Source organism: Centroberyx affinis, unplaced genomic scaffold, assembly GCF_046629955.1.
Source record: "Centroberyx affinis isolate AG114_WGS23_722 - 3 ecotype Tasmania unplaced genomic scaffold, CSIRO-AGI_Caff_v1 ptg004278l_1, whole genome shotgun sequence".
Taxonomy (NCBI): domain Eukaryota; kingdom Metazoa; phylum Chordata; class Actinopteri; order Beryciformes; family Berycidae; genus Centroberyx; species Centroberyx affinis.
Window position 1 is genome coordinate 171 of NW_027282001.1, and position 144,179 is coordinate 144,349.

General features: G+C 39.1%; 8 protein-coding genes across 11 annotated transcripts in view; 3 read left to right on the forward strand and 5 right to left on the reverse strand.

The window, feature by feature from the left end:
- The first annotated feature begins 2,088 nt into the window (after nucleotides 1-2,088).
- Nucleotides 2,089-11,852, forward strand: rcc2 (regulator of chromosome condensation 2). Its single transcript, XM_071543273.1, is given in 12 exon segments — nucleotides 2,089-2,233; nucleotides 2,683-2,826; nucleotides 3,397-3,528; nucleotides 3,784-3,872; nucleotides 4,928-4,994; nucleotides 4,997-5,041; nucleotides 6,289-6,455; nucleotides 7,155-7,335; nucleotides 8,264-8,369; nucleotides 9,434-9,506; nucleotides 10,057-10,134; nucleotides 10,635-11,852. Coding segments are annotated over 12 exon segments (1,332 nt in total). The 3' UTR covers nucleotides 10,740-11,852.
- Nucleotides 11,853-12,714: 862 nt separating this feature from the next.
- Nucleotides 12,715-19,716, reverse strand: LOC139664445 (large ribosomal subunit protein eL22). 3 transcript variants are annotated; one of them, XM_071543276.1, is made up of 4 exons: nucleotides 19,672-19,716; nucleotides 18,692-18,802; nucleotides 18,449-18,573; nucleotides 12,715-12,909 (listed from the first exon to the last, which is right to left on the reverse strand). In XM_071543276.1, exons 1-4 carry the CDS (start codon nucleotides 19,681-19,683, stop codon nucleotides 12,765-12,767), a joined length of 393 nt encoding a protein of 130 aa, XP_071399377.1. In that variant the 5' UTR covers nucleotides 19,684-19,716; the 3' UTR covers nucleotides 12,715-12,764. The 3 variants fall into 3 exon arrangements, with proteins under 3 accessions (XP_071399377.1, XP_071399378.1, XP_071399379.1); XM_071543277.1 differs by having other exon boundaries at nucleotides 18,692-18,799; nucleotides 19,672-19,703; XM_071543278.1 differs by having other exon boundaries at nucleotides 18,692-18,796; nucleotides 19,672-19,683.
- Nucleotides 19,717-21,842: 2,126 nt separating this feature from the next.
- Nucleotides 21,843-31,834, reverse strand: icmt (isoprenylcysteine carboxyl methyltransferase). Its single transcript, XM_071543282.1, has 5 exons — nucleotides 31,616-31,834; nucleotides 29,759-29,847; nucleotides 28,685-28,854; nucleotides 26,560-26,777; nucleotides 21,843-25,553 (listed from the first exon to the last, which is right to left on the reverse strand). Exons 1-5 carry the CDS (start codon nucleotides 31,832-31,834, stop codon nucleotides 25,374-25,376), a joined length of 876 nt encoding a protein of 291 aa, XP_071399383.1. The 3' UTR covers nucleotides 21,843-25,373.
- A 1,947-nt stretch (nucleotides 31,835-33,781) lies between these two features.
- rtel1 (regulator of telomere elongation helicase 1) lies at nucleotides 33,782-61,851 on the reverse strand. Its single transcript, XM_071543274.1, has 33 exons — nucleotides 61,750-61,851; nucleotides 59,982-60,180; nucleotides 58,695-58,788; nucleotides 57,306-57,387; nucleotides 56,415-56,475; nucleotides 55,966-56,041; nucleotides 54,935-55,019; nucleotides 54,160-54,225; nucleotides 53,719-53,875; nucleotides 53,163-53,201; nucleotides 52,982-53,057; nucleotides 52,653-52,750; nucleotides 52,434-52,489; nucleotides 51,120-51,191; nucleotides 50,927-51,008; nucleotides 49,258-49,390; nucleotides 48,486-48,599; nucleotides 47,795-47,835; nucleotides 47,107-47,192; nucleotides 46,843-46,920; nucleotides 46,539-46,616; nucleotides 45,387-45,533; nucleotides 45,168-45,283; nucleotides 44,518-44,641; nucleotides 43,445-43,610; nucleotides 42,935-43,089; nucleotides 41,405-41,500; nucleotides 40,655-40,868; nucleotides 38,584-38,721; nucleotides 36,805-36,936; nucleotides 35,640-35,846; nucleotides 35,386-35,508; nucleotides 33,782-34,613 (listed from the first exon to the last, which is right to left on the reverse strand). Exons 1-33 carry the CDS (start codon nucleotides 61,849-61,851, stop codon nucleotides 34,543-34,545), a joined length of 3,564 nt encoding a protein of 1,187 aa, XP_071399375.1. The 3' UTR covers nucleotides 33,782-34,542.
- A 1,589-nt stretch (nucleotides 61,852-63,440) lies between these two features.
- Nucleotides 63,441-72,782, reverse strand: LOC139664444 (stathmin-3-like). The gene is made up of 4 exons (XM_071543275.1): nucleotides 72,671-72,782; nucleotides 70,698-70,885; nucleotides 66,395-66,586; nucleotides 63,441-63,546 (listed from the first exon to the last, which is right to left on the reverse strand). The coding sequence occupies exons 1-4, from the start codon at nucleotides 72,753-72,755 to the stop codon at nucleotides 63,487-63,489; spliced, it is 525 nt and encodes a 174-aa protein (XP_071399376.1). The 5' UTR covers nucleotides 72,756-72,782; the 3' UTR covers nucleotides 63,441-63,486.
- A 10,270-nt stretch (nucleotides 72,783-83,052) lies between these two features.
- Nucleotides 83,053-98,492, forward strand: gmeb2 (glucocorticoid modulatory element binding protein 2). The gene is made up of 10 exons (XM_071543283.1): nucleotides 83,053-83,161; nucleotides 85,275-85,576; nucleotides 87,000-87,085; nucleotides 89,325-89,449; nucleotides 90,329-90,432; nucleotides 92,117-92,274; nucleotides 93,471-93,539; nucleotides 93,643-93,780; nucleotides 95,329-95,451; nucleotides 96,874-98,492. Exons 2-10 carry the CDS (start codon nucleotides 85,422-85,424, stop codon nucleotides 97,515-97,517), a joined length of 1,602 nt encoding a protein of 533 aa, XP_071399384.1. The 5' UTR covers nucleotides 83,053-83,161; nucleotides 85,275-85,421; the 3' UTR covers nucleotides 97,518-98,492.
- Nucleotides 98,493-99,962: 1,470 nt separating this feature from the next.
- On the reverse strand, nucleotides 99,963-101,279 carry pdyn (prodynorphin). The gene is made up of 2 exons (XM_071543284.1): nucleotides 101,157-101,279; nucleotides 99,963-100,520 (listed from the first exon to the last, which is right to left on the reverse strand). The coding sequence occupies exons 1-2, from the start codon at nucleotides 101,277-101,279 to the stop codon at nucleotides 99,963-99,965; spliced, it is 681 nt and encodes a 226-aa protein (XP_071399385.1).
- Nucleotides 101,280-138,765: 37,486 nt separating this feature from the next.
- stk35 (serine/threonine kinase 35) overlaps nucleotides 138,766-144,179 on the forward strand; it is a 22,583-nt gene continuing 17,169 nt past the window's right edge. For both annotated transcript variants that reach the window (XM_071543281.1, XM_071543280.1), the window contains exons 1-2: nucleotides 138,766-139,483; nucleotides 142,407-143,229. In XM_071543281.1, coding sequence (XP_071399382.1) covers nucleotides 138,937-139,483; nucleotides 142,407-143,155 — 1,296 coding nt within the window. In that variant the 5' untranslated portion in view covers nucleotides 138,766-138,936 and the 3' untranslated portion in view covers nucleotides 143,156-143,229. The remainder of the gene's footprint in view (nucleotides 139,484-142,406; nucleotides 143,230-144,179) is intronic.

Sequence of the window (144,179 nt, forward strand, 5' to 3'; positions counted from 1 at the left end):
GATTCAGTGAAGAGTTTTATTAGTGTCCCATGATGAGGCTTTTCCACCCTGACGAGAATAACTTCTGGGGGAAGGGCTAAGCACATTTTGTTTTGAATTTTTTTTTTAATCCTGACCATGAAAATGGTCAATTTAAAAGATGCTGAATGTCTGCACAAAATATCAGCTATCGGCAGCTTCAGTCCACAGATACTGCTATCAGTATGAGCCCACATCACCCCAACCGCAATCTAGTCCATACTGTTTTGTGATGCAGTGTAGTCAAAAAAGTTAGTGTTTTTGATGTGAATTCTGTGTTCTGTTACATACCTGCTCCATTTGCTGAGCTGTGCCTCACATAGCCTAGTGTGTAGATGATATCTTGTATGTTGTATTGAGTTTGCAGGAGGATTGATTAGTAAAAGGCTGTCTGCAGTAGAGAATATTGATGGATCTGTAATCCAGTGCGGGACTCTGCTATAAACCCCAAAACAAAGCCTATTTTTTATAATTTATTGAACAGTTTGCTGTCTTAATTGAATTGCCTATTACAGTTGTATGCTACTCACAAAGATGTGACTGAACAGTGGGATGATTGTACATTGTGGGTTGAATGGGTTAATTATATATTTTATTATTATTATATTAAAAAAACAGGCAGTCCTTGACAACATACCTGGATAAACAAATGCCTAAAAGTAGTGATGGTCCTAACTAGAAAATAAATCTTAAATCTGCCTACACTCCACTTTGGAACTCTTTATATGATACTAAATTTTGTGTGTGTCACCTTGCAAACCTTGTCATCATGTCTTCAGTGATAGAGGCCATCTCCATCAAATATGCATTAAAGGAAAACAAATGAAGATTTGGAATGATCAATTCGTGATTGGAACTTTCAGTATTGTGCCAGAACATTAAGATCATACCAATTTCTTCAAAGTCTGAATATATCATGATTATTTTACAGAACACAGGGCATCCTGCAAGTTTCTGAACTTGAACTCTGGTGGCCAAAGGCAGTATTACATTCAAGTAGACAAAACGGAATAAAACAGATCATTTTAACAGGAAGGAGTTTCATAAGGGGAATGTCCATTTCTACGCATTAGATATACACAAATATCCATGAAATGGTAAAGGTCTGAGGCTGACTAAAGCATGCCCACATGTGATTTTCTACTGTTGAAGATGAACCACAACAATAAGTTTATAACAATTTGTTTTGATAAATGGCTTGTTTTTAAGTTATCGATAAGTTATATTGGTCGCCCCAGTAATCCTGCAAGAACAATGAGAGTTTTGCCCTGATTCTTTGATAGACAACTGAAAATAATGCTTCAATACAAAGGTGGACGTTTTGGACCATAATTCATAATTAATTTCTCAATAATTACTTGGAATTTAAAGCCCCAGCTCCATTTTTGTTCCTGTACAGTAGGTAGTAGGAAAATGTACATGGTAAATGAAGTGATTCTGTGGTACAGGTCCACCAGCCTGATCCATGTCCCATTGTTTATGCTTTGTCCGAAGTACTACTGAGCACCGCCTGAAACAAACTTCTGAAAGCCCTGAACCTTCATGGTTTTTCAGAAGATTACGATATGTAGGAGGTGCTTAAGGTACTTGCAGGCTGTCCCGTCAAAACAAGCATAGCTCCACACACAACTTGGGCAGCCGTATCTCTCCCCCTGCAGCTCCACTCGCCTTGACTTTTTGAGCTTGTCGCATAAACTCAGTGTTTGAACAAATGCAAGGGGTCTTTAGCTCCTGAAAACCTGAAAAGTGGCATGAATGTGATTTACTTAAATTCAAGGCCTTCACTTGTAGAGGTCTTTAAAATGTTACCCCGGTTTTCTAGTGTGAAATCACTGTACTACACGGAGAATAAAAATACTGAAGGTGAGTGGGCTGCCCAGAATACATAGATGTCACATTGACTGTATTTGGGTACACACGCATATCCCTTTGTTTGTGATACATAGGCCGTATATGTGTTTAACCCACTGAGACCTCCTTGGCACTCTGGCTGCCTAATTCAGTAATGTCTTTTCATATGTATGCACGCTCTCTCCTGCTCCCTGCTGTGGTTCCATTGATGCCTGGGCCATGGTATGGATTGCCCCGGCCCAGCCTTGCCTTGCCTTGCTACGCTGGTACACGCTGATAAGTCTGCATTGTTTAGACTGGGTGGGGGTGGGGGTTGGGGGCGTCGGTAGGAGCAGCTGCATAGACAAAGACCATTTCTACATGGGTGAGATACCGAGATCCTGCGCTTGAACGTCACACAGCAACAACGACACATTCAAATGATATTGTTATTGACATATTATTGTACATTACTCACTTAAATGCATAAAGGTTTAGTCAGGTAATTTCAACACGCTCTAGTAGGGGGGGGGGGGTGACATGGCCAGTATGTGGTGTTCATCTACTGGTTTTTCTGGTAATGTCGTTTGAAAAATGTTAAGTACAATAAAGCCGTAAAACATCAAAATGTTGCATTAGCATCAATTCAAGTTAAGGGCTTCCCACAAGCCACCAGTATAGTACTGATCAATTCTATAATGTTGATCAAGGGTGTCGGATGAGTGCTGATCAATGGTGTCTCTGTCCAAGGGATACCAGACAGGTATTGATGGATGGTGTGTGTATCAAACGGTTATCAGACGGATATTGATGGGTAATGTGTTTTGTTCCCAGCGGCATACCGTAACCTGGGCCAGAATCTGTGGGGCCCCCACCGCTACGGCTGTCTGAACAACGTCCAGGTCAGCTGCGTGGTCTCTGGTCCTTGTGCTGCCCACAGCCTCCTCATTACCACCGAGGGCAAGCTGTGGAGCTGGGGTAAGTAGCACGGTGCAGTAACGTCACACAGGAAAGACAGTAGAATTTCAAGTTGATTGATGTCAGCGTTGATGTAAGTGTCTGTGGAAATTTTTGAAAATTGATAGGTTAATAACTTGGCCGTTTTTGGACCAATCCCATAGCTTTTGGCAAGTGAGATTTGAATATGTCCACTAAAGAAGAGCACATTGTGTACTTTTAATAATGTGAACTTTTTTTTAGTTCTTTCATGTGCTCAGTTTCATGTGCTCATCACTGCTTGGTGAAAAAGACAGTTAAAATATCAATCGCAATTATTTGTGAGACAATAATCGTCATTACAAAATTTCACAGTCCAAGGCTAGAAAGGGACAAGCTATGCAAGCTCATGCAGCACTGATGGGTGAAATTTCTCTGGGTAAGCCCCAACACATTACTTAGATTGAATATAAGGCAGTATTTTACCAAGAAAAGTTGCATTATGTAGCTTTAAACTAAGTTACACAAGTTGCTGTCAGAGGAGTGTAGCCATGTTTGAATCCAGAGGGGAAAGAGCTGTCCGTGTTGAGCCGTTGCTTCTGGGATCCTCAGGTCGTAATGAAAAGGGTCAGCTGGGTCACGGCGATACCAAGCGCCTAGAGGCCCCCAAGCTCATCGAAGCCCTGGCTGATCATGTGATCGTCGCCGCAGCCTGCGGGCGCAACCACACCATGGCACTCACAGGTAGGCATCAGTGTGATCGTCTTGACTACCAGAGGGAGTTTCTCAAAAGTTATTTGTCAAATTCCCATGACACTGGCGGTGATAATATTTCGTTTAACTTAACATTATCATGTCCTTTTGTTAAACAATACAATGAGATTTGCAATTGCAATTCTCATTGCACCGGACCTTTTGATATATTGGTAACATCAGTGCACAGCTTGTGAAGGCCAGTTACATGCTGGTGTGTTTGGTGACGTGCTGGTGTTTCCCCAGAGGGTGGCACTGCATACTCATTTGGAGAGAACAAGCTGGGCCAGCTTGGCCAGGGAAACCAGACTGATGCCGTCCTCAGCCCAGCACCGGTAAGCCACCGCTGCCATTTCTAACAGACACTGTAAACTATGGAAAAGCCTGTACTCATAAGGATACATACCAGAATATCTTCCACATTTTTGCTGCTTGTTTTAGCTCTGCTCTATTATAGTGGTCAGTAGAATAGGGTTCAAGAATCTCTCAAAATTACATGGATCTTGAAGTACAAAAGATGTAATATAATGGTGGCTGCAATATGGGCATTTTTACAGTACACACAATCAGTGGATGAAGCACTTGAGTTTGAGAAGTGCCTGGGACAATCACATCCCAGAAATAATAAATAAGATTGGTCAATAATCCATACTTGCCAGCCACCATTATATTACATCTTTTAAGGTTACAATAGCACAGCAGGTAAATATATTCTTACAAGATTGTCTGTTGCTGGAGAAGGATTTTTATTTATTGAATGCATTCAATCAAAAGGAAAGTGTAGACTTAAAATTTAAAAAGTTATATTGTAGGTCATATCTACATTGCAGTATCTATCTGTTAAAAAATAATTTCTGTTGTCCATATAACTGCTTTTCACACTAGACATTTTATTGCCCTCTTGATGATCAAGTCTCTTTCACAATTTGATTGGTTTTATTGTCGTGGCCAGTATACTTGTGTTGCCAAAGCACTCATGGATGCTAATACATGTTCACACAATATGTACAGATAGTACAGAACAACATTGATCAGAAAAGACAATCACACACGAACATTTCAGGGATTACAGATAGTTTTTTCAGCAATATTCTGTTTGAACAATCAATATTAATTTGTCACTGTTAGTCCAGACATTGTGATTTTAGATATACAAAGTTCCACATCTAATACACTTTTCATCTCTTCTTAATGTGTTAGTGCTTGGAACCACTTGATTCTGTCTCTGATGGGGAGATACTTAGCATCTCATCTTCAGTCTCTCTCTCTCTTTCTGTTAATGTTAGGTGATGTGTGGGTGGGAGCTTGTTAAGTTTTTAAGATGATTTTAGTTACCGTCTGTTTCGCTGTGAGATGTCTCATTAAAAGGACATTTCTCTCGCCCCCACAGATTTCATATAATGGCCAGCCGCTGGTGAAGGTGGCTTGTGGTGCCGAGTTCAGCATGGTGGTGGACTGCAAGGAAATCTGTACTCATTTGGCTGCCCAGAGTATGGACAGCTAGGTATGCTCGGAACAAACAAGCAAATCCACAGCCTTTGTTGAAAGTGTTTAGGGAACTCTGCTGTTAATGAACAGTAGGGGGGGGGGGGGGGGGGGGAGTGTTAGTACCAGTGTTGACAGCAGATGCCAGCTAATGTTGGAGGTTGGCGGTTCATTAATTCTTATAGCGGTGTGCATGCAAATAAGTGAAAATGTTCTAGTAAAACAAAAGCTCAACTTAAAAACTTAAAATAAGGCTTAAAAATAGCTCCTCAACACTGTAGCCTAGCGACCACATTTCATTTCTATCTTTTTAAGTATGATGTGTTTATGGATTATGATTAGGGTTGGGTATCATGGGTATTAGGATTTCACCGATTCCGGTGCCATTTTCGATTCTCTTGTTGATCTGATTCTTTATCGATTCCTACTGTATACATTTTCAGGCTTAAAGGAATAGTTCACCCTAAAATGAAAATTAGGTCATTATCTACTCATTCCCAGCCAGCAGAAAATCGGGTAAGTTTGTTAGTCCATACAACAGTCCCGGAGATCCCCGGAAGAAGTACATTGCAGCTTTCTCCAAAACAACTGAAGTTGCTGGAGACCTGTCTTCAGACTTCAAAAAATAACCATAAAATGGCTCCATGTAGTCTCTTCCAGGATAATCAAAGTTTCCTGAAGCCAACAGATCCCAAAGTGACTTGAAAAGACTGACATTTACACCATAATTTAGCTGAAATTGCCACTTATTGCACTTGAACGACCCAATAAAGTGGTAAATGCACTCTACCCGTAATTGCAATATTTCCGACAGCACTTGAAGGCAGCATCTGCTTGCTACCGTAGTGACGGTTCCTATCTTTTGGCTTCCAAAAATTTTGTTTTTGGGTGAACTATTAAAATGAACTATTAAATGATATTTTAATATCACTGAATACATCAAATTCTGCTTTAATATTGGTGCATTAACCAAGCCCCCTGGACTTTTCTGTTCATAGTGACTTGGTGTTAACTTAATCTTATATGCCCGTTTCATAAGTGCAGTATGGCCCCCCTATTGGTTGAAGACTTTTTTTCCCACTCTGAAATTGTCTTTGACTGACAGTATGATTATGATGGGATAAGTATTAAATACCAACTCGTGAATATACCCAAAACTTAGATTAGATTGACTAATTAGTATAAATTCTGTATTTTATCTTTGAAAAATTGTATGATATGGACCCAGGACTCTTAAGCTAGCCCTCTGATCTGTTTTTAATGCAGGACACAACTCTGATGGGAAGTTCATTGCTCGTGCCCAGCGCATTGAGTTTGACTGTGAGCTCATCCCTCGCCGGGTTGCCATCTTCATCGAGAAGTCCAAGGATGGTCAGGTGACGCCAGTGCCCAATGTGGTGGTCCGAGATGTGGCCTGCGGGGGCAACCACACGGTGAGGAAACAGACTCTTTTTTTCTACTTTTATAAAGCTTAATGAAAACACTGGGGAGAGGTAAAAGAATATCCTAAAAGTCACAAATAGGGTTTGACCAATATGGCTATTTGATATTCAGTATCCTAAAATTTGGCCATTCTTATTAGGGCTGAACAATTAATCGAAATTTTATGGAAATCGGAATATGGCCTACTGCAATTTTCACATCGCAGGAGGCGCAATGTTTGTTAAAGGTGAAATGTGTCAAAATACCATTTTAAATGAAATATTGTGGTGCTGCAGAGATGTCCTGGCCTACACATCATATTCTACAGACTTAAGAAAACATCTTTGTTTGATACAGAATCCTGCAAAAATCACACCATAATCATTTTAATACGTTTTTCAATGAAAATGAGAATAATGATGTAAAAATGATCGCAATTGCAATATCAGTCAAAATAATTGCAATTAGATATTTTTTCAAAATTGTTCAGCCCTAATCTTATGCCAAAAAATGTAAATAAATTTCAAGTGTTCCGTGTTTGCACCAAAGATCAGCCAATAGCAGATAGTAATTTCAGTAGATTGCTTTTTACCGTGAGATGTCAGACTTTACGCAGATTTGCGTTTGGGGTTTAGTTACTTTTTAAACTAGGTGTGAAAAGTAGTTTGTGTGTGTGATGAAATGCCTATAAAGGGTGTATTTGTTTCTAGCTGGTGCTGGACTCCCAGAAGCGAGTGTTCAGCTGGGGTTTCGGTGGTTACGGGCGTCTGGGACACACCGAGCAGAAGGACGAGATGGTTCCCCGGCTGGTGAAGCTGTTCGACTTCCCTGGACGCGGTGCCGCCCAGATTTATACTGGGTACCAGTGCTCCTTCGCAGTCAGCGAGATGGGTAAGAGGGGAGCGCGACACGGCACACATTTGTGTCTGTAGAATTTCTTTCACCATGTAATGAGAGGTTCATTTTTAATTGTCTCATTGATGTGCTGATGCAGTGGAAGTGTATGGGCTTCAGATTGATGATCCTAATATGTTTGATAAAATGGCATGACATCATCGTAAGCGTTGGGTTGAAGGCTCTTCATTCTCAATACCAGACCTTACCACTACCTTATGTAGTTGATTAGCTGTGTGAGTACTCAAGTAGGCAACAGTTGACATTAACCATGTATTGCTTCCTAAACCTGTCCATACTAAGATATTATCAATACAATAAATGAACTAATTGGTGTGGCAACCGCTGTTATCAGGGTTCCTACCCAGGTCTGGAAAAGTATTAAAAATGAATTTGATCATATCCAGGTCTTGAATAGTTTGGGAATTTGAAAAAATGTCTGGGGAAAGTATGGAAAATGTTGCGGTTCAGGTCCGATACACACATAATTCTAGCTTTTATGTTTATGCCACTTTGAGTCCACAGTTTTTGTTGATGTGAAGAATAATGTTCAGATAGAGGGACGCTCTTATTACCCAGCCGCTGTCAGCATGCATTATATCAAATACCCACCAAAATCAAATCCAGTCAAGAACATAGGGTCTGGGAAAAATATGGAATTTTAAAATGGAAACCGTGTAGGAACCCTGCCAATCATCTCACATATTGTGATATTTGTCACTGTGAAGAACAATCTATACAGTGATATGATCTCGTTAGCAGGGGCAAGATGTCTATCTGCCTAAATCATACTGAACACCAGACAAAATCTTCAAAACAAATCAAGGTCTGGAAAAAGTATGGAATTTTTGAATTGAAAATGTGTAGGAACCCTGTATTATGTATTTTGGAAGTTGTAGATTTCTCATCAGCCTTGTATTTGCAGGAGGGCTGTTTTTCTGGGGGGTAACAAACACTTCCCGGGAGTCGACCATGTACCCTAAAGCTGTGCAGGATTTATGTGGTTGGAAGGTTCGCAGCCTGGCATGTGGGTGAGTGCTACAGATTTTTGTTGGTCTTCTTATCTTCCGTCTGTGGCTTGGCAGGTTTATCTGCTTATTTAGTATGGAGGACATTTTATTGTCTTGCCGGAAAGGAAAACTCCACCCTCAACCCGATGTTCAATGCATTCCTGGAGTTAATTTGTGAAGTGTTGTAATTTACCTTTTTCCCACGGAGCAGCCGATGGCATCAGGAGACAAATTCAGGTCAGACAGTCAGTCATACACCTGTCGCTTCACTAGATGGCCTCTAGAGGGCGTCGAGGGGGCGTCTAGAGGGAGTTGGCCTCTCATCTATGGGCTAAAAGCCATATTCAGTCCCACACAGAGATGGTTATTCTAAAGTGCTGGCTAACACTGGTATCAATAAGTACTGTTTTGTAGGGCTGGGCGATAACTCAGTATTATCGTTTATCGTCTTTCAGTGGAATCATATCGTGATGATATGAAGATATTTTGATATCGTGACACACATTTCTGCTGTCTGAATTGATGATGACAAGCAAATTTCACTTAAAAACTCTCATAAAATGAGGTATGGTAGGAATATTATTTGAAAATTTCAACATTCATTTGATTATTTAACGTGATTTTGCATATGTGAGCCATATCGTGATATATATTGATATCGAGAAAAATCCTTATGATTATCATGATATTGATTTCAACCATATCGCCCAGCCCTACTGTTTTGCAGCACTTGTCACAAATTAACTACTGGAATGCATTGAACATCACAGATCGTTAAGTGTAAGAGTATCCAAGGCTGGATTTTTCTTTCTTAGTTCTTAATTTCTACATTGTGAAGCACACACCTGGCCACAAAATATTATGAATCATTATATATTGCTGTAATGCACTGTCAGGTGAGTGGTTAAACCATCATGCTATATTTTAGAGCTGCCGTATGTTATCTTTGCTTTTATCATGCAACTTAACAGTATGCCAAAAGTAATTCCTCAACAAGTGCCAAATTGTGAAAATGTGATTACAAGTATTTTGTTTGAATTGAAGTTAGTGGACAATTAAAGTGCAATTTGCTACTCTTTCAACAGGAAGAGCAGTATCGTTATTGCGGCAGATGAGAGTACGATCAGCTGGGGACCCTCACCTACCTTTGGAGAGCTGGTAAGACCCGAGGCTGACATGAGGCCTCAACTAGGGTTAGAGCCATATATGGGGCCGATATGATATTGTCCTTTTTAAAAAATGAGATCTGGTCCAGTCAGTGTTGTCCACCTCTGATATGATGGATATGATGCAGTGTGATCGATTGCACATTTATTGTAGAACTGATTATCCATGGGAAGCCTTTAACCTGAATTGACTGTAATGTGACATTTTGATCAGATTCCACAAAATATGGGTTTCAGTGCAGAGTGTGTCCCATGTTCTAAATGCTGTTTCAGAGGCTTTTCCTGAATACTGAATACTTGTAATTTCAAATTTAAAGATATTGAATGTTGATACAAATGGCGGCTATTGGCGACTTAAACCCAAAAATATGTCATCCTTCAAAAACTCATCAGTTGAACCCTCCACTTAAAGTATCTCACATAATGTCCTGTTGTACGAAAAATATGACATTAACTGACATTATCCTTATCAATTGTAATGCAGTCATTATGGTATTTTATGTTGCGATACAGTCAGGAGCTCAGTAGTTGCTTTGTTACAGGGTTATGGAGACAACAAGCCCAAATCCTCCACCACTGCCCAGGAGGTCAAGACCTTGGACGGGATCTACGCTGAACAGGTAAAATTTGCCACAAATGGAAAAAAAAACTTTTCAATAAAATCGATTTTTGGCATTACAGTCGAGTTCTTTCAGTTTCAGAGAAAATCATTTAAATATTGATGAGCAGGAACAGTTAAATGTAGCAGTTTACTTCAAAAAGTATATATATATTTTTATTCATTCCATTGTACATTTTATGTACCACTTTTATATGCAGTATAGCAATGATGCTGCTGAAATAAATCTCAGAAAGACTGACATGTGATGTGCATTGTTTTTGGAAATATGACTCATGATATACAGTCTGTAGAAGTGTATGATTCAACTTTTTCCCATGGTCTAGTGTTAAAAAAAGCAAACAAAAATCACAATAAATTGTAATATCGAATCGCAATACTAATATCGTCCCAGCCCTATTAAAAAGTAGCATGTTGCAGTTTTAAGCAGCGAGAATAGTCATTTTGAAAATGGAACAGAGTAACTTATTGAGATGTGTGTGTGTGTGTGTGTGTTTGCAGGTGGTGATGGGTTACTCTCACTCTCTGGTCATCGCCAGACAGGACAGCCAACAGGAGCAGGAGAAACTGAAAAAGCTGCCAGAGTACAACCCCCGAACACTTTGATCGGCCCGCAAAAACCCCAACAACCTCTCACCTTTTTTTTCCACCTCTTTCACTTCAGCAGAGGCCAGCGATGCTCCTCAGGAAGCATCTGCATCTGTTAAGTCACTGTCGGCCATGACGGTGTACTAGTGGGATGGTTGAGTTAAGGGGGGAGGGGGGGGGGGAGGGGGGGTGAGGATGCACACATTTCTACTACCAGCAAACTGGCTCAACAACAATTTGGACATTTGAAATCAGAAAAAAAAAAAAAGTGCCGCAGTAAAGGGACTGGACTGGACAGGACAGTTCCTCTGGACCAACGGTGTCTGTCCCGGGTCTCACACAGGACGGTCGAGACATCTTCACCTCCCACTGCTACAAAGAACCAGCAACAAATTCCTCAAAGCACTTCACACTCTCCGGAGTTGTGCTTCCCAACCCCTCTGCGTTTTGTAGTTCATTCAATTCTCCTGTTTATTTTTCTCTTTTTTTTATTTTTTATATTGCAGTTATTTCAGCTGATCTAATTGTCTCCCACACATTTCTGGGTGCTACATCAGGACCCTCAATCTTTTTCCAGTGAGGGATTTTCAAAGACCAACACTCCATATCTGTGCCTTTTTCAAAAGTGTACTTTCAGGATATGGATTTACCAATAGTTTTTGATGTTCCAGACGATCCAGTTGTCTGACTTTGTTCATATGGCAGTGTTACCAGGTATGTTTGCTGCTGCCACGAAAATACAATCAGGTTTGGGACGTGATGTTCTGACTTTGTGCACTCCACTCATTAATGTTACATTCCTTTTGTTTTCCACTTAAGTCTTAAGTGTTCGCATCAAGGATGCACACCTCAGTCCTTCCAAGGCCATAGGTCTTCTTATCTTTGTCTAATTTGAGTACTGTTGGCTATTCCAATGCTTAAAGCGGTTTCAGGACCAGGTCAGAATTAAATCTTGCAGAGCCATTTAATGCACTGTCTGTGGAAATGGTTCAACATTGACCAAGGTGTGCTAGAGCAGGCATGTCCTATTTTTTTCCTACCTGTACTGCATTAATTTGTTATGCTGGTGTATGTCTCTGGGTTTAAAATGTTTTTTCATTGAAATGGTAATTAAAGATTCATGTAAACTGGTTTGTTTTGTTCCTCAATTCTCTATTTGTCAGACTTTGTGCAGGACTAGTGTGTCAGTCATTATACTGTAAAAATATCCAAACAAGTCATTTATTGTATTTAGTCTTGTTTATCTTAAGATATTTTTCTTAAAGGAAAAAAATGCCAATAGGGTGAGGCAATTACACTTGTTTCCAATGCAAATCAATTTAGTGACATTTTCTTGACACTGGTAGAAAGCAGATGAAACTGCATTAAAGTGAAATGGCCTCAATTTTAAGATGCAATACTAGGCAAAGAGACTTGAAAGTGCAGTGTGTCTATTCTCATTTTTCTTGAATTAATATCTTCAATGCTAACTTAATTAGTTCAGTCTTAAAGAGGCAGACGGCAGCCGGGATGCAGTGGAGGGTAAACCCACCTGACTCAGGTTATCCACCTTTATAGGCTGAAAACACATAGTACATCATAGAATCAAATTGCTGTAAATTATAAAATTGGGCTATTTTAAGGATAAAACATTTTTCCTGAAAATATTGACTCTTGTTTATATTGGTGTTTTGCATGATTACCAAGTGGAGATTTGCCCTCCATTTTGGTGAAGCTGCTGGTTCACTGGTTTTGAGGGAGGTCTGACAGGTCCAGGGACAGATTTAAAGCAGCACGACAGAATCAACAAATATTCCTTTAGGCCCTACAATAATACAATACTAAAATGTTTAAGGGGATTTTAAAACAGCACTATGACATCAAGGTAGCCAGCTAACCCAAGCTGTGTTACATATGTATTTAGCCAGTGTCTAGGCAAACTGGCCTACAAGACCCATCTGTCGTGTGATACCCCAATAAGTTACCGATTCATTGCAAAGACCACGACAAAAAGTTGTACTCTAAACAATTTATTGAATGTACAAAATCAGGCAGATTTTCAGTTTAATCCTCATCCTCTTCCTCCTCTTCGTCCTGGTTGATCTGGAAGTATCGGAGTTCGTAGCTCTCCTTAGTGTTGGCCACAACGCGCAGCCAGTCACGCAGATTGTTCTTCTTCAGATACTTCTTGGTCAGATACTTCAGGTATCTGCAAACAAGACATAAGTGGGTTTCAGATTCACTTGGCTGTATCATATAAAACCTCCTTGGGCTATATGCCTTTCAGTAATAAGTGGGACACTAGCGACAAGATCACCGCCTGCCAATTCTGATTATTTTTAAAACATTCGGACTTGATGCTTTTTAGCAGCTTTCTACACCCATTACAATCAAAATCCCAAGACTGTTGGTAAATGTTGGAGCTAAGGGTTTTCATTTTATTTTCTTCGATCGGTCAAATCAAATTTTTTGCATCCTTAGCACAGTTGAGGATCCAGTCACTGCTGATATTCAGGCTTTTTGCTTGGTGCTAAATATCTAACTTCAAACAGGCAAGTTACTAACCGATATGAATGACCCTGGACACAAACAAATATTACTTGGGTCCACTCAACAAATGCATAAACATTGTAGACTTGGCTTTCAAAACAAGTGGTGACTAGAAATCCCCAGACCAGCAGGTACTGCTGGCTGACCATTCAGAAAATCTACAGGTAAAAACCGTGTTCCAAATCTGGTGTGTCAGTGTAATGATGGAAGTCAGTTTCCTATAATGAGTTCATATGCATTTCCTGTTGCCTTGCTCACTCAGTTTCAAGTTTTTGACTAAGGTACAGATGATTTAGTTAAACTTAAGTCCCAGCCTGTGTGGCCTACTACTGGATATACACATTTGGTGAAGACTGACCAGAGGTCACAGAATCATATAACCTTTATTTTAGCTTCTCTACAAAGTTTGCCCATTACAATGGAGTTGATGATTTTACTGATTACACCAGACAGAAGGCAAAAAATGATTTTGAGGCAGCGCAAATGCATGCAACGTCAACGGAAGGAAGTGAACATAACTTCATTCTAATACTACATTTTATTTGTATAATGCTATTCTAAATACTCAACGACGCTTTACATAATACACGAGATGCACAGGAAAACATGAATGTCAACAGATGAATAAGAGAATGAAAGATTTTAAATATTAATTATGGCAAATAGTACAATCGAGAGAGGCGAAGGACATGATCATTTAAATCAAAAGACCAAGGGGCCAAATTAAATCAGTTTTTAAAAGGTGTGTTTTAAGGGATTTTCTGAATGTGGAGAGTGAGTAAGAGTCTAAGACAGTGGTTCTCAACGTGGGGTCCGGGGACCACCAGGGGTCCTTGAGGGAGTTCCAGGGGGTCCCCAGCAAATTGATGAATTGTTCACCATTAGTTCATTCACAAGAAGTTAACACAATTACAGAATGTAGAAGAATGACTGTTTTGATCATAGTTTCACTGTTGTCTCTATCTAATGACAGTAATGTAATTCTGGACAAAATCATATCTAACAATAAAAATATTCTCAGATTTGGGTCCGAGAGACAAAATCTCATCAAATGGGGGTCCGTGGCCCTAATGTGGACTAAGTTAGGGGTCCTTGATGTGAAAAAGGTTGAGAATAATTGTTAAGATATTCAGCTGCTGTAGTAAAGTGAAAGCCAATCATTTGCAAGCAGGACTCTAGCCAGGCACCCGTAACCCCCCCCCCCCCCCCCCCACCCCTCCACCTAGTATTTACAGCAGGAAAAATGTCCATTAGGTGTTTGTGACCGATGACATCTGACCAAAAAGTTTATTAAATTCCAAAGTAGACACTGGTGGTGCTGCTGCCTTGCCTGGAGTAAAAGATAGAGTGTTGCTGTACTGGTTTGAACACCACCATTGCTGTTTTTTTTTCCTTTACTGGACCCACTCAATAAGCCCCAACATATGCTGCTGTCCTATGCCAATATTTATTAACCTTTGGCATCACTTGATATCATCAAGTTTTGCCATTACAGTATCTCAGTAGTACTGAAGTGCACCATATTTAATCTGCAATTCAATTTTATCTACTGCATATAGAAATGATAAGCAACTCTATTGAATAACGACTGCTGTATCTAAAGAGTGAATTTGTCCTGGTATACTTTGCATCAGATGACAAACGTGGCTCAACTGGTGAGCACTGGATTTATTTGGGGAACAGACTTGATGGGAGCGAGCTCACCTTGCCCCTCTTAGACAATTGGAGTCTTTATTCCTTCTCAGATTTGTGCCCTGCTGATGAATGTCAAAGTCAGACCAGCAGGTATTAAAAACAAGTACATGATTCGGGATAAACGGTGATCTATTTGGCTCTATGAAACGAATAAAAAAGCCTAATGAAAGCATAACAAGCCATCACTGATCTCAATGGGATAAATAGATACAGATTAAACTAAAAACAGCCAACCAGAAAAGGGGGAGGGGCTTAAACACATCACCAAGAATACTCACTCCCGGGTCCAAGCGGCCAAAACTACGGATGAATTTTGAAGGCAATAAGGAAGTGGCTGAAAGCTGCAATTCCTCTACCGACCACTAGAGGCTGGCTCCAAAAAGACTCCAAATCCCGCCCAACTCCATGCAAGTCAATGGGACCACAGCTCAACTTCTCACTCAAAATATAGTCAATACATTTTTTCGACGAGCGGTCTCTAATAGCTAATTTCACTTTATGTGTCCATATGGTGATTTTCAAAATAACTGTGTCAGTAACGGGAAATAACGGTTATAAAATGGGGCTGTTTTCCTAGTGATTGACAGGTCGCCTGTCCAGTGATCGACAGGTCGCCGATTACGGACCAATAGCAGGCGGAGCTGCGGGCAACCCCCGCCTTCGCTCTGGCTGCTGTGATCAATAGATATAGATGATCAAAATAAAGCCAATCCGTAAAGAGGGAGGGGCTTAAATGACATCATAAATTGATGAGAAACTCTCTCCCAAGTCTGACAAACCATCGGTCATGTCAATGTGACTTTGGGATCATAGATGATCAAATAAAGCACAATTTTTCTGACTGAAAAAACTGCTAATTGGGAAAGAGGAGGGACTTAAATGACATCACTGATAGGAAACTCCCAAGTTCAATGAGCTATCACTCATTCAGGATCAATAGATATAGACCATCCAAAAGCAGCCTATTAGGAAAGGGGAGGGGCTTAAATTACATCACTAACTGACAGGGTATTCTCTGTCACTCATGTAAATGCGACTTTGGGATCAACAGATACACATTTCAATGTAAGTTCAGGATCAATATATCCAATCAGGAAAGGGGGAGTGGCTTAAATGACACCACCATGTCAAGCCATCAAACAATCACTCATGTCAATGCAAGTTCAAGATCAACAGATATAGATGAAAACCAGCACAAATGTTTTCAGGGAGGTTTCAGGGAGGCATCTAACCAACATTCCCAACAAAACATGAGATCAAGTTAAACCGAAACAATACAGACAAGGGTTAAGTTGTAAGAACTACTATCTCAGAAATGCTAACAGTGATAGAAACTGCAGCTGATGGGTATCTGCATTTGTTCAAGCAATATTTGTAGCAAATAAACAATCTGTTTTTGTGCATTATACAGTTTCCCACCTTGCAAATTCAAAAAGTTCTAAAGACTGCAAATCATGGGAGCTGGACACCAGGCAGCTGTTCAGCGGGGGTGGGAATCTCACCATTCAATTCACAATTTGATTTAAAACAGATTCTCAATTCAACACGGTTATCGACACTATTCGACTGACACACTGATTCTAGATTACCATTTTGAATTATGTGCCCACTTGACTATAGTAGACATTTGAATACATTCCAGAGAAAAACAATATACATTACATATGATCAAACTAGAAATAACCGCCTCGCGGTTGTACGCCTCCGCCAATAAACTTTATCATCAATAAGCTTTTATCATTGCAAGGACAGTCCTTATATATTGAACATATATAATTAATGTGATTATTAGGTCAACTTAAAGGATTTTGGTGTCTGCAAAAGTAAGTGACAGCACTTCCACCATTTTTGTAGAATGACCCAAGATGGTTTTCTCGGCTACAGTGGTAAGCAAAACATTATGATGTCACAGTGAAGTTGGCCTTTGAACTTTTGGATTTAAAATGCCATCACTTCATTTTACCCTATTAGACAGTTGTGTGAAATTTTGTCATAATTAGCGTATGAATTCTTGAGTTATGGCCAAAAACGTCTTTTGTGAGGTCACAGTGACCTTTGAGCACCAAATTCTAATCAGTTCATCCTTGAGTCCAAGTGGACGTTTGTGCCAAATATGAAGAAATTCCCTCAAGGTGTTCCTGAGATCGCGTTCATGAGAATGGGACGGAAGGACAGACGGACGCAAACATAATGTATCATAACATAAAAACTGAACCTTGAGTATGTTTGTGTTCAAAATTTCTCGACACTACACTACTTCATTCAAGAGCTTTACATGCCTCCAAGTTGCCAGGAGCGCTGCTCTCCAGGGCAAACACGATCTCCAACAGCTGAACCCAAAATGAGATTAAGACACATCCTTTCAGCACAATAAACACTCACACTGTAAGGGGACCTGCCCGTTTCCAATGTCTGACTATCCACTGTCTGAAACTTGCATATAACATAGTTATTTGAACTAGCATGAGTTAGTTGGCAAGTAGACCACATGTACTCTCTGATGTTGCGTTCAAGTCATATGGGATTTTCTGTAAATACAAACTGCTGATTGTTCACATCAACCTCCGAGTGCGAATTACAAGCAGTGCATGTGGGTATTTTTGCGGGCTCCAACACCTCCTCCACCTGGCATCATAAATTGTGGAAGCGTGTCAACACAAGCTGTAAACATAGCAGAGAATGCACTGATGTCGGCAGTCCAAGGTCTACAAAATAAAAAGTATCAGCTGCATTCACACTAATACAATCAGTGTGAGTGTTTTCTTGTTGAAAAGACGTTCTAATGGTTTTTTGGGTTGTGCTGTTGCAGATTGTGTTTGCTGCCCTGTATGTGTGTGTATGTATTGGAGAGTAGTGCTCCCTGCAAACTGGAGGTATGTAAAGCTCTTCGGCGAAGCGATGAAATTTCGACACAATTAATCGTCATGATGCAAAAACTATGAAAATAAGGCCCAGGTTGAAAATAACCAGAATTATCTTTTAAGAGCATTTGTGTGTTGAACTAAATGTTAACACTTCCTGTGATTAAGGACTATGCACTAGGAAAATCTGTCATCTTGTTGAGTCGCGCTGTCTGCCTACTCCCACCTTAGTCTGACCTGTTCCTACCTTTCACATCGCAGGTACTAAAGTGTAATTGATTAAAGCGGTGATTCTCAACCTTTTTCCCCTAATGTAGTCCACATTAGAGCCACAGACCCCCATTTGATGAGATTTTGTCTCTCGGACCCAAATCTGAGAATATTTTTATTGTTAGATACGATTTTGTCCAGAATTCCATGACTATCTGTATTGTAGGTAGAGAGATAACAGTGAAACTATGATAAAAACAGTCATTCTTCTACATTCTCTAATTGTGTTCACGTCTTGTAAATGAAATAATGGCGAAGTTTAACAATTCATCAATTTGCTGGGGACCCCCTGGAACCCCCCCTCAAGGACCCCTGGTGGTCCTCGGACCCTCCGTTGAGAACCACTGGTTTAAAGTGTAATTGTTTTCTTACCTTTTGGAGAAGGGCACCTCAGAGGATACTGTTATCTTGCTCTTACTCCTCTCGATGGAGACCACACCACCACCCAGGTTGCCGGCTTTCCCGTTCACCTTAATGCGCTCCTGAAGAAACTGCTCCTGGAACCATTAACATTAACACTTGTAAAAACGCCACTGACAGCCACTTATCAGCTGTTACTAATGTCCCAACGTTCATCGTCAATGGCTGAGAACAGCGTGTGTGTAATGGACTTACAAAGTTTGCGGCATCCATAATGCCATCTTCAACAGGATGGGTGCAGTCCAGTGTGAATTTCAGGACCTGCTTCTTCTTCTTGCCACCTTTGCCGGTGTTCTGCTTCTTCTGCTAAACAGAGCGCGACAAAAAATATTTACCGGACTGGCTGGTGAAGCTGGCAAGTCCCGACAGGTAATGCTCACTCACATGGAGAACGTCACGCCAAACTACCATATAAAATTCGGGCTTTCTAAAAATGTAAAGCTGCCTTGCTTGTCGACGACATTTTATCAACCGTTAGAATCCGCTCTTCGATTCGGAATGCATCAAATAGCCTACATCGTCGCTCTTATTTTAATGTTTAGAACTGGTTCACCACTGCTCGCTACCGCCGTCCACGGTGTATTTTGATGGAAGACGGCTGTGGGAAAGACATGCGACTCATTTGGTCCATTAAATGTATGCCGAAATTACGAGAACTATTCGTTAAAGGCCCTAAGTCTTCTTCAATGAGGTGCGTTTGTTTTCCAATAAGCAAGGCAAAATTAACGTAAATTATCAGATTTCCGAATGGAGTTTAACCTGACATTCACCCTACACGAGAGAGAACGGCTGGCATCAGTTACGGCTAGGTAACGACTAACGACTAGACCCGTTGGGACTGGCACAGCAAGCATACTGTATAATCTAATATAATATCGACTGCTACTGACATCATCTGTGTCAACTTAGAAGTTAAGCAAATCATGCTGCCATGCAACACAGGATGGCTAGGTAGGTTAACAACGTGGTGAGCTACCTAGCTAGCCAAGATATTTAGCAGCAGGCCCCACAAAAAACTCACTAACTAAATGCTCACACAAAGTTTCAAAGCACGACACCAAAACCTGCATACATTTATTTACGAATTTCTACATAAAATTCCGACGGGTTTCTGATGTTTTTACGTCGGAATAACAACAGTTTTGGTGGGTTTACGAATACGCTATTTTACTTACAACAGGCGCCATGGCTGAGAAGCTAGCAGAAAGGAAGAGCGAACAGTGCGCATGCGTGACATTTGGCTGTACAAATCAAACGCCGATTAATTGATTGAATCCGTGTATCGGTGATTGATTTCCAACTGAGAACAGGATTGTTTTCCCAATAGGGTACTCTTTAGTGCATGTACAAATGTCTAACATTACAACCTACAAATTAATATTATTATTACATAGTTTAAGGAAAGACTTGTAATTTTTGTACAAAACAAGTGACAATTAGATTTAGTGTGATCTACTATGGACTTGTGAATATGAAATTTGCCCAATAGACACAAAACCTTGATTGTATTATCAGTGAGCAAAGTACTAAGAGACAATAGGCTACTGCTAAACAGTAATTGGTCCAAAGCGTCATTTATGTTCATTAATAAATTCTAATTTATAAAAATAGACAATATTGACTGAAAATTCCAAATCTTTCCACTCAAAACTAATACTTAGACATCCTGTCCACCATATATGCAAAAGACTGCTATTACATACCTCTTTAGTGGAAGAAATAAAAAAAAATGATGTTGACCCATGTAAAGCATCTTGACAGGAAGTTTCTGTCTGAACAGTCAGACCACTTCTCTTATTCCTTTTTTGGCAGCATTAGGCCATTTTGGGTTATGGCACTCAATGAAGAAGAGTATATACCTACAGTTTATCAGTTTATTTATCATCCAAAAAATCTATGAGGAGTGTGAAAAAGAACCCCTCCTCATACAGTGAAACTGGTCTGAGGTTTTCAGACCAAATGAGTTTGAAAACCATGAGTGTTTTTGAGTATGAGTGCTTGACCAGGAGTGTTTGAAGGTGCAAACTCCTTAATTTTATCCCTGAATTTCCATTACATCAGCATTAATTATCCATTAAAAAATAATATATAGGTTTAAAAAAGAAAAAAGAAAAAGTAAGGTTAGTATCATGGGTTTATAAGGGATTTATTCATAGGTTGATTCACAGAGACACTAGTAATTATGGGATTTTTCATGCCTTTTGTGCATGGTTTACAGGTTATTAAGTGGAAATGAATGGGAAAAGTTCCTGTCTCCCTGAATTTTTCATTAAATTAGAAAGTAAGGAGGGTGTTTAGGAGGTTTCAATGGGATCTCCTCCATTAATAACTCCCATAATTAATTTTCAGGGTGAATTAATGTGAATTAATGAAAATGTAAGTTATTTTAATATATATTTATAAGGGATTATTGGTTCGTAGAGAATGGGCACAGTTTTTTACCATCAAGTCCAAGTCAAGTCCATGTCATTAATGTCAAGTCTCAAGTCTAAATATAAAACAGCAAGTAAAGTCAGAACAAATCAAGAGTCCAGTATCAATTTAATATCTTAAAGAAAACTAGATTTCTAGGACTTTTCAATGCAATATGGTTTTAATAGGATAAAAACTTGGTAAGAGCATCATGAGTTTGATTTCTGTAATCTGTATTGTGTTTCTGTGGTGCATGTGTATGTTACGTGTTTTTACTACAACCATGATGAAGCCAAAGGCAAATTTCCACAAAAGTGGACAATAAAGTATCTATCTATCTATCTATCTTTCAGTTTCAACTTCAATAAATTCAATCATTCCATACAAATTCAGAAAACAGAATTTAAATTCAGTCGTCTGCTGGAACAAATCTCATCACTTTCAATCTGAGTCATTTACACAAACACAAGATCTCAAGTTAAGACTTTAGAAACCTTTTCAAGTCATCAAAGTACAAGTCAGAGTCAAGTCCCAAGTCACCAGAACCCAAGTCAAGTCTCAAGTCTTCTCTTCATGCATCAAGTCTCAAGCAATTCCAACTGTGACTTGAGTCAAGTCCAAATCATGTGACTCTAGTCCCCACCTCTGCTATAATCCCATTACATAATAATCTGTTCCTCCCATACCCAATTATGTATATCTATATTTGCATATCCACCTTATTGCTGGTTCTACTGTCATATTTATGAAGTATGTCATCCATGGTATGTAAAAATCAAATGAACAGTTTGAACAGTTGACATGATTTGAATAATGTCCAAACTTGGATTTTTAATCCTTGCAGCTAGCCAGTTGAATAAAGGTAGTTCTATTCATTGAGAACAATTGGTTCAAATGAGGACAATAAATTTACAAGAAATGCCTTGATTTTATTTCACATAACAGTGGTATTCAATTCAAAAAATTTGCCTTGTGAATAAATGCACAGTAAATACTCAACACTTTCAGTTTTCAGTCTGTGTGATAAATTCTCTTTTATATGCAATAAATGTTACTGTATACAGTAAAAGTGCAACATATCCAAAAATCAGCTCAGATGTGCCATGCTTGCAGCAGTCAACTCATTATCTGACATTACCTTACATACAACTGGTCCAATCTCTAACCATATACAGTGCACTTCACAAATAATATCTGCTACAACTGTATGTCAGTTTAAAACTCATAAATACCCTCACCCCAACACACACGCGCACACACATTCTTTGACTGCAGTGAAGGAATACAGTGAGTTTCTGGTAGATTGTCCCACTGGCCAGCCTATCCACTGAGTGATGAAAACAGACACCAAAATCATCCATGGTCCCTGGTAGATTGTTGATTCTGTGGTCCATGCTAACACTTTAGCATACACTATGTTGAGTGATAGTAGGCTCCATGTTAACACTTAGCATACACTATGTTGACTGATAGTAGGCTCCATGTTAACACGTAGCATACACTATGTTGAGTGATAGCAGGCTCCATGTTAACACTTAGCATACACTATGTTGAGTGATAGTAGGCTCCATGCTAACACTTTAGCATACACTATGCTGAGTGATAGTAGGCTCCATGCTAACACTTTAGCATACACTATGTTGAGTGATAGTAGGCTCCATGCTAACACTTTAGCATACACTATGTTGAGTGATAGCAGGCTCCATGCTAACACGTACACTATGTTGAATGATAGTAGGCTGCATGCTAACACTTTAGCATACACTATGTTGAGTGATAGTAGGCTGCATGCTAACACTTTAGCATACACTATGTTGAGTGATAGCAGGCTCCATGCTAACACATACACTATGTTGAGTGATAGTAGGCTGCATGCTATCACTTTAGCATACACTATGTTGAGTGATAGTAGGCTGCATGCTAACACTTTAGCATACACTATGTTGAGTGATAGTAGGCGGCATGCTAACTTTAGCATACACTATGTTGAGTGATAGTAGGCTGCATGCTAACACTTTAGCATACACTATGTTGAGTGATAGTAGGCTGCACGCTAACATTTTAGCATACACTATGTTAAGTGATAGGCTCCATGTTAACGCTTAGCATACACTATGTTGAGTGATAGTAGGCTCCATGCTAACACTTACACTATGTTGAGTGATAGTATGCTCCATGCTAACACTTTAGCATACACTATGTTGAGTGATAGGCTGCATGCTAACACTTTAGCATACACTATGTTGCGTGACAGGTACTACTTTGACTTCTTGTGGAAACAGGGAAATTAGTTCCTTATAGTTCAAAACAGTAGGCCTACGTTTTAGATCATATTTTCTATACATTTTACAAAGCTCCTACACAAAACTGCAAGACTTGGCCTCTTACCATTTAGCTTACATGTTCTCATTGTAATCTAAAGCCAATATCACTCAACATGGTGTATGCTAAATTGTTAGAATGGAGCTCTGGAGCAAATGATCTACCAGGGTCACATGGATGAGTTTGGTGTCGACGTTCTCATTACTCAGCAGATAAGTTGACCAACTGGACAGTCTCCCAAAAACTTGGTGCATTCCTTAAACATTCTTAATAACAAAATCAGTAGGATTTGTACCTAGAGACCATATTTGCTCCTGTCTTTATTCACTACCTGAACAATCTCCCAAACACACACGGTAAGGACAGGGTTTGAAGAGCGGATTGCAGCATTAGTGAAGCCACTCAGACAAACCTGAGAGAGAGAGAGAGAGCAGTCGAGTCAGTCAGTCTTCTCTCTGAACTGCTTTCGCCCATACAACTCAAAAGTCTTTTGGTTGGTTTATAACGCACAGTGAGCGTGACGAGTACAGGGGGGGAAAAAGGAGGACAGGATGGATGAGCTAATGATGACAGAAATGACAGGAAATGCGAGCTACTGTTTCAGAGCAGGATGCCTGAAGAGTTGGATTTCTCAATGAACTGATGCTTTTAGGAGGGCAACATAAACGCCAAGAGGGAGGGACTAGAAGATCCACACCAACAGGAGGCTACGACAGGAAGAGAAGTTGAAAACGTTAAGGAAATGGACCTGACTCTTTCTGACGTTTTTCTGATTATCATACTATGCCGGTCACTTTAAGACCATGTGAATAAACGGCAACTTTCAAGATTTTATCATGCCCCTGTGTACAGAAACATGTCTTCATCACGACATACAGGAAACATAACAATAAAGGAATTGTCACTGCAAGTTGCTTCATAATCCATCCATCTGGAAACCTTCTAATCGAAAGTTTTACATGAATCGGGGTGAGCGATTTGTGATTGTGGAGTCTTTTCACCTGAGTGGACATCAATTTGATTCGGTGGATTATTCTGCTGTGGGGTTGGAGTCAATTCACTCTCAATTCAAGAGGTGGATTCTAGGATTAGACATATATCTGGCCGGTATTCCAACTTTTATGAAGCCATGTTGTCCACCTCTGATATGACGGAGGTTTCTCCCTGACCACAGCTACATTAAGAGTCTGGAAAACCTTACGTGAAATTTTACTTGCCTTGTACATTTTATTTATTCATTTTATTCTTCAATGTTTTCAGAAACTTCAAGGCAGTAATGTAACCCAGAGTTTCCCCTATCGCTGAATCCTACCTTAAAGAGCTGCTAACCATATAAGAATTTCATTATCCTGGATTTCAATGGAGAGTTTCAGTGTCCCATGATGGTCTGAATGCTGTTTCGGAAATTCAGAGCCTTTTCCGCCCTGACAGGAATACAATTCTGGGGGGGAAACACCGCATCCTTGTAATTTTTTTGGCTTGAAAATAGTTCAATGTAAAGATACTAAATAACAAAATATCAGCTATTGGTGACTTCAACCCAAAAAATATCGGTCTCTGTGTCAACCTTCAAAAACATACTGTATATTGGTCGAATTCTATTTCCATTAAAAAGATCCTCATATAAACGAAGAATAAATGAACGATTAATGAGGCATTAGCCATTTCAATTTCCCTACTTAAAGTGATTTACGTAAAAGCAACTGACAACCAAAGGGCACTGCTATGAATACTCAGTAGCATCCTGGAACACAACGGGTCAGACGTCATGTGAAAAACACACCAAGCCTGATTAAAAGTATGCAAACAGAGGAAATGGAACTAAAACAGATGGAGGGAGTAGAAGTGGAATACAAGTACTATAACTGGAGGTTGTTGCGTCTTTTTCGAATTGGATTTTTTTTTTTTTTTTTTGTCTCGTTTCAACGTAAGAGGTTGGTAGAGGACCAGCAGCCCGGCCGCCTGCCGCCGCCGTAGTTGTCAGGGTCTCTGGCGAGGAGCTTTGGGGCTCAGTGAGCTGCGGGGGTTCCCCCTTTGGAAGGTGGCCGCGACGGCAGCCACCGAACGGCCGACCGGGAGCACCCCCCCCCCCCCGCTTTAGTGCTTGAAGTCCGTTATGTCCGGCACTCGCCTCCCCGGCGGCCTAGTTGACGCGGATGCCCGAGATGAAGGGCAGCCCGGTGGAAACCTTCTTCTTGTACTCCACGTAGTCCTCCCCGAAGAAATGGATGAGGGAGAGCTCCTCCTCTTCGATCCGCTCGCGGAAGAAGCGCCAGCTGGCTAATGTGTAGCCCAGTATGCACACCGGGTTACACAGCATGATCTGCAACATTGTGAAGGTAAGTCACGGTCAGCAAAAAAGCAAATGTATGGCTTCAAGATACATTACAAGATCAGATTAAACTTTAATGACCGGTGGGGGGGGGGACTGGGTTGTTGCAGCAGAAAAAGTAATGGGATACAGCCAAGACAAATAGAATATAAATATGAACATAGAAAATGGGTCGTACTAGAACTATAAAAATGAAAGATATGAAATATGGGTAACACTTTACAATAAGCGTCACTAAGTTAAGGATTAGTTTATGCTTAATAAGCATTAACTAACCCTTAATTAACAGTTAACTAATGTGTCTGGTAGGGCTGAACAATTAATCGAAATTTTATCGAAATCACAATATGGCCTACTGCAATTTTTAAATCGCAGGAGGCGCAATATTTGTTAAAGGTGAAATGTGTCAAAATACCATTTTAAATTAAACATTGTGGTGCTGCAGAGATGTCCTGGCCTACACATCATATTCTACAGACTTAAGAAAACATCTTTGTTTGGTACAGATCCCCGCAAAAATCACACCATAATCATTCTAATACGTTTTTCAATGAAAATGAGAATAATGATGTAAAAATTCCCTCTAATATCACAAATCATATCGCAATTGCAATATCAGTCAAAATAATTGCAATTAGATATTTTTTCAAAATCGTTCAGCCCTATTCATAACAGTTAACTAATGTGTCTGGTAATCATTTACTAATGGTGTTCATGTTAACTAAGGTATTAATTTATACATTATTTAATAGTCATGTTTATAAACTATTAAATAATGTATAAATTAATACCTTTAGAATTACACATTAGTTAACTGTTAATTACGCATTAACTAACCCTTATTAAGCATTAACTGACCCTTAACTTAGTGACCCTTATTGTAAAGTGTTACCAAAATATGAGTTAGAGCATTTTGAGAGTGCAAAACCATGGCAGTAGAGCACATTGAGACAAAGAAATGGAACAACTTGTAGCGTGTGCCCCAGTAGTGCCTCACCTGTGTCCCTATGCTCCAGTAGAACCAGCCTACGTAGGAGGGGTGTCTGAAGTAGGAGTAGACCCCGCTGGTGACCAGCACATGGCTCTGGGCCTTCTCGTTCTGTACGATGTGGTTGAAGTTGGAGCCGGCCGTCAACATGGCCGCCTTGCGCAGGCCTTCTCCACACAGCACCATCAGCAGGCCCGCCACACTGAGCCAGTTCAGGTGCTTCAGCTCTGGGAAAAGGGATACAGATTTAAAAAAAAAAACAAAAAAAACCCAATATAAATAAATTACACTGATGTTGCTTTTATTAATATATCTTTAAAGGATAGCGCTGGTGTTTTTTAATGCATTTCTTACCGTCAACAAATCCTATGAAAATAACAAAATCAACAATGCATTTGCTCTATTCCCATTACTTTCAGACTTCCCTTTTTAGCCTTCAACCCAGAAGTCATTGTCTCCAATTGTAAGCTAAAAACCTTTAAATACAGCTCACAAAGACATAGTCAGGCTGTTGTAGTTATTACCAAATCAAATTCAAATGGGAACAAATTCTTCATTATGCCGGGGACTGTTTTCGGTGCTATGGAACTACTTTCCTGAGATGGAAAACATGTTTATGCCGGCTTATTAAGTTGTTTGAGGAAAAAGTCGGCCGGCCCAGTGCATTGTGATGATAAAATATGCTGCCAGAGCAACAGCATGGCTCTGTGACGTGTTTTTAATCGTTTTTTATTAGTTCTATGGCTGCTGAGACATGGCTTTATTGGGCATCGGCTACATGGACGAGACTTGTTAGCAAAACAAATTCATTGCTGATTTTGTTATTTTCATAGGATTTGTTGACGGTAAGAAATGCATTAAAAAACACCAGCCTTATCCTTTAAATGTAACCATTTTCACACCAAAAAATTATATTCTGTGTTATATTCCGTGTTAGTTACATTTTCAACAAAGTACAGTTATGCGTTTACCACAGAACTGTATGCTTGACAGGTCTCTGGAACAGAATTTAGACGGTCATGGGACACTAAAACTCTCCACTCCAACTATTCACTGTTTTTATGTAGCTGTGGTCAGGAAGGAACCTCCACCATGTTGGCTGCATTTCAGAATTGGGCGAACCAAATGGTCTAGGGCCAGGTTAAAGCCATAATATGAAGTTTGGTTGTGATTGGTCAAAGTGGACATGACTTAGGACATGATAAACGCATATGAAACTTGTAGAACTGTTGAGAAACTCAATCTTGAATATAAGCTAGATGCCAAATGTCATGCAAATCTGAAAAGCTAGGCCGAATGACTTTGACTGTTGAGGCAGACATCTTTGATACCAATGTTACTACAAAATACAGTATGAAAAATATGAATAATTAAAATAAATTTTTAATTCATTTTCTTCTTCTCTAAATTTCCATCCTGTTCAGGGTTTAATAAAAATATAATTGCTGTGTGAAAACACACTATGAAGGGCCATTTCTAAAAGACAATGCCCAAATGGGAGCAACTGTTACATATTGTTTCCTAATACAAGGTATATTAGGAATATCATGGATAGACCGGTTTCATGTTTGTAAACACTGGGAGCTCTGCATGCAACCCTGGGGCAGTAAATCATGTGCCTATGCCTCTGCCACTGAGAAGCTAAAAATACATGTATGTTTTTCCAACAGCAGTATAATGTAAGTGCACTCACTTTACTTTCAGACACATGCTGGCAATACTATAGCACCGTGGTTCTCAACGTGGGGTCCGGGGACCACCAGGGGTCCTTGAGGAGGTTCCAGGGGGTCCCCAGCAAACTGATGAATTGTTAAACTTCACCATTATTTCATTTACAAGATGTTAACGCAATTAGAGAATGAAGAAGAATGACTATCATAGTTTTAGATCATAGGTAGAGAGTGTTATCTCTCTACCTACAATACAGATAGTCATGGAATTCTGGACAACTTATCTAACAATAAAAGATTTGGGTTGAAGAGACAAAATCTTATCAAATGGGGGTCCGTGGCCCTAATGTGGACTAAATCAGGGGTCCTTGATATGAAAAAGGTTGAGAATCAGTGCTATAGCAAACACAACATCTCTGTGTGTAAAGACTGCAATGCAAATGAGACAGAGATGAGAAACAAACCTGGAACCATGAGTTTCTCCACGGTGAACTCCAGCCATGACGAGGCTGCGGCCAGGGTGTACTCCACACTGTGGTTGAGCAGGAAGGAGTCCAGCGACAGGCTGCGAGGGTTGATGATGGCCGTCACCAGGTACTCCGAGTAGTGGAAGAATGACAGGGAGCACATGTACCTGCCAAGGTTATTGCAACAAGTTAAGGCTGTACTAGGCAAGAGTTTTATGTAAGGGATGTAGGATAGAAAGACTTGCATATTGCCCCTGTGAACCATTGGATTCCACTAGACACACCGCTTTCACTGTAGATAAGGACAAGTAACTAATCCATAATCCATGACAGACTGTATTATATCGCCCCCCCACCACAACAACCACCGCCAAAAGTTAATTGTCAACCTCCAGTAGGGCTGAATGATTTTGAAAAAATATCTAATTGCGATTATTTTGACTGATATTAAAGGGAATTATCATTTTTACATCATTATTCTCATTTTCATTGAAAAACGTATTAAAATGATTATGGTGTGATTTTTGCGGGGATCTGTACCAAACAAAGATGTTTTCTTAAGTCTGTAGAATATGATGTGTAGGCCAGGACATCTCTGCAGCACCACAATATTTACTTTAAAATGGTATTTTGACACACATTTCGCCTTTAACAAATATTGCGCCTCCTGCGATTTGAAAATTGCAGTAGGCCATATTGCGATTTTGATAAAATTTCGATTAATTGTTCAGCCCTATACTGAATATATTCTGATACTGTAAAGAGTAATATTGAGTAATGACAGATGCCGGTATGTCAAAATGTCTTCCACATATGTATTCCATATAAAGTGTCAATATTTCCCTAGACAAAAGACAAAGTAAAAAGCCTTGACAGATTTCCTGCATGGCAGTTGTGCAAGGGTCATTTACCCATGGAGTCCTTCCATACTGTGTGTTTCAAATGATGGACTAATAAACAGTGAATGCAAATAAGATAAAAAACCCATACACCCCTCTCACTCCACTGAACAAGAAAACTCTAAACGTATGTACAAACGGTAAATTGGAATCTGACTGTGTAGCTACATACCAGCCAAAATGTGTCCAAGTGGTTTGGGAGAAGCTTATGATTAAGCCACAGCCAAAGGTAACACCAAGAAAGCAGGCTCTCACAGCAACCTGGAACAAGGGGGGAGGTCAGACCAAACTAGGTTAACACTGATTAAACAGACAGAAAAACAAATTAACCAGATTTTGCAAATGTATTTACAATGAATTGTGTGAATGAATGGGTAAATGTTTTGAATCACAGAATCTGGTAATGTGTAAAATTGTGTCAAATGCCAAACTTGGTGCCAAGCCATGGATGGAGAAAGGAGTTCTACATAGTGGGGAAGCTGGATCTTGTGTTTACACCAGTGATTCTCAACCTTTTCCATATCAAGGACGCAAATTTAGTCCACATTGGAGCCACAGACCCCCATTTGATGAGATTCTTGTCTCTCGGACCCAAATCTGAGAATATTTTTATTGTCAGATTTGATTTTGTCCAGAACTCCATGACTGTCTGTATTGCAGGTGGAGATATAACAGAGAAACTATGATCAGAACTATGACCAGTCATTCTTCTACATTCTCTAATTATATTAACTTGTTGTAAGTGAAATAATAGTGACGTTTAAGAATTCATCAGTTTGCTGGGGACCCCCTGGAACCCCCTCAAGGACCCCTGGTGGTCCCCGGACCCCACGTTGAGAACCATATTTCCCCCTTCTTCTTTTGTCATTGGCTATTGAAAATTCCCGTTAAGATTTGAGGCTTTGCCCTCATACCACAGGATCAGGCTAAATCAAACATGTTTGATTTAATCGTGACGTGGCCGACTGGGGTCTTAGACAGGGATCTGAGTCTTTCAGTTTTGATAACTGACAACTTACACCAACCAATCGGTTAGGAGGACAAATTACATCAGTGAATCAGTCCGATTCATGGAGGCTGGACACTAGGCAAAGCAATTGGCTGTTATTCCCACAATCTCCTTTAACCAAAGTAATGAGCACAGTGGTTCTCAACGTGGGGTCCGGGGACCATCAGGGGTCCTTGGGGGGGTTCCAGGGGGTCCCCAGCAAACTGATGAATTGTTTTCATTTACAAGAAGTTAACACAGTTAGAGAATGTAGAAGAATGGCTGTTTTGATCATAGTTTTTCTGTTATCTCTCTGCCTACAATAGTCATGGGATTCTGGACAAAATCATATCTGACAATAAAAATATTCTCAGATTTAGGTCCAAGAGACAAAATGTCATCTAATGGGGGTCTGTGGCTCTAATGTGGACTGAATTACGGTACTTGATATGAAAAAGGTTGAGAATCGCTGTGGTAGCAAACACTGTGAACCAATTGTAAAAGTTGAGATTTTATTGAAATAACATGACCCTCGGTGCATTATCTGTATGCCGAATTTTCCCACAGGATTCAGGCAATTCGTAAAGTCGAGTTCTAGGGGTAAGATATATTTGCCGATAACCAAGGCAGCATTGACCTGCCATATTTTAATGGGATTTCGCGTGACATTCTCACACAACGGAACGCAGCTATGCCAAAAGTAGTATTAGACGTACCAAGTTGCAAGCAGGGAGGTTAAAGTTACCTAGAGCAGCTTTGCCTGGCTTATGGTTCTATCTTGAGCACACCAAGAATATCAGCTGTCTCTTTCCTCCAGCTAATAAGCTTAACTAAACAGATAACGTTAGCTAACGTTAGCTAGGTGACTTAGCTAGCCACCGTTGGCATCCTAACACCCAAGTTTGACTGATATGTTAAAGTAACTTATGACAAATTTACATGTGCTCTAATAGACATATGGCTGATGAAAAGTACTGCAGATAATAAGTACTTTAACTAAGATGAGGATGAGTGAAGCCAGTATCTAACGTGAAGTCTTACCTTGTACAGAGGTCCAGAGTATATGATTAGCAAGAGGCCATTGGCAACAGCAATGTGGATAGAAATTGCTATTTTTCCGGGTGTTTCCGTGAGATAATCAAAGACCCAGTCAATATGTCCAAACAAGGTCCTTATCAAGGGGATTATTACCACGCTAAGCCCTAAAATAAAGCTTTTTACACTTACTCTCCCTTCTAGCACCAACTTACTGCCTGCCATGATGGAAATGCTGCGCTCGTGAATGAACTGTCGCGATATCTGACTGGCAACCTCATGATTCCCATTTGCTGCCTTCAAATGTTGTCGGAAATATCACAATTGCGAGATTTAAACGCACGAGCGACCCAACAAAGTGGTAAATAGTGGAATTTTCTATGATACCAGAGTTGTCCAGATGATACATTTAGGGGCGGAGAGCATGGCAGCTGTGTCAACAACGGATTGTTGAAGTAATGTATTCAACATTTAATAAATACCAAAATCACTTGGATGTGTGACAAGCATGACAACTTGCATTTACCACCTCCAAACATTGAAGTAGGAGTTTCATCTCTCCGAATAACTTGAATGGGACTGGAGTGCGTGTGTATCACAGTCAACTGTGACTTCTGGTGCGTTCTTGTACTGGTGGGAAAGTCCGACATCCAGGACTTAACCCGGTTCTACACCCCTACCCGGTGTAGAACAAAACATGACCTTGTTTTTTCATAACTTTCACACGTCCCCTTCATGAAATGGATTGTCATAATTTTTCTTTTTACTGCAAAAGTCATTAAATTCATCAATGAAGTGATTCACCACATAGGCAAAAAAGTGCAAAAAAAAAACAAAACGCCTGCCCTGAAAGAGGGAGTACCAAGTTAATCCCATGTCATTTTCTACCTACTGGTTGTATTTACATCATATTTGCACTGATGGTCTACAGGTAGTGTCCCTACACTCCAAAGCAACCAGAATGTCAAAATATGGTTCTATTGTGAATCAGCAGCCTTTTAGATAAGGCCTTATTATTATAGGCGGAAATATCAAACCGTTAATTTTTCTGAGAAATACTCACTTCTAATCCTAATCCTAACCTAATAATACTGCAATCAGTACCCAATTATGATAATAATTCATTTCAGGTAGTCACTGACATTATCTCATAAAAAACAAGAAGTAATCGTTCACAACTGAGCACTATTATTGTGACTATCCAGTGAGTATAACCCAAAAAAGTACACAAAAATGCCTGCCTTGTAACAGGGAATACCAATTTTTTACCCACTGGTTGTATTTACATACTTCATATTAGCACTGATGGTTCTCAGGTAGTATCTCTAGACCTCAAAGCAACCTTAAAGTAACCACAATGCCCAAATATGGTTTTATTGTGAATCAGCAACACAAAGTGCAGTCATAGGTGGAAACATCAGACACATTTCCAAAGAACAATTATTTTGCTTCCATTAGTGAAATCATTCATTTATCACAAAACAGATTTTTTTTTTCCCCTGAGTAATTGGTGAAATTTCCAACTCATGTGCCAAGTCCGAATTTGTGTTGTTCAGAAAAAAAAAAGTTCTTGGTTGTTGTCTTTTTATTATTATTATTACCAAAACCACAATGTGTAACTTTAAATGTAAATGTGTTGTCACCATCTCAAGAAAAGGTAAACTCAGGGCATTAACTTCTCATATATATAAACTATGAAACAAAATCTGGGGAAATATCTCAGTTTATTTTTCATATTTTGTCATTGTTCTTCATGGGGTGAATCAATCACAGGCATTGGGACAGTCCATGTAAATGCAGGAGCAATAGTCTGTGCAGTGCAATCCCACAGACAGCACCTAAGAAACTCAAAGACCAAGATTCCATTATATTAGCAGGTGGATTTGAAAAATGGCCAGGAGGTCAGGATGGTAAAGAAAGAAAAAGGGACACACATGATTGGCTGAGTTTGGGTTAAGTTGAGCCTCTGTTTCTCTTCTCATCTTTATTTAGGCTTCTGGTATCTGAAATTAATTTCAATTTGGTTTGAATAACAACCGGCCTAATTTTGTATGCTACACCGCGTGGAAACCCTATTCCCACCCTGCCTAGAGCTGTCAGGTAGAAAATTCATCTGATTCTCAGAACAAAGGGACACCTCTTGTGCATTTTATTTATTACAAAAATGTGGGACAATAACGCACAGACACACATCAGCTTAATACATTTCTTAATACACCACTGCTCACTGAGCTGGAGGTCAACTCTAGTGTCTAGTTTAAGAACACATTCATGCATGAGGCCCAATGAATCCAATTCATGTCCAGCATTTTAGCATTTTGGTTACACAGTTGCCAGTCTCACATTGTTTAGCAATGGTTTTTTTCCAGCAATATTTTAAATTAGATTAGAAAATACAGGGTCTGTTGATTTGATGACAAGTTGTAAAAACAGCAGTTTGTCCAGAAAGCGGAGAATGAAGAGTGAAGTGGGACTGTACACACTTCTGTGCCTTTTTTTATATGACTTCATAACAGTCCCTGTCAAAAAACTATAACATTGTTTAAATTAGGAAAAAAATAAAATGAAGCCATGTGTACATCTCTTCAAATTAAATGAGGAAAAAACGTAAAACATTTGCTTCATTATGCATTATGAATTACATTTTTATTGTCGTTGATAACATTTTCATATACAGTATGCACAGTATAATTTATTTTCTGTTACAATACAAGACCTTAAAAGTTTGCCTGATATTCATAATAGGAATCCACTCTGCCTCATTATTCAGTGTGAACTTGTCATCTTTCAGGCTGCTGTCCTGATCTCAGATTTAAGACGCATTATGTGAAAGGAACTCTTTAACGAGCTGATAAACTTCTAGGATTCCCTTAAGTAGTGCAAAACACAAGTAGTTCACAACATCTATATACGATGTTACTTTAGGACGGATCTTATTTCCGTTGGCTGCCTGAGAAAAAAGTGGAAATCTTGCTTTGTGTCTTCAGAGAAGTTGATGTTGAAGCTGCAAAACGCACAAAAGAATTGTCACGTCTCATGGGTGTTTACATGTTATTTCCATGTAAAATAGCAGATACTATAAGATCATATGAGAAGTTATTTACAACATGCAGAAAGCTGTTGCCTAGTTTCCAATGCTTGTTTGACCCTATACGCCCTAGGCCAGTGGTAGGCAAATAGCGGCCCGTGGGAAAAAATATTTGGCCCCCTGATGAAAGTTTTGACTATAATAGTTTACATCAAATCTTTTACATATTTTTTTCACTAATCTACTGTAGATAACATAAACACAAGGCTCCTGTAAATCCCAATTATTGCAATATAACCTTGTTACAGCTATACATTTATCCCCCACACCATAAAACTAAGGCTGCTATTTGAACAGTGCATGGTGCTGAAATTAAACCTACCAGAAATTAAAGTTTAATGTGTGAATTCTAACAACTGTTTTAATTCCACAGCTTTAGCCTATATAACCATAACAGATTTGTTCTTCACAAACACAAATGGTTGGCAGTCAAACAGACATGGTGTGTTGATGCCATTTATTCCCCCTCAGATACAGTCCTTAACACTGTTATAAATCTATTTAATCTATTTAATTCGTAAATGAATTAAAAGAAATAAATAAAAAAAACATATAGGCCTGCGTAACGGCCCCCCAATGAAAAATCATGAAAAAACTGGCCCATGGTTGAACCTAATTGCTGACCCCACGCCCTAGGCATTGGAAAGAAATGGTTGTTCACACTATTCTAAATGTACTCTAAACTCACCTGGTCTTGGCTGGTCTGCATTCACAGCTAGAGCGTCGGCGGTGGGAACTGATCCACCTGTCAAAGCGTCCAACATGTCTTTGTACTGCTTCTTATGGTGAGGGCGGATGAACATGCCAAACCCTGCAGAGGAAAGGATGAAAGACGAAGCGTGAACACGGAGGACAATAAAATCTCATTCCAACCTATAAACATTACATAGAGGCGTTTTTCATTCCAAAAAATATGCTCGATGATAAAAAAAAAGAACTTACTGACTAAAAGATGGATGTCCTCATCTTTCTCTGTTAGCAAGCTCACCACCGTGGCAACCAGGCTTTCATAGCTGTCTGTCTTCTTGTAGTTCTGAATAGCTAGGAAGAGTTGGCTGGATTTCTCCGCTCCGATGGCTTTTTTCACGTCAGTTACAAAGGTAGCATGGATTTCATTCTTTGGAGCAGGCTGTACTGCTCCTACGGAACCTGGTTCACACCAAAAATAAATGCCGGAATTTACTGAAAATCCATTCGTGTTGCATGACCATTCATTCGAGTGACACTGTGATGCACTTAAAGGCGGTATCTATTTCTATTAGGGCTGGGCGATATGGACCAAAAATCATATCTCGGTATTTTTAGGCTGAATGACGATACACGATATATATCTCAGTATTTTCTACGAAGTGGGCTAAATGTTCAGTTGTCAGTAGGGCTGGGCGATATGGACAAAATCAAATATCACAATATTTTTGACCAAATACCTCGATATCGATATTGACAAAATTGTAGGGATGACTATTGGTTTGCTTTCACAAAATATTTACACAATGTGATTTTTGATAAATAATCATCAGTAATGTGGATATAATGACTAAGTGGGTAAAGGCAAATAATAGAACAGCTAGAACAGTCTGGTAAGTTCAGAAAATGACATCACTTTACTGTAATGCAGCCTTTAAAACCAGGAAAAGACACTTATGCCATATCACGATATTACGATATCCAAAATATAAGACGATATCTAGTCTCATATCACGATATCGATATAATATTGATATATCGCCCAGCCCTAATTTCTATTTACCCAAAATAGAATCAGCGTTGAACATGCCACCACATGTACGCTTACTGGTACTCATTTATTGACACTGCACACCGGTGGAGTATAAATAAATGAAGATTGAAGACACAACCTAGCAGTGACCAAACCTCAGAACAGCAACAATGGCTGTGTGAAAGCAACAAAAGGCGGCAGAGAGAATATGAGAATTTATATGCTGTTTGATGGGTGACCACAAGATGTTAGCATAGAGATGTAAACAAAGGCGATGGAAATGGAGACGCTTTTCCAGTTCCCATGTCACAGTTGGGGCCTGGGGCCTTAAGCCTCGGCCAAATGTATTCAACATCAAGGGTAAAAAAAAGAATGTAGTCTCCCTACCAGCCTGAGGTTCCCTTAAGCCACGGTGGTTTAGGTGATGTCCTCCCTTGTTGAGTTGCAGGGTATTCAGCTGACTGCATGAGGAGCTGCCATCTGAAAAGTCTACAGCCACACCAGGTGTTCTGTCTGTAGCTTTAGGAAAATAAACAGATGCAGTATATGTTATCATTTAACTTTAATAACATTTCTGTGCAATTAACGTTAATACTGTTACGTACATCGTCCAGTGTTGCAGTCAGAGCTTGGTGCTACAGATCGATGAGGAAGAAAGAGGAGCCAGTCTAAAGAATGTGGATATTATTAGTTCCTAATGAACCTTGAGCTTATGTGGTTTTCTTCCTTATCAAACACTGTACAAAACAGTATTAAGACGCAAACAGTTTTAATCACACAAAAATGTTATTAAAGTTAAATGATATACCGCTAACATATATGACTGAAAGAGAATGAAGAATACTTTACTAGCTACGTTACCTTCAACCTGTGTATCCTGGTAACGTTATTAACAAATGTTAGGTAACTAGACAAGAGATCGTTTACCTTCGTATGGATATAATTCTCAAAAAAGAGCTTGTAGCTTTGTCAAGCTTCGTCCTCTCTGTGATTGAAAACTGGTCCACCAAAAGAACAATGGCCCTCATTTACGAAACGAACGTACGACAGAAAACTGGGCGTACGGTCATTTCCACGCAAAGCTCGGCATTTATCAATTTGGACGTCAAGTCTCAACTCATGTACGCAAGTTCTGGAGTCAGCGTGGACTTGCGGTGCAGCAGAGTAAATCTGGCTGAGTCAGAGAACTGTTAGGATTAGACCATATAGTATTCTGACTGGCATCTAAGCATATGCAGCCACATATTCATCACTTAAAAATATGTAGCCTATGGCAAAATATTGTATTTTGTAAAGGCCTACAGCGACTATGTGTCATACAGCCTACCCCTAACATAAATAGGTATTTTCAAATTGTTTGCAATTAACAGGGTTAACAGTTTTCTGGTGTAAGATTAATTTCTCTTTCATTTTGAGACATTTTTGAGGTCTGACCATTTTTTCTTCACCTAAATGTAAAGAACTGCGATGCAAGCTATTATATTAGGCTACTATTATATATATATATATATATATAGGCTATACATATCACGGATGTAGGCTATAAATTAAATATTCAAACCTCAGCTGGAATGTCGACGGCAACGCTGTTGACCGCAGCAGTGATTTCTTTCCATACTGCATTTTTCCGACTTCCTTTGATGACTTTTCAGGCTGCCAAATAGAACTAATTGGTTCAATTGGACTTGGGACGTTAGAGTTTCTATTTGGAGGTCGGAGAAGTTTCTCTTCTTGGACGTAATACGCCTCTCCATGTCGTAAACTCTGGGGGCGAGGCCTCTAAACCGAGAATATTTAGGGGCGTGATATTTAAATGACGATTGTTTTCAGCCGCCACATTTATCAACGCCCGATCATTCTTACGCTGGGATTGGCGAGATACGAACGTTTCATGAATCACACGTGAACCCTGTCCTAAGATGATTTCTGTGCTCGGATCTGCGCTGGTTTCTAAGTTAGATTGATAAATGAGGGCCAATGTCTTTGGGTGAAAGATCTGGTCGATATCGCAGTAAAGACGAAAACACTCGAGGTGTGTCTATTATTCTCACTGATAAACGCCGCTACTGCTGCGGTGTTTCCCCAACTGTGACGGCTTCCGTTGAGTAGAACCCAGAAGTGTGAAAAGGGTCTATTGACAAATGTGAAAGTGGAAGTTCTGCATACCGCTCTGCAGCATCAGTGTTTCCTTCTCCTCCTTGGAGAGCGAGTGATCAAGTTTATATCCACAGCCTTGGCCAGTCAGCTCCTGGCACTTCTCATCAAATGTCTTTTTGTGATGTGGTCGTATGAACTGGTAGAAGCCTGTAACATAGTGGCTGCATTAGGTGAGAGATCAACTGGCGACAAACTGCAAATTGAACATTTAGAAGTAAAAGAAATATTGTCTAGATGCTGAGCTAAGGAAAGGTTAAATAAGAAAAAATAAAGCTTGCAAGCTATAATATTTTACCGTGCTGTTTCTCATCAGGCATAAAACAGCAACACGTTATCCCACTTACATTTCAATTCAGTGTGAGCCACTCAAGTCACTACTGAATCAAAGGAGCTTTAAGTAACCTATTACTTTTATCAGCCTCTATCAGTGACCAAGGAACAGGTATCTGGCACACCTTACATACCTGTACATGACAAATACAGTATATTATAATTAATATATTAGACCTGGTTGCCTCGCTTTGGTTAGTTCATGCTAGGGCTGAACAATTAATCAAAATTTTATCAAAATCGCAATATGGCCTACTGCAATTTTCAAATCGCAGGAGGCGCAACATTTGTTAAAGGTGAAATGTGTCAAAATACCATTTGAAATGAAATATTGTGGTGCTGCAGAGATGTCCTGGCCTACACATCATATTCTACAGACTTAAGAAAACATCTTTGTTTGGTAAAGATCCCCGCAAAAATCACACCATAATCATTTTAATACGTTTTTCAATGAAAATGAGAATAATGATGTAAAAATGATCATTCCCTCTAACATCGCAAATCATATTGCAATTGCAATATCAGTCAAAATAATCGCAATTAGATATTTTTTCAAAATCGTTCAGCCCTAGTTCATGCCCTCACTTCCATTATTTTATGCGCACAACTTTGTAATTTGTGTGAACATGTTAACATTTATAATAATGGAATATACATGTTTTTAAAGCTTGTGCTTGATTTAGCTTATTAGCAGGTTTCACACTGATTTCACCCACTCACCTTGGTAAGCTGAATTTACTTGATTGCACAAATTTATTCAGTTCAAAGTTGGTAATAAAATGAGAATCTCGATTTTCTTGCTTAGAATTGAGATCACGATTCTCTCTCACGATTCTGAAGCAAAACAATTTTTTATATAAATTTTTGATGCACTCTTTTGCCTGATATAGACAGAAACAACAAAAAAATATTATTATGACTGTAATGGGACTGTCACATCAACTTTGTGGGTCAAATGGGCTACACACAGTACACACACAATGTAACTATAGACTAAAATCCAATGAAATTTAAATTGAATTAACAGTATTAAACTTCTCCAATCTCCAGCTGGTTGATTCCGCTATCCATACATTATATTCTGCACACGCTGCACAGTGCAGCAGTACGTACAGCCTTAGTTAGACGAGACTTTAGAAAATTGCCTGGCTTCCTGAATCTTTTTTTATTTTGGTGACTAATTAACTTTTTATTGGTGTTTTTTTCATTATTGACTAACTGCTATGTGTTAATTGCTGATGTTCTGAAGTGTAAACTTGGATAACGCTTTCAATTACAATAATTTTTTCTAGGTTTAAATTTCTGGGGTCAATTTGACCCCAAATATAAAGGCCTTTGTTAATTTTAACATAATAGGAGGGTTAACTTATTACGTGCGCACAATACATATATTATATATGCATGCTGTCTGTGCAACCAGAGTGCATATTTTATTTATTGTGACATGAATACACGATGTGAATAACATGTCATGCCCATGAGTCAATACCATAAAATACATTTTTTTCCAGCCATTCCTGGGCTCCATAACATACTGATTAAAGTTACTAAAATTGAAACAACACTTGTAGTAGTGGATCAGCCAGTATATGACAGTATTAGCAGCCTGCTGTCTATCACAATGGACAGCACACTGATAGAAAAAACAGCCAACACAAAAACTTGACGTGCTCATGAGTTACACTGTAGTCCCGCACATATGTGCTGGACACACAAGGCACACAAGAAAAGCAGACAGCAGATCACTCACCACGGAGAAGGCTGTGAGTATTGGCATCTGCAGTTAAGAGGTCAGCTGCCTCAGTCAACAGGACATGGAGGTTGTCCGTCTTCTTGTATGTTTGCAGAGCTTGCACGATTCGTTCAAAGTTGACCTGGCTCAGTGACTTCTTCATCTCTGCCAGGAACTTCTTCGCGTTGGCTGCTTTCCCTTCCTTGGACACATCCTCTGAAACGGTGACTTTCTTCAAGAGGGACGGAGAAAAAAAAACAAAACAAAAAAAACCTTCAGGTGTAATGCACAGTAGAAGTGGGTCTTACCTATAAAAATAGCAATTCAGTCATATTTTACGTGAGTTGTCAAGGAATGCTGGACTTAATTCAGTCTCCAAGGAATTTGAACATGAAAGGGAGACCATCATAATAATTTTAAGAACCACTGCTGTTATATAACAGTTTTCCTTAAAGTACAAAGTGCTGTCAAATAAAAGGAAAAAAAAAGAAAAGAAAAAACATACATACAGTATGCTCAAACAATCAACTATAAAAAACAGAAGACTGCTGGGTCTATTAATGCCTATAGCTCATTAAGGTCAACTCAGCAAAATTCAGAAACAGTATTGGACTTCCAACAACCAAATTAACAAAACAAGTTTTCAAATAAATGCAAGTTTGCAATGCAGAAAGGTAGGCATCAGTACCAAAATATAAAACTCCAAAAACAAAACAAACAAATAAATGAATAAATAAATGAAATAGACTTCTTTAACATAAAACATACCCGTTCTTGGACCAATTTGATTTTACGTTTTCCTCCTCGTAATTCCTCATCTACCCGCTTGTCATATTGAAGAGAGAGTGTGGATAAACGGTTTGCCTACAGGAGGAGGAAGCACAATCATACAAACAAATATTATACTCCTCTTGAAAATAACATTGCATACATGTAATACAAAAAAAAAAAAAAACATACTTTACCATTCATGTGCTGTGGTCTAAAAAATTCTGTAATTTATGATATGGATTTATCTAGAGGTAGCTTTAAAGAAAGTCATCAGGAAAATAAAGCTAAATTTGTTAAAGGTATGGTATTTTTTGTTATTATTATGTTAATGCAATTATGGTCATAGAGTAACCATAGCTGCAGTAAGATATGTGGAGTACTGTGATTTTTATCACATTATGAAGGCATATACAGCTTAATCGCATTTCTTCAACTCTGACCAAGTTGCTCAAATGGGAGCACAGCACAGTTGTCACTTGTTGTGGTAGAATTTGCTGATGGCGGGACAACAGAAGTATAAAGTGGCGGACCGGATTCAGAAACTACCCACAATTCTGCAAATAATCGAATAACCACAAGTAGCATGTAAACGGGATTCAAAAATTGCTGAGTCATGCAAACATCTTAATCGGAGTAATGCCTTACTCTAACTAGGGCTGGGCGATATGGACCAAAAATCATATCTCGGTATTTTTAGGCTGAATGACGATACACGATATATATCTCGGTATTTTCTACGAAGTGGGCTAAATGTTCAGTTGTCAGTAGGGCTGGGCGATATGGACAAAATCAAATATCACAATATTTTTGACCAAATACCTCGATATCGATATTGACAAAATTGTAGGGATGACTATTGGTGCTTTCACAAAATATTTACACAATGAGATTTTTGATAAATAATCATCAGTAATGTGGATATAATGACTAAGTGGGTAAAGGCAAATAATAGAACAGCTAGAACAGTCTGGTAAGTTCAGAAAAGGACATCACTTTACTGTAATGCAGCCTTTAAAACCAGGAAAAGACACTTATGCCATATCACGATATTACGATATCCAAAATCTAAGACGATATCTAGTCTCATATCACGATATCGATATAATATTGATATATCGCCCAGCCCTAACTCTAATTAGAATGGTGCGTTTTCTCCAGAAAACGCACCCTGCAACCCTAACCCTAACCCTGAAAACTACAGCCAGAGTGGTGATTTTAGCTAAATAATGGTATAAATGTCGGTCTTTTCAAGTCACTTTGGGATCTGTTGGCTTCAAGAGACTTGGGTTATCCTGGAAGAGCTGCATGGAGCCATTTTATGGTTATTTTCTGTTATTTTTTGAACTGTAAAGACAGGTCTCCAGCGCAACATACTTCATCTGGCAAGCTCCGGGACTACTGTATGGACTAACAAACTTTACCTGATTTTCTACTGGCATGGGGGTGAGTAGATAATGACTGAATTTTCATTTTTGGGTGAACTATTCCTTTAAAGACGACAACAAGGTGACTTTTATAAAACCATACCTTCTCCTCTCCCACAAAACCCTCGTCATCTCCATTGTGTTGGTCATTGTTCTCCAGGGCATCCAGCAGGCCGACTGGTCTCCTCTGGCTGCCCTGCATCTCGGCCTCATACTCTATACAAAGCCTGGCCATCCCATCTGCTCCTGGCTGTTCATCTGACAACAAAGACGAGCCAAGAGGGAACCAATGAAGGAATGATTTTTTTTTTTTTTTTTTTTTTCACCTGCAGTCCTCTACAGACCAGCCACAGAACAGCACTTGAGCACTTGTGCTTTTTCAGTAGCTTTGTTATATTTGAAATCATATCTGTAACAGAGTACAAATTTTGTGGGCGTAGTTTAGTTTGAACTCTGTCCTCTCATACTTTTAGCATTACATAGGAAAGATCATATGGAACAATGTTCTCTATCAAATTTAAGCAAAGTAAATACCTGTATATCTGTATATCTTTATCCGTGCTGTGGGTGGAACAGCTAGTAGAATTGAAATGTATCTATAAAATATACTCACTCAGTCTTCTCCTCTTCAGACTGGGAAGGTGGGCATCCAGCACCTTAGCCTTCTGGGTGCGGGAGCTTTGGGAGGACGAGCAAGACGTGAAGCTGGAGAGCTGGCTTTTTGGAGAAGCCACTGTACCACAGCTCTCCGCTGCAGCTTTCTTCTCTACCGGAGGCCTCTGTAACATTTAAACACAATCGACCTCAGCAATCATTATGTTAAAGCATAACAATGGCGAGATTAAATTATTCCCCATTTTGCTGGCAACTCCCCGGAGACCCATCAAGGACCCATGGGGGTCCCTAGATCCCACTTTGTGACTCACTGGTTTAGGGAGCCAAACCAGAAATCCAACAACTATAGTTACATCTGTAACAATTGTCAGTATTCAACTTGTTGCCAAAGGCATTAGGTACTTGCATCATTAAATGCCAGTACACAGTCACTGAATTATCCACCACTTTTCCCATTTTTCCCATCATTATTGTAGTAGGCTATAAGGCTATAATGCTCCAAACAGAAAAACAGTGACAGTGAGATTTTTTTCTAGCTCTGATCACGTGATGTTAGAGACTACTTCTGTTCCGTCTTTAAAGCTGGGGTAGGAAACTTTCTCTTTGTGTTATTTGGCAAAAAGACACATTTGTTTGCTTGGTGTAACTGACTGAAATCAAAGTGTTTTTTTCGTTACACAGCCTTGACACTGGGCAATGACACATAACCCACAAGTGTCTTTTAATATTATTCAGTATCTCCTGACAACATACAACAAAAGTCAATATATCACCTGTATATTGCTACACAAATTTTGCAGAGACTAGTCACAATTTGAGACATATGGCATTCTATCGTTTTTGGCAGACAAGCTTCTATTGTTGTAATCATATCGAAGAGCAAATTTGTGGCTTATTTTTCAACCAGTGAAAGTTACAAAGTTGACAGTATTGTTGACACAAAGTTGAAGTTAACACTTGAACTTTCACCGTATATTAAACTTCACCAAGCATTTATCTCACAGTGCACCTGTAATGGGGGGGAGGTGTGCCGTTTCTGTGAATTGTGTGATTACACCTACCAAAACCTACCATTTTCTGTGCAACCCGGAAGAACTGAGTGACATCACGGACCACGTTCCCAAAGTTGTCGTATTGCCGCACATAAGGCCTCAACCATGACGGAAGCTGGGCTCGGGCATCTGAGTTTTTAAATCTGTGGGGAAATCAAATGGGGTTTTTTTTGTTTTCCAGCAACACCCTTCACATTCACAGAGTCCCATACACACACACTGGGAGCTGCCTGGTACAACCACAGTCTGCTAGTTCTAGTTTTTCCCAGTTGGTCCAGGTATTCAAATCTATACCCTCAAAAATACATTTTTAAATAAATGCTGCTTCAGCTCAAACCTATCAAAAGATGACTGCCTGGAATGTCAGCACAGTTTGAAACAATTTAAAGGTAGCCTTCTCTGTGTAGCATATTTAACCATCAATATATCATTGTCACATTAACTGTGATACCTTGGTATAATTACTGTAAACAAATGAGACCATGGTCAAGAACACTGGTAGCCTCTCTCACAGCAGTTGTATTGTTTGTGCTAGTATTTCTTGAAATTAAGACATTTCCCATAAACTCTGTTGCTTCCTGTCCTTCATCCCAATCCAGACAACATTTTCTAACTTAGAATAAGCAATGGAATTATCTATTATTGACTAATGACATCACAGTGCCTCACCTCTGGTCACACAGGAAGACGGCGCCATAATCCTCTCTGTGGCGAATGACTCTACCGACGGCCTGGTTCACAGCCCGGAAAGCCTGCTGCTTGTACCAGTCCTGCCCAGAAAGGTACTGGCACACACACATATGGTAAGAGAGGGAGAATAACCAGGAAACCACATAAAGAATATGCCACCAAAACGCCCTGAAGCCCACTGAGGAGCTTCCACCTCACCTTCACCCCAGGAACCTTCTTCCGGCTCATCTCATCCAAGAACTGCATCTTCAGGATCACCCTCGGGTCCATCTTAGGGGGGAAAGGAAGCCCTGTGATGATGACCCCCCGGCCAAAGGTATCTGCGAAATCCAGCCCCTCGCTAGCCTGACACATGAAGAAATGAATATACATATCATATGGATATCTATGTTTGTCTAGTAAACAGTTTGTTAGGTGACGTCCGTTAGGAGAGTCCTACACTTACACCAAAAATCAAATCAGCCCATTTATTACTGTATGAAAATGAAACAAGGTACAAAGGTATATACACAGATGCTAATCACTTATGATAAGACCTTATAGCCTAAATTATGATGGTGAATTTTCCTTGACAGGCTAGACGCAATGTAGAAAACACATTTAACCCAATTTCTGGAGAAGATGATATCGACCACAGCAATAAATCAAAATCATCCTCTCACATCATTCACACTCCAATGGTAGTCCAGCCATATGGAAAATCTTCCAATATGCCAATGAGTATTTTAAGCTGACTTTTAACAATGCATTAATTAAAAAAATGGATTTGACAAATCTGCTAAACTTTTTTTTTCTTTCAAAGGGGACATGCAAGACACAATGAAGACACAATCCTGAAAAACTTAAAATACTAAAATGCAATAGTGGAGAGGTGTGTTATAGTTAAGAATTTATCAGGGCAATAGCCTGTGGAATAAAAGCTCTGGGCATTCTACAGTGCTTCTCAGAGGGGAGCTTGTCAAATTCATTAAAAAGGGGCACCTGAGCACATATATCTCAGTTGTCTCTGGGACAGTTGTGTCTGCGGTTTACCTAGACCTTACCCTTTTACTGGCCATGTTCTAATGCCAGTTAGAATGAAATGTAAGATCAGTTTCACAATTGAAATAAACATGAAAATTAAAAACTGTATAACTGTCAGAATACACTATAGGTCTGCATGACTGGGCTGATTTGCCACCAGAAAAACCAGACACAAGGTTTTTAAGACATCTGTAACTGAATTTTATACATAAAATGCTCCATTAAACTGTATTCAAGATCTTTTAAAAGGCCTTGAGTTTAGATAATATAATTTAAGACATTTTATTTACGACTTTTTCAAGTCTCGCTGACACCCAGTAACCTCACCTTCCCCCGACACACAGCAAAGAAGCTGCCTCCTTTGGATGTTGGATCGGTGACTTTGTGGTAATAGCCATCGATAACCTAAAAACAGGGAGGCGAGATCATTTGTTGTTGTGAGTGCTCATTTAAAACAATGTCTTCAGAAATTGTTGCCACTAAGTATTCTAAGACATCCAAAGAATCAGGGAATTGACTCTCCTTAATGTAAATGAACGCGGTTGGCTAAGGTATTTGAAAAAGACCTGTCAGTGGAGTAGATACAGGTTTCATTGCCATGCACATGAAGATTAAATAAAACTGCACTGACCTCTGTGAAGGTGCCCTTTCCCCTAGGTTCAACAAACATTGGCTTCATGTTTTCAATGCGGTCTGCGTGTCCGTTTGCCTGGTGAAAGACCATATAGCCTGTTAGCTGCACACAACATTAAAAAAAAAAACACAAGGGGACATCCAATACATCAGAATGGTGTCAGTCCCGGAATTAAATTTAGAAATCAATTGGAACGCAGCAAATCTCTTCACAGAACCTAATGATGAATTTCCGTATAGGTCACTCTGTATTTCAACTCACTCTCCAGAACTCCAGGGTTTTGTCCATCAAAGGGTAGGAGGGAAAAAACACCAAGAGACCATGAGGAACCACCCGGCTCAGGTTGACTGAAAAGAAGATTTTTTTTATCAAGGTAATGAGTGACATTCATGTGATGCATGAAGACACAAAATGTTGAACACATCTGCATTAGAGCTGCAACCATTAATCGATTAGTTGTCAACTGTTAAATTAATCGCCAACTATTTTGATAATCAATTAATCGGTTTGAGTAATTTTTTAAGAAAAATAAGTCAAAATTCTCTGATTCCAGCTTCTTAAATGTGAATGTTTTCTGGTTTCTTTCCTCCTCTATGACAGTAAACTGAATATCTTTGGGTTGTGGACAAAACAAGACATTTGAGGACATCATCTTGGGCTTTGGGAAACACTGATCCACATTTTTCACCATTTTCTGACATTTTATAGACCAAACAACTAATCGATTAATTGAGAAAATAATTGACAGATTAATCGACAATGAAAATAATCGTTAGTTGCAGCACTAATCTACATGCCTCACAGTCACACAGAATGTTATGGGTTTGCAAGTTAAATCATGAGTACTACTTAGTTACCTATTAGCAACAATAGTGATTGTATTAGCTGGAAAAGCATGTCTTTAGAAACCGAGTATATAACATGACTGAAATAAATGAATGTCTCTTACCAACAGTGTTGCCTAAAGATGCCATGTTTTCAGGGACAAACCTGTCACGTAAGAAAAAATTACCATTTTAAATGCATCAGTATTTAAATTCTATGGTAATTGGTAGCCTATTGCATTGTTGAAGTAAAGCGCTCCACTTCCAATGAAGTTTATGAGTTCAGTCATTCCTGAACGCATAACAAAATGAACCGACGGCAAACCACAGTCTGGGCTGATGCTTATATTCAGCCAATCCCTCATGTGTTTAACTGGTGTGAACACTAGAGATGGTAAATTATGACAAAGAGAGCAGACAAGACCATCATACTTAGCTAAAGTTAAAGGGAGTGGAATAAAATTTGGTTCGACTCCCCTCTGCTGCCAAAATCTCCAACTTCGCGGGATGACAGATTACCAGAAACATATCCAATAAACAAGCTACTCATAAGTCCATGTGACTCTTGTTTACAATGCCCAGGTTTGCTTGGCAGTGTGAACCTTACATTTTCCACTATGGTTCCGACCAGTGAAAATGAACTGTGGGTGTGATCACACACTAACCCAACTAGATGTGAAAACATAGTCAGGTTTTTTTTTTTTTCCATAGTCAGTGACTAATTTGCAATTACTCACACCCAAATGAGGGTGGTGATATACAGTTAAAAAGTATTGCATGATGCATAGAGGCTTGTCCGTTCACAGTAATACTTACCTTCTATCAAATGCTGAACTTAACTGCACCCTATCTGGCCCTCGATCAATGACGGTAACAAAGATTTGGTCACGTTGAATCACATGGCTGTTCTCCAGGCTAACAGGGAAGGGGCTGAAAATGGGAAATGGTAGAAACAAAAAACATTTTTAATCCAAGATAGCCTAGCAGCCAAGATGTTAAGCTTTCTCTATGTTGATGCGAGAAAATGGAATTGTGATTATGGTTTGGCTGATATGGTGTTTGAAGGCCAATACTGATACCAATATTTCTGGATCACAGCTGCTGACAGCCCGCATTTTGTGCTGAAATTCAATATCTTTATATTTTACCATTTCCATGCCAAAAATATCCAAATTGGATATTCAATGTTTTTTTCTAGGCAGGGTGGAAAATCCTCTGAAACAGCATTTAGACAGAATGGGACACTGAAACTCTTCATTAAAACAACAATAATAATAATAATAATAATAATAATAATAATAATAATAATAATAATAAAACCCAAAACATTTATACATACTGTGTCAAAATGTGTCAATTCAGGGCTTCCCATAGACAACCACTGTAGCACTGAACAATTCTACAATAAATTATGTAATCAAACTTCATCATATCCAGTATATCAGGGGATGATGACAGTGACTGGATCACATCCCATTTTTAATAAAAATTATATATTAATTTTATATTGGCAAACCAATATATCACTCCCACTGGTCTAATAGGGATGGCTTTATATAAGCAAGTAAGCTGTGAAGGACAAACTTACATCCGCATTTCAGAGGTGAAGGAGGAAAGAGGAGACAGGGTACCACTGGTCAGAATGATGCTGCGTACACCTTGACGCACCAGATCCTGCATGCTGAAGCCAGGCGAGAAACACCAGTAACTCAGGATGTTGCCTGAAAGTGCAAAGAAACACACAGTTGCACACACTCACTTAACCATGTTTATTCAAGGGCGATGCAGGCGAGTCAACAATAGACTGAGGGACAGTCTGAATCAACCACCTTTAGCCTTGAGTCTAGACTGAGGGACAGTCTGAATCAACCACCTTTAGCCTTGAGTCTAGACTGAGGACAGTATCAATCACCCTTAGTCTAGACTGAGTCAGTCAAAATCAATCACCTTTAGTCTTGAGTCTAGACTGAGGACAGTATCAATCACCCTTAGTCTAGACTGAGTCAGTCAAAATCAATCACCTTTAGTCTTGAGTCTAGACTGAGGACAGTATCAATCACCCTTAGTCTAGACTGAGTCAGTCAAAATCAATCACCTTTAGTGTTGAGTCTAGACTGAGGACAGTATCAATCACCCTTAGTCTAGACTGAGTCAGTCAAAATCAATCACCTTTAGTCTTGAGCCTAAACTGAGGGACAGTCAGAATCAATCACCTTTAGTCTTGAGCCTAAACTGAGGGACAGTCAAAATCAATCACCTTTAGTCTTGAATCTAGGACAGTCAGGAAGGCTAAAACTAACAGGGAACTAAGAGGTTTGCAATATAGCTAGGGGCCAGACGTAGCTGTGCTTTAAATGTGATCAGTAGAATCATAAAACCAACTCTAAATCCAACCAGTTTAGAGATGCTTAAACTTGGGATATCTGGTCTCTTGGTTTAGCTGCTACATTCTGAATAAGCTGGAGGTGTGAGAGAGGCATCAGCACTTGATATCTGTAAGGAAATCGTTTGATTCCAACAGGTGCAACTGGGAATTGACTGCACAGCGGTAGAATGAGACATTATGTTCATGAATGATGTTATCAAGTGGGAACATGTAGAAGGAAAGGAATCGCTCAGCTCATTAACTCAAAATTTATCGCTAACCTCATATGAAGGAGACAGTACTGTAAAATAAATACAGCTAAGGAAACGGATATCATAGCAAATAACCATCACTTACCAGTAAATACTGTTTGTTTCCTTCGAAAGAAACTTAAATGAGACAATAACAAGGGCATGCTTTGCATCAGAAGGCAGTTATAACCCTATGTATGTCAATTTATAAACCCTTACTAGTTCATTATTCTGAAACCATAATCTAAGGAGACATAAGGGTATATTATGTACTGTCATAACAACCTAGGTCATTCAGATATTTTCAAGGCAATATTGGCATATTTGTCTGCAAAGAAACAGTAAGGTGATATAAAGTGTTGAATAATTTAGGCTAAACGTGCATTTAGTAAAAATTTTGAGTATGTCTGCTTCCTAAAATCTCTTAGCTTTGTCCTTAATGTGAGATGACCAGATTAAAGGGATAGTTTGTTTTTTGGGTTTTTTTTCCTACTTACCCAGAGTGAGACAAACTCATAGATCCCTTTTTCATGTCCCTATATGCAGTTTGAAGGTATGGGAATGGGTAGTATAGCTCAACAGCTGGAAGTCTAGGGGATCAAGTAGCAGCTCCCAAAAGTAGGGAAATCCAGTCAATTTACCTTGTTTTTTTGACGAAGATGAAGCCCATACATCAGAGTTTTGTTTTTTCTTGTGATGGCTGGTGTCCCGGTGGATATGAACCTGTGGAAGACAACCATACATAATAGATCATGTCATCGTATGCATAACTAGTAAGAGCGTACAGATACTCAATCAATGGGCTGGTCATGGCTTTTTAAAAAAAATACCAACCTTGAATTGAGCAGTGTTGGCCTGCATGTGTGTTCCTTTATTCCCCTCTTGTGGCTCACCACAGAACACCAGCTACAAGAAAAGGAAATATGAGTGACCAAAGGGAATAATTACTGTCCCTGTGGTAAACCGTAAACTCAAATTGCTGTTTAATTGCTGTATAATCAATTGGTTCGATGACGAGTTGTGTCCACTTTTTTAAAAATGTGTTCATTATCACAATACTAGATGCACTGTACAGTAGCTAACTTTGTACTATAGAGTACAAAGTTACCGAGTCAAACAAGATTAAAAGAATAGAAAATAAAAAGTTGATATTAGTTTATGGTAGTAGTATTAAGAGCTTTGGTCTACAAACATTTATTCATGTTTTACTATTTATGTAATTTCATCATGAAGCTAATGATATTCCAGCAGTTATTGTAAATTCTTGTTTATTATTTAAAGCTCCAACATTTTTGCCTTTAACTGATAGCTGACAGTGGAGATAGACATAAAGATTGGAAGAGAGAGGGGGACATGCAACAAAGGTCCTGGGCCAGATTCAAACCCAGGACATCTTGGTTACATGGTACATACCTTAGACCACTGGGTAACACTTTACAATAAGGGTCACTAAGTTAACTAACCCTTAATTAACAGTTAACTAATTTGTAATTTACTAATGGTGTTCATGTTAACTAAGGTATTCATTTATACATTATTTAATAGTTTATAGTTTATAAAGATGACTATTAAATAATGTATAAATTAATACCTTAGTTAACATGAACACCATTAGTAAATGATTACCAGACATTAGTTAACTGTTCATTAAAACTTAGTGACCCTTATTGTCAAGTGTTACCCACCATTGAGCCACCAGGACGCCCCCACCACATTTTTCAGAAAAAAGTTTAGAGCTAAAAAAAAATCTTATTTGTGAAAAAAGAAAAAAGAAAATAATTGTATCCTTGAACACTAAAGTCAGAACAATTTCTGTTTTGCAGCTCTTTAACTGTTTGCACAAAGATATTGGAAATTTTATGTTTCTCTTAAAGCTACACTAAGCGATTTTCCGACCACTAGAGGGTGACCGACACCGCAACACATTTTGTGAACACACACAGCAAAACTACTGGGCGACGGAAGCCCTTAAGGACAAACCGTGCATAAAGGCTAATGGCTAAAATAAACGTACATATGGAGGAATATCAGCGGTTATGTTATATTTCCCAGCTCTACATCAGAAGGCATTGTTCTCAGAAGCAAAGCCATATATACTGATGTTTAAAAATGTTACACGGACCACCTTCAATTTCACCAAGGCCCCACCTGTATGATATCAGCCAGTTTCTGCAATCCACTTGTGTTCAAGAATATTCCTGTCTCTGTTGAGAAGCATAGATGTCACATATCCCATAGGCAAACGATAAACACATACCATACACCAGAAAATCTGATGCACTCTGAATGAAGTAATATGTGACCACAGAGGTGATGTGTAAACAAAAACATGCAAAATGTGCACGGGAAAAAAAACACAATACTGACGTCCTGCCAAGTAGCTAGTGATCTGATCCAGAGCTTCATAGATGGGGGTCTTGGTGTCGTAGGTCAGGTGAGCCCTCTGGAATAGCTCATAAATGAAGCTGAGTGTGTGTGTGTGTGTGTGTGTGTGTGTGTGTGTGTGAGAGAGAAAGACAGAGAGAGGCAGATAGTGAAAAGTGGATACAATCTTAAATAGGGTTTAAACCAACTTTCTATTGATTGCAATATAGTGTATTACCATTCTATTGCATCAGCTTAGTTTTCTCACAATATGACAGATATATGGAAAAAACTGAAACCTGCTCATTATCTAACAGCACCATCTGGTGTACCTTCCAGGCTTTGTGATCCCCTTGTCATTTGAAACGTCATAGGAGTCAATGGCAGCTTCCAGATCCAGGAGTATCTCTGTAAAACCAAATCTAGTTCATGAAGTAGAAATGGTACCTACTCTACTGCACAAATAATTCTTCGGAAATATTTTTCTTGTTTATTGTGACCAAAAATACTTACGTTTAATTTTAGCAATCGTGGTTATATCAATTTTTAAACCTGCAACAAAAAACATTATCAGTTGAACATTTTATTACTTTAAAAACTTTTTGTTTAATCAGTCAACAAATCATAGTTTCAATATCATGTCAACCAAATGCAATGAATCCCCCCCCCCCCCCCCCCCCCCCCCCCCCCGATATGAGACTAGATATCGTCTTAGATTTTGGATATCGTAATATCGTGATATGGCATAAGTGTTGTCTTTTCCTGGTTTTAAAGGCTGCATTACAGTAAAGTGATGTCATTTTCTGAACTTACCAGACTGTTCTAGCTGTTCTATTATTTGCCTTTACCCACTTAGTCATTACATCCACATTACTGATGATTATTTATCAAAAATCTCATTGTGTAAATATTTTGTGAAAGCACCAACAGTCATCTCTACAATATTGTCGCAATATCGATATCGAGGTATTTGGTCAAAAATATTGTGATATTTGATTTTGTCCATATCGCCCAGCCCTAGCGTGTCTGATGTGCTATACTTCATAAGAAAACCAACGGCAATCCTAACCAGAGTTGAGGGATTCCACATTGAAGTCTTCAGTGACAGAGTCTCCTCTGCTTGCCTCTTTAGCCTGGTCTGCCAGCAGTTTGTCCACAGCGGCAATGGCTGAGGCCAGATCATAGGGAGTCAAGTCAAATGATGTCGACTCCTCACAGATCTTCTCCTGCAGACAGAGTAGAAACATCTTTCCTCTGACAGGTTGAAGAAAATAATTCTGCCTGCAAATTTGACATATCCAGTTGGACGTCTGGCCCCAACCTTAAACTCAACCTCGCTGACACTGAACTGCTCTTTTTCCCTGGAGAATCCTGCACTCTACAAGATATCTCCATCATATTTGACAACACCACAGGATGCAATTGTCAATTCCAATTTGAATGTATAGTGCCTATTAATTACCTATGACCTCTATAGATTGCAATGTGTCAGGGAGATGTGGTGTCTTACCACGTTGTGAGCCTCATCAAAGATGACCACTGCCCCTTTCAGCTCGATATTGTGCGCTCTGCGGCTCTGTCCAACACATGCAGGGAAAAGAATACAAGCAGTTTCTTTGGATTTGAGGGTGCAGCAACCATGACAAAATCTCTGTAAAATATGCAATTTATGATGCAATACTGCTATTGTTAACACAAACACTTCATATTCTTGCATTATCATTAATAATGCTAAGAGACGGCACTCTGAAAGAATCACACAAACTAGCTATTTAATGGATACCAAGCTGGAAGCAACATGTACATATGTGGAGTTGCACCACTAATATCTGTGTATAGATGGGTTTTTTTAGCTATCTTTATAATAAAAAAGCATTTTTTTGAGGCAGACTGCTCATCAATGCTTACCAAAAACGGCAAAGAGATATATTTCTATTTCTTTCTTTGTGTTTGTGGTGAACATGGACCTGCTGCCTTGGTCTAGTTTACGATTTCTGTACGATGACATGTTCAGAGGTCAGGATCATGATGGGAAAAGTAGGAAAATAAGGCCCAGGTTAAAAATAACCAGAATTATCCTTTAATAAAATACTAATTTCAGCTCTGAAAAATTGGTACTGGTGCACCTCTACTTGTTTGCGCTCTAAGTCCACCTCAGCAACTTCCATACAGCAGCTCTTACAGAGCCCTTGAAACTGGTAGACACATTGCACTTTCTCCAAAGCTCACAGAGACAAATCTGGAATGAAGCCATGGCTCCTCATCAACAGCAATCTGACATTTACCTTTGGATCCAGGAGGTAGTTGTAAGGCATGAATATGATGTCTGCTTGCTGTTTCAATGAACGGGACAGGTAGTAAGGACAGACCCTACAGAAAAAAAGCTCCTATGAATTAAAATGCACATATTGCATGCAAAAAATGAAGATAAACCTTTTTGTCCCTACAGGGAAGACAAAGCCGCAGCACCAAGGACATAAAAACAAACAGGAGCATGAGATAGAACATCATGCATCCATCATCATGTGATAAACGCATCATACAATAAGTCAATATATCCAAACATTTTTAAACTGCACTTAAATATCTATAGCGAGGAAAAAAAAAGTCAAACTTTTGTGTATCCAGCTTCCTGGAGTGCTTCTAGCACCTTTCATTCCAAACTGCAATGTGAATGAATTAATAAGCATTACGGCTGAACGATTTTGAAAAAATATCTAATTGTGATTATTTTGACTGATATTGCAATTGCGATATGATTTGCAATATTAGAGGGAATGATCATTTTTACATCATTATTCTCATTTTCATTGAAAAACGTATTAAAATGATTATGGTGTGATTTTTGCAGGGATCTGTACCAAACAAAGATGTTTTCTTAAGTCTATAGAATATGATGTGTAGGCCAGGACATCTCTGCAGCACCACAATATTTAATTTAAAATGGTATTTTGACACACATTTCGCCTTTAACAAATATTGTGCCTCCTACGATTTGAAAATTGCAGTAGGCCATATTGCGATTTTGATAAAATTTCGATTAATTGTTCAGCCCTAATAAGCATCATGCTGTATTTTTGCTGGTGATGTGTGCAGGTGTCACTTCGGAGGATATCCAGTGGGGTTGATATACATGAAGGCTGCAGCTAGAAAACAACTCCTCACAATGTCAACACTCTAGAGACATTAATACTGTCTAACAATATTCTCCTCTACCAGCAACGCTAAATGGGACCCTTTGTATTGTAGTAAAGCAGGACAGAGATTAGTTTATGAAAAGGCAAATAGGAGAGGAAAAAAGAAATAAAAATCAAACCTCTGTTTGTTGCCAAACTTGACCAGGTCTTCCACGTCCAGGATTGAATTCACCAAGTCTTTGTCAGTGCTTTTCTCTTAAGAAAATAAGATAAAAATAAAAATGTAAAAGGGTGTTACATGTAGCATTTTAAACATCAATATATCGATTACAATACGACAGCCTTCATCTCATACCAGTCGCATTGCTAGTGTTTCTCTTCATTTAAGACCACATTTCCCATAAACCCTGCTGCTTTCTGCCCCCCCCCCCCCATCTTAATAACACTGTGGTCTTAGTTCTGTGATTTATGGCTTTGTGTACACAATGTATACATTAAAAATGCAGGTAAAGTCATGTATCTAATGTATTTCCCATCCAGAGAACACCATACACATGTCCATATCATGCATCTATGTATTTTCATGTATCTATGCATTTGCTGTATTTATTAAGTGTTAACACATTACCATCTAAATTATTGTAGAAGACACACGACCTGGAAGAAACCTTTGCTCTGCACATATGAACCTGGAAAATAAGATGAAATCTTTGTTATCCCATCGTGAATTTGGGTCATTTGAAGCAAATACTAATACAGTGTTTCCCTTACATAGGGCCGTCTGTGGCGTACTGCCGCAAATGATAATGAAAATTAAATTATGAAATCTTAAAATCAATCCATAAAGCTGCGCCAAGAAGCGGGAATGATGTTATGTCCCCTTTAAGATCACCCGTGTCTAATACGTTAAGTTTCTCGGGATTGTTTCACACATGCATTTCTTCCTGCGACTGAAGAGAAGACAAACTCAATAAGGTAACTAAAGTTTTGAATGCTTTTTATAAGACTCTGCATGTTATGTATGGTATATCAAATCAGTCTGCAATTTGACCAGTGACATAATAATACAGACAGAATAAAATAAATAAATCTGCAAATTTGAGATGTACCGACTCTGTGGCTCATTTGTGCCGCCGCATCCACCCCTAACCCTATGAAAGTATGTATGATATGAATGCGAATGTATCCAGTGTAAATGATATGAAGGAAAATATTTGATTTTGCAGCTTCCATAAAATGTGCATCGTAAACATATTAGCAGGTCTACAGAAGGCCATACATATGTAAAAAAAAACAACTAGGCTGTAGGCATGTTGTAAAAAAAAAAAAAAACATTCATAGTACATTAAATTTACAGCTGCAGATAAAATGTACAGAATTTTTAGGTTTTGGATATGTGCATTACTAGCTGTTCACTTTATCAAAAACCTCCAGATGGAGAGTGGAATGGAAAGACATTCCTGTAGCAATCATGTGATCTGATGGGATGAACAAATCACAAAGACTGCGGCTCCTGTACCTTGATGTGGTTGCTCTCCTGCCGCATGACTTCTGGGTTGATACACAGCTGCTCTCTTGAACCCAACACACACACCTTGGGCCTGAAATCAGCAGAGGGACATTCACCCACCATTAGGGTTAGACCGAGATATGGGTTTGCCAATATTGTGGCCTAAAAAAAGTCAGTGTCATATGATGCAGTTTGATTGATTTCATACACGGTATATTATAGAATTGATCAATACTATACTGGTTTTCTATGGAACAAATTGATGCCAATGTGACATGTTGATCAGATTCCTGCACAACAGGGTGACAACAGGTTTGTCCCAGCTTAAGTAATGAAGGAATTTTTAAGACCTTTTTAATGCCAAGTCACTTGACCACCATGAAAACCATAATATAAACTAATCACCGAGATTGGATGCGGCTGGGATGAGTTTTTAGGGTTCGAATTTTTACTTTAAGATTACTTTTTCATAAAATATGGGATTCATTTCTTACATTTTTGGAATCAAGACCTGATATCCTAACTTTTTTTTATTTTTTCTCTCAAATTGATATGCAGGCATATATGTATGCATTTATGCATGTGGATATATGTGTATATGTATATAAGTAATTTATGTTCATTATTATCATTTTGTAAACTATCATCATTGTTTTTATCTATATCGATGGCTCAGAGTTCATGGGGGGGCGGGTGGGAGGGAGGGAAGTTGTTTCAAGGGAGACTTGAATGATGCAACCAACCCATTTTGGAAAAGTGATGTACCGTGTTCAAAATCAATAAAGATATGCGATACAAAAAAAAGATTACTTCGGTGTGCGGGTTTCTACTTCTCAACCAAACCTTCGAATTTTTACTTCCCATTCATTTGAATGAGGCCACAAAAATAGCCTGAGAACTGACATTTAACATGTTTGTGAACAGATTCAACAACGGATCCCGCTTTTAAGACAATAAATCAATCTTGGGTCCTTTGTCATTTTGCATTTCTATTTTTGGTTTACACTAAAATCCCCAACAGGAAGTATCTCTCCTAAATGGTATCCCTCCGCTATAGTCTCTTCTATCAAAGAAAATGCTATTTGGCAAAATTATGTTCGAAATCATTGGACCAAATGTCAATTGAAAATCACAGTAGCGGGATCTGTTGTTGAATCTGTTCACTGAATATTTGGAATTTTTGGGCATGAAAATGGAAAAATTGCTATTATTGAATATCGGCACAAAATGTCAGCTACTGGCAGCTTCAATCCAAAAATATCAGTATTGGTCTTGGCCTTCCAAAATCCATTTCGGGGAACCCTACAAATCATACACATCAATACAGAAGTCATACATGTTGCATAATCACTGAGCACATTCTGACATACTGCATCGTTAAGAAATAGCAGTGTTCACCTGTATGAAGTGCTCTTTAGCTCGCTGACAACCTGAGTGAGCTGAGAGTGCGTCCTGGATGCATATATGATCTTGGGAACGTCTGTGTAGAAGGCTGTGAGACAAAGAAGACAAACTAATTCAACATTATAGAACCACATAATCTCTCTCTCCAAAGTGCCAATAATGAATAATTCTGTCTTTGTGATATTGTACAGGGACAGACTAATTCAACATTATAGAACCACATAATAGTAGTCTGGCCAAAACATCTCTCTCTCTCTCTCCCAAGTGCCAATAATGAATAATTCTGTCCTTGTGATATTGTACAGGGTATAGGCGTATTTTCATGAATCTTTCATACCCTGTGATTGAGTCACACTGTTATGAATAAACCACTTAAAAGAGCATTTGCCCTCCCTCTTTGACAGAGCAATAGCAGCTTACTGCTAATACAGGGGAAAGAAATGAGGACCCAAATAGGAACCTGTGCCATCTTCTTGACTCTCCTGACAAACAACCTGTTGTTCCACGCAATTGTACTTTTAACTGTTATGAATAGGGCTGAACGATGTTGAAAAAATATCTAATTGCGATTATTTTGACTGATATTGCAATTGCGATATGATTTGCGATATTAGAGGGAATGATAATTTTTACATCATTATTCTCATTTTCATTTAAAAACGTATTAAACTGATTATGGTGTGATTTTTGCGGGGAATCTGTACCAAACAAAGATGTTTTCTTAAGTCTGTAGTATATGAGGTGTAGGCCAGGACATCTCTGCAGCACAATATTTAATTTAAAATGGTATTTTGACACACATTTCACCTTTAACAAATCTTGCACCTCCTGCGATTTGAAAATTGCACTAGGTCATATTGCGATTTCGATAAAATTTCGATTAATTCTTCAGCCCTAGTTATGAATCACGGACATCAAGAACACCGGGCCATAGCTAGAAATGAACTCAGCCCTAGAAATTTACTGATGATGCCCACAGGGAACAACCAACAATTGTGGATGAAAGTTTGGAGTCAGGGCTGGTGGGAAAGGAGTTTGTGCAGACAGTGAAAACCAAAAAGCTAAAGGAGTAAAATGTTTCCAAGCCACGGACTTCTTACTAAGAAAAATAACCTTCAAGTCAGAATTCTAAGGGCAAGATTTCTCAACCCAGAGTTTTCTGAGATGCAGTTACCCGACTTACTTACTGGCACAGTCAGGAATTCTGTGTATGTAAACGTAGCCCAATGAAACACAATAATCTACATTGAGAAACAGCAGTCGAGTGTGACACGAGCATACTTGGGGTGTCGCCATCTGTAGCAGCCGTCCCCCAAGAAGACAGAGGCGTGTCGGGGAACATCTCCGTCCCGCCCAGCCTCTCCGCTATCTTGCGGGCAGAGATGGTGTCTTTGAAGTGCTCCCTCCAGGCCAGGGTGGCACACAGCAGGCACAGGGTTTTCCCAGTACCCGTAGGACTCTCCAGGATCCCATTTGTTTTCTGGAAAAAGCAGGCAGAGATATATGTCGGTTTTGTTGTTTTTAAAAAAAGGCACCCAGCGTTTCATCCTTTCATATAGAGAGAACGCCATACCAAACTCCTTTCAGAAAAATCTGGTAATTTGATGTTTCCTAGCTTATCGGCAAAGGTGCATACCTGGTAGAACTTGCTATGAGACCTTTTAGAAATCATTAGCTTCTTCTAGTAAATTCAGCTAACAAGTGATCCACCAAGCAGTTCTTATTTAAATAAAACCTATCTATCTCTCAACCTTAAAAGTTGACTCACGCAGCTCGTTACCATTTTTTATTGGAATAAATCGTTTTTTTTATAGCACATTTTGAAAATAGTGTTACAAAGTGCTCCACAACAAAAGGAACACCAAACATATAAAAGAAGCTTAATATTACAATTAAACGGCATCTGTGATGGTTTTATTGGCTGGAATTTTTATGTACCTATGCCTCCTGGTTCGTGATGAAGTCACCACTAATGATTTTTCAGAAAGTAAAAGTAATGAGATTTTGATAGCAAAACAATTTTTTGTCTTTGGCATAAATAAAAGTCAAGTAATTATATTGTATGCCAGAATGATTGTAAACGGCAAAAAAGTTATTTTTCATTTCAGTGTGACTTTAAGTTTGGACCGGCCAGAAACCCTTGGTCCTAAGTCCTAACCCAGTGATGCTCAACCTTTTTCATATCAAGGACCCCTAATTTAGTCCACATTAGGGCCACGGACCCCCATTTGATGAGATTTTGTCTCTCAGACCCAAATCTGAGAATATTTGTATTGCTAGATATGATTTTGTCCAGACTATCTGTATTGTAGGTAGAGAGATAACAGTGAAACTATGATCAAAACAGTCATTATTCTGCATTCTCTAATTGTGTTATCTTCTTGTAAATGAAATAATGGTGAAGTTTAACAATTGGTCCATTTGCTGTGGACCCCCTGGAATCCCCTCAAGGACCCCTGGTGGTCCCCGGACCCCACGTTGAGAACCACTGTCCTAACCTACCTTGCAGTTTTGAGGGGGTCAACAAATCACAAGCATAAGTGCTGCTTGGTGTATTGTACAAATGCCGAATTGAACAGTGGATCACAATGATTGGTCAGATGTCAATTATGTTCTACCTGGTATTTACCTTTTGCCAATAAGCACGGCAAAATTGCCAGATTTATCCATCTTTGGTGTCTGTAGCGAGCTTTGCCTTCAAACCTCAAGGTTTTTTTTAAGTCATACTATGGACTGGTTGTTAAAAAATACACCAAGGAAGCAAAACACATTTCATTTTTAAGCTAAAAATAAACGAATGCATGTTCATTTCTTCCTGCGCACTTCTTCGTAAAGAAGGAAAATAAAGATGCTGGCACACTTCTCTAGAGTTGGTAGATTAGAAAGTAGTAGAGATACATACAACCCGAAAAGAGAGGAACAGAACAGACTCATTTTGTAACGTTACGCAGTTTCATTAAGCTTACACAAGCTGCAGCTAGAGGGGAAACTATCAAGTTGGTTTGCTAGCTTGCTATGCTATCTATCTCCGTTACTGTTAATTACTTACATTTTGAAGACATTCAATAACTTTATTCATGTAATCCTTCTGGCATTCATATGGCGTAAAGGGAAAATTCACTGCCACTCCTTTCAGAGTTAGTGAAGGCATGGTGTACCACGCAGTCTCTTAAATTAACAGCAGCATTGACCAATTTAGCATAACAGCGATTACACAAACTCCTCACACGAGATATTCACATAACGCTAGCTGTGGACAGTAGCCTAGCTACTCTCTCTGTCAAGTGTCAACAAGACTGTTTCATTCTTGGCGCCAGCTTTCCACTTTTTAGTCCTGTGCACATGCGCGCGCGCAAGCAAACGCCCCCTCCTCTTCTTCGTCTTGTTCCGCTTTCATCACCGGTTGAACCGTTGGTGCATTACCGCTTTACCGCCATCGATTGGACAGGAGTATGCGCCTTCTTAAAACAAGCATCTGAAGATTTTCCTCCTTCCTCCTTTCCTTTTTTTTTATTTTTTTTTTTTATCTTGTGCTCTATTGTATCTTGCTGTACTCGGTTTACCTTCTTTTTACCTCACTGTTTTAATCTCTTATTCTCACAAAAGCCCTTCTAGGGACGGGTGTTGCAAATTAGCATCCGCTATAAACACTATGATACTTGCATCGGATAGCTGTTCTCAGTTCTGTCTATGTATTCTGTATCTGTCCCTATCAAATAAACCATAAATAAATAATAAATAAATAATAACAAATATTTCTTTAAAACTGTACGGTCCGACGTTCAAAAGTAATTCATTGTTCATTGTTCATATTGTAAACAATAATGCCTTGTGTTTTTGTTCTGTTGCGTTGTTGTGTTTGGTTTCATTCCCAAAATGAAAAAAATGAAAAAATTCCCCAGCATCTGTAGAATGCACCACCACCACACACACACACACACACACACACACACACACGCACAGTCACTCCTACTCCAGAAAAACATCAACATCATCTAGTAGAATTGACGTTTATTTTTTGATGATAACACAGATCAATGCAGAGAATCCCTATCCGCAATGCATGCCATTTTTATGAAAAATAATTGTTGATGTGTAGGCTACATTTGTGTGTGTATGTGTGTCTGTCTGTGTTATTCCAGTTGATTTTACAGAAAGAGTGTTAAATAGAGAGTGCGCATGCAAGCACAGGCCCATTTCATATTCTAAACCAGCGATTCTCAACCTTTTTCATATCAAGGACCCCTAATTTAGTCCACATTAGAGCCACAGTAGGACCCCCATTTGATGAGATTTTGTCTCTCGGACCCAAATCTGAGAATATTTTCATTGTCAGATATGATTTTGTCCAGAATTCCATGACCATCTGTACTGTAGGCTGAGAGATAACAGTGAAACTATGATCAAAACAGTCATTCTTCTACATTCTCTGATTGTGTTCACTTCTTGTAAATGAAATAATGCTGAAGTTTAACAATTCTTCAATTTGCTGGGGACCCCCTGGAACCCCCGGTGGTCCCCGAACCCCACGTTGAGCACCACTGTTTTAAACCACTTGACTGAAATGTGACAATCGAGAGTTTGAAGAACTGGTATAGAATGTATTGGTGTTGCAGAGGGGGAAAAAAAAGCCTGCAGAACTAAACTGTGTTATGAGCTAGAACATTTACTGTAATGTATTTCCACTAAGCTTATTGATGTGTTGTCTGTTAATAACAAGACAGGAGGATGCAGAGAGAAATTCGGAATTCTATAAGGTGACAAAGCTCCTCCAGGGAAATGTCTTCTATCCAGGGAAGTCGGCCTGCAGCGCCTTGTTTTGGCGGACCTCGGCAGCATGCTTCTCCTAAAAAGAAGAAAACCATCACTGTATATTTTTTATCATTTTTATTTCATAAATTTTCCACTTATTTCATCATGCATATATTTCACATTGTTGGTATATTTGCATGTCATCTGTTCTCATGTTTCCCCCTTGAAATGTCCTTCATTTCTGAATTACATAAACATTAATTATCCATTAAAAATAACATAGCATTAAAGGTAACACTTTACAATAAGGGTCACTAAGTTAAGGGTTAGTTAATGCTTAATAAGCATTAACTAACCCTTGCTTAATAAGCACTAACCCTTAATTAACAGTTAACTAATGTGTCTGGTAATCATTTAGGCTATTAATGGTGTTCATGTTAACTAAGGTATTAATTTACACATTATTTAATAGTCATTTTTACAAACTATTAAATAATGTATAAATTAATACCTTAGTTAACATGAACACCATTAGAAAATTACACATTAGTTAACTGTTAATTAAGGGTTAGTTAATGCTTATTAAGCATTAACTAACCCTTATTAAGCATCAACTAACACTTATTAAGCATTAACTAACCCTTAACTTAGTGACCCTAAAGTAAGGTTAGTACCATGGGTTTTTATGGGATTTATTCATGGGTTGGTTTGTGGAGACACTAGAAATTAAGGAATTTGCCTTTTGTGCATGGTTTGCAGGATTATTAATGAGTTATTAATGGAAAGTTCCTGTCTCCCTGAATTTTACATTTAATTAGAAAGTAAGCAGTCAAACATTAAGGGGCATTTAAGGAGGTTTTGATGGGATCTACTCCGTTAATAAATCCCTTCACTCGTTTTAAGGGGATTTTGCATGAATTAAGGGGTGGATGTAAGGGGACTTTAAGGGATTACTGGTTCGTAGAGTGCTACTGCAGTTATGTTGGACACCCTCATCATGTTGTAATACATACTTACCCCATCTTCCCATCTTTCCATTCATATATTCTGCAAGTAATTATCTGTGTCCATATTCAATCAATGTGTGTTTTGATACCACTGATTGCTATAACACAATAGTCATTCAACCTATACCGGATTTCATGCCGGGGAAGAAAATAACATTTCAATTTTTGTAGATTGTATTGTATAAACAACATTTCATGGGATTTCCAAGAAGGAAAGTAGCCTAGTGAACGTAACCTACCTAGTTGTCTCATAATGGAGATCATGCTTGTTTATGATCTTATTATCTCAGACCATAATTTTCCAGTAATTCTACATGGAAGTTGTCTACTTGTCATCCATTAAGCACATTGCCACCACAATAATTTCCATAAGGGATATCCACATTTTTGTTTGGAATAAGTAGATGAAGAACCAGGTAGTTATATAACCACCATGGCAAAGACAAGAGAAGACAAGACAAAGAAAAGGCCTATAGAAACTCTTCCGAACTACAGAAAATCCAAGGAAAAAAATGTCACAGTACCGGACAAGCTGTCCAGTACTGGACCATCTGATTGACAGATGATCTCTGGGAAGTGCAGTGCAGCATGTGACCTTATTCACACGGCGGCCATTTTGAACACTCAGGGTGGGAAACTCTACCTGGAAGATCGGCATAAATTTGCTGCCCTACACTTAGTATTTCACAGATTCACACTAAAAAACATATCAGGAACAAATGAAGGCTATCTCAAGAATCAGATGGATATAGGGTCACATTTTAATGTATTTGGCCCATCTCTTCCTACCAGAGTCTAGTCCAGGCAGTTAGCTAGTAGCTAACCAACTAGTAAGCTAACTAACTAGTTAACTTCCTGCTAAATTCAGGCAACTGTTGTCGATGTTGCTAGCTAATCTGGTAATTTTTGTCTATCTGAAGTTCTTACTTGTGTTGAAGTAACTCTAAATTTATGCCAATCTTCCAGGTAGAATTTCCCACCTTGAGTGTTCAAAATGGCCGCCATGTGAATAAGGTCAGCGCTTAAAAAACAAGGATCTCACAAGAATCTCACAGATTACCACGTAAACATGTTCTAGTGTTGTTTTTGTCGGTTGTGTTATGTTTATCACCTGCATTTGCTCTATTCTTATTTATATTCTATTTTTATTTTTCTGTGCTGTATCCTATTACTATTTGCTGCAATGACCCTATATCTCATCAAGTTTAATTTTAGCTTAAAGCAGTATTCCACTTGGTTTTAACATGGGGGTTATTCGGCACTTGACCGCCATGAAAACCAGAATAGAAACTAATCGCTCATGATTGGATGCAGCTGGACGAGTTTGTAGCGTTTGGATTTAATTTGAATGAGGCTACGAAAACAGCCTGAAAACTGACATTTAACACGTTGGTGAACCTATTCAACAACAGATCCCACTTTTATGACAACAAATCAGTCATGGGTCCATCGCCATTTTGCATTTCTATTCTTGTTTGACACCAAAATTAGTATTTAAAAATAAAAGTAGATCCAGTAAACAGGAACTATCTGTCCTAAATGGTATCCCTCCACTATGTTTTCTTCTATCAATAAGTGATTATGTTCTAAAATGTTGAACCCACAGTCAATTGAAAATCACAGTAGCAGGATGTTGTTGAATCTGTTCACCCAACGTGTTAAATGTCAGTTTTCAGGCTATTTTTGTGGCCTCATTCAAATTAATGGGAAGTAAAAATCCTAATGCTACAAACTCGTCCAGCTGCATCTGATCTTGGTGAGTAGCTCATATTCTGATTTTAATGGCGGTCACAAGCCAAATAACTCCAATATTAAAACTAAGTGGAATATTGCTTTAACAACACAATTGCACACCAGCATGACACTTGCCCTTTAAAAAATCATGTCAAGGGGGCACAATGGAAATATGAAAAGACTTAAAAAAACCCAACATACTTTCTCACGCAGCCTCTGCTTCAAGGAGTTCAGGTAGGCTTGGCGGTTCTGGCTTATGGCCTCCATTTTGTGGTTGAGCTTCTCTTCGGCCATCTTGCTGAAGTTGTCGTGTCCCTGCATGGCTTTGTGCAGCACGTCCCGCTCATGTTCCCTCCGCTCAGCCAGATTCCTCAGCACCTCGGCCTCCTGGGACTGGAAACACGACAGTACACTCCGTTCAGCATCGGAAACCTGGCTCGCATTCAGGTCACATTTTATTCACATTTTATTACTGGCTGAAATGTTATGAGGAAAGCTGAAATTAGATTCATTATGGCACTGTAAACCTTTGATTTATACAGTATATATTGTTTCCATGAGATTTGCTTCACAAAATGGTTTGTTTGACCCTTGACCGATATCCATGTTTAAAGGCTGATTCCAATACCCAATATTTTGTCTTGATCTGTAAATTTGAACATTGTCATGCCAAAAAATAAAATAAATTTTAAATATTCAGTTCATTAAAAGCCTCTGACACAGCATTTAGAACATCATTTGCTTTGCACTTATGCACTGCTGCACTACTGCATTCTATGTACTCTATTTTTTAACTTTCTTTTTATTATTATTATTCACTGTTTTTTGGTTTTTTTTTTTTACATTTTTATCATATTCTTACTATTATTATCAAGTGGGTTTTATTCTCCATCTTATTTTACATTAATTATGGCATTCTATCCCTGTTTTTATGCTCATTCTATGTCTATTTTCATGTGAAGATGCATTCTATGTATTCTATTCTCATCTTTATCTTATTTTCACTATTATTATCAAGTTTTATGTGAAGCACTTGGTGCATGTAATTTCTTTGTTGTAAAGTACTTTGAGCTGCATTTCTTGTATGAAAGGTGCTGTACAAATAAAGTTTATTATTATTATTATTATTATTATTATCATGGGACACTAAAACTCTCCATCGACGGCCAGACTAATACAATTATTTTCGGGGGGTTCACAGCTCCTTAAGGCAGGGTGAGGAAGGTTTCATTGCAGGTTTTTACAGACTGACACATCTGAAGCTGTTGAGTAACATCCTCCCACATCACACTGGAATGATTTCTCTGGTCTGACATCAGCAGCCTGTTGCACCATGAACATGCATTCGATGGCAGGTTAGGGCGTTTAGTCTACACAAAAAGTTGCGTTGAAAATAGTTTGACGCAAAAGTCTTTGTTTAGTTGTACCATGGAGACTTCAGGTACATCTTAACCTTTACCAAACGTCAACAAATAGGTACATTATCTACTACAAAGTATTATGACTAATTTGTAGTTTGTCCCCCAAGCCAAAGAGAGCATTGCACACCTGACATAGAGTTTCTGTGTCTCTCTTCACCCAGTCTACCTTCCACGTGAATTCCCACAACTTTTCTTTATCGTGGTATACATTCCTCCAAAAGCTAATACGTCCAGAGCATCTGATACTATCTTTAACTTGATGTAGAGACTAGACTCTATCTCCCAGGACGCCCCTAAGTTTATCCTTGGGGATTTTAATAGCTGCTCATTGGGTAAATGCCTTCGGAACTACAAACATGAGTTTGTACAAATGGACTTGAGTTTTTACCCAGAGGCGGTCCGGTTTTTAAATGAATAGCACTACTGCACTTTACTAACTACAGCAACTATCACACTTTTCCGACAATGCATGCTGCATATGTTTTATGTTTTATCATGCTTTTATTTTGTTTCTTATGTGTCTCTGTCCTTTTTCTACCATGTTCCTCATGTGTTCTTTTTTGCTGAATGACGCAAGGCTCGTGATCAAGAATTCCAATGCATTTTTATGTAAATAAAATAAAAAATAAAATAAACTTGAAACTTGAACAATATGTCAAGTGCCATACTTGATATAACTCAATATAGACTTCATGGAAATAGCTACATCTTTAGTTTTATTTCTTTATTTCTAGATACTGTGCCTTGTACCTATTCTAGGTAATCAAGGGGGTGGGGGGGTGGGGGGGAAGGGACTTCTCACTTTATTACTGTCACTATTGTCACTGTTTTTATTTTTATATGATACTACATTGGTGTATATTTTATAACAATGTGGAATATGCCTGCCCAACCCTGGGAACTTTTGTTGAAAATCTCAATAAAAAGATTTTGAAAAGAAAAGATGTAACTCAATATAAAGGGAGAAACCTGTGGGAAAAAATAGTCCATATTTGGAAGAAGAAAGGCTGTCTAAACCACAAGGATCTTTTGCCTGCATTTTATGGGACCACATCATCAGAATATCAATACGTGCATTGTCCTGACTGAATGTCCTCACGGATTACCTGACCATGCTCGCTGCTCTAATCAGTTGGCTGGCATTGTTACATATATTTTCTAGTTGCCACTTGGTTTCTTCACGCAGAGAACCACAGCAGGTGAAAGTGGGAAAGTGGCTATATGAAACCAGGGTGATGAATAAAGGCACACCACAAGGCTGCGTCTTGTCACCGCTGCTCTTCATCCTTTTATACCAACAATTGTGTCAGACACCTGATTAAATTTGCAGTTGACATGGCTCTAGTTAGCCTGCTGGCTGACCAGGAGCTCCACCATGGCCCTGAACTGGATGATTTTGTGAGGCGGGGAGTCATTCCTATGTTTCCAGGGTCCTATGTTCCCCAGTTCTAGGGTTAGGGTTAGGTTGGTTGTGTGTAGATGTTTACCCAGAGCTCTGACCACAACTGTTTCACAGAACAGAGGGGCTTTTTATCAGAGCTATCCAGGGTAGGCACTGGCCATCCACCGTAAATAGATTGCACCTCGCTCCTTCTGCTTTTGAAGTAGGACGTAGTGGGTTAGGGTTAGGGTTAGAGACCTTCAAAATCAAATAAAATGATAACCATTGGTTTTGTTGTGTTTATATAGCTGTTTTGAAGTCTTGTTCCAATAAAAAAAAATGGATAATATTCATGAAATATTTTAACACTAAACGGGTCAAATTTGACCCAAACACAATAGGAGGGTTAATGTGTGTTAACAGAATATTGAACTGGGGAACATAGGACCCTGGGAACATAGGACCCTGGGAACTTAGGACCTTGGGAACATAGGACCTTGGGAACATAGGACCTTGAGAACTTAGGACCCTGGGAACATAGGACCCTGGGAACATAGGACCTTGGGAACTTAGGACCCTGGGAACATAGGACCCCGGGAACATAGGACCTTGGGAACATAGGACCCTGGGAACATAGGACCCTGGGAACATAGATATGCTCCCGTGAGCCGGTATGATGACTCCTACCTGGTATTAAACACCACCAAAACTAAGGAGATGCACATACTGTCATCAAAGACCAACCAATTCAGATTGTTGAAGAATATAAATATCTTGCAGAGTTTTTGGATAACAAACTGAAATGGGAACAGCACACAGACCACATTCATAAAAAGTCCCAACAGAGGCTCTAGAAGAAATTTGGGAGGCCAATATGTTGCTCAAGAGAAGACTTGTCAAGGCATGTAAAAACGGCATTAAAATAATCCAGGCGAGGGATGAAACAAATGCCTGAATAATCATTTCAAGTTGCAGCTGGCCTTAATTTAGAAATGTTCCCCAACTGGCAGAAACAACATCTATCCAACATCTTTAGAGGACAAGGGGCCAATACACTGCTGAACCTCAGACAGCCTGAACAGCTACAATATTATTATAGATTAGGATCTGAGCTTAAAGGAATAGTTCACCCAAAAATGAAAATTCTGTCATCATCTACTCACCCTCATGCCAGTTGAAACACAGGTGAAGTTTGTCCATATAACACACAGGGAGGTTGCCAGCACAACTCCATAGCAGCCTTCTCCAAAACAACTGAAGTCAGTGGGGACCAGTTCTCCTCCAAAAAGACCTACAGTATATTTACACCATCATTTAGTGCAAATCTTAACTACAGCTGATTGATTTGCAACAAATAATGGTGTATAGGTCTTTCTATTCACAGTGTGATTGTTTGTTTCCCCACTGACTTCAGTTGTTTTGGAGAAGGCTGCTACCAAGTTGTGCTGGCAACCTCCCTGTGTGTTACATGGACTAACAAATTTCACCTGTGTTTCATTTGGCATGAGGGTGAGTAGATGATGGCAGAATTTTCATTTTTGGGTGAACTATTCCTTTAAATAGCTGTGGTCAAATATAGGCAAGACAAGATGCATCCCAAGTTAAAGCCAACAGTCGGTCGCCAGCTACAAAAAGGTGCACATAGATGTTAACAGAACAATACGCTCAGTAAATAAATGAGCTATTTGTCTTCCTCTCCGACCTTCCTCCTCTCCTCGGCGGCCTCCAGCCTCCTCTGCAGGTCGTACAGAGAAACGTCCTTCCTGGGGGGAGAGGCCAGGGGGCTGAGCCGGTCTGAGGACCTATCTGCGGCTAGCTCGCTGGGTGACTTCAGAATCACCTCAAACGACTGGCCCCACAGATGCTTGTTGATCGGCTTCACCTCCATGCCTACACAGGGAGACAGGAACCAGTGCTTTCAAGTAAGTCGCTTCGTTATCTGTGACATGTTATTTTGTTCCACGTTTAAATGGTTTAATGACATTTTACAGCTGATCTGCGTGTGAGTTAGCAAACTCAAAGTGGCTGTCATGCATTATTTTAGAAGTATTTTGGATGTTGTTAGATGTTATTAGTCTAGCTTGGCGTCATCATCAGATCATTCTTCTGCGCTGGTGCCAAAACTAAAGCTTTGTTGGAAACTGTTCCCTATTCTACTGAGTGGCCATCAGGAGAAAAATTATTTATGTCATGGCCATGATTTACTGTAACGTTCGCACGATATGCAATTCGAACTCTCGTTTTCTCTTTTTCGAGCACACGAGATACAATCCGTTCCCTTGATCTGGTTAAAATGAGCCCTCGTTTTGGTTTATTTGTGCACAAATTGCCAAAACGTGCCCTCGAAATAGTGATATCGTGCTCTGGATATATAATACATGCGCTCTTCACAAGCTTATAAAGAGTCAGTGCACATATTGGTGATTATGTTTAAATGTGGCCTGTCCTGGGTGTGTTGCAGCCACCCGATTGTGTTTACATGGCCTGAAGGTTAAGTGGCTAAATATGTTGCAATATTTGGAGGATATGCCTATTCAGTGTAAACAGACAATGGATATTAGCATACCAAATCCTTACTAGGCCTATCTGCAATACCTAAAAGGTTCCTTTTAAGTTGCATTGTTTCCTAAAATACACAGTTTAACGAAATCGAGGGAACGAATTGTATCTTGTTACAGTAAATTGTGGACTCGATATAACTTTTTTTCTCTCCCAATGGCCACTCCTGGGCTCCGTACTATTCGCTGCACGGAAATAGTGCACTATATAGTGTGTCCGCCATTTTCTGCTAGTGTCCGAATTCTCAATTCTCAACAGTGACTCATTGAGTCACTGTATAGTTCACTATAAAATACCCACAATGCACTGCAAATTGTAGCGAACAGCCGATGTACCTTACAATTTCTCCTGTATACCACAATCCAATGCGATCGTGTCTCAAAGACGAAGAGTGCTAGTCGCTAGCTTGTGAGCTAGCTAACGTTAACTCACAAGCTTATTGTCTGCCAAACCAAAACAGCTACCATTAGGAGACACCACCTTAGTTGACAAAACCACACTTGCATATGATTAGAATTTCAACAATTAATTTAAACTTCGCAAAAACTTCGCAAAATCTGAGTATGTTTCAACCCACTGTCATGAGTGCTTAGTTTGTTTATGAGATGCTGGGCGTGCCCAGGTGCGTCACACGAATATCCAGAGAATTTTTTTGAAGCAATGATGTTTAATGTAGTTTCCAAAACTTTGTTCGGTCATTGCCCATATAGTTCACTATATGACAAACACTCCATAGGTAATAGTGAGTGAGTGAACAAGTGAACCATTCCGAACACAGCTGAAGTGTGGAGAATGGTCTGGCTAAGCAAGACTAGGTCATTGTTGAATAATGAGAACCTTCTTTGCCAGTCTTAGTTTTTTAACGGTCAACATTGCCTATAAGACATGTACAACATCACATACTGAACTCTCTGTCTTCTCATAATTTTTATTTTACATGGGAAAGATCATAAGCAACAATGTCTGTTTTTTTTGTTTTTTTTACTTTGAGCAAACTTTTGAACAAATGAGCTACATTTACTTTTACAAGTACATTTTTACACCAGCGCTTTTACCAGTGCTTTTACTGTACTGTACGTACAGTATGGTATGTATCTGACTCAATGTACCACTGACCTTCATACTGGTATTGGGTGGTGGTAGCTTTGGTCTGTGGATACAAACAGGAGCAGAGGATTGACATCATGGACATATCCTTCATCTTTTCTGTGTAGGCTGCAAGGGAAAGAAAGACAGAGAGAAAGAAAGAAAGAGAAAGAAAGAAAGAAAGAAAAAAAAAACATTTTGATGACATATAGTTGATTGTGTTAATTGACTTTTCAGTTGTTGCCCCGGCAACACTCCAAATTTTTGAGGATACACTATTTAAGAAAAGATAAGATTAAACATTATTGATATTATATATATTATTATTATTATATATTATTGATTTTTTTTTTTTTTGCAGCAAAAGTTATATGATTCAGCAGGAAAAAAGTAGATTGCAAACATAAAAATATAATAGTTCCAACATTTAACTAGACTGTATGTATACGAAAGTGTATCGATTACTAACATATATAGGTTTGCTTACATGTATGGATTTACTTATTTAAGGTGTGTGTCCAGTACTGTGACGTCATATCCGTGGATTTTCTGTTGATGCAGTTTGAGTTTCGGTAGGTGGCGCTGTTTTTTTTGTCTATCGCTGCTCATGCTAACTACCCAGTTCTTCTTCTATTCAAACAAACTGGAAATGTAAAACGCATCACTTCCTGTGTGCCAGAAGATTTTTCCTGGGTAGAACCTAACAGACAGTGTTTAGAGCAGCAAATGTAAAAACTTTCATGAACTGGCTATAGGTTGAATCACTATTGTGTTATATCAATCAGCGACACAACCAATCTCATCCTAGTCCTAAACCGATGTCAGGCTACTCAACGATAATCCTGTTAACATGAGTGAAGGTTGAGAAGGTTGAGTGAAGATTTTGATTGGGATATAGGAAATATGTGTATATTTCTTTATAAAAATTACTTACAAATGAACCAAAACAATTACAGCCATCTCCATTACAGTTACAAAATGGCATTTTTCAGGCTCTGGGAAACCCAACTCATCTCCAGGATGTCACTGTCTCCTGTATTTGTGATCTGTAGAAGCTTGGAAACTGTGCAGAATACACAATTCATCTTTCCCTTGTGCAATTTTGGTGTCCAAAAACACGGTTGTGCCTCCACCTCCTCAAGGGACATTCAGATTAAACACCAGCCGCTTTGTACAGCGCAATGTTTAACCACTCCGACACACGCGGCGGTGCTGTATTAGCTAAATCACAGAATTTGAATGGATAGAACGGTCTCCCATTCAAATCAACGCTCCTGAATGGTCGAAGCAGCAGCCATTTTCATGTGTGTCGTTCGATAATATAAAACCTCCTTGGTACCGTTGGACTAGCTTGCGTATAAACCGACTTACGGCAAGTCGCAGAGGCGAGAGGTTTTGCAGCAAGGACCAAGCAGTGGAAAACTGCCGTCTTGTGCTATCTCCATCGCTTTGGGAGCTACTCATGGATTTTTGGACTGATAGGGTTTAATCGCTCTATATTACTGTTGGTAAGTCATCACATTTTATTCATTTAATGATAGTCTTGTAACATTACAAAGCTAACCCACTCACGCTGCGTGGCAGCCGGTGTGACACCTTTTACGGAATTAATGGCCAAACTTCCGTTCTCACCATAGCAAGTAACCATATACGTAATTTTATGGTGTACTAGCCAAAATACCATAGAAATCAGTGGAAACCCTAACCCTATCCATTAAAATTCTGTGGGCTAAATCCTAGCAGTAGCTAGATATCTACCAAACTCAAATAACATCTATAACGTCAAACAACAAACCCAATAGTTCCATCTGAAGGCTGACATTTTGGTGTGGTCTCTGTTTGCCTTTATGGAATTGTTATAGAGCTCGGGAAAATGCGAGAAAACACAATCAAATTTTCCTCCATTATGGACCGGCAGCTGTGTGGTCAAAGAAGGTGAGCGCATGGCGGGTTCAAAGTTCAACAAATTACCATCTCTTTCCGTCCACTGGAGTTACTCCACTGCTGTTAGATGGGTTGGAGATTATGATGGCACACAGTCAGGTTAGCCTATCTGGTCTGCCAGACCAGGCTAAAGTCCCTGACATTGTGTAAAAGTCTGGAGCACTAGAGCATTTCTTGTCCATATCACTCTTAGAAAGTGGATATCATTTTTGAGCATTTCCAACACGTTGTTTGACCAAGGCAAGCTTCCCTCTTCATCAACTTTCCTCAAAGATGGTTATGAAGCTTCTTTGCCTCTGCAGAGGAGAACAACCATGAAATATTTATCCATGGGGTTTTTTCGGAGCACTACTTCTCCCTGCTATTTTCTTCACATGCAACATTTGTTCCTGCCTTAAAAACCTGTATTGGGACTGCAGATGTGTCACTGAGTTCAGCAAGTTGCTGTTATGTAAGAGCCAGAAGTCTCTATTCTTGGCTGAGCATTACTCTACAGTATACTTTCTGCAGTAGGCTACATCCAGTGGTGATACATGGGTTAAGGTACAGTAATTCATGAGAGATTTTAACACACAGCAATGTAAATGGTTTCCAGGACCCCAAAATTGAAATAAAACAAACAAAAAACAGCATCTTCATCATCTCTGAACAGAGCTCATTCCAACACACATCTCGCCAACTACAAAATTGATAAGCTTATCACAAACCTTTTGCATGTATCCACATTTATCAGCCTTCTTTCAGGATATTTTTAGTCAAGTTATCTTAGTTCACAGACAGTTGTGCCGATTTCAATGAATTTTAATTGATTCATGACTTCTTTCAAGAATGAATGACATTTGTTTTCAAGACAGTTTCCCTTGTTTCTTTTGTTGTTGGAATTTTATTTCCATTCCACATACCAGTTCACACATTGATTTTCTCCTCCCACTTTCACCCAACAGAACAAAAATATACACAAAAAGTCAAACTTCTAGTCTCATGTAAACTTAAGTGTATCAAATACTTTTCACATATAACCACATTTGCAAAATGTGCAAAATATATTATTGACAAAAACATTTTGTCAAGAAATGATAAACAGTGATGGAAATGCATAATAGTAATGTAGGCTTGATACGACTGGTTCATTTTCACTGCACAACAGTTCAAAAGTGCCTTTGGACATTCTGAAATGTTGGCTGTAAAATATCTGTCCACCATGACCTTCAGAAATGAGGAGGTCAAAACAACTTGCCCAATAATAATCAATACTAAACAATTCTGGCCATAATTACAGAGAAAAGTTGAAAGAATCACAGAATTAATTACAAATAAATCAATAAATTAATTCATCTATTAATAAATGCTAAATAAATAAAAAATAAAATGCACAGAAATCTGGAAATAAATATATAAATAAATAACAGTGAACATGAATAAATAAATGAATTAACAAGAAAAACTATGTAAAAAGTCATTTATTTCTTCCTTTATCTTTTTCCCTGAATTTATTTCTGTGGGCAATTACTCTCTATATATCCTAGAATCCTATAATAATTAGGCTCTGTCAATCAAACGCATGTGGGTGGTGCTTAACATGTTATTGGCACATTGCTTGACTGGATTTGGCTAACATTTGTTTTACTCATTTATTTATTGAATTATGCTAATTTTTACTTTTTCATGTATTTCTTGACAGATTTCTCTGGATATTATTCTACATTTATGTATTTCTATATTTATGAATAGATGTATTTATTCATTAATTTATTTCTAATTATGGTCCAATTCTGTCCTTCCATATTTCAAAAGTTTGCATAAAATTTGCTTGGCAGTTGGTTTGCGTGAGAGAGAGAAAAAGTTACTTATGTGTATGTCTGGCACAATGAATGAAGACACACACACACACACACACACACACTCAAAACTCACGTTTCCTACCACACAGCTGCTGGGCCATGAGGTAGATCTCAGTCCAAGGTTTTGCTGAATTATTGAGAGGCACACTGTCAACTCCACCCAACCGTCCCGTTCAGACATTGCTTGCACGCACTGCTCTTTCTCCCTCCCTCTCTCTCTCTCTCTCTCTCTCTCTCCACTCATGCACACACCCACCTTCCTCATCCCTGCTGTATTTTCAATTATTAAAACACTATTTTGGAGAAAGGTCTCAATGAGTCAGGGCTGCAGCCCCAAAAGTGTCTTGGCTGAATGCTTCTTTGGAGTGACAGTTCCCATCAGAACTGCTGGAGAGGCGGAAAGCTAATGAACCCCTTGAACCTACAACATAACATGGTTGACATATTGCAGTGGCTGAGTGCTCTCCAGGCTTCTGTCACTAAGAGACAGACAGGAGACCCTGCAATGCAGGTCCGACAGCTTGAATGGGAAAGACATTCAAGGGAAACTCAGCTGATGATTGGACAGAATGGGTAAAAGAAGCCTTGAAGCTCTATATTTATCACTACTACACATGTGCCATACTGAAATGGTCTGTCTAGAACTGTAAAAGGCTGCAATATTTTCATAGAGAAAGGATGGCTGCAAATATTCCCTCCCCGGGGTCATTCCTATGTTCCCAGGGTCCTATGTTCCCCAGTTCTACATATGTGCTCTCCCAGGGTCTTATGTTCCCAGGGTCCTATGTTCCCCAGTTCTAGGGTTAGGGTTAGGGTTAGAGACCTTCAAAATCAAATAAAATGATAACCACTGGTTTTGTTGTGTTTATATAGCTGTTTTAAAGCCTTGTTCCAATAAAAAAAAAAAAGGATAATATTTATGAAATATTTTAACTTGATACGGGTCAAATTTGACCCGAACACAATAGGAGGGTTAATGTGTGTTAACAGAATATTGAACTGGGGAACATAGGACCCTGGGAACTTAGGACCCTGGGAACATAAGAGCCTGGGAACATAGATATGCTCCCGTCGTCCCCCATGAATGGCATCACAAATATCTCACCTCATTTTGACCTGTAATTGTAGCGCCCCCCTTAGGCCAATCAGTGTAATTTTAACAATGCTAGAACACAGTAGTGTTTGACAGGGCATTCACATTGTGACTTAGTTGATGGGTCACTCTATTCTCCCTCTATTCCGATCTATTCCGATCTATTCCGATATTCCGAGCTACAAATTTTTGAAAAGGCAAATCATGTATTTTTGCTGCTCTAGTATTTGCTGTCATAACTTTTTGCCTGTACATCATTTTTACAAGTTAACATAGCTAGCTACCAAGCGCTAATTAGGTAGTATTAATCGAAAATAAACAGAACTCAATAAAATAAAATAACTCAATAACATGACTTTAAAGCTTACCTACGGAAGAGGATTAGGGCCACATGTGAAAAATTTATTTGAGTTCTGAGTTTAAAGTCAGAATTCTGAGAATAAAGTCAGAATTCTGAGATTAAAGTCAGAATTCTGAGAATAAAGTCAGAATTCTGAGTTTAAAGTCAGAATTCTGAGAATAAAGTCAGAATTCTGAGTTTAAAGTCAGAATTCTGACTTTTTTCTCAGAAGTCAGAATTCTGAGAATAAAGTCAGAATTCTGAGATTAAAGTCAGAATTCTGAGATTAAAGTCAGAATTCTGACTTTAAACTCAGAATTCTGACTTTAATCTCAGAACTCAAATAAATTTTTCACATGTGGCCCTAATCCTCTTCCGTACTTACCATCAACCCCAATGATGGATGCAACCGTTCTCTAAGCATTGTTTAGACATTTATTCCTGTAGTCTTTCAAATAAAAGTTGTAGAGAAATAGGAAGCTTTGAATGGCTGTAATCAACTGGCCCATTTTGCACTTGTCAGGCGGAACTATTGTCCAATCTCACATCAGGGACATTGACATCGGATGGATTTCACGGTCAGCAGCTGCAAGTGCTGACACTATGATGTGATTTTGGAGGTGTTGTCAGAGTTCGCAGAAACTGGTGGGGGGGGGGCAAACTCAGATTGATGCGTGTCTCTTCTTCAGCAGCTGCAATCAAAGAAATTCATTTTCATGCTGATTTTGGTTGATGAACTATTCAGCATGTCGGATTTTGCCACCAAGGGTTTACAAAAGCAATCACAGACAGTGACAGAGTGCATTGACTTGATGGAAGGATTAAAGCCATCAATTGCTGACGTGAGATTGAATGATGAGGCATATCAAACGATCCTGTCAGCCACTAATGCTCTTATGGAAAAAAAATATTACTAACTGGGATACACCCATTCCTCCTCCTCAACGCACACGCAAACTTGGGGCAAACAAGACTCAGGGATACTGCTGTCACATCTTCACTTAGCAAGTCTGTACGAGTGAGCAATGACAGGCACTTGTGTTAATGGCTATGCTTTGATGTTCACATACTAGCAGGTGGACCAACTGTGTGATCCGATGTATATAAGGTATATCAAATCAAGCACACAGCCATGCAATCTCCACGGACAAACACTGGCAGTAGAATGGTTTGTATTGAAGAGATCAGTGAGTTTCAGTGTGGCACCGTCATAGGATGCCTCCTTTCCAACAAGTCAGTTCGTCACATTTCTGTCCTGATGCTAGAGCTGCCCCAGTCAACTGTAAGTGCTGTTATTGTGAAGTGGAAACGTCTCACTACCGAGTTCCAAACTGCCTCTGGAAGCAATATCAGCACAAGAACTGTTCGCCCAAGAACTGTTCGCCCAAGAACTGTTCGCCCAAGAACTGTTCGTCGGAAGCTTCATGAAATGGGTTTCCATGGCTAAGCAGCCTCAGATCACCATGCGCAATGCCAAGAGCAATCTCGGAACCCATCGTCTATCGGTCTGACGACGATTAGACTCTGGGGGGCGACGGCCAATATTTCGGGGTTTCCGGTGTAGCCAGCGGACATCCGGGCCAAAACTTCCTCTTCCGTGCGCCGGTCAATGTTTACAGTCCGATTAGCAACTTGAGACGCGAGAATGGAGTTCCATCATTGCCATCATTGGCATGGTTTGGACTGTTTCAGAATCAACAACAATGAACGTTCTCTTATGTTTTACTGAATTTTTACCATGTTTTTTGTTCAATGGATGCTTGCCATGACTAGGATACTGACAGGTTGGAGTGTCTATTTTGTGTGTGAAGTAACACCGCTTCCCTGACGCATAAATGAGCCAGTCGGTTAAAATTCAAGCTGTTTGCAGGATTATATATTACCAGAACACCTTACCGATTGGTAAAAAAGTCTCAAATGATATTTTCTGAAGTGTGTTTTTGCCGATAAGCAAGGCAAAAACAAAATTGTCCAATCTTTTGAATGTGGTGTACAGCATGACCGCATAATCCAGCATGTCATATGATAGTGCGCAAACACACACACACACACACACACACACACACACACACACACACACACACACACACACACACACACACACACAAGGAGTATATGACAAACAATAAAGGTACAATAAAGGTCTTGCATGGATTTGTAAATCCCCTACAGCAATCATTGCTTTGTATGAACCTCTAAGATTCAGACATAACATCATAATAATAACATCATAATAACTGATCAGGTCAGGCAGGTATGTACAGAATTAGGGTTTGACCAATATTAGTTTTTGAAGGTGGATACTGTGCTTCTACTGCAGCTGCTGTTGCTATTGCTAATATTACTGCTACTACTACTACTACTACTACTAATCATAATAACAACATATTCATGCATACATGTGTGGAATCCAATCAAAATGTCTGTACAGAAGCAATTCAGGTTAAGGGCTTCTCAAAGATAACCAGTGTAGTATTGATCAATTCTACAATAAATATGTATTTAATCAAACTGCATCATATAAATCATATGTGAGATGGATGACACTGACTGAACAGTATCAACTCAATATATCAGTACACTGATATAACTGATCAATATCCTCTGAATGTTGTCTGTCACATTCTGTGAAATGAATAATTGTAAACACTGGAACAGTAGCCTTTAGGAGCTGCCCTCTCAACCTCAACACTAATAAATATATAATATATAATGTCATTTCACCTCCAACATTTACTTTGCAGAAACACAAGCCCGTCGGCATCCCTGCCTAGAAGAAGGTGATATTTGATATTATTATAATGCTTTTTACCTGATATGATGCTAGGCATGCTGGCTGTCTGCACGTCCAAGATGATTATAAAGAAGGAGAGAAGCAGCGGAGAGAAATCATCCACCAGTAAAGCAGAGAGAGAGAGGAGCTTCCTGCTGCCACTGAACAGACTAGGAGGATGTGTGCTCTCTCTCTCTCTCACACACACACACACACACACACACGCAAGCACACACACAGTGATGTAGTGCTACATGAAAAGGATAACTGTGGGTAACTATAACCTTCAGTCAGTGATCATCATAATAAGAAAGTCAAATTTTCAAAAAAGCATTAATTTGCCCCCCCTAATAAAAGACACTATTTATTATTTTCACATAACTTACATTTGTTTGATACAACTTACTATGGTGTAGACCTATAAATGTATGTCTTGAACATCTGAATGAATGAATGAATGAATGAATGAATGAATGAATGAATGAAAACCTTTATTACCCTGAGGGGAATTTGATTTGCACATAATGAGCACATACAATGAAAGACACATTAAGCACATCAACAATACACAGTAGCTTCATAAATAGTAAATAATAAAAGTGTAATAAAAGAGATTAAAGTGCAGGTGCAAGGAGTCAGTGTGAATAGTCTATTTGGCTGGCTTTTATATATTGTATGGCCAAAAAGGTAAACTCTGTTCTTGAAATCAAAAGGAACACAGTTGGGTTCACCCTCCACCCCTGCATATACATAATACCACCCACACTTTTCACTTTGCTGTTTCACATTTTGGAGTGCAAAAATGCAGTTCACCAATTCCATAATTATTAATGAATAACAAATATGATTATTGATAACAAATAATGTGTTACTTTTTTATCAAGAGGTAAATTCCGGTAAATCAGTTTGGGTGAGACACTCTATACTATCAAACTACATCACTCATCTATACCTGTACACTATCGAACTACATTGAAACTTCTCTAGGACCACTCAGTAGCTTTTCATTTTTTAAAACTAGCTTCCTCCTACGCTGTTTAAAAGCAGTGCTGTCCCATTCCATTCCATTCCAATTCCTGAAAAAAATACCCATTATGGCGGAATCGATGAAGCGAGTCAACTTGCCACCTACCTCTTCACTTGTCATAGTGACTCTCATAGATACTTGACATGATGCAACCATCAGCGGGAGAAAGTGCTGGCAAAGCGAGACTTCTCAGCAGGTACGTTTAGCTTAGCTATTAGCATTTATCCTTCCATTTGTCCTTTGTAGGCATCCGTAGTGCAGTGGCTTTGCTGTGTGTTATTTACAAATGTGTTGCGGTTTCTGTCGCCCTCTAGTGGTCAGAATTATCACTTATTGCTGCTTTAACACTAAGCATCCGCAAGGTGCAATACCCACATACCCACAGTATAGGCAGTAACCTATAGCAAGCCATTTTAACATAAAAAGGTTGCACTTGAATATCCATAATTACATTATAGATATCTACAAATGCAATTTGACTAGTCATAATTATAATGTGACCAGTCAGAATGGTAATTCAAGATATCTGCAATTACAATCTGACTATTAGTGATGCGTGGGTCAATCCGATCGGTTTCGGGTCGTTGTTTTATGTGTATGAATATGGGTCGGGCGGGTTCGGATATGTCTATGTGTCGGATCAGGTGGTCGCGGGTTGAAAAACACCTGACCCGCGCATCACTGCTGACAAGTAACAATGATAATTAAAGATATAATGTAATGTAATGTAATGACTCGTCAAAATATCTTGATATCTATAATAATGTCACAGATATCTTCAACTGACTCGTCACACATACCGAATGATAACAGGAGATATCTGTAATTCTGTTTTGACTAGTCAAAATGATATTTTCAGATATCTCAGAATTATGACTAGTCAAATCTGTTGTGCATGATGTGACTGATGTGAGGATTCGCAATGGATATCGGTCTTGCAAACTAAGCCATAAACTAGTAGCCTACAAGATGAAATAATTTCCAGTCTGAAATTAAATACTTAACCTCTTTTCAGCAGCAAAGAAAATTGGTGATTGGTTGTTTTTATGCTCAAGTTTTGTGCATTTTTCTCTTTAATAAGTAATCCACTTCTTGGAATGAAGAGCGTGTTTATTTTGCCGTATTGTCTGATATCTACAATTGCATTTTGACTAATCAGAATGATAATTCAAGATATTTCCAAAATAAGACTTGGCTAGTCAAAATTTCTTTCAAGACATCCATAACTTGTTTGTAGATACCATAAAAGGACTTTTGACTAGTAAAAACTCTAATATCAGATACTGTATCTGCTCTTAAGTTTTGACTAGTCATAACTCTAATTTATCTCGTCACTTGCTGTATGCGCAGTGCGCAGTGGCGACACCCGTGAACTCTTCACGGTTGCTAGCAGATAAACAAAAACTAGCTAGCTACCGGCCGGGTATCAAGCACGTAAACTTAGATAACGTTACTTTTCTGGCCACAAGACGAAACCGGCTCGTTTTCAAATTAAAACCAAAGGTAAGGACAATATTTTTCTTTTTGCTAACTAATGTGAAATTGATGGTTGTTAATGTTAAACCGTGCCCGCTCAAGGCCGCCGTAGCCACAGAACGTTCCGCTCACTTTTGTATGTGAAGAACGTCACGGCAAACTGCATTCAAAACGTTGATATGCTCTTGATTATCGGCAGATGTATACACCTCAAATAATGATTAAAAACGTTTGACATATTGAGATCCATCCTTCATTTCGGCATACACCAAGCGTTATTTATTTCAGTGTAGTTTCAACTTTTGGAATTGGTTCGCCTGTTATTGCCGTCATTTTATTCGACCAAAATACACAGTGGATGGCGGTAGCGATCAGTGTGAACCATTTTTAAAGTTGAGATTTTATTGAAATAAAGTGCTCCTTGGTGGGTCCTCTATACGCCGAAATTACCAGATGACCCCACTGGTTAAATGTCTGAAGACTGTACAACGGGGTGTCTAGGTTTGCAGATAAACAAGGCCAAAATAAATTGACTGATATTTTTGGAAGGAGTTTGGCGCATTAGCTCTCCATAGGGGGAGTAGGGCTATGGCCGCCTTTACGCCGTGCGTGTCCAGATCCTCATAGGACGTTAACAGCGTTGCTTGTTTGCACGGTCTCACAGCTGCGAATCTACACCCAACCAGTCCAAGCATGTCTACTAGTGCTAGACACCCTATTACTGAAATACCCGAACTACTGCGGTGTCACAATTCCTGTGAATTTTTTTTTTTTTCGGGCAACTGCGCTACCTAGCGAGCCACTTGCAGCCATTAGATACATTTGCAAGCTATCCTGTATGGAGAGAACGTGACGCCAAACTCCCTTCAAAAAATTTGACGATATAATGTTGACTTAATTATCAGTAAACGCAACCACCTGGTACACCTGGTACCACCTGGAACATGACTCGAGTCGAGACCTTTACGGTTATCCAATAAACAGCACTTTGTTACAGTCAAATCTTAACTTATGTAATAGTTTTGGGCATCCAACATGCCAGGACTGCTACTGTCCTCCACGGTGTGTTTTGGTGGAAGGAGTTTAACGGAATAACAGGCGGACCGATTCAAAAGGCTGTAATTTCATTGAAATAAGTGCTGCATGGCATACTAGATGTATACTGAATTGAATAGTTGCTCCTAAGGCATTAAGTTAATCTGTCAGGTAGGCCTATGTACGTCTGCTGGAAAGCAAGAAAATACTAATTTGACACATTTTTGAATTTGAGCCTAAAGTATCAGGGCTAGTAGCAAGCAGTGTGGGTGGCATGCGAATGGTCAAATCAAAAGTGATTTTGGTTTAAATCAACATTGATATGGCTTAATTAGGCTACATACTCCTTACTGACTTGAATTTGTCCACTAATGTGACTGTTTTTTAGACCAGTGAATGATTCTCAACCTTTTTCATACCAAGGACCCCTAATTTATTTCACATTAGGGCCACGGACCCCCATTTGTTGAGATTTTGTCTCTCGGACCCAAATCTGAGAATATTTTTATTGCTAGATATGATTTTGTCCAGAATTCCATGACTATCTGTATTGTAGTGAAGCTATGATCAAAACAGTCATTCTTCTACATTCTCTAATTGTGTTAACTAATGAAAGTTTAACAGTTCATCAGTTTGCTGGGGACCCCCTGGAACCCCCTCAAGGACCCCTGGTGGTCCCTGGACCCCACGTTGAGAACTAGGGCTGCAACTAACGATTATTTTCATTTGATTTTCTCGATTAATCGATTAGTTGTTTGGTCTATAAAATGTCAGAAAATGCTGAAAAATGTCTATCAGTGTTTCCCAAAGCCCAAGATGACGTCCTCAAATGTCTTGTTTTGTCCACAACCCAAAGATATTCAGTTTACTGTCATAGAGGAGTAAAGAAGCCAGAAAATATTCACATTTAAGAAGCTGGAAGCAGAGAATTTTGACTTATTCTTCTTAATACAAACCTGTAAATCTGTCAGTAGTCAACATGGAGACAATTCTTTCAGACCAATAGACACTCTGTATCAGCACAACAAAGATGCTCTATCTTTAATCATCTATGTTCTGTTTGTTCTATTTCTATATCCTGTTCTCTGCTGCTGCTACAACCCAGGCTCCTCTCGGATATGAAATACCCGGTGGGCTTATCGGAACATACCCCCCCATCAGCCAACTGACCAACAACACCACCCTCTCAGCTGCTACCGTACCGCCCGTGGAACTGAATTTAGCCCCCCCCCCACCGCCCCCCCACCCCCCAATGGCTTCATCGGAGATCAGCATGCAGGACGTGGAGGAGGTGGTGATTGTGACCATACCGGACTCGGTGGCAGAGGACATCCCTTCCGTGGTGGAGGAGGAGGAGGAGGAGGATAAAGCCGTGCTGGTGGCTACGGAGCTGACCCCCCAGCCAGGGTTCGTGGTAAAGTACACACACTGTACACACAGCGTAGCGGGTGACGAGAGAACATTTTTCCCATCGGTCGACTCAGGCCGGTAGATTGGTAGCTCCAGCCGCTTATCTGTGTCAGCGTAGTCCCTGCTAATTCAAAACAGTACAGTATTTTTTCAATATTTGTCACATTTGGCATAAATTCTGCATACTCCATTAAGCTTTAGAGCTGCTACAAGCTCTCATTTACTGCCTTTTGAGAGAATGCCAGTGGCCTACTATAGTCATTCTCAACCTTTTTCATATCGAGGACCCCTAATTTAGTCCACATTAGGGCCACGGACCCCCATATGATGAGATTTGCTTCTCTCTGACCCAAATCCGAGAATATTTTTATTGTTAGATATGATTTTGTCCAGAATTCTATGACTACCTGTATTGTAGATAGAAAGGTGAAACTATGATCAAATAAGTCATTTTTCTACATCCTCTAATCGTGTTAACTTCTTGCAAATTAAATAATGGTGAAGTTTAACGGTTCCTCAATTTGCTGGGGGACCCCCTGGAACCCCCTCAAGGACCCCTGGAGGTCCCCGGACCCCACGTTGAGAACCACTGGCCTACTGTACGGCTTATTCTGCCTGTTTGCTGATGCACCTCTCTCTCCCTATTGATCTGATCAGCATCTACATTTACCCCATCTACCAATTCATTAATTCCCTCATAAAAGGGCTATAGCCTTATGTAATACACCAGTACTACTCTGCATATTGGCATATTTTTATTTTCTCCTGTTTAGTGACATTTTGTTAATTATTTAACTAAAAGCCATGTAGAGGCAGATTAAGTTTATTGATTCATTCCTCCTTCTAACAATGTGTAAATAGTTTATAATTCCTCTCCACCTCTTCAGTATTTCCTTTAACCTGCTATAATGTGCATTGTTTATTCTTAACTTGTTGAGGGGTGTTTAATGTATATTGATTGTTAATTATGTAAATTCATCCATTTAAATTTAATTCTTGGCAGTTGACTTGTTAATGTGCCATTACTATATTATTTAGCACTACTGTAATGTACATTGCTTTATTACCTCTCATGTTTTTTGTTTCAGAAACCATACATGCATATACATACAACATTCTTTTTACCGGCCCCCCTGCATGGGATGGGTATTTACACTAGCTTCCACAATTCAAAATAGAGCAGACTACCAGTATTCTGTACACACTCTATCACTCAATATGGTACATGCTAAAGCCAACGATTTTCTGGGGACACAGGGATGATTGGTGTCTATGTTCTCATCACTTATATGATACTTATATATTTATACTCAGATAAATCGACCAAAGGTACAATCTTCAAAGAATTCTGTGTCTTATGCTGCATTTTAGTTTCTAACATCACTCCTGAAACACTGACTTTTTCCGGGTGGGTTTACAGGGAAGAAGTCCTTGCAGTAGCACCAATGGAAGCTGAGGCTGAGGCCAGCAGCACAGATTCCCTGTCAAAGGAAGAGGCAGTGATCGGTAATGTGACCTGCAGTCCTTACACTACCACTCCACATAGCCTAATGGTTAACACATCACAATAAAGGTCACTAAGTTAAGGGTTAGTTAATGCTTAATAAGCATTAACTAACCCTCGGACCCCCATTTCATTTTGTCTCTCTGACTCAAATCTGAGAATATTTTTATTGTCAGATATGATTTTGTCCAGAATTCCATGACTATCTGTATTGTAGGTAGAGAGATAACAGAGAAGCTATGATCAAAACAGTCATTCTTCTACATTCTCTATTGTTTTTGATCAGGGTCTTTTTATTGTAATTTTTCACATTATATCATAGATCCAAACAGGTCCAACAGAAAAAGAAAACGAAACTTAATCGAATCCCCCACCCACCACCCCCCAAATACCAGACAAACACATATAAACCTACATTCTCTATTGTGTTAACTTTTTGTAAATGAAATAATGCTGAAGTTTAACAATGCGTCAGTTTGCTGGGGACCCCCTGGAACCCCCCAAGGACCCCTGGTGGTCCCCGGACCCCAACGTTGAGAACCACTGAACTAGATGGCACTCAGTGGAGCACATACATCTGCCAATCCTATGCAATTGTCAACATACACCAGTTCCACATGTCAGATTTTCACCAAAAGTGAATCATTTTTTTCCATGTATGTATTACCGAATGAAACAAAGTTAGGGCGGGAAGCATAAGCCGGAGGGACTTATTTGAATATTGTGGAAGTGGGCCCCATCGCCCCATCTGGGAAAAGAGTTTTAGGTGAAGTGCAGCCAAAACCACACCTTTCGTGTTGCTAGTCGAACTGAGCTTGCATAGAAACAAATAGCAGGGGGTGGGGGGAATAATTCCAACGGTTATCAAACTTTCATTGGATTACATTTTTAATCCCCCGAGTACAGGATGAGTCATCAACAGAAATGTGTTGTTTACCGAAAAGAGAGGGTGTTCATTTTGATACAAAATTTGTAGAACAAAGGACTCCCGCACACTGTCTACTTCACTTGCGTTGTTCCCAAATAAATCTTTTTTACAATTGCAAGTGAAGTAGACAGTGTGCGGGAGTCCTTTGTTCTACTACAGTCGGCCCATGGTCTTCTCCTACGCACCTGTCCATCTACAGGTGTGCAAAAGTTCTGCTCCTTGATATAAAATTTGTAGAAATCAACATTTTTTTGCCTGTATCACCGAGTTTGCTCATCTGAAATTAGCTTTCTGGCTTCAAATGAGTTAAACTAATTCAATTAATCTTTTAACTAAACTACATTTATTTGCAAAACACCATTAAGACCATTCTCCTTATCCTGAGCCATGTATATTTGAAAACAAAATTATGAAAAATTGGAAATGTGTGAAAAAGTTTATCATGAGCAAGCTTGAAATCTTGGCAATAAACTTGAGTCATGGCGTCTTGACGGCCTCAAACAAGTTTGAACAACCCCTTATTCGTTGAATTTTTTTTATTTTTTTTTATTTTGGAAATTCTTGGTAACACTTTATAATAACCATCATTAATAAATGGTAAATTGATAGTTAATTAAACTTTAGTTAATAGTTATTTTACTGTTAACAATCAATGAAATGATCATTAATAATGTTTACTAATTATTAGTAATGCTATAATTTATGTTATTTTATCATTAGTTTGTGTAATATAAAATCATTTGTTTATAAATTATATATTGTATCATAGCTGATAAGAGACGGTAAAAAGGGTAAAAAGCTATGATACAAAACAAATTATTTTATATTACACAAACGAATGATAAAATAACATAAATTATAGCATTACTAATAATTAGTAAACATTATTAATGATCATTTCATTGTTTGTTAACAGTAAAATAACTATTAACTAAAGTTTAATTAACTATCAATTTACCATTTATTAATGATGGTTATTATAAAGTGTTACCAAATTCTTTATTAGGAATAACCCCTTGAGATGTACCACCTCATTTTCAAGGGGTCCTAAACGACAAAAATACAATAAAAACCTAATTAGACAAAACATTTAACAAAACACAATATTCCCACATCCCATGAATGCAGCATACGTCAAGTCGCTTACTGAATATTCCCACTTAACATGAATGCAGCGTTAGCCACAGCCACATTCACACAGGGAGAGGGGGGGCCACTTGTAGGAGAGAAAAGAAATGCGCAAAAGAAAGAAGCTAGTAGAGAAATGGATATTCACCAGGAATAACTGCATGTCCGTGTCTCTGTCCGAGCAGTGAAGTTAACGGAGGAGGTGGACGTGGAAGCTGACGTCTTCTACCCAATCACCTGTGGAGACGCCAAGGCCACGCTGGTCTGGAAGAAGTTTGTCTGCCCCGGCATCAATATCAAATGTGTCCAGGTACGCACCTTCACATCCAGCTGTCGTTCAGAGCAGTGATTCTCCTGCTCAATATTTTTTTTTTTTTTTTCAACAGTAACAAAATGATACAATACAAAATGATACAATACAAAGACCTACAATTAAGACAAAACATACCGAAAACCCACAACACAAGAGCAAACAACCGCATAAACAACAACTAAAAAAGACAAAACCCCCAAAAAAACAAAAAAAACAAAAACAGCAGTAGTCACCACCCAGTAAGTTTACTAAGTGGTTTACATGTACTTATTCTGTTATGTTTGTTACCCCCATACTTATCACTCTTGGCCATTCCTCTTTCAGGTATATTGCTACTGGGGACCAGTCCCTTACAAATTCCTTAAGAGTACCTCTTAACACATGTGATAGTCTCTCCAATGGCAAAATGGACATACGTTTTTCATACCATGCTAAGCAGTGATTCTCAACCTTTTTCATATCAAGGACCCCTAATTTAGTCCACATTAGGGCCAAGGACCCCCATTTGACCCAAATCTGAGAATATTTTTTATTGTTAGACATGATTTTGAACAGAATTCCATGATTATCTGTATTGTAGGGAGAGAAATAAGAGTGAAACTATGATCAAAATAGTCAGTCTCCTACATTCTATAATTGTTCTTGTAAATGAAATAATGAAGTTTAATGATTCATCAATTTGCTGGGGACCCCCCTGGAACCCCCTTCAAGGACCCCCTGGTGGTCCCCGGACCCCACGTTAACCCGAACCACTGGTTTAGAGGCTATCCGACCTGTGTAAACGCATCTGAACAAATTTAAGGTGATGTGCATGACGTTCATGATTAGGCATATGCTCATGAGTTTATGATTGTCTTCATTTTCTTCTGTCATTAGTTCAACGAGCAGCTCATCAGCCCCAAGGAATTTGTCTGTTTAGCAGGCAAATCCACACTGAAGGACTGGAAGAGAGCCATCCGCCTCAATGGCACCATGCTCAGGTCTGGGTTTGTCGAATGCATAAACACTGAATGTCATTATCTTGTGAATATACAGTGGATATCAAAAGTCTAATTGTCCCCGGTCAAATTTTCTAGTTTTTAGAGAAATTAAAATCAGACTTTTTTTCACTCTTTTTCTGGATACAGTAACCAGCAAAAGCATGAAAGCAAGCGTGAAAGCAAAATGCTTTACATTACTGACAGTAGGTTTAGAAATGGAAAACTAAAACACCATGGCTGTTTAAGTGTCCACACCCGTCATTGGCTGTTTCTCAATTTGTGTCCTTGTGTCCTCCATGACACGTTTGATAAAATATGGAACCACTAATCAGTGCCTTCTTTCTCCTACTGAAAATAGTAGTATACATACAAGTAGGGCTGGGCGATATGGTTGAAATCAATATCATGATAATCATAAGGATTTTTCTCGATATCAGTATATATCACGATATGGTTCATGTATGCAAAATCACGTCAAATAAGCAAATCATCATTCATCATCTCATTGAATTTGAGTTTTTAAGTAAAATTTGCTTGTCATCATCAGTTCAGACAGCAGAAATGTGTGCCACGATATTAACATATCTTCATATCCTCACGATATGATTTCACTGAAAGACGATAAACGATAATATTGAATTATCGCCCAGCCCTACATACAAGTATGAGTTATAAACAAACTAATTTTAGTTATTAACACAAATCAATATATCAACAAGCAATCAAATCAAGAGAGCTGGACATCACAAACTTCCTTACAGCTCAGTGACAACGAATCTGAAATCGTTCTATTTGGTCCCACCAGCTCCACTAACTTCATTCAGTTTTGGGGGTGTTCTGTAATGGCAAACCTTAGCTTCGATGAGCAGGTTAAGAGAGTAATGCATCCCATTCCTTTTTAGAATGGATTTTAATATCTTACTGATCACAGCTATGTCTGATGCTGAGCCACGTTTTAGACCTTTTAACCCCTTATGACCCGGAAACCAGCATTAGAACGTCGGGCAGATCCCTCCTGGCCATTCCTCAGTCTAGACTGAAAACAAAAGGTGCTTGAGCATTCGCCATTAGAGCCCCTACACACTGTGAACGGCATTTAAATTTAGTGAGCTTATTTTTTCAGGCACTAACATTTTTCAGTCTATGCAATTCCAACATTAAATGACTCTTATACTTCCATTATTGAAGCTATATTTCAAACTGTCTCTCCATTCAGTTTATGTTGGCACAGACGCACCGTGACTTGAAGCACAGATGCTGTATAGGTGCAATAAATTTTTGAAAAAAACGCATCAGCGGGAATTGCCGGCTTCATGCATTGTGGCAGTAAAGACCGTAATGTGGAGGTAATATCAGCAGCAGGGACCTGCCTAGATCATGCCGTCCTCCAAGATAGATGACCATACAGGAAGCTCATCAGGGAAGCGAATGGTTTTCCTTTCAAGGCAGTAAAAACGAGAACATTTTAAAGCCGCGTGTAGACTTTTGATATCTTCTGTATTTCAGTAAATCAAGAATTCCATCCAGAAACGCGGCCGGATGTCTGCCTTTCTTCAGTGAACAATGTGCAGTTCACACATTTGCCACAGGGTGGCACTGTCACACCAGGCATGGTGGCAGCAAACTGGCACTATCAGTGTGTTTGTGACTTTTAAACCCTCGTGTCATATTTCATTCCCCATAGGAAGATCATGGACTCGGGTGAGCTGGACTTCTACCAGCACACCAAGGTTTGCTCCAACACTTGCCGCAGCACTAAGATCGACCTGGTGGGAAGCAAAGTGTCAGTCAGCAGTGATCAGTCGGCTGAACTCATCCCCGTCACCCCCTCATCAGCTGATCGTAAGTTACCCAGCCTTATGTATTATACCTTGCAGCACTGCTAATTTAGGTTTTAAGGTCATTTGGTTTTGCTTCCTCCTCATTTCTGTCCTCATTTTGGTCCCAGTTGTGGTTCTAGTGCAGGATGTAGCACCAAATTTTTGTTACTTGGCAGTACTGACCAAGGTAACACTTTATAATAACCATCATTAATAAATGGTAAATTGATAGTTAATTAAACTTTAGTTAATAGTTATTTTACTGTTAACAAACAATGAAATGATCATTAATAATGTTTACTAATTATTAGTAATGCTATAATTTATGTTATTTTATCATTAGTTTGTGTAATATAAAATAATTTGTTTATAAATTATATATTGTATCATAGCTTTTTACCCTTTTTACCGTCTCTTATCAGCTATGATACAATATATAATTTATAAAGAAATGATTTTATATTACACAAACTAATGATAAAATAACATAAATTATAGCATTACTAATAATTAGTAAACATTATTAATGATCATTTCATTGTTTGTTAACAGTAAAATAACTATTAACTAAAGTTTAATTAACTATCAATTTACCATTTATTAATGATGGTTATTATAAAGTGTTACCCTGACCAATATCAGTTTGCCCATATATGGGGCCAATATTGTCCTTTTATAAAAAATGTAATCTGGTCCAGTTAGTGTCGTCCACCTCTGACATGATGGATATGATGCATTTTGATTGCAGAATTGATCAGTACTGCAAGCAGTCTACACATGCTATGTTGAAGACTAGGGGAGCCATTAACAGTTTTGTACCAACATCTGTTGGACTGTTAAATGAAAAAACATCTTGTCGGTGTTATTATTATTATATTATCCTGGGTTTCAATGGAGAGTTTTAGTGTCCCATAGTCTAAATGCTGTTTCAGAGGCTTTTCCACCCTGACAAGAATACAATTCTGGGGGAAATACAGAACGTAATGGCAACTGACCATTTTCATGCCAAAAAATTCCAAGTAGTCAGCTTTCCCCCCGGACATTTAGCCTTGCCAAGGTGAAAAATCCTCTGAAAGAGCATTTAGACCATCATGAGACACTAAAACTGCATTGAAACCCAGAATGATGAGGATGGAACGAGTGAAACTAAAATGTATCCATGCATACATCTTACCCTAGTCATAAGGTTTAGTGAATTTGTGATGTTTGTCTTCCTAGTGAACGGATCAGCAGCCTCGTTTCCAGATGTAACGGAGGAGAGTTCAGAGTGGGTCACGGCCATCGGAGGTGAGCAGGAACCTGCATACACCCATTAACCAGTATGTAGAATGAACTGCTGTACAAGAATGGAGTGTTGCACTCTGTAAGGTGTGTGTGTGTGTGTGTCCAGAGGACTCGGTTGCATTCTGGCGTGGGGTGAAGGAGACGGGGCTGCTGGAGGAGGTGGTGGACGACTTCCGGAAGGAGCTGCAAGAGGTGCTGAAGAGGATGCAGGAGAGGGTGTCCGAGCCTCCGCTACAGGTCAAAGGTTAGAGTGATATATCAGTTTGCCAATATATGGGGCTGATATCTGCCTTTTTATTGAAAATCGGTCAGCATTGCAACTATGGAAAGCCCTTAACCTGAATTGATTCTAATGCCTCTCCTAATATCTCCTGTAGGGGAAAAATAAGTCTCACCCTTGTGGGTCAAAATGAATGAGCAAAGGTTCAAGAGTCTTCCGTGGATTCTTTATTCAGTCATGTCTGGAGAGAAAACCTTAAGCACACACACTTCAGTAGGCTGCAGGATATTCTCTGACAAAGGGTAGAGATGTCAGTTTCTTTATATACTTCAGTATGTATAGTTGCTTTATGTAATATGCACGCTTCAAACTAGTCAAAACCAGTTCTACAATACACACTAACATAAAGTCTATTCTTACATGATTGTCTCTAACAATGAACACTAGTCTGAGGGCTAAACTTCTAATATCATGTGGAAGTCATACATGCACTCATGACAGCTGCATGACTTCTTCATGTGATCAGGACATGATCCTTTACTGAATACTCCATTGTAAGATATATAGGACAAACACACAATATCATATATTATTTCCTACACTCCTAATCCAGATGATGAAATTGCATGAAATTTGTTTTATATATTATGCTCTAGGACCATGTACTAGGTAGTCAAAATCGGAAGTTAAGTCATCATTGGTGAAAGTGGGCGTGGTCTGTGGCGTAATAACCATGTAATAGCTAGTAGATAAAAGTACATTTGTAAAATCAATATCAAACTTGGCAACCTTGTAAGGGAAGGCATTTCAAACGTGTACCAAATTTCATGCAATTCGGCCCGAAGGGGGTGCAACTAATGGCAAAAATAGGCGGGGCCTAACAAACATTTGATTATAACTAAAAAGCAATTTTGTCCAATCATCACAAAACTTGCTAAATACGTTTCAAAAAGCTGTTGAACCATGTGTTTAAAACGATTCTAAAACCGGCCAACAGGGGCCCCACGAATGCCAGAAAAGTGCGAGGGCCTTGCATAAGTTTTCACAAATTCCTGTGAGATGGTATCTGATACAGACACATTTTTTCCAGTAATATAAAATACAACAATAAACAAATATTACCCCGGTTGCCTTGATGGGAGCGCTATAATTAATGGTCAAAATGTCCAACCGAAAGGCCATAACTCCTACACCTTATGTCCGATTTACACAAAACCTGCTACACAGCTGTCTTTACTGTACATATTTGCCTCAGAACGACTAACAAATCTTTCACATATTTATTACCAGTAAGTAAAGGTTTGAACCCCTTTCATGGCTGCTATCCTGGGTTTCAATGGAGAGTCTCCACATGTCTCCCGTTGGCATAAATGGTCAAAAAGATATTGAAAATTGGTGAAAAATGTCAGCAGCCTCAATACAAAAAAATATCAGTGTTGGCCTTCAAATATCAGTCGAACCCTAGTGTATGGATTTGTTTAGTAGTGAGTGGTGTTCAGGGCGGGATGTAACTGATTATGTTATTTGGCACAAGTTAGTCACATTTAACAAGTTAATTGTCATGTTTTTCAGATGCCGTTCTACTCAATAACATTGTCCAGAACTTCGGCATGTTAGACCTGGTGAAGAAGGTCTTGGCCAGCCACAAGAGCCAGATGGATCGCTACAGAGAGCAGTACACTCGCAGCCTCGCCGGTCAGTGCAATAATCCTGAAAAGATTCTTCATGTAGAGTTCCCGCTGGTCCTGGAATTCCTCCAATAACAGTGGGAATCCTTTCCATTAGTGTTAGTGTGCATATTGCCGTAGTCGGGTGAAAACCTTTTAATTACAAATTTGGTGATTTTATTTTTACTTGAATTGAAGGATGACATGGTCCTCTGTGGGCTGGGAAAATGATATGACCTTTGGCCTCATGAAACCTTTCGAAACCTAATGTATCATTTCATAAACCCTGGTGGTCTAAGCGTGTGTTCGCCAATGCTCCTTATCCATATGTAGATGGGGAGGTTTTTGCATGTAATTACTGCCTAAATTATTTGACTTTGAAAAATTGGTCATGCAAATTTGGCGTAGCAACCAGTCACAAAGCATCGTGAACAAAATCTTTCAAAAGGTGCTTTTAATTGCACTCTTGGGTGAGAGCCTTAAAGGTCCCATATTCTACACTTTTCCGTGTTTTATTTTATGTCTTGAGGTCCATTCAAGCCTCTCGTTTAGAGGCTCGGTTTTCTAATATGGATTCAGAGCCGGCCCCAGGCATAAACAGTTTATGCGCTCGTTTAGGGCCACACACGTCTGTGCTCCATCATGGGGCCTCATAATTCAAGGATTTGAATCCTCTGAGTGTATAGATATGCTGTTGCAGTGAAATCATACAGGGAAGCAAGTTCTCCAGTTATCAATATAATGACGAACAGGCATAGAAAGTAGGCTATAATATTGTTGCTGAATGATACTTATGAAACTGAATTACATTTAGGTTAACCTAATAAAAGTCTATTCCTGGGTTGCATTACTGAGATCACCTGGTTAGACCCTTTCACACCACCAGTTCTACCTTTCACCCAGCTCATTGCTTTGGTATGAAACAGGCTGTACGGTTTCATTCCATACTGCTGTAAGCAAGGAGATTTGTTTATCAGCTGCGCATGTGTAATGTTTAGTGTTATAGGGCCACAAATGTCTTGTTTAGGGCCACCAAAACCCTGGGGCTGGCCCTGTATGGATTGTGTGGATTTAGTTGGCTACTGTGCATTTTGATACTTTCACGATGTTTAGATAGCACATCCAACTCCTTTATAATCAAAGAGGCAAGGGAAATCCTGTTTCACACCATATGGGACCTTTAAATAGGCCACTTTTGGGGTCAGATAGATTTTTCTCAAATTTTTGCTTTTTTCTTGTGAAATATCAAAGTTTTCAGTCTCATTTGATTAACTTGATAAATAACCAAACTCAAATCAAAATTTGCGCTTTAATTCGTAAGGTGTAAAACTTTTCTGAATTTGAAAAAATTGTTGATTTGTTTCTCTGTCTGATTGCCCTCAGCTGTTAATGTTGTTATATTTGGCAGTGTCTCTGCATATTAATGAGTTGCCCTCCTCCCATGATGCAGCTCTAGAGCAGCAGTGTGACGAGCACAGGAAGCGAGCCAAAGAGCTGAAGAGCAAATCTCAGCACCTCAACAACGTCCTGATGACCCTCACCCCGGTCCCCGCCGCCCCGACGCCCAAGCGCCCCCGGCTGACCCGGGCGGTCTCCGGCCCGGCCTCGGTCAACGCCGCCCCCGCCCAGATCACGCTGCCCCTGAACCAGCTGGCCGGCCTGCCGCTCGGCAAGGTGCTGACCGTGGCGGGAGCCCCGGCCGGCGCCGGCCTGAGCGGGTACACCCTCCTGACCTCCCCGGTCGGCGGGCCGGAGCTGGCGACCGACGCCTCCAACCTGACGGTGCTCTCGGCGGCGGCGGTTCAGGAGGGCACGGCCGGCGGCGGCGGCGGCGCCCCTACCACCACGGCCTTCGTCAAGGTGGTCGGCTCTCAGTACCAGCTGGTGACGCTGCCGGCCGCGCTGCAGGGCCTGGCCGCCACGCAAAGCGCCGTGCTGCCGCTGCCCGTCGGTAACATCGTTGCGGCGGGCCCCACGGCGACCGCGGTGGAAACGCAAGAGGAAGGCCAGGCGGACGGCGATGGGGAGCGGCAGGTCGAAGGTCAGCCGCCGCAGACCGAAGAGGAAGAGCTTAAAGACGAGGAGCAGCAATGAGAGCAGATGGAATTCTTTGGTGCCTCCTAGCTTCAAAACATTATTAGGGTCACAGTTCCCTTCATGTCATCAAGGAAAGAACAGGCATCTTTCCAACACCGCTTGAGGGGCTTGTCCAGGTTTGTGGACTTTTACAGACTTTTTCAGTTGTTTCAGATGTCGAGGGAGAAAAGTTTGACAAGAAGTATGACCGTCGTAAACACACTGCCCAAGCCCCAACAAGAAAAATCTGTCAGTTGCTCTGTGTTTGTTGCGTAATTACTTTACAGAATGATCTAAATCTTTTGGTATATGGATCAGAAAGGCCCAGAGGTCTCTCCTCTCAATCCTCACAATTGCTCGTAACTCTACAATAACTGCTCTTTGAAGTAGGGCTGGGCTATAATTCAATATTATCATTTACTGTATTTCAGTGGAATCATATCGTGATGATATGAAGATATTTTAATGTCATGACACACATTTCTGCCGTCTAAATTCATGATGACAAGCAAATTTTACTTTAAAACTCTCATAAAATGAGGTATGGTAGGAATATTATTTGAATATTTCTGTTTTGTTTGACATCACACCTAACATTACCATTCGGTTCAATGAGATGAACATTAATTTGATTAACGGGATTTTGCGTACATGAACCATAATCGTGATATATATTGAAAAACCCTTATGATTATCATGATATTGATTTCAACCATATCGCCCAGCCCTACTTTGAAGAGACAGACCTGAGACTTGGAGTTACTTGCTACAACCTTCAGTTGTCATTTACGACAGCATGTATAGTTTCCCTGAAGATGCCCTCAGACTTTCAGCATGCCTAAATTTATATTAGATTTGTATCTGTCAGGAATTATTTGTATTTCACTAATGATTTCACTGTAAATAGCTATTTTTGATCAAATGTTGTATTTGTAACTGTGAAACACTTAATACAACTGTTTCTCCATGGATTTGTGCCATGTAGGTTTGAAAAAGGAGTATTTAATTATACATTTTGTAAATAAATGTTCCATTTTCAAGAATAATCATTATTGATCGTACATTTTCTTATATTAATAGGACATGCTGTACATATGGATGTCTGCATTAGACCTATATGCTTCACATTGGGGTTGTAGTCTTATTTTGCACATAGAGACCTGCTGCTCACTGTCACCAGAAGTAATGAAGCTCCTCACCAAATGCTGAAAATGAAGTGCAAGCAGGACCTTGGCACTTCTCTTAAATGTCCACAAGATGGTGCAAGAACATTTCAATCAAAGCATTCACTGTTCATTATAAAGACATTTTATGCATCTTTATACATTTACTTCATCCCATGATTGAGGGAAAAAAAATACTTATCTAAATCTCATGTAAACTGGTTTTACAGGCCTGCTAGATTTCTCTTCCATTATAATCCAAAGCCTATTTGGTTTTGAAAATGGGTAAAATGGGAACAAATTGCCTCTTTTTCTCAGTATAGGGTAGGAATTATGACCAAGACAATTTAAAGCAATTGACACCGACTAAAAACATAACGTGTAGTAAATGTCCTTTTTAAAATAGCCTAGCCTACATGTGAACAAACTGGAAACACATAAGACGGTGGGCAAAAATAAGCAATAGTCTAGGGTAGAATAGGAGGAAAATGCCTAGAATTGAGGGCATTCCACATGCTTTTTCAAGATGTAGGTTCACAACCTAAACTACTCGGTTAAAATGATTACCTAGTGAGAGGCCGTGTTAGAAAGTAGCCTAGTTTTGTGTTGTGTTATGTGCTTATTCCGTTTCAAAGCCTTAATTAGACTAGCCCCGACTCATGCCGAAATCCATTTAAAAAAGTGATAATTTATTGCTCCCTTGCTTAACGGCATAGGGACATAGGCATATCTGGTAATTTTACGAATCACTCGTGATCACTGCTTAATTCGGCATACAAGTAATCCACCAAACAGCCTTTTCTTTCAATAGAATCTCAACTTTTAGATTTGGTTCCCACTGCTCGTTATCACCCTCCGCGGTGTATTTTGGTGAAAGAACAGGGAACAACAGGCGAACCTCATTTAAAAGTTGGCAATTTATTAATTCATTTTTTTAAATTGAGTTCGGCATAACCCTCTCTCCATACAGGAGAAAATGGAACACATTGAGGCTAAAATCAGCCACACAAGTATGATTTCCTTGCGACTTGGACAAATAGGGAAGTTGTTTTTATTCATTGTTTTATTAAACAGGAATCATTTATTGTATGATAAACAATGGTTTGCTAATAACACAGATATGATGGTTGTTACAGAGAAGTTTTTTTTAACAGGACTGCTTTACACAGGATATCTGCCGCATCCATCTGCAACCAAGTAAGCAAGACAGGCAGGCATATGATATTATTGGATAAATGGTGGCAATTCAAGTGAATCTGCACAAGTTCTTTCTAGGTTGTTTTTTTTCAGCGGGGTTAATCTATAGGCCAAAGTCATCGTAGGAATTAGGCTCCTCGTCTGAACGCACTGAGATTTTGAAGTGGCGGCGCAGAAATCCTCCGTATCTCTTCTGATTTTCCCACTTCAGGTTGTTTAACTTTGGTCGGATCCTCCGCATGAAGCCCCCGTAGCGCTTCTGCAGCTCCTCCTGCTCCTGGCCGCCTTGTTCCGCGGAACTACTCCTCTTAGACTTGGGGCCAAATTTGCGTAAAAAGCCGCCGTATCGCTTAACGTTACTGTAGACCCTCTGGTTCTCTGGGGCATCGTCCTCCGCCACCTCTCTCTCCTCCAGCTTCCTCAACAAGTCCTCGTATTTCTTGGGCAGCGCCCCGCCCTTCAAAATGTAATTTTCACGCCACGGGAAGGTGAATATTTTGTTTTTGTTTTTATCGATCCTCTTAATGAATCCACCATAGCGTTTGACCAGGTTGGCGTGCTGCTGGCTCTCCTCCTCCGCTGCCTCATCCTGGCTGAAGTCCGTCAGTCCCGCCGCCGGGCCGCATCTCTCCATCTGATCCTCACACTCCGTGCTGCAGGACTGGAAAACACACAGTTGGAAACAAACGAACATCCATACAGTCCGTGGGGTTTCAAGACTGAAATGAATGGAATTTAACACTTAACCTCAGCTTACCTTTTTATAAATATAGTTAATATTGTAAATAAATATAGTTTTTTTTTTTTAATATAGGCTAGTTAATCGCAGTTTCAGGCTGACATAGGGAAAATCTTTATAACATAGCTAAATGAATACATATCGCAGTAAGAGGTAGGAACTAACATAAATGTATGCAGAATGGGTATTTTGAGGAGAATAGGCATATTAATGCTTCTCTGGAAATAGCCTAATTGATTTTGTTCGCAGCCTACTGGTGGCTATTAACCGTATGATGATTACCAACCGGAGGTCATAATCACTCCCAATTCACTCATAATCAATCATAATTCACCCTAATTTTTATTTAGCCTACTATCCCATCACTGGCTATATTTGAATAAAAGCAGTGCATTTTTTTTGCGATATCATTTTTATGACCATCGCAAGAAAAAAAAAAAAAAAGCCTTATCCACTCTTAACGCTTCCATACACTTTTAAGTGTGTTCAGCATCAAGAACCCCACGAGCTCCTAACTTGTGGGAATGAGCTCCCGGTTTCCACAAGTTTGAAACCTACCAGGCTGCTGAAAGCGGCGTCGGCACCGAGGATCTGCTGCGCGCATTTCTGACACTGTAACGAGCAACCTGTGTGGATGGAGGACGGCAAGCTCAGCATCAGCACCAGGACATACCACTCCATTCTTCCCCGGATCCCTGAGAGGAAAAAAAAACACACACACACACACACACGCAGAGAGAAGGCGAGTCTGGAAAAGGTTAGAGAGTCTGAGAGTTAGACTTCGGCTTATTTGGTTTTCCACATTTCAAATAGCAGACGGATTTCCTGACTCTGATGAAATAACTTCACCTTTACTTATGAAAACGTCACATTTTTAAGAACCTGTGAAATACATGGTTGTATTTTACTATTTTACTTATCATTTAGACCTGTGCACAGTGCGTAATGTTCTCCTGGGCTGATCATTTGACGCCAGGTATTTGTCAGTATTACCAGAATACTTGTCTTTTTTTTTTTTTTTTTTTTTTTTACAACTTTGGTTAATCTAACTTTAAAGCATAAAACGTCTAAATGAAGTGTTAAATCTGTACCTGAGCAGTTGGGCAGATACTTCCAGCCGTGTAGATTCGCAGAGGCGCATCTACCAGAAGTGGAAACTTGCTGTCCGCCCCTCCAGCAGCTGTGGCTTTCCTGAGCGGCTCGTCGTCTTTCTTTTATCCACGGAGACTTGACTGTGTCACCAAACCACATCAGAACAGCTTCTATAAGCGGACCAATAGGAAAGGAAATACTGCGCAAATAATCCCACCGCCTCCCCGCTTCGGGATTTTCACCGCCCACACAAGAAGGCAGCATCAGTTTGACAATTCATGATCATGTCACCATCACCATCACCATCATCATCATCGTCCAAGGGCGTAGGTTTCATTTCAGCTTGGGGGGGAGGGGGGGGGGCGCACAGTGGGGATCAAATCATGAACTGTTAATCACACATAGCAGTGGCCTAAATACTCCTTCTTCTTCAGCAAAACTGAAACACAAGTTCAATTTACGGAGAAAAGTAAGCAGGTATGAGAGAGGGAGGAGAGTTATTGGTACAGTAAGACTTTACTAAACTGAAGGATTTTGATCAAACAAAATATAAAACATGCCAGTCTAATTTGGCAAAACGCCTTTAAACTAGGGCTGGGCTATATGGACCAAATCAATATCACGATAATCAATTATTTTGATATCAATAGGCTATATAATATCTGCTAACATGCATCTTAGATAATCACATTGATGTTCATGGCATTGAACTGCATAGCAACATAAAATATGACTAAACTGTCATTTTCAAATTACAAATTTTCATTTTCAGATCTCATTTTGAGAGGGAATGCAATTCGTGTTTGCTTCTTATAATGAATTTAGACAACACAATTGTGTGTCGTGATGACTCAATATCATTACTCATCACAATATGATTCTAGACAGTAAACAATAATATTGAAGTTTTGCCCAGCCCTACGTTAAAGGCGTTAAAAACAGTTTCAAACAGATAGGAGGAAGGCTCCATTTTTGGAAGGGAAACGGGTGTTTGTGACCGAAATCAGAAAAATCAGCTTCAGTAGAAGGAAACTGAGCAATTAAAAATGTGTTCGAGGCACTGACAATTCCTCTCTCTCCTAATATTGATTGTAACATCTCCCCATTTGCCTCCCAAGGTACGCCTAAGGCTATATGTCATCATCAGATCCATTCATGTGGCCTATCTGGTGTCTATGTCATTTGATGAGGTAATCAATTTGAATTGTGTATGAGATGAATGGCACCCGGGCATGGCAGGGCTCAGTGTTTTCTATAGTAGGAGGACACAGTAAAATGGTCCACACATGTCATCCAGTTTCATCCCATTTCAAGGTTGATGCCTTTAGAGCCTCATTGAAAAGCAAGGCTATGCTGTGTCTTCTTCGCCTCCTTTTCAACCGTTTTGTGGCAGAATGAGGAGAAACCTTGGAGATTTGACAACAATGAGGAAGCGCAACATACGACCAAAACTCACAGTTACAGTCTACAGGTTCACAATCTGTCTGTTCATTCTGCTAAAGTTTATATGTACTTTGATTTCCAGCAGTGGTTAAAATGCCATCCACATAATGATAAATATCTATATCTATATATATATATGTGTATATATATATATATAGATATATATATAGATATATAGATGTTTTGTACTTTGATATAGGTTGATATTTCTGATCCTATAAGGTTTAGACTGATTTATTGGTTTGCCGATAAATCTGGGGGCTGGTTGCACAAAACACCTTAAGTTTTCTCCTTAAGTATGACACTTAAGGCTTAATTTCTCCTTAGCTGAGGGAGTTACTTAAGGGTGTTGCACAGAATCCCTTAAAAGGTTCCCTTAGTTAAGGAAAATGTTAAGGCATTTACTGCATTGAAAGAGATTTTACAGCGGTAAAAGTCTAGTTTCCATGGAGACCGTTTGTTTGCTTGCACTTGCGCTTGTGATACCTGTTATCGCCTCACCTGTTATCATCTCTAACTTTAAGAGATTCCTTAAGTATAAGACCAAGGTAAGGAGAAAACTTTAAATACTTAAGTGAACATTTTAAGGAAACCTTAAGGAGAAGACTTAAGGGTGTTTTGTGCAACCGATTTTATTTTAAGGAAACCTTAACTCGGACTTTAAGGAAAATCTTAACTTAAGGTGTTTTGTGCAACCGGCCCCAGATGTCAGCCAGTCCCCTCATCCACCTCTGTCTGGAAAACCCGCAATGACATTTTATCTTCCTCATTTTATTTATTCATTTAATTGTTCAATAATGGTTTTAGTAAATTCATTCTTCATTTAAAGGCTAAATGTGTCCCAAAGTTCCAGAGGCTTTTCCACCCTGACAGGGATGAAATTCTGGGGGAAACACTGAATACTTGGAATTTCATGACGTAAAACATGTAAAGATACTGAGTATCAGCACGAAATATCGGATATCAGCATCTTCAATACAAAAATTGGAGCATTGGCATCAGCCTTCAAAAATCCATATCGGTCTAAACCTAGTTTAAATATTAAGATACAGTATATCAATCCATGATAAATAGAGAAATAGGGAGCATAGATTATTTCTTGAAATTTTAGCTGTTGCTGCTGTTCTAATGGTTGTTGTTGCTGCTAATGAGGAGGAGAAAAACTGTTCTACATTTCTCCGTTATCTCCTTTGTTATGATTTCAATTTCATGAAGCAGGTATATTGCATCTTACCTCATGTTTTCTCTATCATTCTACAAGCTCTATGTCCAATACTTTATAGTATTGGACAGTATATGAGCATCATGTGATCTTATTCTTAATGAGCTCCTGTCAAATTGCCAAAGGGTTCCTAGGCAACTTGAGTGGGCTTTTTCATTTTTTTCTCTCCTGTTTTCTCTCTCTCGTGTGTTGATCTGATGCTCGATGTTGCGTTGGCTAGGCCACCCTGCAACAGCGGTGACTGGCAGCTTGGTAGATTGGCTTCTCCTTTCAGACTAGGGATTAGATTGACATATTTATACAGTATGGTCAATATGGGTCTTTTATTACATATAGGATCTAGTGTAGTCAGGGTCGTCCACGTCTGATATGATGGATATAATGAAGTTTGACTGATTACATACAGTACTGTGCAAAAGTCTTAGGCACATTTAAAAAAAAAAATCCATAAAGCGAAGATGCTTTCACAAATAATGCAATGAAAAGTTTCTAAATACAAAAAAATGTACACAAACAAACAAACATCTAAGACAAAATGTATATAAAAAATCTAGGGTGCCTAAGACTTGCACAATACTGTATGTATTGTAGAACTGATCAGTACTACACTGGTTGTCAATGGCAGTGGTTCTCAACGGGGGGTCCGGGGACCACCAGGGGTCCTTGAGGGAGTTCCAGGGGGTCCCCAGCAAATTGAAAAACTGTAAAACTTCACCATTATTTCATTTACAAGAAGTTAACACAATTAGAGAATGTAGAAGAATGACTGTTTTGATCATAGTTTCACTGTTATCTCTCTACCTACAATACAGATAGTCATGGAATTCTGGACAAAATCATATCTGACAATACAAATATTCTCAGATTTGGGTTTGACAGACAAAATGTTATCAAATGGGGGTCCGGGGCCCAAATGTGGACTAAATTAGGGGTCCTTGACATGAAAACGGTTGAGAATCACTGGTCTATGGGAACCACCAACCTGAACTGAGTCCAGTCCACGTTTTGATCAGACTCCACACAAGTATGCGTGAATATGTTTTTTATTATTATTACACAATAGGGTTCAACCGATATGGGGTTTTGAAGACCAATACCGATATTCACTTTTTGGATTCAAGCTGCCAATAGCTGATATTTTGGGCTGGTATTCCTTAAATTTGACTAGTGTTAGTGTTTCTCCCAGAATTGTACTCTTTTCAGGGTGGAAAGCCTTTGAAACAGCATTAAGACCATCATGGGGCATTAAATCCAGTGAATATAATGAAATTCTTTCTGGTGGGTTGGCAGCTCCTCAAGGCAGGGTGAGGCAGGTTTTGTTGCAGGTTTTACAGGTTTATTATTATTAGTAGTATTACTAGTGGTAGGCTCCTGGGTTTCGATGGAGAGGTTTAATGTCCCATGATGGTCTTAATACTGTTGAAGTATAATGGATTGAATATCGGCACAAAACATCTGCTAGCAGCTTCAATACAAAAAATGTCCGTATCATTATTAGCCATCAAAAGCCCCTATGAGTCAAACCCAAGTACAGACTCAAATGAATCTCATCCCTTCTGAAGCACTCCTCATCAACAACAGTTGGTTTAATGTTATGATGTTATCATGATTTCCCGGTCTGGATGAAGCAGAGGGTTTTGACGTCAGTACAAGGGAAGATTATCTAAACACAGGCGCTAGGGTGACACTGATGTTTCTATACTGTATTTCTATGTATTATTATTAGATTAGATTCACGCTGAGGTGGACCTGGATCATTGCAGCCCATCGCCAATCATGGTCATTTGAAGAGCCGTACTCACATTCTCCACAACAAAGACCTGAGACTGGCTTTGAGCAGATGTAAATAGTCTTCAAACAAGCTGCTTGTGGATTTCATATGAGGCTATTAGATGCTGCATAATGACGGGGCCTAAAGCCTGATCAGGATGATGCAAGAAGTAACGATGTGTTGACCGGGCGTGAAGATATCTGCAGGGAATATTAAAGCTGGAGTCAGCTGTACAAGGAATACAATGAGACCGTGCCGTCAGTCAACTTAGCGGTTCATTTGTTAAGTGATAAGAACATATGCCACGTTCATGTCATATTGGATTTACCATAAATACGACCTGCCAACTGGGAAAAAACACTCGACCGACTAGTGGTAATTACCAGTAGGATGAATAAGACATATTTGTGGGTCCAATTTCTCCCACAAGGCATCATGAATTGCGGAAGTGTTGTCAACACAAGCTGTCCAGGACAATAAAAATCTAAATTCTCAGTTATTTTCATAGTAATACAACTCTACTTACAGAGTAATGACTGCTGCAATTTGTTTACGGTTGACTTAAAATTCATTTGAATGTGGGCATTCCAACGACTTAAACACGTGAATGCTTCCAAGTTGTAGCAACGAGATATCGTCCTATTCTGACACTTATGATATGATATGAATGCGGCAATAGACAGCAAAATCATCCATGTGTCCCCAGTAAATTATTGCCTCTGGTGCGCCATGCTAACTCATAAGCATACACTATTTTGATTGATGGTATGAGTAAGAAGACGGACCTTTTGGTGGCTTTATTTCTAAAAATGACTAGCAACTAGCAAGTGTTCTGACCGTTGGTAAAATGTTTATGTGTTGACTCCCAATGCATTGGCAGACTGGTAAGGCTGAGGTCGATTTGCACTAAGCCTTCGTAATATGTTTTCTACTTAACTGTACCTCTGACAGTTGTTTTGGAACGTCGATGATCCAAAACAACCCAACGGACAGAAATCTATCTGTCAATAATTCTGTCCATTTTCTGATTTCCTGTTCGTTCCCTTAGCGAAGCCAGGGAAATATGATGGAGCAGCTCAATGGAAGCTTTAGATTTAAAACATTTTCAGATGGCTCTGCAGATAAAAAAAACAGTGTTATATACAACCTATGTGAAAGCAAATTCAAATAGTCTACATCAAGTTTGACTCATCACTTGAGATAAAAATAAATCAGTCAGCATCAGACTGTAATCCAAGAATGAGCAAATCGCTCTATGTGTATAAATGAAACCAAATCAAATGTGTGTATTAGTGTGGTGTGTTTTCTATTTCTATCTATTTTTAACATGCGATTAAATATGAGATAAAACAATTAATTACTGACATTTTGAGATTAATTGTGATTAAAAAAAAAATCACTTATTCACATGCAAATTACTGTATGGCAACTTCAAGTGTGTTTCTGAGCAGCCAATAGCAACTTTCATTGGCAGGGCTGGCAGCACTGCGCCCACATTCACATTCTAAGGAAAGAAAACAAGTCACACCTCAGTAGTCCCTGCTAGTTCAAAACAGTATGTTATTTTGTATCATATTTCCTGTAAACAAACATAAAACCGACAGAATTAGATGCACACCATTTAGAATTACTTACCATTTAGCTTTAGAGCTAGTATAAGTTCTCATTCTCTCACTTTATATCTAATGCTAGTGGCTTACTATCACTCAACATTGTGTATGCTAAAGTATTAATCTACTGTAGTATGATATAACATAAGCTGTTAGCACAAACTGACCAATGGGCCAATTTCCCATGAACTGTGTATTCCTTCAATTCTCATGGAGCTATGATGTCATTTCCTAGAGTAGATGATGGAATGAAAAGTATAACACAAAGCATTTCATCTTCTCTTTCACACACATTATTAAATACAGAAAACTCCATGTCACACCATGTCTTGTTGTGGTGTCAGAGTAACTTCATGTGATGTGCACAGCCAGCTCTTTCACTGCAGCTGGACAAAAGTTAAACTGAAAAAAATAGTAGGTTGGTTTTTCAGGTTTTTCAGCTGAATTGGTTTTTGTCAGGTAACCAAAATCAAAATTTCAGTCTGGTTTTAGGGTTAGGGTGACGTCCCGAAATTGGAACGTTTGTCCTGTGTCCCGCACGTCATAAGCAGTGCACATTTCAATGATTAGGCCTATTTTTTTTTTTTTTAGTAAACAACATTCTTCTATATTTAACCGTGCATTTTCTAGTTGCTACTTAAGGAAACTGGTCTGTTTATCCCTCCTATTCTTGCATAAAATGTGATTTTCAACCTAACTATTAGCCTATTATGTTTAATTTCATTATATTTATTGGATTGAATAGGTCCTAGTGTCGTTAAAATAAAAATTTCATAAAGCCTACTGATTTAAAGCAGGTTAATATCCAACACCACTGCAAATAGGCGTTCCGTCTAATATTAAATCCATATTTACATAGCCTAATAATAGTCATTTCTCTCCCACGTGTCTCGCATTGTCCGCAAAATCATGTCTGCTGTCCTGCAACGGAACAATTAAGAGGTGGTCACCCTATTTAGGGTCAATCCATATAAATTCAGTTTCACCCACCATTTTTGGCTAACATTAATCTTAATGAGATACATTCATTGTATAAATCCTAGTAAGCAGCGTCAAACTGATGAAAATCATGTAAAAATGTTTGGTTTTTTTAAAGGAAAAAAAGCCTAAATTAATGCTTTTCTGAAAATATAATTGATTTTTTTTCATATCGGTGGTTGTTTGGCTTATGACGATCGCTGACTACACTACATCACTGTGTACTACTTATGTAATATGATATGATACGATACGATACGATACAAACATCCGATACGATACGATACTACTACAAAGTGCAATTCTGTTCAAGAGATTAACACACAGATTAAACATACAGTTACACATATGACACTTTTCATAGACGTACAAAACCCATGAAACAAACATGATAATCATACATATCACATTGTATCATCTGGATTGAGATCTCAGTTGGCAGCACACTGATTTTGGTTTAGCAACAGGATAGACTGATGTATAAAAGATTTCTTCAGTCTGTTGCGTTTAAATTGAGGGACTCTAAATCAGTGATTCCCAACTTATTTCATATCAAGGAACCCTAATTTAGTCCAGATTAGAGCCACGGATCCCCCATTTGATGAGATTTTGTCTCTCGGACCCAAATCTGAGAATATTTTTCTTGCCAGATATGATTTTGTCCAGAATTCCATGACTATCTGTATTGTAGGTAGAGAGATAACAGTGCAACTATGACCAAAATTGTGTTAACTTGTAAATGAAATAATGCTTGTAAGTTTAATAAGTTTAACAATACATCGATTTGCTGGGGACCCCCTGGAACCCGCTCAAGGACCCCTGGTGGTCCCCGGACCCCACGTTGAGAACCACCGCTCTTATATCGCCTATTGGAGGGCAGAAGTTGGTATTCTAACGTCCAGCTTCAATCTCCCTGATGTCCGCTATCCAGTCCGACATTTTGCTGTGATTTTATTACCCGTTACTTCCCTCTTGAACCACCAAGTGCTTCTCCGCTAATAAAAGTGCCACATTAACCTCAACAGTAGCCGTTTCCATTCAGAGCGGTGAGGAAGACCACACAACGAGTGAGAGGAAGCAAACATTTTTTAGCACATACCGCTGGAAACAGCAGCTTCTGGTCCGGCAAACCAAACATGACGCCCGTGTTCCTGCGCTCCTCCTGAAGGACGAGGCTTTGTTTGTTTCTGCTGCTTTTTCAATAAATGATTAATCCACTCCTTAGGCTTTTTCGCACACACACACACACACACACACACACACACACACACACACACACACACACACACACATACACTAGGGCTCGACCGACATGCGTTTTTTTTAAGGCCAATACTGATATTTTTTGGATTGAAACTGATATTTTGTGCCTTTCAATTTAACACCTTTAAATTGAACAGCTTTCATGTCAAAAAATTCCTGAAAATTCCAAGTATTCAGTGATTTCCCAAAGGGGAGAAAGCATCTGAAACAGCATTCAGAGCATCATGGGACACTAAAACATTCATTGAACATTCTAATTAAATTAATGAAATGTTTTAGGGTTAGCCGCTCCCTTAAGGCAGGGTGAGGAAGGCTTCATTGCAGGTTTTTACAGACTGACACATCTGAAGCTGTTGAGTAAAATAATCATTTCTCCGGTCGGGGATCTGATGTCATCATAATCATGATGTGGGGTGCTGAAACTCTAATGGGTGGGGAGTTTGTGTTCTGAAACAAAAAAGTGAGTTTTGAATGCCAGAACCTTACTCGCCCCTATTTATTTTGAATTGCACCTTTAATAAAATACCAACATTGGCCCTACATGTTGGCACAACAATATATCGGTCTAACCCTAATACACACACACACACACACACACACACACAATACTCAATGATGTGTGTAGCCCCAGGTTTCATAAACGCTCCCCCTTTCTCTGTTTGAGCAGCCTTGTTTGCATTTACATTGCCCAGTAACCTGGAGACACCTGCATCTCAGATGGAACAGTAGCTTACTACTCCCACATGCTGTTGGACACACACACACACACACACACACACACACACACACACTCCCAGCGTTATCTTATGTCTGATGATTTACAGCCAAATTGCGTAGATTGTAAACATCTATTGTATGCGACAGCCATGTAATCGATGTCCTCGACATTTCTTTCATTTCCTTGCCCTCATTTAATTACATGATGACACACTAACACATCCGCTGCATGTAAGTTATATGCTATGGGTAGAAACACACACATTCAAATACGACTGACACTCCGCCAAAGGGCGTTTGATTCGTACACTACATCCTCTCCTCAGGGTTTTCCTAACAATGCATCATCATTATCACACACACACAAGCACACACACACACACCACCCACTGACTCCTTGGTGGCACCTTACACCTCCACCGTTGAAACAGATCTGTTATGAAACAAAGAGGAGGTGAACACATAAGCGACAACAACACCAACCAACCTTAACTTTCCACTGTATCTGGTGTGAAGGTAACCATAGCAGCCGTTAAGAAAAGCTGCCACCGCCACCGTAAATAAACCTCCTTGATGGGCAGAAGCTTATTGTTTTTTCTACATGTCTTCTTTGAATACTTGGCAAAGAGAAAAGTGAATCACGAGGCAGTTGTGACGCCTATGTGGAGAAGGGGGGGGGGGAAGTGTTTTAACTGTATTGTGTGTAACTTTTCATTGACGTCATGTGTTTACTTCAGCCGCATATGGATGACTGCAGTATGAAAAAGCCGTTCACTGAGTTTCTATAGTTAGAAAGTTGATACTGTGGACGCTGGGAGTGGTAGTAGGCAGCAAAATAGCTTCAAGTTCGGCTAAGTAGCGCAGAGCCGGGCTGAAAAGCAGGGGTCCGTACACTTGAATCAAAGGGAAATTTCAAAGCTATTGTGCTTCGAATCAATACGGCCTTGAACATGCCCAGAGAGAATGAATCAAATTAATCTTCTCTCAAACAAAACAGTGAGGAAAGGCAGCCTTGACACTGATTTAATTGACGTGGGCAGTGGTGACACAATCCTTGTCCTTACAAATATACTATTAATCACTGTATACTGCCCTCAGAAATTCACTTTATTGAAAGTATACTTGCATCAAAAAGTAAGTTAATAAACCTTTATTTATATAATGTTTATATATACGTTTGCCTTCAACTCTGACTACTCAGGTTCAATTCCCAACTCATACCAAGAAGATTTCTACTGTGAGAGATTTTTTTTAATTATAAACTAAAATGTTTCTTATTTAACCACAACCAAAGCCTTTCCCTAACCTTAACCAAGTTGTTTTAGTTTCCTAACCTTAATCATAACTAGGGCTGGGCAATAATTCAATATTATCGTTTATCGTCTTTCAGTGGAATCATATCGTGATGATATGAAGATATTTTAATATCGTGACACATATTTCTTCTTTCTAAATTGATGATGATTGATGCAAATTTTACTTAAAAACTCTCATAAAATGAGGTATGGTAGGAATATTATTTGAATATTTCTGTTTTGTTTGACATCACACCTAACATTACCATTCGGTTCAATGAGATGAACATTAATTTGATTATTTAACGTGATTTTGCATACATGAACCATATTGTGATATATACTGATATCGAGAAAAATCCTTATGATTATCATGATATTGATTTCAACCATATCGCCCAGCATGGCCGACAGTCATCGACCACTGAGCCTCTACATCGCAACATCGTGATTTAAAGCCCCCAGACAGAGAGCGCAAAAATGAAGGATGGGTTTATTCTAATTATTATAATAACTCCTTGCACCTGATTTACTAAAGGAAAAACAGCTTATTTAATCACACTATTTGCTGCCCAGTGAAAGCATGTTTTAATTTAGGCCAGACATAAAATGTATTTTTAAATTTACCTGGCTTGCGCCTGCCTTAGTAAATCAGGGGGTGAGTCTTTATTAACGGACAGAAATACTAACGGATAGATTTCTGTCCGTTGGGTTATTTTGGAACGTAAACGCTATTTTAAAAAAAGATTTGCGGTGATGAATCCGTTCAACTGGGTTGCGCTGCCCGGACAACGGACAGCTCTCATTGAAAATGAATTGAAATGAACAGAGAGGACAGACACAACAGACTACTCTCCTGTTCTCTCCTAGGAACCGAAATTTCAAAATGGTAGGAGTCGGACTGCTACACCTACCAAACATGAAGCAAAGTGCTGCAGTTATGCCGTTACAACACTATGACTAGTATTTAAAATATTTTTTTTATAATCAGATGATCTGCTTAATGAGGTTGCTTAAGCATAGGCTATAGGGAGGAAATAGTAATTAATATCCAACATAGGCTACATACATGCAAAAAGTATAAAAGAAAGTATATATCCGTTTCATTACGGACATATGGAAGATCTATAAAATCACCCCCCACCCCCCGTACAACGATGTCATCGTCCATCGCGATGTTTCACTGTGGACATCGTCATATGCCAATTTGGTAGACATCGCCCAACCCTAGCCTTAACCTTAACCCAAACCTCAACCAAAGTTGTTTTATTTGCCTAACCTTTTACAAAATGAGATTAAGACAGAGACTGAGACAGAGACAAGACAATGAATGACATGAGGCAAAACAATACACAAATACACACACAATATAAAAGTATAATAACAGAAAATACAGACACAACATTAAAGTATATTGACATACCATTAAGATTGCAATGAAAATAAAGGAGATTAAGAAGCTTTTATAAAGTGTGGGCTGATTCAGCTTCCCTAAGGAAGGTTATTCCAAAGTCTCGGGGCCACACTAGCGAAGGCACGATCACCTTCAGTTTTTAACCTTGACCTTGGGAGAGTCCCTATTCTGAGGACCTGAGGGTCCTTGCAATGGTGTAAGGGCCGCAGTAGCTCACTTAGATATACAGAGGAGCCGCACCATGCGATGCCTTGTAAGTTCAAAGAAACATTTTAAAATCAGTCCTCTATTTCACTAGGAGCCAAACGAGGGAGGCCAGAACTGACTTGATGTGGGATCTATTTTTGGTCCTTAACACAGAATTCTGGACTAGTTGGAGCTGGGCTAGTGCAGACTGGCTGAGGCAGGTGAAGAAGGCATTGCAATAGTCGAGGCGTGACGTAATTAAAGCATGATTAATTTTCTCTAAATCTTTAGAGCAGAGAAAAGGTCTAATTTTACCAATATTATATACTTTACCAACTGCAAGAAACAAGACTGAACCAGCAATTTGACATGTTGCTCAAAGTTAAAATGAGAGTCAAGTTCAAGGAGAAGTGGATTTGACATTTGAAATGAGCAGACCAACCCGCTGCTGGAAACTCCTATGCCAATGATCAGAACTTCTGTTTTGCTGCAGTTAAGTTGGAGAAAATTTAATGACATCCAGTCCTTGCGTAATAGCTTGCCACCAGTTGACTGATTCTGGTCTGGCATCGTGACATGAAACAGCAGTTTCTCGGTTGAAAAATGATCGGTGATGACAACAATGGCGACTGCTATAGACAAGATAGACGCTGCTATCGAGGCTGTTCTAAATCGATTAAAAGTCGTCATACTTTTTTTTTACTTCGCTTCGTGTTGTCAAAGATGCTCTATACTCTCTGAACCGAACTGAAAACCGAACTGAAAATGACGTTAGATTCAGGCGGATACGTTGGTCTCTAGTGATTGGTTAGGGAAAATCGAATCCCCCTCCCCCACGGAAATCGGTTAGAGTGGAGGCAATGTCAGACTGAAGATGAAAATGGAGTGTAACGAGTTGACAATTCTGTCTGATAACAGGCAACTTAATAGCAGTAAGGCATTCTTGAATAATGGTATACTGGTTTCAAAAATACACTTTATTAAATGTATACTGCCATAAAAAAGCACTTTATTAAAAGTGTGCTGCATGCTCTCTTGTGTGTCTTCCTCCCTCAAAAACACACTTTGTTAAAAAAAACACCACCCTCAAAAATACACAAAATCATTGTGTGGATCACACAATGAGAGTTAATCTCAGTTGGGTTCGGCCGACATGGGTTTTGGAGTTGAAGCTGTCGAACTGACAACCAATGGAACATTGTGTTAGTTCAGGCAGAGGACTGTATCAGCTGACTCTTACAATCACCAATCAAATTGAAACAAATCAATGAGGCGGTCTTTATAATGTGACAGCTCACACACTGCTGATCATTCATGCCACTGCTGCTGTTGACCCAAGTCGATAAAAAAACTCTTTTATCTGTACACAGGACACTTGTGCAAGCTATCTCTGAATTATGTTTGGTTTTTTGTTATGATTTTGAATGATGTACTATGCCTTGGGGGGGTTTATTGCGCTCCCTGCAGAATCTCTTGCATGCTGCTTGGATTCATTTTTGGAGCATCCTCAACAGCAGAGCCTTTTCCGCCAAATACAACTATATAACCATTTGTGCTATAAATGCTCCAAACTCCTTTGATGTAATGATTTCTGACTGAGGTGCAGTATTGATCCACAATAAATATATATCAAAACAATATCAATCAAACTGCATCATATCCATCATATCAGACTGGAGCCATTTTGAATAAAAGAACAATATGGTCCACATATATCAGTCTAACCCTCCTCCAAGTGCCCTGTGCCCTCACTGCTCCGTCTTCCATAGTGTATACATCTAGTCTTGTGTCCTTGACAAAAAACACACAGTTGTGAGTGGGTGTACATGGGAAGGTGAAGACTTCCTCTGTCTGCAGGTCTGTGTGGGGGAGTATCATCATACTATAAAGCAAGGAATCTCTGTCTGTATGTGTGTCGTTCGCATATCTCGAGAACCGTTTGTCCGATCTACTTCACACTTGGCGGGTGTATTGCTGGGGACCCAAGGACGCGCAGTGTCAAGTGTGAAGTTGTTTGGGTGAGCGGTTCTGAACGGGCACTGCACTAGTTTAACCAAAGTGGAATAATTCCATCATAAATCTTACATTTGTGAGTGTACTTGATTTGGTGATCTGCTGATGACAGGTAAGCACTCGTTGATAAAATATGGACTGGAGGCCTTGTAACATGATGCAGGCACACAATGACGGGAGCTAGAAATATAATTTCGGAGCAGGAAGACAAGCGTATGTATGGAAGCCCATTTCCGCCAGAGTGATGAAAAGAAAAAAAGATCCTGTAAGTCATTATAATGAGAAACTTTCTCAAAATAATGAGTTAGTATCGCAAAATAATGAGTTAGTATCGCAAAATAATGACTTTGTATCTCAAAATAATGAGAAACTTCCTCAAAATAATGAGAAACTTCCTCAAAATAATGAGTTTGTATCTCAAAATAATGAGTTTGTATCTCAAAATAATGAGTTAGTATCTCAAAACAATGAGAAATTTTCTCTTTTGAGATACTAACTCATTATTTTGAGAAAGTTTCTCATTATTTTGAGAAAGTTTCTCATTATTTTGAGATACTAACTCATTATTTTGTGTAGTGTAGTATTGATCAATTCTACATTCTACAATATGTAATCAGTATTTTCAAATTTAAGTCTAGAGTGAACTCTCTGATTGAAATTGGACTTGCTATAGAGAGACTCACACACACAGACACGCTATTCCTTAGTAACCAAGAGAGCTCATGTTTCTCTTCTGTATCTTTGAGCCCAAGGTCATTTTTATTGCAGGATAATTTCAACCATGTGAATGTGAGCCTCTTGTGGCAGAATTTGCACAAAAAAGTAATACAAAGGAACCATAGGATTCAGAGAATAGAACAGTATTTTAGCTTCACATGGTTTTGTCCATTAGTCAAAATAGCCTACTTGTCCGAACAGGGGGTGCGGACCTGTATTACTGTACTGTATTTTTCCAGACCTCCGTAATTCTATTTGCTGAATCATCTTCTCCTCTTCAGCCTCAACCTATTATTGTTCAGAATGAGGAAAGCCACTTGGGAGGAGTGTATTCATCCCATGAGAATGTGGGTAGAAATGGAAGTGCATGTTGGTCATACGAATTGAAGAAGAAACCTTATAGCTCAGCTTTGACGGAAACAGCACTTCTTCGCATGTCTCATCAAGTATGGAAAGTATATTTCTTCAGAATGATATCCATCCTTTCATCGAATACCAAAACCATTTCTTTAATAGTTGAGCGTTTTGGAGTCTTTTATAGAAAAAGTATGTCCACACTTTGTAAGAGACGAAAGGACACCAAGCACCTGAACAATGATAGATAGCGACATGATATGACAACCAGCCATCTCGTCCTCAGAGATCAGAGTAAAAGCCCTTGTCATTAAGCCAGGCTGTGGAGTGGGCTATGTGCAGCCAAAAGCAGATTCAAATGACTGGGAATAATAAATACTTTTATTAGAGAAAATTAAACTGCTTGTTCTTGGGAGATAAGGAGATATGATGCACATAATGAACCTCTCAACAACAGTGAACAATGTAGAATGGGGATGAGAACAGTATAAAAACTGAATGATATAAAGTTTTCCCTTTTCATGTTTGAGATATGAACATAGCAGAATGGCAGCATTGGAAGAATTTATTTAGTGCATTTTACTGCTACTTCAGTCAATAATTCAGTCACAAAATGTTAAAATTTGGATAGTTAAAACCCAAGGAAATCTCAGCATTGGTTTTGTTAATATCGGCATTGGCCTTAAAAAAAAAAAAGAAAAAAAAAAGTGGGTAAAAAGTATTCTTTTGTATAAAGTATTTAACTTATCCCACATGGCAAGCATGGTAGTAATAGAGCGGAAATAGTTTACAGCATGTTAAATCTTCACATTTACTTAAACGTGGCACTAAACAACTTTGCACAGCAGCGACCCCAATTGGTAGCAGGTGATAAACTTGGACCGTTCCTGGTGGTGGTCTAAGGCACATATCATGTAATTGTGATGTCCTTGGTTCAAATCTGATGGGTATGGGTTTGAATAGTCTTGTGTAACCAGACCTCAGCGTCAAACTAACAGAGGTCTGGACAACTTCTTGTCAGAAAATGGACAAGACCTTGCGGAGCCAGAGGCAGCCATTCGATTGGTTCAGAGTTTGAAAACACATGAAACGGTACCCATTGTTTGTTTTTCTAACCGTGTAGAAACAATTTTCCTTTTTTAGTTTAGCTAACGATAAATGGATGAAAACTTTGTTTGAAGGACTAGGGTTAGGGTTTGAAGGACTTCATTCCCAGAAATTCTGTAAGATGACATCAGTTAACCAAATGTCTTCCTCTCAGTGGGTAGTGGTGAAGAGGTTCAGCCATCATTGGTGATTGGTGGTCATAAAGTCTGGAAGCACTGCAACTCATCAGGAGTATGACACTGGGGGGGGGGGGGGGGGCAGTTGAGCACGTTCAGCGGCCCTAGCAATCACGCCCCAGTCTGAGAGATCCAGTCCTCCGGGTCAGACAATGACTGCCCCTCAAAGTCAGACTCTTGAGGGTCCAACAGTTGGTCCAAGTTGTCTAAAGCTGCAAAAAATGATAGACGAGGTTGCTTGGCCACTGGCTCCCAAGGATCTAGGGGCATAGGGGGCTTGTGGCAGCCCAACAGTGCCCCTGTGCAGTCGCAACTGACGTACATCACCCCTCCCAATCCCCAGGGCGCTTCCCCCTTAGGGGCATTCACACACCTGAATCCTCTCCCCCAGGGCTGCACTCAGGGGGAGGGGGTGTCTGGGCAGGTGTAATATCATTAGGGGAAGGGACACCATCGTCCTTGCTCTGCTCAGTTTGTGACATAGCTCAAGTAGCTTCTACCCTCTCAGACACAGGCTGAGAGGGTTTTTACTGTGCAATTAGTCCTTACAATACACGTTAAAGGGAAAGAGTGCTTAACTATCAAATTTTATTACACGGCTTTGTTGAATACTTGATTATGATTGGTCAATTACGGCATTCTCCGGTCTGTTATTTCTGAATAGCAGACCACTGCTATGAATAACAGACCGTTGCTATGGACGCAGTTCTGATCATAGACTCTGGAGGACCACGTCCGATCATATCAAGCCGCAGAAAGAAGTCCGGTAAATTTAACGGTTAATTTAAATTTAACAACGTCAGCTCATTCGCGACACCCTGTGGCAAAAAAAAGTTAGCTTTCCGTTACTCCATCAGAAAACACCATGGAAGATTTTTCTAATATTAATTTTAATATATTTGGAGAGCACGAAACTTTTGATTCATGGTTAATGGCTGAACTGTCCCCAGTAAAGAAGGGTAAGAAGGCTACAGAGTTTATGTTGCTATGGACGCAGTTCCAACTGTAGAATCTAATGGACTATTTTTTGTAGCGGAAGCAATAAAATCATTTTTAAATCAATAAAATCATTTTAAAATTAATATTTTGTGTCAAATTATTGATTTCTTTAGTAAGTGGCTGTGTAATAAATGGGATAATGTACAGCAAGCGGGTCATTATTGCGAAATAAACCCCGGGTGATGCAGGACTGATAATGACCCGCTCGCTGTACATTATCCCTTATGTATATGGTATAATCAAACTAATAAATACAACAGTACTCACCTTCTCTACTCACAGAGCTAGTTACAACTGTAAACACTTGTGTGTGCATACTCGAGCTGCCTATGGTAGCATTCACCCTCTAGGGAGAAGAGGCTCGAGTTGGCGGCTCAAAACACCAAGTAGCCTATCTGAAATACAAAGACAGGCTTGTCTCCTACAACATAAGAAGAGGTGTAAAACAAGCATGGTAAGCAAATAAAACACATGCGCTGCAAGTGACAAACCCTTAATCTGTCTCCAAAGATAACAATACTTAGATCACATATTTTATTTATTTTATTTATATAGTTTATTTGATAGGGACAATGCAAATTAACACAGTACCACTTCAGCTTGTTACAAACAAGTTGATGCAACTCCTGTCCCTAGTTAGACTTTTAGTAAGAGAGAAAAAAAAGGAAAGTATCAAGGTTACATACAATTATAGAACATTATTTAAAGAAAAAAAAAGAAAAAAGAAAAAAAAAGTCAAATCATGAAATAATTAAAAATGCATACAGCTCTGATTTTGCTTCAGCCAGCCTTTAACATTTTTATTAAAAACCTTAATATCTTGAGTTGGTAGTGTGTTCCACATTTGAGAGGAAATTTATGGAAAAAGCTGACTGCCCAAAGGAAAGTCTTACGCCGTGCAATTTTACAATTGCCACTTGCTGTGCCCCTGGTGATCCTACTACTATTTTGCCTGCTGATAAACTTGCATAAAATATCTGGTGCTAAGTTTTGTAAACATTTAAAAACCAGTTTGAGGTACAAAAATGTTATGAAATTATCAAAACTGAGCAAATTATACCGATCCCAAGGAGGCAAAAAGAGAAAGGGCGGACATGTTGACCCATAGTTATAGCTGGTGATGTTGTGTGAGTTGGTAGTGGTGGGTAATTTGCTATACCGTCTCCTAGACAGCTCACCCTCTCAGCAAGGCGGAACCATACAATGGCGTGTTGACCAAGATTAAATAGAACAGCAAATGTAACAGTTTTCACTTGGTAAAAGTTGAATCACTTTTGTGTTATATCAACATCATTTTGGCAAAATAGGGTAGCAAAACGGAAATTAGGGCTGGATGATATGGTTGAAATCAATATCACAATAATCATAAGGATTTTTTTCGATATCGATATATATGACGATATGGCTCACATAAGCGAAATCACGTTAAATAATCAAATTAATGTTCATCATATTGAACCGAATGGTAATGTTTAGTGTGATGTCAAACTAAACTGAAATTTTCACATAATATTCCTACCATACTTCATTTTGTCTGAGTTTCTAAATAAAATTAGCTTGTTCTCATCAGTTCAGACAGCAGAATTGTGCGTCTCGATATCCCAAAATCACCATATCATCACAATATAATCCCACTGAAAGACGATAAATGATAATATTGAATTATCGTCCAGCCCTAACGGAAATGTATTCATATGAAAATGTCATATTATTATTTTAAAGCTGCAATAAGATACATTTTCTGACCACTAGAGGGTGATGGAAAGCGCAACACATTTGTAAATAACACACAGCAAAGCCACTGCACTATGGAAGCCTACAAAGGACATACATTGTAAAGCACCGTTTATGAAGGATAATAGCTATGCTAACCGTACCTATGGAGAAGTCTCATGGGTTACCAGTCTCGCTTTGACAGATTTTTCTCCCACTGAAGGTTACATGTCCCACAATGACAAGTGGGGGGGTAGCTTGCAAGTTTACTAGTTTAACAAATTGCTTGCTTCATCGATTCTGCCATTACAAGTATTTTTTTCAGGAATGGGAGGAGGTGAGGGCCGCTTTTAAACAGCGAGAGAGGTAGTTTTCAAAAAATGAAAAGCTACTGAATGGACCGGGAGGATCAATGAAATCTCCACATAGCACATATTAGTTTCAGGATTGGTTATAAGGTCTGACATTGCTTATTGCAGGTTTAAAAGGGCAAACATTATACTAATCATTAGTATAAATTAGGATTTATTAGTATTAGGATTAAAAAAACCAACTAAGGAAGGTTGGTAGGGTTAATGATTTCATGGATGGCAGCCTTCTTGTATATTGCTCTCATATATAATTACAATGTCCTGATTATGGGAGAAAAATGTTTTTAAAAAATGTTGCTATGCACGTTGCCTATATGGATGGAATAAAATTACAGATCCGTTGGAGATTTAAATTTTGATGTGGAGTCATAATTAAACTTAATGTTAACCTTAATGTTGATATGGCACACTGATTAACAAGAAAATTTAAAAACGGCACTTCATATCAGAAAGGTTGCCGACCCCTGTACTAATGTCACTCCACATTATAAAGCCAGTTTCCAATTCTCCAATTCACTTTCTAATTCTCCAAATGAGATCCTCCAGCAAAATGACTGACACACGTAGAAATCCCCTTGTTTGGCATCCACATCCCCTGGTTTGTCCTGCCATATATTTGAGGAAGATAACAGTGGCTTTCTATTGTTCAGAGATTCACTAATAAATGATGCATCAGACAGTCACCTGCTTGACTTCCCACGTTTCCTTTGTGTGGCTCTGGCCCAGCATGCCGTTTTGACGTCCTGCAAGGCATCTAAAAGCATTTTGCCATTTCCTTCCCTGCAATGGGCTTGTTTTTCTTGGGCCCTGAATCAGAACAAGATCAAATAGAAATCCCTGCTGGATGCTAAACGGCATGACTTCAGTTCTACTATGTTCTTAGCTGCCTCTTTAAATGTGTGATCCCTCTTGGCAAAGGTCACAGTCTGACAGTGGGTCTCATTTATTCATTATCAATATACTGTGTAAACTTGTGTATATTTCTACCTAAACTAATACAATCTAAAAACTTGCGCCGCATTCATCAAAAGTTCAGAAGCATCTATTTTCAATCTTATTCATGTGTGTATGTTGATGAATCCCAATCACTCATGAATTGGAACTGCAAAATTAGGCAAAGGAGAACACCCACAAACACAATCTTCTAGACTGAAATGGGGTTGAAGAAAGTGAAAATTGAGGTAATGAATGCCTTTGAGAGAAAAAAAAAAATACTGTTCTGCAGCAAACGCACTGGCATTACAGCCCCATATAAAGCTGACATATGCAAGGAGATTATGGAGCAGGTAAACGCTCTTACATACTAGCAGAGAATCGTGCAAGAAGCTAATTTTTTGGAAATTTTTTGGAACGTGAATGGGGACGAGGCCAGGCAACATCTGGTGCAGATGTTCCCTCCGAGAGTGCCATCATGTGTCGATCACTGGCATTGATCCAGATGGGGACACATGATGCCATCATGCCCAACACTGACACTACCAGTCAACAGGCTCAAGGGAACAGACCTCATCAGACTGTGTAGGCAAATTCCTTTTCGCCTGGCTGCTCATTTCTCTCTGAGGCCAGATTATTAGGGATTTTGCAGCATTTTTGCCCTTTAAATTACAGAATAAAAGCACATCGATCAATCATTGAAATAGCATATACAACAAATTGTTCGTTTCTTTAAAATATTGCTTTCTTTATGCTGTGTATTTTTGATTTGATTTGATTTATTTGACATATCAAAAACAAATATATATAAAATGTCACACACTGCGACAAATACATATTCATTTTAAAAAAAAAGACGAGGATAACACAATAAAAAGATAACTTATTTCCGTTGTGGTCCTCTTTCTAGGCAGACAAAGATAGCAAAACAAGTCACAGATGACTAAGGTACCCTGTACCATACATACATACCGTACATATACTCCTACTTACACTCGTACCTACATACCTACACCCATATACATTTCTAAGTCATTCTTTCATTTTTTGTAATAATTTAAGAAAAAGTAGGCAACCGTTCAAAGCAGCCTATTTAATGTCCAGTTTCATCAATAAAAGTGAAAGTTTAAATTTAAAGACTCAACGTAAAAGACTAACTGTGGAGTTAACGCACGCTTTACACAGTCTCTGATCCAGGTGTAAATATCGTCCTGACCCCTCTTCCAGTGTTTTATTCACAAATGCATTCTGCCCACCTTTCATAGCCTAAATGAGACCCAATCAAACTTTTTTAGAGTGAAATTAAGCGGTTGTTGTTGGAGTCTGGTATCACCCTCCAAACTCTTTAGAATATGACCTAGGTAACGTTTAAAAGACTGATACTATGTTGGCTTTACTGCAGTCTGTAGATCTTGAAAGAAAAGCCTCACTACCTTGCTTGTAGATACAGATATAGACAGCAGTGGTTTTCTGTTCTGTCTTATTTTGAACTTGAAGAAACAAAGCAAGATCTATGCATAAAATGGAATGAAGAGCACATATCATTTTTCATGAGAATGTCCTGTTGTCAAATTATTTCTGGAAAATAATAATAGAAAATACATCTCATATCGTTTCTGTATCAGCCCTAAATTATGCTCTGAAGGAGATTGGTCTCTGCAACGTATAAGTCTTGTTTAATAAATACCTTAAAGGGAGTTGCAGCACTAACTTAGGTATACAATAGGTATTTTTCTTATGAACTGTAAATTGCAGACTACCAAAAAGAATGTGATATATTTCTCTTTACTGTATAGTAGCCAATGAATGAAGGCTGAACTTGGAAGGATGAAATCTCAGGCTCCCTATCTATGAAACATATGCTATGAGGGGAAGAGTGACTTTTAGATCTTTGAGGACTTTGAGGTTCATTTGTGGACTTTAGAAAATGGTAATGATCTATGAACAGCTTAGATTTTATTAATTATCTGGCTTTTTTTTTAATATAGAGGTTACTTTATTGGAGCTTTAGATCTTTTGAATGAGTTAAGGAGGCCAAATGTTTCTGCCAGATAAGCCCAATCTATACAATCTGGAAAAGTTACAGTATGACCGAAACCACTGATCTGAAACACTTTATCTGTCAAGAATAAGCTTTAGATAGTGCAAGCAAACCAATCCACACCATCTATTGCATTAGTTGGCGAGTCACAACACACAAATATATATGAAAGCCTTATATCAATACTGGTGTACAGAACTTGTGTACAGAAACAAACATCTGGCTAGTTCTTCCAAATAAACAGCAGGGGGCGCTAGTCGTTGACAAGTTGTTCATGATTGCCAGTGCTTTGGAAGAGCTAGAACATTACTGGCAAGCATTCAGTGGCCATTCAGTCCAGTGGTTCTCGTGACCCAACAGTCTGCATTCCAGCCAAACACTACAGCTGCTGATTTCACTGATGAGTTCCTTGTCTCTGGTTGAAAGTGTGTTCGTTAGTGAAATGAGCTGCTATGGTGTTCAGTTGGAATGAAAACCTGCAGACTCCTGTGTCACGATGATGATGATTGAAAAACCAATGATTTCCTATACTGAGCTCATGAATCCTGGCATGGTCTCAGCCATGGACAACAAGGTTGGACAGAGGACCAACTGAAACACATTTAACACATTTAAACACATTTAAAGTGGCAATCCTCCGTTCCTTGATTTTATTATTTTAATTTTTTATCTCCATCTTTGGTGATGAGCGCTCATTGCTGTGGTGTTTTTGCACAGCACTTCCCAGAGATCACTTGAGTAAAGGTACACAGAAGAAGAGCCTGAGAAGAGCCTGAGAAGAGCCCACGCTCAAAACATCACATGTGACGGTAATACCAATAAACTAGGGCTGGGCGATAATTCAATATCATCGTTTATCGTCTTTCAGTGGAATCATATCGTGATGATATGAAGATATTTTAATATCGTGACACACATTTCTGCCGTCTAAATTGATGATGCCAGACAAATTTTACTTAAAAACTCTCATAAAATGAGGTATGGTAGGAATATTATTTGAATATTTGTGTTTTGTTTGACATCACACCTAACATTACCATTCGGTTAAATGAGATGAACATTAATTTGATTATTTAACGTGATTTTGCATACATGAACCATATCGTGATAAATACTGATATCGAGAAAAATCCTTGTCATTATCATGATATTGATTTCAACCATATCGCCCAGCCCTACAATAAACGCCATGGGAACCATTTCTAGTGTGCTGACTATCATTCAATACTATTGATCACTTGTCAATCAAAGTTTGAGTTTCTATAGGTGGCGCTCTTTTCTTCTCTTCAGCCATGGTGGTGATCGCCACTCATGCTAACTGCTCAGTTCTTCTTCTATCTAATCCAAATAAACCAAAAACGTAAAATGCACCATCGAATTTTCCCCGAGAAAGCAAATGTAAAAGCTTTTATGACCTGGGTATACTTTGAATCATTATTGTGTTTAATCACCCGGCAAATCGGACGTTCATTTATCTGAAAATGTCGCTGATTATTACGATTATTACGATAATTAGAAGAACTTTTCAAAATTTATGCAAGGAAATTGTTTTACCATTATATAAATCCTTGGTGAGATCTCATCTTGAATTTGTAAGTTCGGTCTGGTGTCCTTATAAATTAAAATATATAGAAAAAATTGAGAAGGTTCAGAGAAGAGCTACTAAACTAATTCCAGGTCTGAAAGAGATGTCATATGAAGAGAGGTTAAGAAAATTACAACTACCAACTCTATAGGAGACATAGAGGAGACATGACTGAGGTCTATAAACCTTTTCACAGAATATATGATATCACAGCTGAGCCTGTCATCCACTTTTGGAATAATAGGTATGAGTTAAGAGGGAACTCTTTAAAATTATTTCCACTAAGGTGTTTCTCTGAAAAGAGAAAAAACTTCTTCACACTTGGTGCTGTAAGAGCATGGAACGAGCTTCCAGAGGATGTAGTGCAGGCTCCTTCAGTTAATTCTTTTAAAAATAGATTGGATAAATCCTGGTCAACAAAGGATATTTTGTATAATTATAAAGCTGATTTGTGATTATTTGTGATTATCTGTGAAATTATTGTGATTTAAAATATATATATATATCTTGTGGTATTTTTTGTTGTTGTATGGTTGTTTGTTTTGAGTTGTAGAGTCTGGTGTGGAGGATTTATATCCTGTACCAGAACATTTTCAATAAATTACAATACATTTTTATATAAAGACATTTTAGGCATTATAGACATTTAGGTACTATTCCGTTCAAATCTCTAGTGGATGGCAGGTGTCTCAGTTTCATGTGGATGGCAGTTATCTCATCTCAAACAGCCTTTCATTTGTCTTTGTGCTGCATCCATTAGTTAAAGAAGTCACTACAGAGGAGACTCTAGACAAAAGACCCTACAACTATAGACTGCCATCTAAATATTTCCATCCATGCACTTCCTTCTCAGGGATGTTGGCCTTCAGGTTGTCATGGTAACGCCATGCGTAGAGCGGTTAGAGAAAGAGGGAGAGAGTTGTTAGCGGCTGAGTCAGAAGCTAAAGTGAATGTCCCTGAAACTTGTGAAAGATATTTATCCAGGAGCAGAACAGGCAAAATAATAACCGACACCGCGGCTCCGTCCGTCCGCTCAGAAACAAAAACCTCTCCGGGGCAAACAGCAGAGGAAGAGGGTCGGCAAGGTCAAAGACACGTTAACGTACAGTATGGACTGTAACAGGAGTGTGAATGAATGAAACATGAAGTATCCACCTCCACTTGGTCACGATCTCTCTCGCTGCACACACACACACACACACAGACACACACACACACACACACACACATAAACACCTCTTCCTTTCCAGTGTCACTGTGATTTTGGATCTCTCAGTGTTGCATGTAGGGTATGACCGATATGGGTTTTTGAAGGCCGATATTGATATTACGATATGATTATATTTTTTGGATTGAAGCTGCTGATATTTGTGCTGATATTCAATATCTTTAAATTTGACAATTTTCATGCCAAAATGACCAAATTTATAATTTGAAGTATTCAGTGTTTCCTCCAGAATTTTATTCTTGTCAGGGTTGAAAAGCCATGAAGCTGCTTTTAGACCATAGGATATTAACCCTGGATAACAACAACAACAACAACAACAACAAATAAAGATTCAGAAAGAATATTATAACTGTATTAGTGTCCTCCGTTAATCAATTTAAACATGATTTTACATACATTATCTTGAGAGTAGAGACATAATTTGTCTTTAGTTTGATGGTTTGATCAAACTATTTTGAATGTCACATTGTCAATTTATCAAACTATTTGCAGCTGGACATTTTGATCTACCATATGCTCAGGTTTTTAAGATTTAAATTTTCTGCCTGTTTATTAATAAAGGTATGATGAATTTCAAAAATCATGTTGTTTTTTTTGTAACATACAGTTTAGGAGGACAACGCTGTGGCAGTCAGCGTTAGGGGGGGGGGGGGGGGCGTCCTCAGACTCAGGGGTAGGTACGAGCCAAAGATTTTTATAGGGGAGAGTGGGGTAAGGTGAGCCGGCCAGCCACCCACTGTATCCTAGCAATGATAAACAATATGTGTCACATGACCAGACATTTAGGAAGAGACTTCCATTTCAACCTGGCTGCAATGGAACCAGCCACACAGGACAAGTGGTTAGTATATTTATGCTCATAACAGTGTTAATTTTGACAGTAAATTTTGATTTAGTTTTAGTAATAGTCTTTTGACTAAAATGGCATTTAGTTTTAGTCATATTTTAGTCATCTGAATTATTTTAGTTTTAGTCTAGTAAGTTTTAGTTGACCAAATATTATAAGATTTTAGTCAACTATATCTACAGTAGATTTAGTCGATGAAAACTTTTTAGTTTAAAGTGTAATGCATTATTTAAACGCTTTGCTCTACATTTATCCACGTGACTGTTCTTCTCTTTCTCCCAAACACTGACTGTGGACATTTCTGAACAGTTTATGGCCGTTCATCAGCTCTTTTATATTATTGTATTCTCTTATATTGTCAATATTTAGGCTATTATCAATAAAGGATCCCATTACCTGGATGACTGAAAAATGATCTAATGTACTCCATTTTAAATAGTTCCATTTGTCGAAGAAATAACTAACCTGTAAAGTGCTCACTTTAAAGAACTTTGTGTCAAAGATAACATAACTTAAAATAAACAGTGCTACACTGTTCTGTTTGTTTCTTGCTTTTGGCCTGTCTATAAGGTACAGAAGAATAGAAATGAGGCCCCTTTTACAGAGAAATCTGCTTTTCTGCCCCTCTGCCCTGCTACATCTCTCTGTGCTGTCAGTCTCACCTGTATCTTTTCATCGTTACATTTATTAGCCTTTAACTTTGTTACATGATCTATTCTGTTTTACTGCTCAGCAGCTCCTCTGGTCCAGATTGTCCTGCTCCTCCTCAGGACGAATCCTTTTCCTTCTTTGAAAATATTTTTCAGCAGTAATCTGGATTGAGGGAGCAAACATTCAGAGTCAGAGTTAAAAAGTTAATATTAACGTTATCAGTCCACTCAGTGGATACTGACTAGCACCTATATACAGCTAATCTGCTAATCTCGGAAACCCAGCTGTATAATGTTAATAACTCTTAGTTCTTCTTTTCGGGAATTCAGCCGTTTGTCTTCCCTCACACCTGCGTGTGCAATGGGAGGCACACAGACGGGTCCGGTGAGAGAGAGAGAGCGCGAGAGAGAGAGCGCGAGAGAGAGAGCGAGCGAGCGAGAAAGCAAGAGACAGAGAGAGAGAGAGCGCGCGACAGAAAGAGATAGAGCGAGAGACACAGAGAGAGAGAGCGAGAGACAGACCACACAAAGAGACTACTTCTGTTTGGATCTCTTCCCAATTCGTCTCTCCCTAACATTTTCGTCTCGTTTTTATTCGTTGACGGAAGTATCAATACATTTCGTCATAGTTTTTGTCATCATAAGTTATTTTTTATTTTGTTGTTGTCTCGTTTTCATCAATGAAAAAATGTCGTTAACACACAAAATTAACACTGGCTAATAAAATGTTTAAATTGTTTAATGGCTCTTGTCCCAATACCAATTTAGCTGCATTCAAACATACATACGATAAATGTTGGTCTATTACCAAGGAATAAAACCACATGAATTAATTAGCAAAAGGTTAGCAGTGAATTTTTTTTTTTTTTTTTCAAAATGGTGGCTATGGAGTGAACTGAATCAAAAGCCAAGGGGTAAATTGAGCCGGTGGTTCATCTTACCCCCATGTTGATTTCTGATATTAACAATAGTATTTTGATGAATACCTAACCCTAACCTCTAAGTCAGTAAAGAGACATCTGAATTTAACTGATTCAGTCTGACATACTATGGTAAAATAACAAATAATCCACTTTATAAATTAAGGGGAGACATCCAAGTACACATGATTATGAGACTGAATTGTTTTCAGAGCACTGGAGAAATAAAAAAAAAACATTATTCTGAAGTAACACTGTGGTTTCTCCAGTAGTTCATGGACTTAATGACGCATATAAATGAAAACATCATTTACTTATTAATACAGGCTGGTCAACAAACCAAAGTGTACATTTAGTATTCAGAAACTAGATGTCTCAAATAAGACTTTCATTATGTGTGAGGTCAGGGGTGAAATCCTTGAATTCTGTAACTCCAGGTTTCTGAGGCACTTTTAGATGAAATAATAGATGTAAATGGATATTATTTCCCAGGTTTTCCCCCATTTGCTCACTGGAAACTCCCTGACTTGTGCCACTTTGGCTACAGTGTAGGACATACAACATCAATTTTCTAAATGTACGTATTTAGATAATTATATTACACATTATATATATATATGTTAACACATTATTGTGGACCATTGTCCCAAAACTCTTGTGGGCCTTAAAGGCTAGAACCCTACACAGACTTCAAATCCAAAAGCAAGACAGAGGCCAATAAGGTGATCCATCTTAAGGGCATGCTGTAAGCTCTATGCTGTAGGCCCATAAGCACACCTTGTTTTTCAAATGTAAGGGTTACCCAAAAGGAGTAGGCAACCTTCATAGTCAAAGTCACCTTCATAGTCAAAGGCAGCTCAGTATCCACTCTAGGCATATGTCTGATCAATGGTGGACGGTGCCAATACTATTGGCAGTAACATTACACACAGAAAATAAGGGGTGTTGCTATCCACAGACTGGATTTTAATGGCCACTTAATGGCCACAAGGACCTTGATTAAAAAAATACCTGGAGCTTCTTGCAAATCCCAGTGAGTTTTTATATTGCTCTGTGTTTCCGACAATTTCAATAGGCTATCCACTGTATCCTTGGTAGTGTGGTAGTGTTCCGGATCCACTGTAGTACTGCCAGTTTTAGTCAAAGATGTGTTGTGAGTGTACAGTTGTTCTGGCTCTGCCGGTAATTTAGAGTTTTTGTGACACCTGCTGGTCATTTGTTATTTGCAGTATCCATTCTGTTTCCTTCCTGTGTCAGAGCAAGTTGCTTTCACCACTGTAACATTCCTGGTAAGCATTAACTTCTCAACTGGGATAATTGAAAGAAAAAGCGCAAATCTGATAACCTGTGGGGAATCACAAGAAAAGACTGTATCATTACACTGTGAAAAAGTGTTTTCAGTCAATCGGCTTTTTCCATTCAAGCCACACAAGAATTGAACTCTAGGCCAGTGCACATTAGAGAACTTAGACTTGTAGCCACTGAATTTAGGTACTATAGGAGTGCAAGGGGTAATTGGTGCCTATCGGTGTGTGTTCTCTGGTCTGTAAACATATGATGTAAGATAGAAGCCATACAATGTTTCTAAATTAGCAATACATTTCATTCAATGCATTAAATCCATGTATTGTTATGTAACTAATGTCAATGCAATATGCAATGCGATTTGATGGCAAATGAGATGGGTGATATTTGACAAAACCTTATCCTTCATGATGCTCATGTCTCATGTCCTTGTCACTGAATGTTCTGTGGTTTTTATATATTTTTACTCCTTACAGGTATTGCTTTTTTAACATTCTGGCCAGGGACTGCAGATGAAAATTAGCCAATCACCAGATTTTTTTTTATTTTTTATAAAAGGGCAATATTGGCCTCATATGTAGGTATAACCATGGTAGCACATACATTCAGTATCATTTTGATGTCAGAGGTGAATCACTGTAAATATCACTGTGAATGGAGTGTGAACATCATGTGAACATTTCTTATTTTCGTATTGCATTACTTGCACTTCCAGTTGGTCACATTAAGTTTGACCTACATGCATGGCCACTCCTAAATTAATACAGAACATAACACAATATGAAAAACATGTCTCAGGACTTCATGTCCCTTAACACATATTTTCCTGGAATCCCCTTTCTTATACTGCTCATTTATAGATTTAGAACATGAATTTCTTTTTGGTTCTTAATTTTGTTTGTTTTTTTCAGTTCCAGGTAGCATTAAAAAGGTCTTAAAAGTCTTACATTTTCAAACCTGCCCTGCAGTAGCAACAACAGAATATAGCTCTAGTAAATGTAGGTGCTACCAAGTGAGTCTATCACTGAGAAATCTATATACCATTCCTAATAGGATTGGATGAATGTAACATTAACATTAACATAATAATGATATGGACAATGCAACAATAATCATTAAACTGTGTGTATTGGGTCAATGTGTATATGAATGAAGTCTATGATACTCTGTCCTCATGGACCAGTTATATTCCTGCTGATTTTGGTGGAGTGGGCTAAGCCCCAGTCAATACCCCTTTTGATTAGAGCCACAAATAAAGCTTACTGGCCAATGAGCTGTGACAATAGGCCAGTTGCCAGACAACCTGCCCTGTAAGCCCTGCCAGCCTGGTATGCAGGGCAATGGATGCAACAAAGGGATGGCATAGTACAAAGGCATGAACTGTTTTCATTATCCTGAATTGGGTTTTAACTTTTTAATTTCCATTTGAGACAGATAAGGTAAAATAACATTAGATAACATTACAATTAGATTAAACTTTAATAATCCCTGTGGGGAAATTGGGTTGTTGTAGCAGCAAATAGTGATAGGATACAGCAAAGAAAAATAGAATATAAATATAGTTGTGAGCAGCAATGCAACAGTTTCCACTGCATAAGGCCAAAGATCGCAAAACCAAGTACAGCCCACTAATGTCAAATGTAATGTGACATTAAGTACCTGTTAGACACACATATGCACCAAGCTGCATGTCTCAGTGTTAGTCGATGGAAGAAGTCTTTTCTATTTTTGCTGAAGACATCCAAAATGGTGGCCAAATATTAACTGGTTCTAATTCCTTCATTTTTAATGCTATCTATGTCATACTTGGTAGGCTCTTACTAAGTCATAATGTTGCATTGTGCCAAGTTTGCCATTTATAGGCCATTTGGAGTCGAATTGACAATATATTAAATACTCCATACCCTAATTTGTTCAAGTTCAGGCATGTCCAAGGACCACGTATGCCAATTTGGGCATTCATCTGATTTACAGTTCATGACACAAACTTGTTCAAAGCTATTTAAAAAAATAATCTATACACAAATCCTCACTCTGTGCAAGACACTGCCTAGTGCAATTTAAGGTAGTTCATAGGGCCCACATGCCCAAGGTTAAATTGTCTAACATTTACCCTGATATCACCCCCACAAATGCACAAACAGTGATGCTACCCTTATCCACATGTACTGGCTGTGCTCTCAATTACAAAACTTCTGGAAAGACGTCTTTCGTACCCTATCCAACATTTTAAAGCAGAATCTAGACCCGGACCCTCTGGTAGCTCTGTTTGGCATTACCGATGAAGACGATCCTCATCTGACATCTGCAGAGCGCCGCATGGTTTCCTTTGCCTCACTCTTGGCTAGACGCGCAGTCTTGCTCAAATGGAAAGATGCTGCCCCGCCCACACTTAGTCAGTGGCTTCGAGATATAATGTCCTGCCTTAAATTGGAGATGATACGCTTCTCAATCAGTGGCTCTGGGGAGAAATTCTATAAGACCTGGGGACCCTTTTTGACATACTTTCATAACACCCAAACAACATAGTGTGACATGCATTCTAGCCCTGCCCTTGACACGAAAATAACACCTGACTTCATGGAAATAGCTACATCCTTAGTTTTATTTCTTTATTTCTAGATACTGTGCCTCATAACTATTCTAGGTAATCAAGAGGGTGGGAGGGTGGTGGGGTAGGGACGTCTCACTTTATTACTGTCACTTTTATCACTTTTTATTTTTATATGATACTACATTGATGTATATTTTGTAACAATGTGGAATATGCCTGCCCAACCCTGGGAACTTTTGTTGAAAATCTCAATAAAAAGATTTTGAAAAGAAAAAAATAATCAAGAAGGGCACTCGGAGAGCGCAGACCTCCACCAAGGTTTGTGCTATTATTGCTTGTTCGTGAGTCAGATCCGGATCCACTCCAAAATATAATGGGTTCTTCCTTGGCCCATGCTACACCCTTCCACAAAGTTTCATGAAAATCGGGCCAGTAGTTTTTCCGTAATCCTGCTGACAGACAAACAAACGGCACCGAAAACAACCTCCTTGGCGGAGGTAAAAATGGCAGAAAAAATTATCTTATGCTTATGGTCAAAGCCTAGACACCATACTGAACTCTGTATATTTGCATTCATTCTCAATAATATGGTTACTATACAATATTATTTACTGTTGGCTGACTGAAATAAATATAGTTGCATTGCAGCAATGAGCCTGGGTTCACTACATGAGGACAAGAGATGTGAATGACCTGACTGCTATTGGGGAATGTTTGGAGCATACAGATTTACAGTTATGCAGTTGTTCAGAGCAGTTTTACTCCAACTCACAGATGAAGTGTTAGATGAATGTTGACATAGTAGTTATGCAATGGATGGAGAAATAGAAGTGCAGTGTATGATGCTAACATGGCTCTTTGATTTCATGCAAGAATAGTAGTTGTATAGAGCATGTGGCTATTTATATATTATATAGTTATAGTAGTTGGCTAGTTGATTGAGAAGCATTTGAAGCATCACAATGCACTGAGCTGAAGGAAAAATGCACATATTGTGATGTTAGGTTGACAAAAAATCACTGTATTTTGTTCAAATCTCGTGATATCAACATTTAGCTTGGTAAATCTATTTAAAATAATGTTTCTGACCAACTTTCAAGTGGACTAATTACTATGTCATGATTTTACAGTCAATTGAACTTTTAGTGCCAAAAAAAAAATTGATAGGTTGAGAAATTCACAATTTTTTGGACAGATTCATTAGCTTTTTTGTACACAAAGTAAAGGCTTACCAGTTAATGCACTTGCCAAATTGTGTCATTCTGACCTGTGGTTCATGAGAAGAATATTTTTAAAGGTTTTTAAAAAAAAATCCAAAATGGCAGCCTAAAATTGATGGCGGATATTATGGGTCTGAGAGGCAAAAATATTCAGCATGTCCAGATACGCATCTGCACCAACCGCAGCCCTGACCTGGCTGAGCCTCAGACTTTGAAGGCTATGTCCAGATACATATCTGTAAAAGATAAACAACACAGAATGGTCGCGCACATCCTGGAACCATTCAAGGCAGGTGCTGGGACGCGGAAGTGATACAATATTTAAAGGATAACGCTGGTGTTATTTAATGCATTTCTTACTGTCAACAAATCCTATGAAAATAACAAAATCAACAATGTGTTTTACTCCCATTACTTTCCAACTTCCCACGTTCCCTTTTTAGCCGTCAACCCGGAAGTCATTGGCTCCAATTGTAAGCTAAAAACCTTTAAATACAGCTCACAAAGACATAGTTTCTATTTTAAAAATCACTAATTGTTACCATGAAAAGTCAGGCTGTTGTAGTTATTACCAAATCAAATTCAAATGGGAACAAACTCTTCATAACGCCGGGGACTATTTTCGGTGCTACGGAACTACTTTCCTGAGATCGCAAAGTGTTTACAGCCGACTTATTAAGTTGTTTGAGGAAAAAGCCGGCTGGTCCGGTGCATCGCGATGATGAAATATGTTGCCCAGAGCAACGGCATGGCTCTTTGACGTGTTTTTAATAGTTTTTTTTAATACAATGGAGTTCTATGGCTGCTGGGACATGGCTTTACTGGGCATCGGCTACATGGATGAGACTTGTTAGCAAAACAAAATCATTGCTGATTTTGTTATTTTCATAGGATTTGTTGACGGTAAGAAATGCATTAAAAAAACACCAGCGTTATCCTTTAAGAAAGAAAGTCTGCACACTGTAGCTCCCTTTTGCTACTTTATTGTATACTCATTTATTACACAGGATATGATGTTAATATCCCTTGTGCCATAATCCATGGTGAGCATTCATATGGAGGCCCAATTCAGAGTCTAACAGAATGATACACTACCATACCAATGAGTACCATAGGAAACATCAGGCTACACCGTCATAAATCTACAGCACCATAAGACAGGCAGCAACATTCGACTCTAGTTTCAGGGTGAGTGAGTGTAGGCAAATCATTGGGGTTATCAAGCGGGCACCCTCCTTCACCAATGTTTCATTGAATTAGGCCCATGACACCTCAAGAAGGCGCAACAGTGTATTCCAGCCTCAGAACCCCCCCCCCCCTCTTTGCCCAGACTCAGCAGGCCCAATCTGGCTTTACATCACACACTACCATCAATATCCCTTTCTATGCAGAACATTAAGTTACACGCTACATCTGCACCCCACCAAGTCACACATACGATGAGGTTTACATCCTACACTGCCCAAGCAGAGAGCAGATACCAGACCACATACCTTCTTGTTTTTATTTTTTTAAATGTTTTACAAGATTGATGTTTGCTTTTGTTTCACTGTTAAAGCACTGTCAATCGCCAAGCACACCAATCACAATCCATTCTCATAACAAGGCGGTCTATTTAAATAGCCTCCTCCTACACTGATTCTTGCCTCACAACTGCTGCACCCACTCTGCTGCTCTGTAAAGCTTTACCTCCACCTCCCCAGCCTCCACCTGTTATTGTCTATCCAGTTGAGCCTATACGTTCTGGCTCTGCTCTATGTCACCTATGGGGGGATTTGCATGGCGCCCCTGCTATACCTTCAGCATGCTTGGTAAGCAGGAAGGTGCTAGTGCTGAGCCATAACCGCCAAATATATTACCATTTGTTGAAATGAATGGTTTTATCTTCTGACTAGAGTGTTCCTGACTGAACGTAAAGTTGGTTGTTATAGCGCCACCATGTGGCTAATTGATGTAGTTTTTGTCGCCTGAGTAGTGGGGGGCCACCTGCCAAATATGGTTGCTGACAGGTTTTCTGGTGCAGCTTATGGCGCAATTTAACTAATTACAGCCAAGATCCAACTGAAACATCTAGCGAATAGGTGATATAGCATGATGCAAAATGCTGTTATAAAAATACTAGTTCGTCATCTACTTTTTTGCCTTTTAGCTGAAATATGTTGTGTCACGCATGTAGCACTGTACGGCAGCATATTGATGTCACAGTGAAAAAAAGAAAATCGGCTCAGTATCTCATTATAATGAGATTTTTTTCTCCTTATAACAAGGTCTGTTTCTCGTTATAACAACACATTTTCACGTTATAATGACATACCAACTTATCTCGTTATAACGAGAAAAGTTTCTCGTTATAATGAGATACCAAGTCAAATGTTGTTATAATGAGAAAAAGATCTATAGCCTAATGAGAAAACAGCCTGGACATTGGAGAAAATTGAGAATGGCTTGTTTACACAATCTAATCAAGTTGACTCAGACTCATGGAGAGAACTCAGCAACAACAATCAGACTCACCATCAACTCATCCTGACTCAGACACAATCAAGTTGATATCTTGTTGTAACGAGAAAAGTTTCTCGTTGTAACGACATATGTTGGTATGTCATTATAACGAGAAACGTTTCTCATTATAATGAGATAAGTTGGTATGTTGTAATAACAAGGAGATGTCATTATAATGTGAAAATGTCTCGTTATAACAAGATATCAACTTTTCTCGTTACACTAAGATATCAACTTGATTGTGTCTGAGTCAGGATGAGTTGATGGTGAGTAATAATGAGAAAAGTTTCTCGTTATAACGAGTTACTGAGCCTATATTTTTCAATACACTGCCATAGCACTGTCTTCCATCTTTGATTGAGAATGTATGAAACCCAGATGGGGAGTGCGTTTTGGTTCCAAGAGAAAGTGAGTTTTGGAAGATAGAAATCTCATCATCTGACCAAGCAATCATTGAGTCATTGCTACTGATCAAGACCCTGCAGATATGTATTTTATTATTATTATTATTATTGTTATTATTGTTATTTTGTGCTATGGGACAGTAAAAATCTTACTATTGCACTTGAAGTAGAAATGTAGCAATGAAACATATTAAAAAATATGAATTGTGAGCATTGTGAGGGTGTGCAAAAAAACAGCAATAGAGCATCCTGAGACATACTGAGATCAATTTGTCAAAACACTACTACAATATTTTGGCACTACAGCAATTACTAAGGCCTATACTTTACTTGGCTAATAAGTTGCTGGTAATTAAAAGGTAATTATAAGATCATTTAATTTTGTTAGGCTAACAGAATCAATACCCTCTTTTAAATCACTTGCTTTTATGTGATTCCTTTTATAGCATTATTTTTTACTTTTACATTGTTTTTACCCTCTGTTCTTATCCTATTATCTTGTGGTGCCTTCTTGTTTTTATTTTTTAAATGTTTTATAAGATTGATGTTTGCTTTTGTTTCACTGTTAAAGCACTGTAAATGTTTTTAAAAAAGTTCTACACAAATAAAATGATGACTATTATGAGTAGCAGTACTATTAGTAGTAGTAGTGGTAGCAGTAGTAGTAGTACAGTGGTAGTAGTAGTAATAGTAGCAGTACCAATAGTAGTAGTAGCAGTAATAGAAGTAGCAGCAGTAGTGGTGGTAGCAGTATTAATAGTAGTATCAGTAGCCTAATAATAGTAGTAGTAGCAGTATATTATTATTATTATTATTATTATTATTATTATTATTATCATTAGTATTATTTTTAGTAGTAGGTAGTGATAATGATAATAATAATAATAATAATAATAATAATAATAATAATAATAATAATAATAATAAAATAATCAAATTTTAAAACATAAACTTGACAAACATAACTTGAATTTCTCACTATTCCATCTTTGGTCTATCCCTTTATCCCTATACCGGTAGTGTAGGCTATAACTGTGTGTTAGCCTGACTCAGCCCCATGCCTCGGTACACGTGTCCTGTCTTCACATGTTAGTCCATGCTTGTACGGAACAGCAGGACAAGGATAGAGGAAACGACACTAATACTAATACTATGACTAATAGTTTAGTCATTTCACGTGCAGAATCCATAGTAAGAATGGAGCCAAATCACTGCTGGTGTAGTATTTCAAAATAAAAACACATGTAGCGTGTTCTGTTGATCTGTAGCCATTCTCCACGTCTACGACCATAACACTGCTTTTACGTCTTATACACACTGTAACTTGCATATCGTCGGCTGCATGTTATGAAATAATATGCTGATATATTATTGCGATAAGCTTGGTTAACAATATTGAGTAGATGACATAGATTTGTGCAAACTGCTCCGCCCATAAACGTGTTGTGGAGCTGCAGATTAAGCCACTCCCACTGTTCTCTCTTTGTACTTTGGGAGCTGGAACATTTTGTTTATGAAGCCAAATTAGTTCATACAGCTAGACAGCCTGCCTCACTCACTTTCGAAGCGTTTTAATTTAACAGAAAAACACAAGACAGGACTGACAAACTGGCGTTTAACCCCTCCAAAAACAACCAAGTAAACGTCAGGAGGTCAAACTTTCCAAGCTTTGAATTTAAGTAATGAAAGATAAACACGTTTTCCCTTCATGCTTATTTTCAACAAAAAAGAAGGCATGGATATTTGCGACGGGAAGAAGAGAAGAAAGGTAAGCGGCGGTGTGCGGGGCTGCAGGCGGAGCGTGGCCGCAAAGATGAGGCGGGAGACGGGCAAAGTCCTCCGCTCTCTGACGGTGGAGGACAACAACCACCCGGAGCCCATGGAGGAGGAGGAAGACGGCGACTGCTTCTCCATCAGCTTCCTCAGAAGCGACCGGCTGGAACCTGCCGTGGTGGTGGCTCCCCGGTACAGCTTGTTACGGGAGGTCGGACGGGGAAGCTACGGGGTGGTGTATGAGGCTATAGCCCGGAAAACAGGAGCCAGGGTGGCGGTGAAGAGGCTCCAGTGCGACGCCCCGGAAAACGTGGAGCTGGCACTGGCCGAGTTCTGGGCCCTGGCCAGCCTGGAGGACAGACACCAGAATGTGGTACAGCTGGAGGAGTGTGTCCTGCAAAGGAACGGCCTGGCTCAGAAGATGAGCCATGGCAATAAGAGGTCCAAACAGTACCTGCGACTGGTGGAAACCTCACTCAAAGGTACACTGTCTCCATTTAGGTTTATGTATTTTTATTTCTATTTCTGTTCATTTTAATATAATACTCTTCAGTAATATATATAATATATAAAAGTACAGCAAGAAACATAAAGATAAATAAATAAAAGCGAGCTCTAATTGCTAAATTACTGAAATGTCCTCACATAAACAAGTCTAAAAGGGTTTTAGTAAGTGATTTAAAAAGTGATAGTGATTTTGCCAGCCTGAGCTGCTCAAGCAAAAGTCTCAGCCCTGATGTTAAAGCCTTATTGTTTTTAATCTGGTCAAATTAATTAAACTCTATGTCTTTGTTGTTATCTTGTGATTACACTGATGACCACCCTGACCAGGACCCTGTCAGTAACACTGGATTGCAACCAAAATAATACTGTCCCTGTTGGACTAAACCAAGCTCAGCCACTGTTTAACTTAGACAACTTTGCTTCTTATATTAATTTCCCTCACTTTAGATAAAGAATATGATAAGCTATATTAATGGTGCTTAATCAAAAGTCATTTTGCATGGATTTGTATTGGTTTGAATGACAATTATGGTTGTTATGCTTGTGCTAGTATGTAAACAAATGTGGAAACAATGGGTTATTTAATATCCTATTTCATTTCTTCATTCATTGATGAATGATTTTGTCAGCAAGTGAATTTAATGACACCATCATTCATGTTTCAGGAAGATATCTGAATATGACTTCCCTATACATTACCCTAGTATAGCCTAGGCACTGAAAGTACACTGTGTGACTCTCAGCTCACAAGAGAACACAGTGTACTAGTTGGCAGCAGGTTAATCCATTCTTTGTTGACTGAATCTTTAAATACTGAACAATTAGCTGAAAGTCTAATTTTGGATATTGCAATGAAATATTGTGACATTATCTTGTGGAATTTACATTTTTATTCACTTCTATTTATATTATTCTTATCAAACCAATTTGACCTACTTATGGCTTCCTCTTTCCTCTTAGTTGTTGCTCATTAGGCCTAACAGATAGCAGCTGTTTTTTTTGTTTTTGTTTTGATAACATTCTCCATTGGTGGCCCATTGCTGAATCTTGCTGTTAATCTCTAGGATTACCATTGAACCAATGCACAGCCTTTGCTACCCTTCTTTTAATAGTCTGTTATGTAAGTGTCACCATTCAGGATATTCCTCTTGTCATATAATGAAATATTAATCTTGAGCTGACTTCTTGCAGCCATCATGTGATAATACAGAATGAGTATATTTGTGTGATTTTGATGTCAACATTGGAGGACTTCTTTTTATCCATTTGCCCTCCAGCCTTTTGTCCTGGACAACTTAACCTAGTTTCTAAAGCTGAAAGCACAATGGTCAGCAGCCACAGTAGAGCAACCCATAATGAAGCATGTCTAAGTTTCGAGTCAGTTTAACGATGCCATAGGTAGCAACACGGAGGTCAGTATACTTTATTGATAATTCTGAAAGCCAGTTTCACTGCTGCCTCAAAGTTAAGTTGCATCGCTGAGACCTGCGACATCAGGAAGTTATCCCATCTGATTGTCAGATGTTGTGACAGAAATCTTTTTCATCTTTTTCAGTTTCCCACTTAATCAACATTCTCTAGCTCGGAAATAAGGTACTGAATATTTGTCTGGGTTGATGAAAAAGTTTTAGATGTCGTTCTTCATAGGTTTTGATAATGAAACTGATCAGCAAGCTGCTTAATCAGTGGACTTTATGATGTGATTTGTGTTAAAGCTGTATTAGTATGATGTTATTATTGATGGGTTGTGCTCATGCCCTGCTGAAATGAAGCCTAGAGTCTATTCTAACCTGAGTTCACCCAGCCCTCCCATATCTACAGAATCTGCCGAATAAGCTTTAGCCTCCAATGTGGGCTGCAGACGGATTACCTGTGTTTTTACTGCGCCTCACTCTTTGGAAACATTCCAAGATACCAGACAAAAACCACCACAATGTCCAGTACTTACAGTCCTACCATAATGTATTTAGATAGTTCAGCACAGTTTATTCAAGCAACAGGTTCCATTTGCTTAAAGTCCATTGTTGCTCCTGAAATATACAGGGAAGGCAGCAAGGTTTGTGGTTTCAAACTATCAGAAGAAACTGCATTCCAAGATTCAATGCCTTTTTAATATAAAACTGACACAACCTAATTTAGTTGCAATGAAAGACAGTGAAATTTGGATGTGTGATTGTATTGAAATGACTCTGGTGTGCCATATGTTGCTAGAGTGCTACTCTGTTTTCAATCTGTATGGAGTAAATGAGCAAATTGGCAAAACACCATTTATTAGGTGCTCGGGGGGGACCATTCTTAATAAGAGCCAGGCTCTGTGTGCTTGTTTGTGCGTTTGTTCATGCGTTTGTTTTTGTATGACAATTGTTGCCCCTAATTCCCTTAAGCACACTTGTTTTAGTTTGAGAGACACCGCTCTCCCTGTGGCTTGGAATTTCAAACTATTGCTAATGCTGAAATGCATCCCTAGGGGAAAAAAACATGATCTGTTTGACAAGCAGTTTCAGGACATGTAAAGTACCTGTCAGTTATCAAACTTTTTCCTCTTCTTTACTTGCATAACTATTTGGGTTGTATCGGAGTTCTGAAAACCGCATTTATCCAACTTTGGAAAGGACACTTGTGTATACATAATGTGTAAACATCCATATTCTTACACATTAATCTGTTTTATTATATTATTATAATCTATTTATTATTATATTATTAGAGTGTCTGGGACACATATAGTTCATATATAGTGAGTGTTAGATAGTGAAAGCTGCACTGTACTAGGACAGCTTCAGTGGTATTGAGCTCTAATGCATTGATCAAATATCATGTGTCCACTGTCAAGTTTGTTTGCTTGCTGCTACCAAGTCTCTAATGAAGTGATATCTCTCCTCCTCAATCTGCATGCTGTAGGTGAGCGCATCCTGGGTTACCCAGAGGAGCCGTGCTACCTGTGGTTTGTCATGGAGTTTTGTGAGGGCGGGGATCTCAACCAGTACATCCTGTCTCGCCGACCCGATCCCCGCACCAACAAGAGCTTCATGCGCCAGCTGACGAGTGCTGTGGCTTTCCTGCACAAGAACAACATTGTTCATCGCGATCTCAAGCCAGACAACATACTAATTTCACAGAAGTCCGGCTCACCGGTTTTGAAAGTGGCGGACTTTGGCCTCAGTAAGGTTTGCGCTGGTCTCAGCTCCGGTGGCAAAGATGGTGAAGAGTACCCTGCAGCAGGCAGGGGCGGCAAAGGCAACAACCAGAATAATGTGGTCAACGTCAACAAGTTCTGGTTGTCATCAGCCTGCGGCTCGGACTTCTACATGGCACCTGAGGTGTGGGAGGGCCACTACACGGCCAAGGCTGACATCTTTGCCCTGGGTATCATCATCTGGGCAATGATCGAGCGGATCACTTTCATCGACGCAGAGTCCAAGCGTGAACTGCTGGGCACCTACATTCGGCAAGGCACGGAGATTGTACCTGTCGGGGAGGCACTATTGGAGAACCCCAAGATGGTTCTCCACATCCCTCAGAAGACCAGGAGCTCAATGTCTGAGGGAGTGAAGAAGCTTCTCCAGGACATGCTAGCTGTCAACCCTCAGGACCGACCCGATGCCTTCCAATTGGAGGTGCGGATGGACCAAGTCACGTGTGCTGCGTGACAACCCCCACCATCCCAGTCCCTTTCCTGTTTTTTACCCTAACCGGTCAAAGAAGGGACCTCTTCCCTTCCCAGGTAAGCTTGACCTCCTTTCTAACACTCACACAAATGCAATAGAGTCAACTATTGTTAACTACTTGGTCTTGGTTACCCTTGGTTGACAACAGCTAATCCTCATTACAGCTAACACCTTTAGCCTTTTTTTGCCCTCACTACTGGTTGGGATGTCTCTCATTCAAAAGCCACTGGTTTTGTGAAGTCACTGGTTGTTGTGGTTGGTATATCTGGTAGATCTTTCTTGTTTTTCTCGGGTTTGCTTTGCTTTAAAAGAAAAAGCTATTAGCAACTCTTTGTTATTGCCACACTAAAACAGTGAAAGCGCTGTACCAAGCCAGGTTGACATTAATTCGAGGTCTGTTCTGTTCTCATGAGGGCAGGATTTGGCCTAGCAGTTCTGCATAGTCAAAAGCAGGACATTACCTCAGAGACAGCAGAGAGGTTTGGGTTTCCTGTAGGATAATACCAGGCACAGTTTGTCTGTTTGAATGTATGAACGTAGGCTTTAACATGACGCGTCCTGGGTGATAGGATTGTAATCAGACAGAATACAGTAAAATCCAGGTGTAAATGCACCCAAGAGACACACTGAAGATCCGATCAGCCAAGCCACCTCCGGAGGTGGTCAGAGACGAATTTGGCCACACTAACAACAAAGTGTAAATGCAATGCCTTTCCAGTCAACATATAGGAGCAATGGGAATGGAAATGAACTTTCGTGCACAAATCCAACCAGGAAACACATGCACACGCAGGAGTCAGGCAGCTAAGGTAGTAACATACTGGTCAAAAATGGATTGTCAGAGTACTCATGGATGGGGAAGAAGTGAAACGAGGAGGGAAAGGGAGATTGGATTTCAATGTGTATATCACAGACACATTTTAATGCCAGGGTTAAATATAATCCAGCTACATCGGATCTAGACATTAGGGGCCAAAGATCCTTCACAGTTAATGTGTCTCTGCCC

Excerpts from the sequence above, each read along its gene's own strand:
- LOC139664445 (XM_071543276.1), bottom strand. Across the intron at positions 18,574-18,691 it reads TTATGGATGCCGCAAACTTT|GAGCAGTTTCTTCAGGAGCG; the intron begins GTAAGTCCATTA and ends TAATGGTTCCAG. Across the intron at positions 12,910-18,448 it reads GAGGTGCCCTTCTCCAAAAG|ATACCTGAAGTATCTGACCA; the intron begins GTAAGAAAACAA and ends TCTTGTTTGCAG.
- icmt (XM_071543282.1), bottom strand. The coding sequence starts at position 31,834 with ATGGCAGGCAGTAAGTTGGTGCTAGAAGGGAGAGTAAGTGTAAAAAGC. Across the intron at positions 28,855-29,758 it reads ACTTGGACACATTTTGGCTG|GTACATGTGCTCCCTGTCAT; the intron begins GTATGTAGCTAC and ends TAACCTTGGCAG. Across the intron at positions 26,778-28,684 it reads GGAGAAACTCATGGTTCCAG|AGCTGAAGCACCTGAACTGG; the intron begins GTTTGTTTCTCA and ends CCCTTTTCCCAG.
- rtel1 (XM_071543274.1), bottom strand. The coding sequence starts at position 61,851 with ATGCCTTCACTAACTCTGAAAGGAGTGGCAGTGAATTTTCCCTTTACG. Across the intron at positions 58,789-59,981 it reads TACAGATGGCGACACCCCAA|CCTTCTACACAGACGTTCCC; the intron begins GTATGCTCGTGT and ends TTTGTCTCACAG. Across the intron at positions 35,509-35,639 it reads GGACATCCATCTTTTAGTCA|GGTTTGGCATGTTCATCCGC; the intron begins GTAAGTTCTTTT and ends TTTCCTCTGCAG.
- LOC139664444 (XM_071543275.1), bottom strand. The coding sequence starts at position 72,755 with ATGAAGGATATGTCCATGATGTCAATCCTCTGCTCCTGTTTGTATCCA. Across the intron at positions 70,886-72,670 it reads CACCCAATACCAGTATGAAG|GCATGGAGGTGAAGCCGATC; the intron begins GTCAGTGGTACA and ends CTCCCTGTGTAG. Across the intron at positions 66,587-70,697 it reads CCGCCGAGGAGAGGAGGAAG|TCCCAGGAGGCCGAGGTGCT; the intron begins GTCGGAGAGGAA and ends TCGTGTTTCCAG.
- gmeb2 (XM_071543283.1), top strand. The coding sequence starts at position 85,422 with ATGGCTTCATCGGAGATCAGCATGCAGGACGTGGAGGAGGTGGTGATT. Across the intron at positions 90,433-92,116 it reads CTCAATGGCACCATGCTCAG|GAAGATCATGGACTCGGGTG; the intron begins GTCTGGGTTTGT and ends CATTCCCCATAG. Across the intron at positions 92,275-93,470 it reads CACCCCCTCATCAGCTGATC|TGAACGGATCAGCAGCCTCG; the intron begins GTAAGTTACCCA and ends TTGTCTTCCTAG.
- pdyn (XM_071543284.1), bottom strand. The coding sequence starts at position 101,279 with ATGGAGTGGTATGTCCTGGTGCTGATGCTGAGCTTGCCGTCCTCCATC. Across the intron at positions 100,521-101,156 it reads ACGCCGCTTTCAGCAGCCTG|TCCTGCAGCACGGAGTGTGA; the intron begins GTAGGTTTCAAA and ends TGTGTTTTCCAG.